Genomic DNA, 144179 nt, shown 5'->3' with positions numbered 1-144179 from the left:
TCATTCCTTTCTTCTAGAATCTTACCGTTCCCTGGGTACCTGGAGGTTGGAGTCAGAGATTTCTTTTCAGTGATAATTCCTCTATGATTTTAACTAGGCAGCCTCAGATGGACAGAATGTTCCTGAGCTGAAAAGGAACTAAGGGCACAGATCTGCAAGGCCAGGGCCCCATGCTGTTGCACGACCACCAAAACTCAGACTTGCTTCCAGTGGACCTATAGCATTTGATAGACTCTGCCCCACAAAATTTTTTACTCTGTCGAAGTCTTTAATGTTATTTCTCTCCCCCTTTTCTTTTTCAAGGCACTCCACATACCTCAGGCCTTTGACCTTGGCCAGAGGTTGGATTGAGGGCAAGTTCTGGGGTTCTTGTTAGTGCTTATTGTATTGTTCCTTATCATTCAGAATTTGTCTCATTTCTTGCACACAGAGCAAGGCATTGTATGACATTGGCTCAAGGTTACACATGAGTTTTCAGCTGAGAAAGCTGTATTGAAAATAGCTCCCCCTTTGGTGGAGAATTTTCTAACAGTTGGGGAAGAGCTCTGGAAGTCTCCCTCCATGTCACCTTTTTTTTCTCTTTCTTTTTTTTCTCTCTCTCTCTCTCCTCTTTCTCTTTCCTCCCTCCCCCTCTCTCCCTTCCTTCTTTTCTTCCTTCCTTCCTTCCTACCTTCCTTCCTTCCTTTCCTTCTTTCCTTCTTTCCTTCTTTCTTTCTTCAGTCCTGGGGCTTGAGCTCAGAGCTTGGGTACTATCCATGAGCTTCTTTTGTTCAAGGCTAGTGCTCTACTACTTAAGCCACACTTCTACTTTTGGTTTTGGGGGGAATTTATTAGAGAAAAGAGTCTGATTTTCCTGCCTGGGATAGCTTCAAACTGTGATCTTCAGATCTCAGTCGCCTGAGTAGCTAGGATTATGGATATAGGCCATTGGCACCCTGCCTGTGTCACCTTTTTTTCAAGCTTCAGAAGGATCAAGATTCACATGCTTGTCCTGGGGAGAGACTTTTTATTTATTTTATTTTATTTATTTTTTTTTTTTGTGAACATACTGTACAGAGGGGTTACAATTACATGGGCAAGATAATGAGTACATTTCTTATCAAGCATTGCAGCCTTTTTTTTTTCTTTTTAAAAGGCTGGTACTGTTCTCCCACAATCCTCTCCTACCAGCGTTTCCTTTACCAGCTGCAATGTTCCTCTACTGGGGGCAGGGCTCTGTTCTCTGTCCTGGAGCCTGCCTGCTCTGGTGGACTGTGGTAGAAGCTATGTTGTATGTGTGACTTTGTGCTATTAAGAAGACTAGCTGGGTGCCCTCCCCCCACTCTGTATATTTTCCAGTGGCATGCTGTGGGAGCACCCCAAGCAGTATGACTACTAACCAGCACCAGCCAACCTGCCAATCCAGTGACTGCACCCTGGCCTTCATGAGAACGGAAGCCAGAAAGACCGGGGAGCCACCCACATCCCAGCTTTCCCCCAGAAAAATGAAAGAAATGCTTGTTACTTGTTCTCAGCCACTAGGTTTTGGGCAACTTGTTACTCATCCAGGGGACCCAACAGATCAATGGAGACAAAAAGGAGACTGCAGGCTGATAGAACCTTCTAGTTCAGTGGCCCTACATGTCACATTGGAAATAATGTAACTCTTGTGCCTATTGACCAAAGGCATCAGCTTCCAAGGATTTTGGATGTGGCCTCATATGTCTAACTTGAAAAACACACAACTGAGCTGCATCCCATGGGACCATAGCTGCCACACACCTGGGCGCCTGAGCTATGTTCGTTCTTCTTCCCTGAAAGAAGAAGGGTCTGAGACCTCCACATTTGCCTGGATACCTGGAAATAGAGCTTCAATATTTGCAGTTGGTCTGTCGGAGATTATACATTTGCCTGGAAGAGCTTCCTTAATAAATGATTAGGTACACAGACACACACATACACATACAACTTTTCTCTGTGGAGAAAGTACTTTGTATGCTGGCTGTGCATTTTGTGCTGTTAAGGCGAAATGCAAAAAAAGAAAAGATCTGTACTTGCTAGAGAAAATTGTCAGAAGGAAACCAAGTGGTTGAAGTGGAAGGATGGATGTGGATGTGAGTACTAACCATGGAACATGAGCACTTGGTGCAGCTTCCAGAAGTGCATGTGGTTCCAGTGAGGAACAGGGCTTTGCTGTGAAGAGCCATAGAGGCGATGCTCTGCTGCCTTCTGACTGGGGGCATGAGACAGAGGACTGGAATGTATGTGTTCACAGGAACTATGGGAGTACATGCAGTCTTTACTTATTCCTGGGCTGCATTGTTTTCCAGCTTCTGCTGCAGGTAGATGTGGATAGCAGGCTATAAGTGCTGTGGGGTGGAAGTGTCTTATCCCTAAAACCTGGGTATTTTCTGTTAGATTCTCTCCCTCCCATGGAGGCTGGATGTGGCTCTCAGAGGAGCCCAATAAGCTGGGTATGGTGGTGCACGCTGGAGGCCGAGGCGGGAGGATTGTGAGTTTGAAGGCAGCTTGGGTTACATAGCTTGACCTTGTAGAGAGGGGTGAGGAGAATGAGAGACAGAGAGAAAGAGTCACACACACACACACACACACACACACACACACACACACACACACACACACACACACACACACACACACACACACACAGGGAAAGAAGAGAGAGACAGAGAGACAGAGACAGAGAGGGGAGAGCTTGACAGTTGACATCCCTGAATTCCTGAATGTCTGTGGTTTAGTAAGTACCTTCTTCCCCAAGCTGAGGTAGATCTGGGAGAGGGACAAGCTTTCATCCTGGAAGTCACTGAGAGTTAAGTGACTCTCTCAAGCATTAAGCCATCTCCATTCATATGCCTGTAATACCTTAGAGACAGGTATATCTATTTATTTTCCTTGTCTTTGCAAAGCCTAACCGGGGAGTAGTCTACATCCATGATGGTAGAGTAAATAGCTGTAGAGAGATATGTGTTTTACTGGGGCAACACAGAGCCATGCATTTCTTTTTTTGTTTTTGTTTTTGTTTTGTTTTCTAGATGAAGGAAAAGAAAAGGACTCTTTCTTAAGATTAAACACTGCTGTGGTCTGAATGACTATGTGTCCCTATGTTAATGTGTTTAAACCCAACTCTCCAGGTGATAGCAGAAGGAAGTAAGGCTTTTTGGAGGTAATCAGAAGGGACTCCCATGAATGGGATTAGTGTCATTATAAAAGAGGACTGAAAGACCTGCCTTCCTGCTTCTTCCTGAGCAAGAAGATGCTATGTACCAGGTTGAAGGTCTTGGACTTCTAACCTCCAGAACCATAAAAAATAAATTTCTTTTAGCATCTAATCTGTAGTGTTTAATTATAGTACCGTGCATGAACTAATACAAATACCTTGAGTGGAAAAATAAAGACTTCTAAGTTCATAGGATCATCTCAGCATTTACAGAATAAAAAATGTTCTTAAGATTTTTGGATGCTGAACCAGTCTCTGTGGGGTAAGGGACAAGGGAACAAAGATGAACAGATATCCTGCCTTCCTCTTTCTTTCTTTCTTCTTTCCTTTTTTTCTTTTATCCTTCCTTCCTTCCTTCCTTCCTTCCTTCCTTCCTTCCTTCCTTCCTTCCTTCCTTCCTTCCTTCCTTCCTTCCTTTCTATATTAAGATTTGAACTCAGAGCCTGAGTGGTGCCTCTTAGCTTTTGTATTCAAGGCTGGTATTCTACCACTTGAGCCACAACTCACTTCTGGCTTTTTGATGGTTAATAGAGATCAGAGTTTTTGACTTTCCTGTCCAGGCTGGCTTCCAACCTCAATCCTTAGATCTTAGCTTCCTGAGTAGCTAGGGTTACAGGTGTGAGCCACCAGTGCCTGGCTTTATTTTTTTCTTTTGTACTTTATAACTCTATCCTTCCTAGTTACTTATTTTTATAAATGACTATCTGGTAGGAAAAAATAAACAAGTCATGAAATTCTACATAGCTGTGTATCTTAGTTGTATCTGCTTGTTTGGAACTATGGACAGACATAAAATCATCATGGGAGTGGGTCTGGGTTAAAATTAATTTCCAAATTAACATTCAATTCACAAAGTTAAAAAGATGACAAGCATATTATTGAGAGTTCTGTAGGTCTGTTTATACAGACGTACTAAATTTTTCTTTCCTTTGTGTAAAAATGTAATTTACATGCTTTGGTCTTCTTGCCATACTAGCCTACTCAGAATCAGCCACTGACCACCCACCAAGTTCAATCAAGTACCTCAGAGACAAAACTCATAGCCAGCTGCCAATCATCATGTTTTAATTGAAAAGCAATGAGAAGAGAAACATGCAAAATACACATAGTACCAATGACTAGAACGTATTTTTTTTTTGGGGGGGTCCGGTTGTGGGGCCTGAACTCTGGGTCTGGGCACTGTCCCTCAGCTCTTCAGCTCAAGGCTAGCGCTCTACCACTTGAGCCACAGCGCCACGTCCAGCTTTTTTCTTTTTGCTTATGTGGTGCTGAGGAATCGAACCCAGGGCCTCATGCATGCAAGACTCTCACTTGGCTTTTCCAGTCATGGTTAACACTCAACCATTTGAGCTACAGTATCACTTATGGCTTTTTGGTGGTTAATTGGAGATAAGAGTTTCCTGAACTTTTCTGCTAGGTCTGGCTTTGAATGAGCAATGGTTCTCAGCCTCCTGAGGATTATAGGTATTCGTCACTAAGGCCTAACACCAAATGCCCAATTTTTATAAACAGATTAGAAAACTCTTTCAAAAGTTGGGTTAATATTCTCTACACATGGAATAAAAAATGTGTGTGTGTGTGTGTGTGTGTGTGTGTGTGTGTGTGTGTGTGTGTGTGTGTGTGCATGTGTTTATTTGGAGCTATGAGACTATATGAATGATCTCTGGTTATCTTTATAGCTGCTAGGTGTCTTAGGTTTGATTTAAAGTTTTATTGTACAGACATCATACCATGGATGTTTGAGTCTGCAAAGCCTGAGCTGGGAGCTCAGCCCCAGAAAACCACATTTCAATTTAAATGTTTGGTAGATTAGGTTTTAATGTGGCTTACAGGAGTTAAGGGCTTCCTCCCCCTCCCCTAGTCTTTGACATGTAAGAATGTGGATTCCAAGTTTATGATCACATTTGCTACTTCTATTGAAGGCAAATTCCTTTCACAGCTCTAGCTGTGCTCACCAGGGGCACACTGGCTGTGGAGCAGTGCTCTGCTGGTTTGGGTGGCTTATTTTTCTCAGTCTTGGGCAGCAGCATAAGGGGTAATGATGGATTCCACAAAGGTTGCATCACCTTAACATCTCTTCTCTATCCCCTTCTAAGATGTAGGAGTCATAAGGCTTGAGTTAAGTGAAGGAAAAACCTCAATAGCAAGTCAGGATGATTTGGAGCAGAAGCCGAAGATCTCACAGGGGCAGGGGACCATGTGCCCTGGAACCTCCAGACACAGTTGGTGAAGTGCAGTTTTAAAATACTAGTCCAGCATTCATGGCTCACGCCTATAATCTTAGCTACTCAGGAGGCTGAGATCTGAGGATCATGGTTCAAAGCAGGAAAGTCTGAGACTCTTCTCCCCAAATGACCAGCATAAAGCTGGAAATGGAGGTGTGGTTCAAATAGTAGAACACCAGCTGTACTTAAGGGATAGTGCCCAGCCTCTGAGTTCAAGCTGTAACACTGGCACAAAACTGAAATAAAAACAAACAAAACTACTAGTCCAAATTCTGCCATGCTTTTCCAGTTTTGAGGTGGAGTGTAATTACCCTCTAATTCCTCCCCAAAGCCCAGGGCACAGAGAATGAGCTACAGCACTACTTGGTGAATTGCTCCTGGTGCCTCTAACTGGGAACCCCCTCCTTGGTGACAGCCCTCTCCCAATGGGAAGGCTGGGGCATCTGTCTATTGGTAAGAATGTGGATGTCGGGCAGTGAATTCTTAGATGAGGAAAGGAAGAGTATGGGAGTAGGGCACCATCAGGGGAGAGACACAGAGAAAAGAGGCCAGGCAAATTGTCCTGATCCCATGTGTCTTAGTCTGCTTTGATTATAACAGACTATATCAGCATACCAAAGGCTGAGTCATTGATAGAGAACAGAGATTCGTTTCTTACTGTTCGGGAAGCTGAGAATTCCAAGATCAAAAGACAGACAGGCATGTGACAAAGGCTTTCATGCTGTATCTTCCCATGTCAGAAAACACAGAGAGAATCAGACCTGAAACTTGTAGCCCTGAGGAGCGAACCACCTCTCCTTAGCCCTACCACTCCAAATCCTGTTAGTGTCAAATTTCCAACACACAGGAGGGATGTGTGTGTGGTGTGGTGTGGGGGGGGGCACATTTGAACCATAGCAGCCTTGCCTGCCTGCTTAAGCCCTCTCCCGTGTGGGCTGCAGGCTGGCCCACATAGACAGGCTTCAGAGTTCTTCTATTCCCCAGTAGGCCTCAGCCTCACTTTGCTTAAACTTGTAACCATTGTTTGATGTAAGTAGAATGAATCACTGCTGCCATGACTAGGCTGTGAAAAGATGGATGGCAGCAGGTGGGGAGGCTTTAGAGCTTCACCTAAGAAAGACACAGAGTTCAGGGCTCCTTGCAACCCTCTAACTCCTGCTCTGCTTTTATAAGCTTAGGTAGTATGGAGAGCAAGACTGTATGCCTCCAGATGTCAGTGAAACCAGGAGGTCCAGGTAGAGTAAGTCAGAACAGACAATGGGCCATGGAGGTGTTGACTTAGAGACAAACCCAACCAAGGCTGAAGCTAAGGCACAACTTTGGTGTGAGTCAAGGGACTTCTACATCCTTCCCCCCCTCCTCCTGTCCTCCCACCCCCACCCCACCCCACCCCCGTGGCAGAATGGCCATACTGTCTTCTCCCTTCACTTGACTGTTACCCTTAGGGCTGGTCAACAAGGTCCCATGGCTGACCTTTGACACTTTTCACCCATGCCCCTGGTTTCTGCAGGCTAGGATTGGAATGCTGAGCTTGGAGCTGGGCTAAGGAGACTGCAGAAATAAAGAGCCATCCTTTGCCCTTGCTAGTTGTTTTCCCAGACTGTCTACTAGGTGTGTCTTGTGTGAGTTCTGCAGAAGAACCAGAGGCAAGAACGTGGCTGCATGTGGTTTATTTAGGAGGTGGCCTCAGAAAGTCTTAGTTCAAGAGGAAATGAGAAAGGAGGGTGGGGAGAAGAGCAGAGACATCTCAGCTCTGCCACTGGGGGTTTGGCCCCCTGAGGTCTTGGCAAGGGATGGACACTATGTTCATCTTCCCCTGATATCCATCCAAATACTCCCAATGAAGCAGCTTCCCTAGGCTGACAGGCATGTTGGCACTGTGATGTACCTGGATATCCACAGGGACCTCTCCTGGGGGACCCAAGATAGCCAGTAGACCCAATGACCCGCCCACTCTGCTCAGGCTTTCAAGGCAGAGAGAAAGGGACTTTGTAGGGTGGGAGTCACTTCTTCTTTCTGTTAGCCTCTGTGGTTCTAGTAAATGGAGTGTCTACATCTGGTGGGATCAGCTCCCTGCTATGGGTAGTCCTGGCCAGGGCTGTGCAGCTGAAGCTGTAGAGGAGGAAAGATGGACAGATTGCCTCCTTAGGGATCCCCCAGAGTCAAGGCTGCCAGGCTTTGCAGATAAGGAGTGAGAACCTTTCTTTCAAGAGTATTTTGGCACCCCATCTGTTACAGCATACCCGTGGTTCTCCTTGGTTACCGTAGCAGGTATCTTAGCTCTGCCTGGGAACAGTACGGAGTCCATGGATACTGGATGTCAGCTGCTTCTGGGCAAGCACAGCCTTGAGGTCCACAGGCAGCACCTGTTTGAATTAAAACAAAAGCAACAACTCCTTCCAAGCACTTCTCACCTTCTCCCTCTCCCTAGCCCAAGTCAATCTGGCTACTGCCACTCTGGGGCTTTGGGAACAGTCTTAGGCTGGCATATGGCTCAAGCTGGCCTCTCCTTGAATCCTTCTCTGGCCCTGGATGGTAAACAATCCATTTTCCTAATTCCGTACTTACCATATATGCGACCCTGTACTGTTTAAAGCTTGTGCAGCCCCTATCACAGACTGTGCAAACAGGAGCTAAAGATGCCAGGGAGTTGATGGGATTTCCCCAGGTTACATGGTTTTGGCTGGACACCAATGGCAAGTATGTAGCACCCTTTGTTTTCCCAGACCTCCATTATAATTTTATTCTGTACTACTCTGGGGCTGCCATAGCTCCCAGGAAGGTGGGGGGGGGAACAACAGAGAGTCTTCATATACCCAAATCATAATACATTCCTTCTGATCTATATATACATTATCAACAAAGAAAGGATCATAAAGAAAGGTTGAGCTGAGGTAACGCCCCTGTGCATAGGATGAAAGCATGATGTCTGTCCTCCATCTTGAAATTGTGGAAAAGCAAAATGGGTTGATGAATGGGTGAGGGGGTGTTTGCCAGAACACAGGCAAGTGAGCCCTTTATCTCTATGGACTCTGCATCAGAGGATCCAATGTATTGCAGAACAGTAATATTCATGAAAAAATGCAACTATATTAAACATGTATGGGCTTTTTTTCTTGTCATTCTCCAAACAATATAGTCTAACTACCATTTCCCTAGCATTTCCTTTGTACTTGATATTATAAATATTATATACTATATTATATTATATATAATTGTATAGTATATTATGTATAATATTATATAGTGTATTATGTATTATGAATATACTATATTATATATAATTATATAGTATATTATGTATGTTATATATAACACATTATATATTAATATATATTATATTTTATGTATAATATACTATATAATTATATATAATATAATATAGTATATTCTATAGTATACATTATATTACATATATTATATAACATATAATATTATGCATTAATATTATATATATATATATATATATTTTTTTTTTTTTGTCAGTGGTGGGGCTTGAACTCTGGGCCTGGGCGCTGTCCCTTAGCTCTTCAGCTCAAGGTGAGCGCTCTACTACTTGAGCTACAGTGCCACTTCCGGTTTTCTGGTGGTTTATTGGAGATAGGAGTCTCACGGTCTTTCCTGCCCAGGCTGGCTTTGAACTGCAATCCTCAGATCTCAGCCTCCTGAGTAGCTAGGATTACAGACATGAGACACCAGCACCCGGCTTATTATATATATTTAATCCAGAAATTATTTCAAGCAGATAGGAGAAGGCTCTATGCAAATACTGCCCCATTGTATATGCGTATCCTCAGATTTGGGTATCTGCAGGTTGTAAGTGACTGGGAGAGGGGTCTTGGAACCATCTTTCATGGATACTGAGGGACAATTATATAGCAAAATGTTACTGGTGACATTCAGGCTCCTGAAGCTCACTGTTTAATTATTTCCCTTCTTCTGTTTATTAGAAGTTTTCACAGTAGAATGTTGGGAGGTTTTAGAGCTTCAAGGTCTCCTAGGAGCCCTTCACTCATCCTCCATCCCATAATGATCACAGCATCCAGGTACTGCTCTGGAGACAGGGACTCCTCTGCATTGTAGAAGGCATGAGCTGTCCATTTTGCACACTGTTGGGGAGAACTGGCCGTGTCTTGCAGAGAATCAGCTGTTCTGGTCTCCAGGCCAGAGAGCAGATGTTGTTTACTAAGACAAGATAAGGTAGAAGGCTACGTGGGGCCTCTTCACCTCAGGTGAACATGGCTAGTCCAGGCCTTGGAGGCCCAGAGACCGAGATCTGCCCCCGGGCAGGCCACACAGCATGTGAGTGGCCAAAGGGCACAAGTCCTAGCTGGTGTTTTTCTTTATTGATTTGTTGTTGTTGTCTTCATGTTGTTGTATTCATATGTTGTTGTTGTTGTTGCTAGTACTGGGCCTTGAACTCAGGGTCTGAATACTGTCTCTTAGCTTTTCACTCTAGGCTGGTACTCTACCACTTGAGCCACAGCTCTACTTCTAGCTTTTGGGTAGTTAATTGGATAAGAATCTTACAGATTTATCAGCCCAGGCTGGCTTGGAACCTCAGTTCTCAGACTGCAGCCTCCTGAGTAGCTAGGAGTACAGATGCCTGGTTTTTAAATTTTTATTTGTATTCTTCTCAGAAGACCATTCTTTTGCAGTAGGTACAGCAAAAAGTACTGAAAAACCACGTGGATACACAGTCTTGGCAAGGTCACCCTGCCGAGGGTGGGGGGATGTGTGGGGTTGTTTTCCCAAGAGCCAAGCCCGGTTTTGCTGACTCACCCATAGCAGAGCAGAATCCGACAGGGCTCTGGGTTTACCGATGTGGTTGGTGACCTTGGAATGCTGTTTTAGATTTAAAAGCACTGATCTGAAGGAAGAAAAAAAAAAAAAGGAATGGATGTGAGGGCTGGGGACTCATGCCTGTAATTCTTGTTACTCAATAGGCTGAGATCAGAGGATTGAGGTTTGAAGCTAGTCTGGGAAGAAAGTCTGTGAGACTTATATTCAAAAATAACCAGCAAACAAGATGAACTGGAGGCAGGGTTCAAGCGGTAGAGTGCCAGGTGAATGGAGCAAACACAAGCCCCTAGTTAAAAGCAAGTACAGCCAAAAAAGGAAGACATGAAAGAAACTGCACTGATTCTTAGCCTAGCTCACTACGACAGTCAACTGGCCAATTGACCACTTACAGCAGGCCAGAGGTGGCTGTGTGCTGCCCTGTGGTGACGTGGGGACCTGAGCTGCTGCTTCCAGTATGGAATCCAAGCCTGTTACCTCAAAGCAAGGCCCAGCCCACCCAGGCCTCCCCATTGCCCACTAAGAGACATGGAGATGTTTTGTAGGAGCATTCTTGCTTCATTGGGCTCAGGCTTCTGTTTTGAATTGAGGGTGACACCTGAGTGCTGTACACTGTAACAAAGCCCCTAGGTCTGTGTGGACAGGAAGGTGACCCTACTAGGCTCAGAATGATGTACATGTACAGTGCTATTTTCGCTGAGACCAAGGCCACAGGCCACACTTACACCACAAGTTACTGCCTTAATTTACTTGAGGCCACTTTAACTTGGAACATTTTGATTTGGTTCTGGGTTTACATATTTAAAGGTACTACGGAAAGCTTTGTTGTAATTTCTGGTTAAAACTAGCAGATTGATTGTGTGTGTTTTCCTGTATTTCCTCTTAACTACCATGGAACTGTATCAAATGATTAGGAAAAGGAAGAGATCCACCAGGATGTGGACAGTCACAGGATGGACATGAAACAGGGCCTGGGAAGATAGAAGGTCCATGGCTTAGTATGAGCCCTTTACTAATTCAATGTGTATGTGTGTGTGTGTGTGTGTGTGTGTGTGTGTGTGTGTGTGCGCGCGCGCGCGCGCGCGCGCGTATGCTCATCTTGGGGCTTGAACTCAGGGCCTGAGCACTGTCTCTGAGATTTTTTTGCCCAAGGTTAGCACTCTACCACTTGAGCCACAACTCTGCTTTGGGCTTTTTGATGGTTAATTGGAGATAAGAGTCTCACGGAAGTTGGGTGCTGGTGGCTCATGCCTGTAATCCTAGCTACTCAGGAGGCTGAGATTTGAGGATCATGGTTCAAAGCCAGTCTGAGAGACTGGCTTTCTTGGAGACTATTATCTCTAAGAAACTACTCAGAAAAAGCCAGAAGTGGTGCTGTGGCTCAAGTAGTAGAGGTCTAGCCTTGAGCAAAAGAAGCTCAAAGACAGTGCCCAGGCCTAGAGTTCAAGTCTTATGACTGACCAGAAAAAAAAAAAAAAGTCTTATGGATTTTTCTGCTTAGGGTAGCTTGGAATAATGATCCTCAGATCTCAGCCTCCTAAGTTAGCTAAGATTACAGGAGTGAGCCACTGGTGGCTGGCTTGATGCAACCTTTTATCAGAAAGTGCTTGTGGTGTGTGTCCATGGTGAATGGATGTGATATGACGTGTGTGAGTGGTGTGATGTAGTGTCTGTGTTCTGTGGATGTGTGAGTATTACTGTGTATATTATATGTATTCTATGTGCATGTATGTGGTGTATACATTGTATGTAGTGGGTGTGTGTGATGTATATGTGTTTGTGATATCTGTATGGTGTGTGGCACATGTCTTCTGATATGGCCAGTGGGGTTTATGATGTTTTCAGTTCCTGCCAGTAGGCAGCAAAGGTCCATACCAACTCGATCTTCCTCATCCTCCTTGCTCTGTGGCATTTGAATTCAGTCAGGGCCCAGAAGCAATCTTGAGCCAGCCCTCCTACACAGATACCCCCGCCCCCAACCCCCGGGATGTAGACACAGGCACCCTGAAACAAGGAAGACAGAAAGTTGAGTACTGGCCAGGAAGGCTCTGATTGGAAGCTGATCAACAATGAAAATGAGAACCAGATCGAAAGCAAGGGAGTTAAGAAATGTTCTACTTAGAAGTGGTCAGCCTCTTCTGATGCAGCCCTCTTCCCAATCAGCTTTGAGAGCGCTGTACCAGGATTACACCTTCAGGTGGAATGGTGAAGGAGTCTTTGGTAAAGGACCTATAATACTGACATCTGTGGGTTGTCTGATGAGATCGCAAGGTACCTGTCTGATAAATTCCAGAGACACTACCTGGGGACAAGGTCTCTCACTGTGCTGCGCTTCCCTCTAGCCACCGGGGACTTGCTATAATAGAAATAGCTCCATACCGAAGCAGTAGAAGAAAGTCTCTATCAGGCAGGATAGAAAATAAACAATAGCAACAAACAGAAGGAGAAATCCAGGGAAAGAAGGAAGGCTGATAAGAAGGACAGAGATAGTACTGGAAGGTTGAAAGGCCATTCAGACCATGGGAAAAAGCACTCTTAGAAATCCCAACTATGGGGGGCTGGGAAGGTGGCTCAGTGGTAGGGCGCTTGCCTTGCATGTATGAGGCCCTGGGTTTGATTCCTCAGTACCACATAAGCAAAAAAGGAAAAAGCCGGAAGTGGCACTGTGGCTCAAGTGGTAGAGTGCTAGTCCTGAGCTGAAGAGCTGAGGGACAGCGCCCAGACACAGAGTTCAGCCCCTACAACTGACCTCTCCCCACCCCCGCAAAAAAAAAAAAAAAAAAAAAGAAAGAAAAAGAAAAAAAGAAATCCCAACTATGGAGCAGAAGAAAAAAACATTAATAAAGTAAATATTACAGACGAGGAGATGGACAAGAGGAAAATGAAAGAATACATCAAAGCGGTACATCTGATTTTGAAGAGACCCCAAAAGAGAAAACAGGGGAGATGGACAAGAGGAAAATGAAAGAATACATCAGAGAGGTACATCTGATTTTGAAGAGTCCCCAAAAGAGAAAACAGGGGAGACGAAATTACCACAGACATTTGTCAAATAAGGGCAGAAGTCTCCAGCCTGAAAACACTAAGTGTTTCACACAGTAGGGGTGATGCATAGACCACAAAACTCAGGGTACCAGAGATAAAGAGAAGATTTTGACAGGAAAGGGAATGGGAGCGGGGAAAGAAAGAGATACAGACAGAGAGACACACAGAGACAGAGAGAAACACAGAGAGAGAGAGAAAGATAAGGAAAGAACATTGAGTCTGAGAATCAGATAAAAGTCCAGGGATGTCACCTTCAGACTAATTCTATACTCAGAGTCTTGTGTTCAGCCAAACAGTTGATTAGAAACACAACAGGACAATTTGCCACATGTTAAAATAAGATTAACATGGCATGTTCATAGAATTATCATTTATTTGTGTGGCTTTTAACTCACGTGTACACAAACAGCCCAAATTGGCTCCCATGTTGGCTTTCCTTTGCTTTATAGCTGAGCTTCTGTAAACATCATACACATCGGTTCTGCTTACTATTTTGAATCTATGGACAACTTTACAATTGAAAACTTCTAGAAAATCTCATGTATGACTGTTAACCTAAGTGAAATTTTACATATCACCTGGGTTAACAATTCATCCTTCTGGTTTGAAAGTCCAGGAGACTCCAGTCTCAACCAGCTAAAAAAAAAAAAAAAATGGTAGGGTGCTAGCCCAGTAAGCAAGCTGAATGAGGGTGATATACTGAGTTCAAACCCTGGCACTAGCAAAAAACAAAACTAAACTAACCTGTTCTTGTGATCTGTATTTTGTGTCCTGGTATTTGGTTTCTTACCTGATAAACCAGGGGTCATCTCTTCATGTTAGCATAGATAGGTGGTATTCTTTGACCTCTTCAGTTTTGCTCTATGCCTGAGCATAGTTTTCATTCACTCTTGGCCATTTAAGTTATTTAAACTTTTTTCCCCTTTCTCTTTTCTTTTTTTTTTTTTCTGGGGGGGGGTCTGGTTGTGGGGCCTGAACTCTGGGCCTGGGCGCTGTCCCTCAGCTCTTCAGCTCAAGGCTAGCGCTCTACCAATTGAGCTACAGTGCCACTTCCGGCTTTTTTTTTTTCTGCTTATGTGGTGCTGAGGAATCGAATCCAGGGCCTCGAACATGCAAGGCAAGCGCTCTACCACTGAGCCACCTTCTCAGCCCCTCTCTTTTCTTTTTTAGTGCCATTTCTGGGGCTTGAACTCAAAGCCTCCCAGTCTTGTTTGGCTTTTTCACTCAAGGCTGATACTCTACCGTTTGAGCCATACCTCCATTTCTGACTTTTTTTTTTGCTTGTTAGTTGGAGATAAGAGTCTTACAGACTTTTCTGATCAGAGTTGGCTTTGAACTTTGATACATCTTGGTCTCCTATGTAGCTGGGATTACAAGTATGATCCACTACACTTGACATTTTTCTTTTCTTTTTGATTCTAAAAGCAATACTGTGATGAAATATATTTTAAAATCATTATGTATAAATATATCTTAATAGTTTAGATCTACTATCTATCTTTACCTATGTAAGGATATGTCTATGAAGGAAAATAGCTCACACAAATGTATTTATACTTAAATTTTCTCTAGTTGTTTCCAAGTTATTCCTTACAATTTTTTTTTTTTTTCTTGAAGTGGCACTGTGGCTCAAAGGGATAGAGTGCTAGCTTTGAGCAAAAAAGCTCAGACAGCGCCTGGACACTGACTTCAAGCCCCATGATCGAAAACTTTAAAAAAGTCTACTAATTTATGCTTCTACCCAGGAAAATCTCTTTCCTTATGCCTATTCAATCGAAGAAGCTAACACAACTGAGTTCCATTTCTTGCTTACTGAAAGTCTCCTCCATCCTGCAGCCGCACCCTGGAATGTGTGGCCTCTGGGATGGTGGTTGTACAGAAGGGAGAGGCCCTGGGGACAAATAGGCTTTGAACTACCCAGCTCTACAGTGGCTCACGTCATCTGACGATCTGCCCCACTGGCCATAAGTGGTCTCTTATGTCATCAAATTCTTTGTTTTACAAAGGTTTTCTTTTCTAACATTTCACCAACTCTTCTTTGCCAATGTTTTTATGGGTTTGTTTGCCTTTTTCTTACTAACTCGCAGAGGCTTTTGATATATTATGGACATCAACCCCTAGTCTTATCGTGGAAGGTTTAAGTATTTCCTCCCACTTTATTGTTTTGTTTGAAAGCTCTGCTCTCTCTCATCCTCCGCAAGGCTCAGTTTTACGTACTTCCGGTGTCTACCTCTCCTGGTGGCTTCTGGGTTTTCATGGTTTGCTCAGAAGACCATCTCCCAAGGTCACCAGCATCTCCTCTTACACTTATCTAGTTTTTAAGGCATGTGTTGAATCCCACTAGTGTTTGTTTTTATGTGAGTTATGAGGAATGTAGAATTTGTTTTGTTGTTGTTGTTCCGGGACAGGGATTTGAACTCAGGATCACTCACTCTCTCTTGGCTTTTTCACTCAAGGCCGGTGCTCTACCATTTGATCCACACCTCCACTTCTGGGGGCTTTTTGCTGATTAACTGGAGATGAGCATCTCATGGATTTTGTCTATCTAGGCAGTCTTTGAATCTTGATCCTCAGATTTTAGCCTCCTGAGTAGCTAGGATTATAGGCGTGAGCCACCAGTGCCTGGCAAATGTGGGGTTTGTTATGGCTCTCACCTGGTTTTCTGCTGATTGTTGTGGGGCATTGCTGGCTTCTGGATGATCCTCTCCTGAGAACATTTGTGCCCTCCCCCACACCCAGTTCTCTTCTCCAAGGCTCTTGGCTGGGACTGCTGTCTCTTCCTTGGCCTGTTCCTTGGCTTTAGCCATGGGATCTGACTGAAGTGGTCCTTCTAGAGTCCTTCCACAATTGATCATTCAAGAGTCCTGCCTGGATCCTCTTCTCGTGCCCCCTGAAGGCAGCAGTATGCTTGCCAGCAAGCCTACCTCTGTCTGCTCACATGCCTTCTCTGCAGCCTGGCGCTGAGATCCTTCCGCAAGGGTCCAGAACCTCCTCCAAGCTCCTGCCCCCTGCCTTCTGCCTCACTCATGGCAGATGCCTACAGGCCTTCCCTCCATAAGACTCTATATCCTCTTTCCTTCTGGCCTTAAGACACTTTACAACACCTCCTATCCACCCAGCCAGCCCAGCTCCCCTCAGAAACCTTCTGCTATAGTGAATGACCTTCCAACTTCTATCACCTTCCCCCCCAGTCTCCTGCTCCACACCCTAGAACTACCCAAGCCTCCCACACCTGACACCTCACGCTCATGGCTTTGTATGACTATGTCTTCTGCCCAGAATATCCTTTCTTAGTTTCCTTGTCTGGCTAGTGCCTTTTTTTTCTTTTTAATAATTGCATTCAATTGCACTCCTAAGCAGTGTCCTCCAGTTACCCCAGCCTTAGGCCTTCATCTTCAGTCTCACAGGCAGGGAGTACTTGTGTACATGAGCCAGGCCTACGGCTCTGCTCATTCTGTTTCTCTGTTAATTGATGTGTGAGACCTTACCCTTTCTTGTACCAGAGTCCCAAGACTCCTGTTCTTACCAAGAGCCCTGGTGCTTGGCCTGTGGCAGGTCCTGATGAGAACATAGCTGTGGAACAGTCTTTGGAAAGCCAGGGGGACAGATAGGTAATTTGGAAGGCGGAGTGACCAGTGTCTTCAGACATGGCTGGGGAGGTCAAGTTGCCCTATAATACTTATCAGCACGATCCACAGGCTAGAAGCCCCAGGCTGAAAGCCCTGTCTGGTCGGTCTCTTCTGCAGCTGCCTCATAAAACAACACATTTTATTCTTCAGATTCCAAAGCCTCACACAGCCTCGAAAACATGCTAGCTTCCAGAAAAGCTCTGCTGTGTCCAGGGCCCAGCACCCCTCGAAAGGAGAGGACAATGGTTGTCAAGGAGGACTTGGGGGGGGTCCGAAGGCTGCTCCTGTGTGGACACCCAGGAACTGGACACACTCTCCATCCAGGCACAGGATGAGAACATCTGAGTGTCTCTACCTCTTGTCTTGGCTTGGACTGGGCATGTGGCGTTAGCCAGGGCTGGCTGCTCAGGGAGCAGCATGCTGACCCAGTTAAGGCTCTGGCTAGCTGAAGCCAGGGTCACCCTGGTCCTTTGTTTTCTCAGTGCCAGGACACTAAGGAGGACCAGCTGGTTTCCAGCCTCCGGTGCTGATAACAGGACATGGTATAGGCTTTGCCTTGGGTATGATGCTTTCTATACAATCTATGTGCTCAGCAGCCTGGAATGGCAAAGCATCAACATATAAGATGCCACTACTTCCTTCCTCCTCCTCAGAAATCTGAGGAGCTCATGTAGCCATTGGTGGGTGAGATTGAGCTTTCTGGCTTATGGAGCTTTTGCATCAGTTCTGAGATATCTGGCCTGGTGATTCTTCATGAGGACCTGCATCTATTGTGATAGGGACAGACAGTCAACATGGGAGCTGGGGACAAGGGGCACAGCAGGAACTTCTAGGTCAACTCTCCCGTTTCTTGAATGAGGGCTCAGAAAACAGTATGGATATGAATGATAGTGGTGCATTGAGTGCAACCATTCCAAGCTTGTTCTGAGGCTCATCAGCTTTTGTAGAGTTCAAGCTGTATGTCTGATCAAAAAAGTAAAAAAAAAGAAAAGAAAAATAAAGAAAAGAAAAAGGAAAATCTTTATGCTTTTGAAGATCACATTTTCAGGCAGAAAGATGTTTGAGCCTAACAGCAAGTTTCCAGAAACCTGACAAGTAAAGCCCGTTGTTCATCCTGGAGTCTTTCTTTCCTTGGTATTATATTCCCAAAGGAATTCAGTATTATACTGCAAATGGAACTCAGTCATGTGCTGTGAAAATGTCCCCAGAGAAGGTCTGGCCTTGTGTTGTACTACTTACTCCTGGCAAAAAAGTCCAAAGTCACATGAGGTTGGCTCCAGTGTATGCCAGGGCTTCCCATAGTGAGCAAAGATTGTTTGCTCTTAATAGGGCTCTCTAATGCTAGCCACATATATGTGTATTTCCTGTTACAGGAAAGCCCCTGGGTTGTCTTTGTATCCCCTGGCTGGGTTCTGAGTCCCATTGGTATATCTGCCTTTCCTAGATCACTGGCTCCTCTTTCAAACCCTCTGGGACTTGGCATGGCAGGGTAGCATTATAGAGTGAAACTCTCTCCTTTCCTCACCTCCCCCCAAGGCCTTCCACATTCTGCCAGGCCAGGTAGAAGGAAGGTCAAATCTGGTGGCCTCCAGTGGGACATGAGATGAGATGAGATATCTCAGGGTTGAGACCTGGAGGTACCATTATCAGAATATCCTACATGTACAGTGCCTCTATTACCCAAAGGATGCGTGCCAAGACCCTTGCTGGATAGTATAAATGTCTAATAGAATAAAGTTGAATGTATACACACCCATGATAAGGCTCAATTAATAAATAAGGCACAATAAGAGATTAATGACAACAATAACGAAGCAGAAAAATTATAATAACATACTCAGATAAAATTTATGTGAATGTGGTCTCTTAAAAGTATTTTATTATTTTTTGTATGTTTTTTTATTGTAAAAATACTGTACAGAGAGGTTACAGTTATATGAGCAAGGTAATGAGTACCTTTCCTATTGAGCATTGTTGCTTCCTCCTTTGTTTTCCCCCTACCATCCCTTCCCTCCCACCTCCATAACTAACCCCCCTCTGCCAAAGTTGTAAAGTTTGTTTTCAACATAGTGTCTTGTATATCTCATCGTTACAATGTGTCTTGTATATCTCATCGTTACAATGGGTCAACCTGTATACCTATTTAAGCATTTTGTTTTTTCCCTTCCCCTCCCCGAATTAGAGAAGTGCATACGCAAGATGCAGGGCACCGACATCAAATACAATGAAAACAGGGGTTATGCTGTGGGGGAGGAACATACAAAGAAACAAAAAAATCACATGGTACATTATAAAGACGTTAGAAACAATAGCGAGAAAGAAAAAAATTGTGTCCCTATCTTGGGGTTCATTTCTCTTAACATCATCTTATCTGGTCATATGTACATAGCTTTTGATCTTTTCTACTTGTCCTACACATGTACTAGTTATTGCAAATAAGGGAAACCATGGGACCTATGTTTCTTTGGGTCTTAAAATATTTTATTATGTCATGTTCACCTTTCTTCTTCTTCCCTGTGGTTAACTGTAAGTAATTAAAACTAGGAAAAGAAACAGCGGATAAGGGGGTGCCAAGACATGGGTCTTCTCCTAGAAGCTTTAAAGGATGTGATGGAAAATATCACTGGCTATGCCTTCTGTTGGTTCTGGTACTAATGCCTGGGTGCTGTCACCTAGCATTTTCTCTTTAGGCAGGCACTTTACCACTTGAACTTCATGTTTGGGCTTCATTTTTGTGGGTTGTTTTTTCTGCTTAATTGGAGATAAAAGTCTCACAGACTTATGCCTGGGCTGGCTTTGAACTGCTATCTTTTGATCTTAGCCTCTTGAGTAGCTAGGATTACGGGTGTGAGGCCGTGGGTGTGAGGCTGTGGGTTGGCTACTCTGTAATGACATCACCCTACCACCAACGGTATCTGTTAGAAACTCTCCCATTTCCCTAGAAAAACAACTGTGGGATTGATCAAACATCAGGCACCAGCATTGTCCCTCCTCTTCTCACCTCCAGAGGAAAGCCAGAAAAGGTTAAAAATGGAAACTCATGATAGGACCAAGGTGGCAAAGCAAGACAAAGTTGTTTGTTTTCTGTACTGCTCTTTAAAAACTTGTGGCTTATAGTGATCATATTGGGGGATAGAGTCCATAGTTAGCATTTGCACTGAGACAGTCTTTGCAGAGGTAAGAATTTTCTCCTTCTTGGTCTGCCTTCCCACAGGAGGAGCTCTGCCTGGTCATTCAGCCTGGTTTTCACAAGCAGAGCACAGATGTTGCCTGTGCTTTGTCATATACAAGCCGCTACCGCTGTGGTGCAGCCACAGTGACCTCCCTTCTATGCATTTCAGGGAGCTTTGCCCAGACAGAGACAGCACAAGGGACTGCGGACACGCCCCAGGTAATGAGTAAGAATTTTGTTGCTCTTGTTTTGTTTTATGGGTGGCAGTACTAGTACTTGAACTCAGGGCCTGGGCACTGTCCCTTAGCTTTTTTTGTTGAAAGCTAGAGTTCTATCCCTTGAGCCACAACCCCACTTCCAGTTTTTTTATTGGTTCATTTGGGATAATAGTCTTATGGACCTCTCTGCCTGGTCTGGCTTTGAACCTCAGTTCTTAGATCTCAGCCTTCTGACTAGCTAGGATTACAGGCATGAGCCACTGGCAACCAGATAAGTGAATAAAACATGCAAAGATGAGCACGCTTTCAGAGAGATGTGGGGTGTGTAGCTCCAAAAGCCCTTCTTTCTCTCTTCTGTATCTGGGCAGTAGCTGCTCCGTTTGTAGTGGTTGGGACCTGTGTTAAACCCATCCCAATCTTACAAGCAGAACCTCAAGGCCTCTCTCGATCAAAAATTCTTATTTATCATGCACCAGTAAAGGGTCTTCAGTGTCAGGGATCAGTAGCTCATACCTGTAATTCTAGCTACTCAGGAGGCTGAGACCTGAGGATTGTAGTTCAAAAAATCAGCCTAGGAAGGAAAGCCCATGAAACTCTTATCTCCGATTAACTATCAAAAAACCAGAAGTGGAGCTGTGGCTCAAGTGGTATAGTGCTAGCCTTGAGTAAAAAAGCTCAGGGGCAAAGCCCAGGCCCTGAGTTCAAGAACCAGGACTTGCACCTTCCCCCCTCCCAAAAAAAAGCATTTAAAAATTGTATTCATATATCTGAGAAGTTTGAAAGGGAGAAGATTTTTACTAGCTATATATCAGACAAGGTCCTAATATCCAAAATATACTTAGAGCTCAAAAAATTAAACCACTCCAAAATAAACCTTCCAAGAAATAACAACCCAATTAATAAGTGGGCCAATGACTTAGAGACTTCTCAGAAGAAGTAAAAATGGCCAATAGACACATAAATGTTTAACATCTCTGGCCATAAAGGAAATTCAAATCAAAACAATATTGAGATTCTCCCTTACCCCAGTTAGAATGGCCAATATCAAGAAAACTAACAATAACAAATGTTGACATGGATGTGGCCACCTGGAACTCTTGATGGGAATGTAAACTTGTTCAACCACTCTGGAAAGCAATATGGAGGTTCCTCAAATAACTAAACAGAGTTTCTCTATCATTCAGCAATCCCACTCCTAGACATTGATCCAATAGAGCACAAACAAGGCCACACTAAAGCTACTAGCACAACTATGTTCATTGAAGTATTGATTACCATAGCCAAGATATGGAATCAGCAGAGATGTATGAAAGTAACAAGAAAGTGTCGAGCTGTCTCTTAAGGTTCAGAGAATGGGGGGGGGGGAGGGAGGGAGAGAGCAAGCTATCCCTCTTACTTGGTTCCAAGATTGTCACTGGGCTTCTGCCAAGGCTGAGCTCAGCAGGGGCTAGATTGACAGACAGGGGGGGGGGGTGAGAGTAAACTGCACAGCACCGAGAAAGACCTGTGTCAGAAGGGTGGCTTCTTCCCAGGAGAAAGAGCTCACAAACAATGATGCAGGGAAGAGGGGAAACAGTTCTTTCTGCTACCCTCCTGCAGGCAGCTACCTCCTCTGCTAATTGAAAACAAAGAAGGACAGTTGTGAAATGCTGCCTGGGGCTATCATCGCCTCCTGTGGGCTCCTAGGCTCTTCACAGTGTTTGTGAACAAATCAGCACATGCTGTCTGGCAGGGGAGAGGGCTGGGGCAGCAGCATACTGTGGCTGGGAGAAGGAGCCTGCAGTGGTCCTGACCACAGCACAGATTGCACAACACAATCCTGTCATCTGTCACTGATAGTCCCCAGGAAAACACAGGCAGCTGACACTGGGTGGGGAGGCCATCTTTGAGGTCACGCATTCAGGAGCATAAACCATCCTCAGAGATGGTGTCTGGGTTATCATGAATCCAGGGCCATGATGTCTCCACTGCTGCTGGCCTCAGTTTCCCCAGCTTTTAGGGGCATTCACACCTGGGGATTTGAGATGCCTGGGATGCTCTTCTTTGTCCTGTAGTTCTAGTTCTTATCTAGTTTACAGCTGTGAAGACAGCCTTCAATAGAAGACTGAGCTTGTGGTGCACTCGGCTCTTCCTGGAGATGGGCACTGAACATTGTGTCACATAAGCTCTGTAGCCAGATGTGGGGGCTCTGGACTGGGTGCCACCAGGCACTGGCTTCCCGAAGCCCCTTCCTTGTGTAACTCCCCTGTTCTCCAAGGGAGGCCTCTGAGTTACTGCCTGCCTTCTTTGTTCCATTTGGTTATTCAGTTGCCTCAAGCAGTTTCCTTGGAACCCCAGAACTCTGTCCTTCCTTATATATCAGCTGAATGATACCATCAGCACTGTGGTCCAGGCTCATGATGCTTGTGGAGATCATTGCTTGGCTTTAAGAGCTACTGTGTACTCAAAAACACATGTCCCCTTTCTAAAGAGCTACAGCTTTAACTTTTTCTCTCAAGGCTGGTGCTCCACCATTTGAGCCTACCCCTCCATTCCTGGCTTTTGGGTGGTTAATTGGAGATAGGAGTCTCACAGACTTTTCTGCGTAGGCTGGCTTTCCAACTGTGATCTTCAGTTCTCAGCTAGGATGACATCAGCTTTTGTGGGGGATTCTTTGGTAGCCTTTAGAAAGGATCCAAGACCACCTGGGATGTCAAGGATTCAGGACTGATCTCTTCTCCCTTCTCCTAACAGTGCTCCCCGAAAACGGGCCCAGGAATCTCCAGGACTTTGGGCTTTGACTCCCATATTCTCCCCTCACCTGATCATAAGCAAGTCCCATAGCTCACCTTCCTATTGCTTCCATGGGCCAAGAGAATACCTTGGAAACTCCTGGGGCTCCTCAGCCCTTCCCTGATTTTGATTGGCTCATCAGAGCATGCAAGAGGGAGTCAAGGTAAATAAACTTATCAGGGCCCCCTAGGACTGGGGGTGGTTGCTGTGTGTGGCATTCCTTCTGTGTATGTGCCCAAATGGGCTTTGCACACGGACCTGGAAGAACGCAAGGCTACTCTAAGATTGGCAGTTTCCAAAACAAAAGCGTTTCCTTGAATTTTTAGGACCTTGGGTTTAAAAGATTCACCTTGCTTTGGAAGGCTGGAACTTGATTATTTCCTCTGTTACCAGCTGTGTGACCTTGGCCGGAATACTTAAGTCTTGGGGCTTTGTCCTTTCTTTGGGATGAAATGACCTCTTTCATAGGCTGTTTTGAGAAACAGGGTATTCTGAGAGGACACCAAGCATGAGAGCATTGAGCACTGTAAATCTCAATCACTGTTCACCCCTGGAGTCGTGACTAGAGAGAAAGATAGTTGAAATAGCTTTGAAGGAGAGGAGCGAGAGAAAAGGCTTCTGGCTTCCCCAATCCTCTGGCATGAGCCTGAGCACCTGCTTCTTCCTTTCCTGTACCCTTGGGTGCTGGACTGGGCTTCAGGTACAGAGACCAAAGCCCTTTCTTCACAGCTGGCTGCTGGGTGAAGAATGACATTTGACTGATTGCTGATTTCAAAATACAGAAGTCAGTCTCAAGCTGAGCCAAGTGCATTAGTGCTAGTGGTTTATTGGGAGTGGTGCTGTTGGCCTGGCTTGAAAATCCAGAACAGGAAGGCTCAAAAGATGGGCAAACGTGAGGCTGGCTGCCAAGTAACCAGCTGGGCCTTGGAAGGAAGAGCCAGGCTTTGGGCACACATCAATGGAAACTATACCATCTCTGAATCTTGCTCTAGGACAAATATCTGAATGGCAAAGGCCATGTGAAATGGACCCAGCTGATTGCAAAGTTCCAAAGACTCCTCAGGCTTCATCTCAGTGCTGGAGAGGGGCACTTCAGAGACCCCTTGAGTATGGCATCCTGCTCCAAGAGCTTGATTTGTGGACAGTAACATTAGCACTATTAGAGACTGTTGACATCACAACACCTTCTTTCCAGTTGCCTTACAGAGCTAAACGAAGAATGGGGCAAGGTGATTGTCTCTCCAAAATATAGTTATTGAGGATTCTGCTAGCAATGTCATCCATATGTAATCTATCTAGATCCTTCCTGAGTGGGGACAGAAGACCAAGGGTCTAAGGCCTCTCTGCTGAGATGCTCCCCTGCCTGGGAAGGGTAAGTACTGGCAAGTACTTACCAAGTACTGGTAAGACCAGTAGCTAGCTGACCCTTCTCTGAGCTTCTTTTCCTTAAAAAATTAAAACAAAACAAAACAACAACCTTGGTTGGCCCTGTTTAACCCTGATGGAAGGTGACTTTCTGTGTTCCCTAAAATATGCCAGGTCATGCTTGGGGATACATGAAGGATAGGCCACCCACCTGGCTGTACACATAGCCCTCCTGGACACTGTTTGGAACAAGGTGTTCCCAGCCCTGCACGCTCAGCTCCAGCCACTTGGAGAACCTGTTTGGTCACTCTTGGGACCAGAGGATAGGAGCTTGCAGGGCTCGTGGAGCTGGCCCAGCAATGCCTCCTGTCTGCTGGCTGCAGACACCTAGGAAGGCCCTGCTCTGGCCCTGAGGTGCTCAGAATACAGGGGTCATCTGCACCAGCCCCAATGCTCTTCCAGCCTGAGGGTTATAGCAATGTCACCAGGCATCTCACTGTCATCATTCTCATTTGCCCCTGGTGAGTGTATCTGTAGTACTTTTAATTTTCCTAAAGGTTGAGAACATTAGTTCCAAAGAGACCCGGAGGATGAATTTGCTGGATATTGAGGATTATAGTCCCAACTACTGGGTTCGTGGTAAGAAGCTAGCAGGTCTTGCAAAGTGCTCCTGTTTCTAGGCCCAAAAAACTATTTCCAGATGCTGGGCACTGGTTGCTCACATCTGTAATCCTAGCTACTTAGGAGGCTGAGATCTGAGGATCACCAATTAACCATAAACAAAGCCAGAAGGAGAGCTGTGGCTCAAGTGGTAGAGCTCTGTCCCTGAAAGAAAGAGCTCTATCCCTGAGAGACAAAGCTTAAGGGCAGGCTCTGAGTTCAAGCCCCAAGACTAGCACAAAAAGTGCTAGTGATTTCTCTCACTGGTTTATATTTTCTCCCTTAAAAATGTAAGTTTATTGGTTAACTGCATGAAGTCCTGGTATCCCTGTTATTTACTTATTTATTTAGACAACAATTAGTTGTACAATGGGCTTTCAATTTAACAAGCCCATTTAGGCTGTTTTTTCTTCTTCTTCATTTTGGTACTAGTATTGGGACTTGAACTCAGGGCCTTGTGTTCTTCCTTAGCTATTTTATTCAGGACTGGTTCTCAATCACTTGAGCCATACCTCCACTTCAGCTTTTTTTTTTTTTTGGGAGGGGTGGTTAAATGAAGATAAGTGTCTCTCAAACTTGTCTGCTTGGGCTGGCTTCAAAACTGGATCCTTAGATCTTGTCTTCCTGAGTAGCTAAGGTATAATGCTTCTTGATCATAACTACCCCTCTACCATTCTCCCTTTCTCCCCCTCCTTTTTTCCAACCCAATCTCAGCAAGTTACTTTATTCTATTTTCACATACGCATTTTGTCTATATAATATTCTCTTCCTCTCCTGATTTGTTTGCTCCTTGTTCCACTAATGCCAACCTTGCCCTCACCCCAGATAAGACACATTTCAACTTCCCAATATTATGTTTTGTTATGGTAATAGTTATGTTAGGTAGTCCTGTTTTAAATACAAGGTCAAATCACAGGTAGCAGTTCTTTCTGGCTCATCAGCTTGTATTATGTTTGGTAGAGACTCTGGTGTGTCTCCCAGAATGTGGTATTTCTGTCTGCATACTGATCTTAGAAGGGAAGTGATTTGAATAAGGTTATAATGTTTGCAAATTCAATCTATAAATCCTGCTCAGGGATACTGATTTTGTTTGTCCACAGCTATAAAAATATGTCATGTGTTTCTACAATGACTTATAGAAATGTCTTTTACTTATAGAACGTGTGGACAGAGGAGTGGGGGTATTATAGGCAAATATAGAGTGATTTGGGTCAACAGAGCAGAAAATCCTCCCGTGTCCATCATTTGGTTTTGGCATTTAAGTGGCCTCTAGGATACAGATGCTCAGTACTGAGCATTGGTATAGACTGTGAGCACAGATATGCTTTCCAAGTTACACATCAGCTGGTTTATGCCTGTAATTCTACTTTTCGGGAGACTGAGTTCTAAGGAACACAGTTTGAAGCCATCCCAGGCATGAAAGTTTGTGAAACTTTTATCTCCAATTAACTACCATAAAGCTAGAAATAGAGTTGTGTCTCAAATGGTAGAGAACCAGCCTTGAGTGAAAAAAATGAATGGACTGAACTCAGATCCTGAGTTCAAGGCCTGGTACCAGCACACACACAGCCAAGAAAGAAGTCATAATGCAAACAGGTGTGTGGAGGGGGTTGGGACAGTCTGGTTTCAGTCAGGTTGCAGCTCACTGGCTGTTGCATGTTTGGTCTGGCTTTGCTCATTTGGTTCCATTCAGCCTCTTTTTGCTATTACCTATGACAGAGAGGTGACGCTGATTCTCATTTGCTGAACACCCACTGTGGAGTTAAATGCTCTCTGGCTTCTCTAGTCTGTTTCTCTCATTACCATTCTGTGAGCTGGCTGTTTTCCTGTTTCCATTTCTCATGTGGGGGTCATATGTCCTGTAGAGATGAGGACATTCATCCAAGTCCTGTTATCAATGTCAAAAGACAACACCATGGCTGCAAATGTGTCTTAGAGGTAAAGTGCTTTCCTAGCATGCATGAAGCACTGGGTTCGATTCCTCAGTACCACATAAACAGGAAAAGCTGGAAATGGTGATGTGGCTCAAGTGGTAGAGCAAAAGCCGCTTAGGAAGAGTGCCCAGGCTCTGACTGGCAAAAACAAAACAAAACAAGCAACATAAAAAAACCCTCACCACAACAAATTTAGTTTCAAGATTTCAATTATATATATTTATTTATAAACTATATAAATATATATATGCATTAAGATTTCAGCTATACCGGCTCCTTTCCTTGTTTGTTTTAGTTTTTGTTGTTGTTATTGTTGCTGTTGCTCCAGGAGTTGGAATTCAGAGCCTCATACTGTATCTAGTCTTTGAGATCCCTTGTGTGTGTGTGTGTGTGTGTGTGTGCGTGTGTGTACGCACATGCGAGTGTGCATGCACGCACACATGTGTGTGTTGATACTGGCCCTTGAACTCAGCCTCGGGCTCTCATTTGGCTCTTTTGCTCATGGCTGGCACTTTACCACTCTTTTGTTGTTGCTATTATTCCATTTTTATTTTTAATTTTAAGGAGTCCATTTCAGACTTGAGCCTATGGCATCTGACAAGAGAACTCTGTTCTATGCTCTCTGGTCTGCTGGGCCTTGTACTAGATAGTGCTCAATCTAAAACAATAGTCTCCAATACATTTCATTCAATGATCAGCAAAGGCAGAAACAGAATGTAAAAGCAGGTCTGTTTCACCTTTAGGCAGGACTTTCGACTGCTGCTTGCCTGGGACCTGGTTCTGGAGTAAAACACAAAGAGAAGAGCCATGAGTGATGCCAAGATCAGGAAGTTGGGCTTGGGGACCAGGGGAAAGAAGGAGCTCCTGGTCCAGATTAGCACTTAGGATACAATGCCTGCACAGATTTAATGCTGATGGCCATTGTTACATACTTGGGCACTTTGTAAATAACTCCTGGGGTATCCAGCTTCCCAGGGGCTCATGGAACTGGTTGAGGGAGACCAGCATGTCTGAACTAGAAGCTCATCATCTGTCTTCAGGGATCCTACAACCTTGAACAAGGCTGACTAACTTTTGTACGTGGCCAGGGTTTGTTGCTTCTGCACTGGTTGTACTTGTCTAAGGCTTGGCAAAGGGGACTTGAGGGGTCCATGAGAGGCCCTATCCCAGCAATTCAGTCTTCTTTACCACTGAATATATAGTCTCAGGCACTATTGTGGAATGTGGGTGATGACTGGGCCCCAGTTTCAACTTATTGTGGGGCTGGACTCTGTCCTCAATGTTAGTGCTCATGGTGCTCATAATGGGGTTGGCCTTGCTGGGAATTTGTGGGAATGTTTGTAGGATCCATGGGGACCACTGGTCTTCCATGGGCAAGGATAGGGATGCTTAAGGGTCTCCAAAGCAGAGGCCAAGGTTTTGCATAACCAGTTGGCCCTGTGGCTAACATGGGCTCACTTGGATGGAAGATCTGAGTTTGAGGGACTACACTGTTCCCATATCTGTTCTATCAACATTACATGAGCATGTGGCTATGGCAGACACCAAATTTCCCAGAAATGCAACTGCGATGCCTATTAATGGAGGCCCTAGACTTGGTTTTATCGTGATCTTAGCCAAGTTCACACAATTTCAGAAAACCATAATAGTAGTGAATATCCCCCAGGTCTTTGAGTTACCAAAGCAATATGCACTGTTACAGGTAGCTTTAGAAGTTCAACCTGATGCCAGGACCAGTGACTTGCTTCCCCTTCCAGGGTAGCTGTGCTGGAATATTTGCCATCTGAATAGATGTATTTTAAATGAGTCTTCTTTCAGTTGTTGTTCATATATCCCTTAAAGCATTATACATACTATCTTTACATCTATCTATCCATACATCCACCACCATACATCATGAACTATCTATTTGCCTGTCCACCTATCATTTCCCTCTCACCCTCCTTCCCTCTTTCTCTTCTTCCCTCTCTCTCTTGCTCCTTTTCCTCTCTCCCTCCCACCCTTGCCAGTACTGAGCCTTGAACTCAGGGCCAAGCCCAACTTGTTTGACTTTGTTGTTCCAGGCTGGTGTTCCACCACTTGAGCCATACCTCCAGCCTTACTCTTTGCTGGTTAATTAGAGATGGAATCTCATGAATTCTTCTGCCCAGGTTTGATTTCAATCCTTGATCCTCTGGATTGAGTATTTAGGATGATAGATGTGAGCCACCAGTGCCCAGCTCTATCCATCCATCTATCTATCTATCTATCTATCTATCTATCTATCTATCTATCTATCTATCTATCTATCTATCTATCTATCTATCTATCTATCTATCTATCTATCTATCTATCTATCTATCTATCCATCTATCTATCTTGTTGTAGGTACCTGATATTATCCAAGAATTTCATTTCAGGGTAAATCAAGTGTTGAAGTGATTTGTTTATTTGTTTTATTGTTTATTCTAGAAATTCACATGCAAACTGTGAGTAAAAATAGACCTGCAGCCCTGCCTTCCACCACTTAGCCTCCCTTGGGGAGGTGGGGGGCTTGTTACCTTTGCAAAGGTCATTGCATCAGGCCACCTATGTCCTTGCTTGCCCTACACTTCTGGGACTGCCAGGTGTGAGAGCTTGACCCTGTTCTCTGACTATCAGTGACATACATAGGCTTATTATCTCTGCAGAGGCCATTGGGCCCTGGCTGAGGTGGCTGCTCTCTCTTCAGAGCCTTCTGCCTGGCAAGTTCCCGGAGGTGGCTGAGTATTTGCTTTCAGGACCTTTCAACGCTGTTGGGAAATGTATGTTGACACAGGCGATAAGATGGTAGCATAGGAAATGGGAGGAAAGGGCCAGCTCTCCCAGGCACAGAGCTGAAAAGCCTGTGAATGGACCAAGACCCTTGGATCCTTCGGTTCGTCTCAATGTTATGGAAAAATAGCATAACAGATGCCCAGAGCCTTCTCTTGAGTGTGTAAGAAGCTCTTCATAACATGATGTCAACATGCAGCTATGTAGGTACTCTTTGAATATCAAAAGCATAAATCCACAACTCACCCTTTTTCAGCTTCAAAGAATTTCTGCATTTACCTGGAGCACCTTCTGCTTCCCAGACTCCTTTTCACCTTTCCACAAAGGAGCCCTTGCCAGTTGGCTGTCAGCTTTCCCTGCAGTGACAGAGGTAGTGGCCTGGGGTCTGGGGATACCTCTTTGAAAGGCAAGGGCTTTGATGTGCAATCGGGAGCCTCTGATCTTAAGTAATCATTTAACTTTGGAAACTGCTTCAATTTCCTCATGACAGGTGTGGAATGAGCCCAGCTTTCTTTATTGACTCTGAAATTACCTTTGAGAACAGTTCTAGATGAGAGGAATCCAAAACTATTTAGAATAAAATCTTGAAAGTGAGTCAAGGATTTTCCTTTGCTGGACAAAGTTCCTTTGGTTGTGTGCTCTGGTGGGTTTGATGATGTCCAATGGAGGAGATGCTGGACTTGAACAAAGTGAATGCATGCTTTAGCTGTTCACTTCAGTGTCCTATGGACAGTTGTTGTCTTGGGAAATCATCTGATATGGAGAAGACATGCTCATGCTTAGATGCTGTTGTAAATGTGTTGTGTATACACGCCTGCATGGGTATGCATATGTGTGTGTGCAATGGGAGGGTCATAGAGGTTGGAAAAAGATAGGCAGTCCCCTGGGACAACACACACACACACACACACACACACACACACACACACACACACACAGAGTGAGTCTGTATGGTTTACTGGTACTGATACTGGTTCTGACACATTTGGCTTTTGTCCATGTCTTCTGGAAGCTCTTTATGCTTTGGACATGTCTGCTCCTGTTTGAAGGTGGTAGGAGTGAATGTGACTTGGTATGTACCTTCTGAGCCCTAGAAATATTCTTTGTCTGCCCAATTATTAGCTTAGTCTGGCAGTAGAGTCTAGATAGAGGGTCTACTGAGCCTTGGGTTTCCATGGGAATAGGGTGACACTGCTTTCTGTGTATGCAGATTGTGAACATGGCCCCTTACCAGCAAATCCTGCAGCCAAACAGGATTCAGATCTGAAAGAGTTTCAAATTGTGCATGCTCCACCTGCCCCAACCACCCCATGAGACGTAGGTAGTACCTGCAAACAGATGTGTTAATGTTTTATAGTGAAACTAAGTCTTGTAAATAAAATGAGCCTCACATGTACTCACATCATACTCTGCCTTCCAATGTATTATGAAACCATGTTCTGTTCACAGTCCTTTTTGGATTTCAAATGTAAACAAACCTGGTGGACACAGACTGGAAGATCTCAGAATATTCACCTACTTGTGCTTTGTGTGCACATGTGTGCATGTGAGCATGTGCTTCATACATGTGCATGTATGTGAGCATGAGAGAGAGAGAGAGTCAGAATCAGAATGTGCACATTCTAGGCCTTAGGCCTTAGGCCTTAGGATAGTGGTGAGGTTAAAGCCTTCTTTGGCCCTTACTAAGGTCTCCAGCTGCCTCACCTCAGGGCTCAGACGAGTCCTGGGCCCCAGAGGTGAGAAATACAATGGGAGCAGGGAGGTTAGGGTTGAAACTGGACTCTAAGATTGACAGCCTTCCCTGGGTCCTTTATTTCTCTGGACTTTGCACACTGATCCAAGAGGGATATTCTGGGAAGGGGCAGGGTTGGGTAGTAGGGAGGTAGGGATGGGAGAATGTTCCCGGCAGGTAATCTGGAGCTCCTTGAAGCAGGCTGGAAAGGAGGGCTACACAGTAAATACAGGCAGGGTGTGGCTGGAAGTGACCACCCAGTATTTAGAATTTTCCTGCACAGCCTGGGCAGTGCGCTGAGAGTAAGAGAGGGTTTCTTTGTCTCTGTGTTACACTATGGTGTACAGCTGCACTCCTGGCATTGTGCTGGGTCCTGGGCCAACCTTTCCTTCTGTGCTCTGTCATCAGAGCATTCTCACAGAGGGAAGCAAGAGAAAAGATTGCTGTCTGTGATAGATAAAGCCTGGGTGTAGAGGAGTCTGCAGATGGAGGACCCTGGATGGCTTGTCTCTAGGGACTCTGAGAGATTTCTGACTGCTTCGTGTGTGTGTGTGTGTGTGTGTGTGTGTGTGTGTGTGTGTGTGTGTGTGTGTGTGTGTGTAGAGGTTAGAGAGTATCCATGGCATCCTGTCTGGGAGGGGTGGCCTAGGTTTGGGGCTGCTTTAGATTGTGTGCTGTGTCTGAGATTGGGATTCCTATCTTCCCCCCCCCCCCCCTAACAATTTTAAAGGAATTAGTTTTAAAGGAATTTAAACAAAAATAAAGAAATGTAGTCAGGTCTGGTGGCTCATGACTATAATACTAACTACTCAGAAGGCTGAGATCTGAGGATCACAAACAAAGCCAGCTCAGACTGACAGGTTTAAGAGATTTTTTTTTTTAAAGGCTGGAAGTGGAAGTGTGGCTCAAATAGTAGTGTCAACTTTGAGCAGAAAAGTTGAGTGAGGCCCTGAGTTCAAACCCCAGTAATACTGGCACAAAAACCAAAACCCAAGCCCCAAACTATACATTTACATATGTGTATATACATCTATACATACAACTCTCTATACTATATTAAATGTATCATACAAAGAGTACCTATAATATATAAAGATAGCTTTAATAAATAAAGGTACATTGAGTTTAGCAATTGTGATGCTACTCAGACTCCTAAACAGTTCCATAACATTCTCCGTCATTTTCTTAGTTTGCGTGCAATAACCTCTGGCCTGAATTTTGTGTTCATTGCTACTTTGCCTCGTTTAAAGTTTTACCTATTACGTATGAGCCTCCAAGTTGCCGATGAATTGCTAAATTTTGCTTGTTTGTGAACTTTTAGCTTTCTTTCTTTCTGGTTTGGTGGTGGGAGGGGGCGGGGGAATTGAACCCAGATCCTTGTACATGTGACGCAAGAGCCCTACCACTCAGCCACACCCACTCAGTGTGTTTGAACTTTTATAAGCAAAGCTCTGTATAGGAACTGTGACTTGCTTTCTTTCTGCTTAAGGGGTAAGCCATACATCTTTTAATCAACCATTTACAAGCATTTATTCTCCTGTATGAATTATTTGGAGTAGGCTTTGCTAATACAATGCCCAAATGAGGATCTCCTTAAGAAGATAAATCCTAAAGCCTGATTGCTGCTGTTCAAGTCCTGCCTCCTTCGAGTACTTGGCCTGAGGGGACTGTGAGCTTCTCAGAGCTCCTCTGAAAAATGCAGGTAATAGTGCTTGCTTCAGAAGGCTGAAGGGAGGATCAAGTCAACTCATTTGATAAGAGCACTTGAACGGCAACTGGCATCAGGTCAGTTTAAAGGTTACATACGAGGATGATGATGACAACAGTGATAGTAGAGATTTTGATAGGTATGACAATAGTTATGGTAGTCATGTACAAATGACCATGTAAGTTGATGCTAAGTGAAATGAACCCCAAGATATAGACACAAGAGGTCTGTCTTTATTGTTACTGTTTTAAATGTACCGTGTGATTTTATTATTATTTTTCTTGTTGTTTCCTTGGTATGTTCTTTCCCCTACAGCATAATCCCTGTTGTCACTGTACTCAATTTTGATATCCTGCCTCTTGTATGTACATATGTCTAACTGGGGAGAGGAAGGGAAATCACAAAATGCTGAAATAAGAATGAAGGATGACCCATTGCAACGAAGATACCTACTGGACAGTATATTGGAAAAGAACTTTGGGTAGTGAGTGGGGGAAGGGGGATAGGAGTGTGGGAGCTGGGGGAAGGAAGGGATACTGGGACAACAACAAGGAAGGGAAGGGCTAACAATGATCTACAAGTAATGTTCTCATTGCCTTACTCATGTAACTGTAACCCCTTCATACAGCATCTTAACAATAAAATAAAAATTAAAAAAAAGAAAAACATAGTTGTGGTAGTGATGTGCTGTAGTAATGATAATGGTGCTGTCAGCGATGGTGATGATGGTGGTGGTGGTGGTAGTGGCAGTAATGTCATCATCATCACCAGTTACTTGGGAACAGAATCTTTGTAGACATTATCAAATTAAATGGAGTCTTTACGGCTGGTCTCGACCTTACATACTTGCTTCTGCATACAACGGAGAGTCAGATAGAGGCTCATAGAAAATGTGAATGTAAAGATTCAAGCAGAGATCGGCAAACTAAGTAATGTCCAAGATGGCCAGCAAGCCACTGGAGTCTGGGAGTGAGGCCTATCTAGGACAGAGCCTCCTACCTCACGGCCTCAATTCCTTGATCTCAGACTTGCAGCCTCCTAGAATGATGTACGCTGCAGTGGTCTATGATAGCAGTCCTTGCAAACTAATAGAGAAAGGAAATTTCTCTGAATTGGAAGAAGTTCAAGAAGTGGATTTAAAAAATTGCATCCCACCTAAAAGGATATTATTTATGTATTATTAAATTTTTCTTGAAATTATTTAAATTATTGTAAAACCCAGTGTTAAAGCTGGGTGCCAGTGGTTTATGCCTGTGTTCCTAGTTACTGAGAGGCTAAGATCTGAGTTTCACAGTTTGAAGCTAGCCCCAGGCAGAAAAGTCCATGAGACTCTTACCTCTAATACACTAGTCAGAAAAAGCCAGCAGTGGTGCTGTGGCTCAAGGGATAGAGTGCTAACAAGAACCCAGGCCCTGAGTTCAAGACCCAGGACAAGAAAAAACAAAAAGCAAAACAAAATAAAAAAAAATCTCACTGTTATAAAGGGAGAAATCCACCTAGGCACTAGTGGCTCATGCCTATCATCTTAGCTACTCTGGAGTCTGAGATCTGAGAATCATGGTTTGAAGCCAGCCTGAGCAGATATATCTGAGAGATCTTATCTCCAGTGAACCTGAGAAAAGCCAGTAGAGGTGTGGTTCAAATGTGGCAGTCTTGAGAAGAAAAACACAAGCAAGCACACAAGGGCTTGAGGGTTCAAGCCTCAGTACTGGTACAGTATAAGTGTGGGTGAAGGGGGAAGGGAATCTAAGAAATATGAAGGGAGAATTTGAAGGATGGCCAATACAGGCAGTGTCCATGTGATTCTGTGTGCTGAACACAGGGGCTCTTGAAGATACACGGCCGATACAAAGGGCTTCCTGTGAATTCTTCTTTCTTTGCTGGAGTGAGAAGCAATAGTAGCTGCTCAAGTATTGCCTGTCAACCTCACACTTAGGGATGGGTTGCTGCCTGCACCTAATGCAAGTGTTACAGGAGGACAGAGTTATAAAGCGCCCTGTGGGTAAAACTGTGGCTGCTTCATCTTAGTCTGGAAGAACAACATTAATTCTGCATGCCAGCCTTACCACATGTCTAATGTGCATGCTTATTCGGCAGGCTTGATCCTTAAGTAATTGGCAGAATTAAAATTGGATGGCTTGATGGGCACCAGTGGCTCATGCCTGTAATCCTAGCTACTCAGGAGGCTGAGATCTAAGGACTGTGGTTTGAAGCTAGCCTGGGGCAGAAAAGTCCACAAAACTCGAATTAAACACCAAAAAGCCAGAAGTGGAGCTGTGGCTCAAGTGGTCGAGTGCTAGCCTTGAGCAAACAAAAACTCAGGGAGAGCTCCCAGGCTCCGAGTTCAAGCCCCTGTACCCTGTACCACACCCACAGTCACACCCACTCCCTCACCCCAGCATTGGATTCTGCTGAGACCATCTGGCAATAAAACACTCTAATGAAGTAACAGATTCCAGGGCAGGCAGGAAAACAAGATGGGGCTTCCCAGGCTCCCTGGCTCTTGTTATACCCCATAAGCCAGGGTCTATGGTGGTACCTTGGAGGTAGGCCCTTTTACTATGGTGACTAAAGTCTGCTGTGTGTGTGTTCACGCGACAGCTTCATGGGGAGCATGGAAGACTGGAACTACCAGTGTACATCTCTCCAGAGTGCCTACCTGAGTGTGTACCTAGCCCACAGGCATGTCCCCAGCTAGCTTATTCTAGTGAGTGCATGCCCCATCCTCAATATGAGGCTGAGGGGAGCCTGGCAGACAGAGCGTGAATGGGGGGAGGAGTGTCTCAGAATGAATGATGCCCCAAGTAGCTTTCATCCTGGGGGGGGGGACAATCTGTAAACACCCACAAGGTTGAGAACACAGGTCTCCTCTTACTCCTAGACAAGAGCTCCAGGAAGTTTATTACCCAAAGTGCTTTGAGGAACAAGTCAGCATGGATGATGGCCTGGAGTCCTGGGCCTCCCACACCTAGTGAGGATGACAGGGCGAATTCTGCCCAGCAACCAGGCCACCCTCCATCTGCCGTCTGGATAACAAGCTAACCCTGCTGCTGGCACAGGCGTGCTCTCTCTTCTGCTCCGTGGGATTAGCCTTTCAGACCTATTGTTCTTTGCTAATGGCCTAAAGCTGCGTGCCCCTTGTCCCATCCCCAGCCTGCTGCCGCAGAGGGACGCTCTCCCCTCCCCCAACCTGAAGGGGGCCTGGAGGAGGGTGTGTTGGTGGGGTGGGCAGGAATGTATGCCTGGTGCTAAAGGGGCTGTCCACGTTGGCCGAAGGCCTCTAACCGTAGCAGGGCTTCTCAAGTGTCAGTATTTTAGGGGTGTCTCTCCTTAGGGGCCCTGGCTGGGTTGCCACATGGCTCATCTTTTGTAGTTTTTCAAGCCCTTCCTGCATCCAGTATGTGACTGTGCCTATGCCTGGACAGATGAGTTAAGTGAGATAGGTTGGGAGCTACTGGCTCTTACAGGAGGCTCATTCACGGTGATTATCTTGTCACTACCCTGAGGGCAGAGGGGACCCACAGGGCAGCACTGGCTGGAGTGACATTTAACCCATTCCAGGATTGAAAGCCCAATTGTCCTGGGCAAAGAATTAATCAAAATTAGCCCTTCCTACTTGTCTTCATTATTATGCATCTGCACAGCAACAGGGTAGCCAAAGGTTTCCAGTTCTGTGTGCTTTGTCTGAAAAGATATGCAAGAACAGAAGCTACTAAAATGTTGGTTTTTATATTAAAAAACTAAACCAAACCAAATCAAACCAAAACAGTGCCTGGGTGCCTATCTTTCCAGGGTCACATCAGCTTATGTAGAGGTTTGATCATGGCCACTGCCCTCTGGACAGCTGGGCTATAACCTCCACAAGGTTCTAAGTTGTGGAATACAATCCACAGGCAGCAGTTCCCCAGGGGGCCTTGTGTGTGCCTGTTCCTTGAGCACGCGTCCCAGACCGGCTGCAGCTTTGTTGTCTGAGGCACAGCTTTCTCCAGATTTGCCGATCTTCAAAGCAATGACATGCCGTGTCAGATCTGCCTGGAGTCCAGGCACGTGGCAGGCGTCCAGCATGCAAATGAATCGGATGCTTTGCCTGTGGCCTAGACCATCCAAGCCAGCGGGCCCCACACCCCTGGGAGGCCCTGCAGGTGCCATACTAGGCAGGTGTATGGCTAACCATATGCTCTGACCAGCATCAAGTTTCTGCCAGCATTTTTTTTCAATTGCTTTCCAGGTGAGATAAAGTGGGTGGAAAGAGGCCCAGGGCAAACTGTGGGTGCATGAAGCCCCTCTAGCAGTGACAGCCCTGACCCCTTGGCCATGACAGAGGACAGATGTCAAGGGGAGGGGTGCCTGAGTACAGTCTGGCTCTCAGGAGTCATCATACTGGATAATCGTTTTCAACATCTTCTGTGTTTTAGAAACAGGCCATCATTAGGCTGGTAGCCCTAGTGGCTCACGCCTGTATCCTAGCTATTGAGGAGGCTGAGATATGAGGATCCCAGTTCAAAGCCAGCCCAGGCAGGGCATGTTTGTTTAATAGCTAAGTACTTTCCAAATGCAATGCAGAGCTCAGAGGAGGGGCAGGAAATGTAAGTCAGAAGTCATTGGCTTTGCCACCCATTAAAGTCATCCAGGGACCCTGGAAAACCCTTATGTCTAGGATGCCCTCTGGAGCAATTAAGTCAGACGCTCTGGAAATAAGACCTAGCATCTGTATTGTTTTGTTTCTCAAACACATGGGGTTTCACACGCAGTGAGACAGAGGAAGAACACACAGGCTCAATGCCTAAGTGCCGACGATCATATAAAATAATATTTATCAACATTTAACTCCAGGAAATGGAAACAAAGTGTTTTTTTTCCTTTGCTGCTGTGTTTGTTTTCTTTTCTTTTTTTCCTGTTTGTTCACATATCTGTTGTTGAGAGGGCAAGGCAGAGCACAGAAGTGGAGGGACAAAGGGTGAACAAATGCCCCCGTGGTACTCACTAGACACTATGTTGAAAATAGCTATAAATCTTGTAGGTAGGAAGGTAGGAAAACTGGGGGGAGAGGGGAAAGAGAATGAAAGAGAGATAGATAGAGATAGAGAGAGGGGGGGAGGGAGAGAAGAAAGGGGTGACATTGTCCAAAAAGAAATGTACTCATTACCTGACTTATGTAACTATAACCCCTCTGCACAACATCTTTATAAAAATGATTTTAAAAGCATGAGGTTTCAAACAATACACTAGCCATTATACACTAGTAAATAAGAAAGATTGCCTTATTACCCCAGTCCATGAACCCTCAGTCATTTTGTAAACTGGCACAGAATAGTTGCAGTACAGTCCCTCCAGCCCTTGCTCTCCTGAGCAGGTACCCCCATGAACTAGGGAGGTTAAGGGCCTTGCTGGAGGTCACACCTGTTACTAAGGGTAGTGTTGGTCTCTCTAGTAATTATCTTCTAATGTTTCAGGCTTCTGGGGCCTAGTGAGAAGAGAGAGGCTCCAGAAAATCAGGCCACTACTGTATGTCAGGATCTCTCTACACAGGAAGAAGGGGACCTTCTATTGCTGGGTGGAGCTCCCTTTTCTGCTAGAGGCTAACTTCATTTATGAGCCTTCTAGGAAACCCTCTTCTTGTGCTTGTTCCTGGGGAACCCTTGGCCTAAATGTGACTGATTGCAGCTTGGGAGAGACCAGCGTCATGAGCTCCAGCAGGCAAAATGGCAGGCACAGTGGCATCCCCAGGTGGGCATAGGCCAGCATGGGGGAACCAATGCAGACATAGGCTCTGTCCATCTGGGCCTCACCCTGTAATTTATCAGATCATCATTGCTGTAGCCAAGGGATCATGCCACACGCCCGGACTGGAGTGAAAGTATTGGAAACTGAAAGATTTGTTTCTGAAATGAGTTTGAGTGCAAACTAAAGGAGGAAATAAGGGTGGGCACACAGTGGCTGTTCTAACAGGGCTGCATTTCACAGCACGTGCTGCCAACTGTTGCAAAAAAAAAAAAGCCAAAGAAGAAGAAAGAGGAAGGGGGAGATCCCTTCTTTCTTTTGCATTGTTTCCTGGAGCCGGCAGCCGGCCTGGCCAACAGCTGTGCATTGCGTGTATCACTAACAGCTGCTTTCTCCTGGGGTGAAATTAAAAGATTAGGGGGTGTGGGCACGTGCTGGCTTCAGGAGCCCAAACAATGCTTGATTTAGGGTGAAACTAGTCTGGGAGGCTGACAAAAGAGGAGGCTCCAACTTGGCCAGGGGTCAGAGGAGGGCTGTGGGGTGGGGGGGAGTTGGCTTTGACTGAGACAAAAGGAGGAAGCAGGCGGGGTGAGGGCTGGGGGAGACAGACCCAGTGAAAAGAGGCCTCAGGAGCAGCTGCTCCTGCCCCAGAAATTTGAGACGGGTCTTTTCACAAACACAAATGCGGACAGAAGAATAGGGAGCCAGGCTTAGCTGAAATGGCTCGTTTGCAAATGAAAGGGAGATTGAGAGCTCTTCTCTTTTCCAAGTTTTCACCTAAGAGGATGGAAAATGATTAGGGCAGCTAGAAGTGTGCCGGAGGAGCAGATGGGTGAGCCACCCTGGAGCTGGGGTTCTGTGTTTACATAACAATCATGGCCAGGCTGGGGTATGGGAGCCAAGCCCCCTAACTTGAAGCACAGTTTTGGCAGCATGATTTCCCTGGGTAGTGTTCTAGCTGGGACCCCGTGAGAGGGAGACCCTGGCTGTAGCCTGTGTGGATATTCATTTATGCAATGGGCTCAATTAAATATACTGCATAGCCAAGAAGTGACGAGGAGTTTGCCAGCAGGAGGCAATCAGCCTACGGTGTACCCTGTAATGTCCCCTGGGTTGGAGTTTGGCTGCTCTGGCTTGCAGATTTTTTTTCTTCCCTCCACCGCCCCCCCCCCCCCCCGCCCTCTGCCTTGTGCACCATTGAAAGTCAGGATCAGCTTCTTGGGGACTCCTGGCCATATTTCATCAGATTACGCTGACAACGGTCTATCCCCAAAGTCAAAACCATCCATCTGGCAGAAAAAGCACCCCTCAGGAGCATCCCATAGGCCGTAATGGCTCCCCCATGCCTTATGAGGCACTAGGGAAGTTTTGTGGGTTTACTACACTGGTGCCCTAAAGAAAGAATCTTGTGAGACTAGTCCCGCCTCTAATATATGAGCCCAAGCTGACCTGGAACTCAGAACTGAAAAACCTGGAAAGCCTATGCTCTGCAAGATGCCAGAGTCTTGGAAGACTGAGGATTTGCTGGATGGTGAGTGACAGGCAGCAGAGAGTAATTTGGTTTGCTGCCTTCTGCTGCTGAAAGGGCATCTCAGAAACATCTGGTGCAATCTGAGCCAGACCTGAAGCCTGGACAGCAGTACACATCTGTGTTAAGGCCTCAGGGTTATTACTGCATTGTGGATATTTAAGAGAAGTCCTTGATTGTCTCAGCAAATAGTAAGGACATAAGGGGAAGTGTCTTGTACATGAGCCTCCTTGGCTCTTTTTATTGGTTGAGCAGACATCCACATCATTATAGGAAAAAGAAGGCATTTGAGCAAAAGACTGAGAAATTATGGGATCAAGACGTACCATGATGCACCACCTGTTATCTGCTACATGTTAGGTCTGCCATTTTTTAAAATCCCTGTCTACCTATGAGTTCCACTTTCTTTTTCTTAGAAATATTTCCTATATTGAAACAATGTTCGTTGCAGAAGCAATCCTTCCTCCCTACATTTGGAAAATCTGGGTGCAGGGTGATTTTTTTTTTGTACTTTTCTTGCAGCATTTTTCTAAATCTGAAATTATGTCAAAATACAAAGTTGTAAAATGGGGCTCCTGAGGTATAGAGCCTAAGTGGTCCCTCTGTATTTTTCAGGTAGAGGTGCACCTGAAAGTCTGCCAGTGATCAAAGTAGTTTTTCGTACAAATGCCATGGGGATAATCCTTGTATCCCTGAGTCCTCTGGGTAGCGTGTGTTCAGGTGCCCCTGAACAGTGGGGCACCTCCCAAACATGACTTCATGTAGAGACCTTTCTATGTGAGTGAGCATGGGAGCCTGAATATTTCCATGGGCCCATGGTTGACCTGGTAGTTAAGGTAGAAGAGGGTGAGATTTGGCCAGCCACCAGGTGGGAAGGCCTGGTATCTCACAGGGGCCTCTGAGTTCCCTTGGTGGCTGTGTCACAGGTACCATTTCTGACAATGAATTATTTTCTCTATCCTCAATCCTTATTAGTGCATTAAATGAGCTAGACAACAGTGGCTCATGACTATAATACTAGCTAGTCAGGAAGCTGAGATCTAAGCATCCAAGTTTGAAGCCAGGCTATGCAGGAAAGTCCATGAGACTCTTATCTCCAATGAACCAGCACAAAAAGCCAGAAGTGGAACTGTGGCTCAAGTGGGAGAAAGCTAGCCTGGAGTAAAAATACTAGGAATACCTGGGCCTTGAGTTCAAGCCCCAGTATTGACAAACCAACCAACCAACCAACCACTTCCCCTGAGGTCTCAGCTGATCTTCCTGTGGTTTAGGTTGTCCCTTCTGCCTACACCTTTGAGTCAGCTGAAGAGCTCATTAAGGCTCATCTTGCCCTCTTTCCAGATCACCTAAGTCTGAATCCCTAGGGAAAGGACAGGAGGGCTGAGCATTACAGTGCTTATAGAGGGGTTGACTGTGCACTTTGGGCAGTAAAGGGCTTCCTGGGAATGTGGACTCAGTCACCTAGATGTATTCTCAAGAGGAGTGGCTACATGGCCACCTGCCCTAACTCCCTACTGCGTGGTGGTCAAATGTAGGTGGAAACTATTAGCCTAACTGTTGGCTTTAGGGGACTATGTAGCCACTCTGATGTTACAAAGCTGCAGTTAAACAATCTTGGCTGCACATAGAGACTGAGACATTTGTGGACATGTACAGTTTGAGTGATGAGTGATACTATGTGAAAGAATGTGCATCAGACACCAAAAACCAATCATCCTTATTGCCTTAAATTGCTCCAGGTACCAGCAGCTCACACCTGTAATCCAAACTACTCAGGAGGCTGAGATCTGAGTATTATAATTTGAAGTCAGCCCAGGCAGACAAATCCATATCCCCAATTAACCCGTTGGAAGTGTAGGTGTGTTTCAAGTGGTAGAGCATCTGCCTTGAGTGAAAAAGCCAAGTGAGATCACAAGTCCCTGAGTTCAGGTCCTAGTGCTGGAAAAAAAACAGAAAGAGAGAGAGAGAGAGAGAGAGAGAGAGAGAGAGAGAGAGAGAGAGAGAGAGAGAGAGAGAGAGAGAGAGAGAGAGAGAGAGAGAGAGAGAGAGAGAGAGAAACAGACAGAGAGAGAGAAACAGACAGAGAGAGAGAGAAAGAAACAGACAGAGACAGAGAGACAGACAGAGACAGACAGAGAAAGAGAGAAAGAGAGAGACAGAGAGACAGAGAGAGACAAGGGAAAGAGAAGAGAGAGAGTATTGCATTGAAGTTTTTCTGGGTTCCTTGGATTTTTGGAGATCTACCCTCCCCCCCGCTCCGCCTTGCCACACACACCTTTCTTTTGCTTTCAATAGTACCTAGGCTACTGTGAGTAGTTGAGTATGTTCATTCCAACTATTCAGTCCTAATGAAGAAGGAAATTTCATTATTTTCTACTATGTGGATAAAATTGGAGTACATTATGTTCAGTCAAACAAGTCAGGTGTAGAAAGACAAATGATCATGATCTCACTACTAGTAGAGTAAAATGTGTTGAGTGCCTGTAAAAGGAGGAAATAGGGAGATGCTGGTAAAAAGGTACATTTTGACTAGATTCTGGTGGCACATGCTACCTGAGATCTGAGATCTGACATCTGAGGACTGAAGCCCAAAGCTAGCCTGTCCAGAAACATCTGTGAGACTCCTATCTCTAATTAATCAGGAGGAAAAAAAAAGAGCTGGAAGTGAAGGTTTGGCTCAAGCAATAGAGCACCAGACTTGATTGAAAAAGTTAAGGGACAGTGCCCTATGTTAGGTCCTATGTTCAAGGCCCAGTACTGGCATAAAACAAAACAAATTGATTAGACCATTGCTTAAAGAGTCAGCTCTAAAGCATGGTAGTTGTGGTTAGTGAAAAGCACACAGTATCCCCTTGAAAGTGATTAGGAAAGTAGATATAAAGTACTCCTACATAAAAAATTTGCAAGCATAAATACAGCTCTATTTAGTCAGTATTCAAAGTACATCTGTAGCAAACACATCAGGTTGTGCATCATCAATATATATAGCATGTGACTTGTCAACTTCAGTAATATATTCATTTCAGAAAAAAAAGTAATAGGGACAGCCCACAGAAAAACACTTGGGTCCTTCATTGTACCTCCACAGACTTAGCTTTAGTGACAGGTTTGTTTAGGACAGCACGTAGTGATATTCCTCGTCACTGAGACTGGTATCTGTCTCATTGGCTGGGAGGGCAGTATGAGGAGGGGTCGGAGGCTTTTGTGGATCGTAGGGCACCAGAGGCCTCAGCACAAAGGCCCAGCTGCTGGAAATGGCAGGGGTGAAGCTTGACCATCTGTGAGGCTCTGGCTTCTGGCAGTGTTATAGTGGGAGGCAGGTGAGGCTTGCCCACCCCCAGAGAATGCGGGCGGGTATTTCTAGTCACAGGAGGCCTGGGTCAGAGCACCTGCTTCAGGCAGATGTGGCCTGGAGGAAGGACCCAGGGAAGCTGTCCTTTTACCCAGCAGCTTCACATTTGGTGGGCTGCCCTGTGGGCAGTCTCCACCTCTACATCAACTCCACCCTCTGATTCCCAATTCTCTGTCCCTAGGTATTTGTGATGCCTGAAAGCTGGATTTTAAGCTCATTTTGCTCTTGTGCTATAATCCTGGAGTGAGTACTCATGCTCAAAACAAATCAAACCAAACCCCCCCAAAACAAACCAAAACAACAACAACAAGAAAACAACGTGTGATAGAGTATCTAGAGTCTCACCTATGGGGAGATTGAGACAGGATGATCAGGAGTTTTGAGACCAGGATAGGCAACAGAAACAGACCCATCTCCAAACAACAAAACAAAAACAAAGTCAGACTCAGGTGGCTTACTTCAATAATTCTAGATACTCAGGAGACTGAGATCTGAGGATCGTGAGTGGAAGCCAATCTAGGCAAAAAAAAAAAAAAAAAAAATAGGAGGACCTGAGATTCTCTTCATGTCCAATTAGTCACCAAAAAAGCTGAAGGTGAGGGTGTAGTTCAAGTGGTAGACCACCAGCCTTGAATGAAGACGGAAGATAATAGAGTACATAAGGCCCTGAGTTCAAACTCCAGTACCAGCATGCACACACACAAACACACACACACACACACAACAACAACAACAACAACAAACAGCAGCAGCAACTACAAAACCAAACCAAACAGAAAACAAACAGAACCAAAACACCTCAAACAAGCCAGATCCCATAAAAGGTAGAATTCAGAAATGATGTACCTGCTGAAGGCATGTGAGGATGACTTACATGGCATTCAGAAGCCACTAGCCCTCCACAAGCTTCAGTTCTGTGCTCTAGAGCAGCAATAGTCCCACTATCCTAGTTTTGGTGTCTCTAGGCTGCCCAGAGCCACATAGGACTCCCGTGATCACATATCCCTGAGAAGTAGAATAAAAAGATCTGCTAGAAATCAATGCCATTTAAGATGATTCCATATGTGTAATTTCCATGTATGTAAGCACCCTAATCCATCAGAAAGGAACCACAATTAAGTTAAAGTTATAGGACTAACATGTTCCCTCCTTGGTATACCATGCCCTGAAAGATCTTTGTTAACAGCCAACTTCTGTGTCTCTTGTTGTATGTCGCCCAAACCATCCACATTCCCTGTAATTCCAGTCTCCATCTCCCTCCCTCCCCAGAGCAACTGTTGACTGGGCAAATGTCTTTCTTGCAGAGGTGTTCTGGGCATAGTAGAGCCTATGTAGCAAGACTGGCTCTGTCTTGTCATTATTCCTGGTTGTCATCACCTTAGAGTTAGAAAACCTGGCTGGGGGGGATGTGAGATGGGGGGTGTTGTTTCAGACTTGAAGTGTTGGGAAAAACTTAGGTTTTAGTTGTATAGACAGACAAGCTTCCCCTAGCAAAGAGGAAGGAAGTCAGCACAAGGCTGCCTGCAAATGGGGCCAGCCATGGTGTTTCACGGCACAGGACTCAGAACCCACAGAAAAGACAGAGCCTTTGCTAGCCAACGCAGCCAGGTTCTTGAGAACTTACCTGACCCTTTCTCTCATGTGGGGCATCTTCTCTGAGGTGGAGGTAAAATGACAATTCATTTGTGCACCTCTATCCACCACATACTGCAACACCCTCCCCAAACCAAAGGAACATCCACAAATACAGGTGGATGAGCCAAAGGGACTGTTCCTAGAGTAGCAACTCACTTCTTATAGCTTAAACAGTTTTTTTTTTAAACGAGAAAGCACAGACTATGCTGTCTTAACCACAGTGAGTAGGCTAATTAGACTCCTGTGTTCCCATTGTTCCCGGGAAAGCAAAGCCAAACGCTCCTCTGGCAGGCAAGGGCAGCAGCAATGCCTGGTGGGCAACTCCTTTCTTGGAGGCCCAGTGACTCCAGCCAGCAGCCTGGCATATGCTTGGCCCGGGGGGGTGAGGGGTTGGCAGGCTCAGGAGAGGATCTGTGTGACACATGCTTGTAGGCAGACAGTTCCCACAGTGAAGACGTTTCTCCTCCAGTGTTGCTTTTCCATGCAGCCTGCTCAGAGAGGCTGCAGATGCACATATTCTCTGTGTCCTAACTTCCCCACAGGAGACCACAGGAGATGAAGTTTGCCTATTGTGCGTGTTTACCTTCCAGTTAGGACTGAAGCAGGCCAACTTTAGCAAACTCTGGCTGAGCACATTTAATACATGCCCATATGCACCTCTTTCATCAAGTGTTGAGGGCTGGCTCCATCCCTGGAGCCCCAGCCCACCTTCAGGACACATACAGTCATAGCATCCAACAGAAGTGCTGACTCCCAGCTCCCGAGGAATCCTCGTTGGCTGCTGGAATGTGCTCCACGGAGCCCTGAACTAACAGATATTGTGTCCCAAGGCTGATAATGGGAGGAAGTGCAAAGTAGTCATGGAGAGAGAGAGAGCTCACTGTGGGGGTTGAAGCCATAGGTTGCCCAGCTCCCTGAAGCTCTAGCCACTATCTGTGAGTGATCATAAAAAGAATTGGGGTTGTTTTGGGGTGATTTATATACAGTGATAGGTATTTCTAACACGTGGTACTCTATACTATTACCCTTTCAAGACTGCATTTTCCTGGACAGACACCTAGATAGATGACCCAGAAGTTCTTCTGTGGTTTCCAGCTCTCAGAAAAGACTCTTCAGATTACCAAGCACAAATATCAAGCCCTGTGCCTGCTAATTTACAAATGTCTCTTTGCTTGCTTACTTTTAATTCCTCCCCTGTTTTCAAAGGGCTTACAAGTGCCTTGGCTCACACAGAGCTCTCCACAACAAAATCAAGGGTGTTGGTAGAGGGGAAGAGAAACAAAGACTGTATATCAGAAACCTGGGCTAAATGGACTGGCTTTCACTTCTCAGTAGCTAAGATTTTTTTTTTGGAGCAGTAGTTCTTAATTTCAAAAGCAAAGCAGAACAGTACTTCAGGATGGACAATTTATTTTCCTGGCATTTACGTTGAAGAATACAAATATTTGAACATAAGGCATTGGAAACATCGTAACCTTCAATGTTTCCAAGAGTTTTTTTTTCCTTTCTTTTTTAAGTTTGTTCATAACGTAGTGATGTTCAATATCATTGCATAATCAGAATGTTGGGCAAAATGTTTAGTTCTTCTCAGGGCACTATGTATCTTTTATAGCTGGACAAAGCCCAGGAAAACTGGGAGACAGAATCTGCCTTGGTGGCATATTGTGTAGGACAGAATCTGCCCGGGTGGCATGCTCTTTGTGGACCTCGGCTGCCCTTGTGCTTCTGGCAGGAACAGACTGGTGTCTGGTGAGTGCCAGGGGCAGATCTTCTGTGCTGTTGATAGAGGCCAGATCCATGTGCCTCGGGGCCTCTAGACACTGTGAATGCTGACATTCTGTTCTGTCTGAACCCTGGATCAGGCAGAGCCCATCAGCATCAGCTTCTCCCATGAGTTTGTTGGGATGCAATATCTGGCTGGTGCTTGTGGACTTCTCTAGAGCAGGAGATGATCTGATTGGAGTGGGCAGCTGCTACATGATTGGCATGTGAGCAGAGCCAAACTGCTAGTCTGGGGAGTCCTCTGAGCACCAGGATGGAGTGGGTAGTTCGGGCCACTCCTCCTGAGCAATGATTCCACGTTTTTATTGGTCACAGTGTTGATATATTCATTCCACACAAAAGACTTGCATGGTGCTAAGTGTTGTTTATGCCTTCTTCTTCACACCCAAATAAACAGTACTTCCCTGACCTTGAGAAGCAGAAGCAGACATGATGTCTGGGTGCCCTTGTCGTTGGCAAGGGTGTCATTATAGAATTTAGCACGTACTGCTTTTGTGTCTGCTTCATTCTTCTAGCCTGTGCTTACAGAGAGAAAAGCTTACAGAGAGAAACTGCACTGGGGGGACACAGTGACTTCTCTGGACATGAGATGTCTGTAAGGCGTATTTTCTGGGACACACAGTCCATCTTCCCTCCCCCTCTAATCTTTTGAGGTTTTTCAGAGACCTAGCCCTGCATAAAGCCCAGGAATGTGAGCCAGGTAGAGTGCTCCAGGAACAGTCAAGGAAGAAATTGCCGCTTACACAGTAAGATGGATACAGCTCTTGACTAGCAAGGAAATAAAATATGTGCAATTTGTGTTTATTTGGGCAATTTTATGTACCTCAGAATATTGTCATGATCCTTTTTTCCCCCCTAACTTGGTGTATGCCAGGCAATGCACACCTAGCTGGCTGTTTATTCATTCTCTTGCAGGAGACCCAGAGAGATACCTGACATTATTGGGCCACTCCTGTACCAATCTGTAACCTCTCTGCTGGACAGGGTGCCTGACTGGCTCTACCTGCTTGTCTAACTTCTGCCATAAAGATTAAGGGTGATTGTTGGAGAAGACAGAGTCTTCTCTGTAATCTCACCTGTCTCTGTTGACTGACTCATGCCTGGAGTTTATTCCAACCTGCACTAAGGCATGTCTTCTGTTTTTGTTTTTGTTTTTGCCACTTCTGGAGGTTCCAAGCATCTCTAGCTTGGGAGCATCTGAGGGGCAGGTTAGAGCTGGTGAGCAATAAAATGGTTCTTGTCCACATAGCCAGATGCCTCCTAAGAGTGATCCCACCTGTCTTCCACATCTGTAATATGAGTGGAAAATGTGTCTCCTACAGATGTTTATAGTATAAGCAAAAAATAGTATTCCTTAGTAAATAAGAAACTAGATGCAGGATACCCAATAGGCACTTGACAAAGGACGGCTATTACTATTATGATGAACATGTGGATCTTCCTAAAACCTTGGTGAATCCAGGATGTATCATCAGATGCCTTGTTGTAGGGCTGGCTTCAAACTGGGATTCTCAGATCTCAGCCTCCTGAGTAGCTAGGATTACAGGAGTGAGCTATCAGCAGTTGGCTAGAGTTGAACAGAATTCTATTGCCTAGTAATATTGCACCTTTTCTTTGTTGACATATGCAAATACTTCCTATAGTGTTAAAATTGCCAGCAGTACTCAGTATAGTAATACATGGTCTGATGTGTTGCCTAGGAACCTGGAGTAGACCATATATCCTCAGTATAGCTTATGCCTGTAGGTTTGTACAAGTTGACTCCATGATGCACCATGACAAAAGTGTATTACAACACATCCTCAGAATATGTCTCCATGTTAAGTGACACACAATGTGCTTCCTTCCATATAAACTGAAAATCCTGTGTGGTATTCCCAGGTCAACTCCCTGCCTTATGGTGTCTTGGGGGACAGCAGAGCTCAGGCATCTTCTAGCATTTCCTAGAGCTTTCAGAGGAAGCTTGCATAGCCTTGTCTGTAACTGGACATGAGCCACATGGACTTTTTCCAGGCTTTTTTTTTTTTAAATTGGTTGTGGGGCTTGAACTCTGGGGCCTAGGCATTGTCACTGCACTCTTCAGCTCAAAGCAAGTATTCTACCACTTGAGCCACAGCACCACTTCCGGTTTTCTGGTGGTTAACTGGAGTCTCACGGCTTTCCTGCCTGGGCTGGCTTTGAACTGTGATCCTCAGATCTCAGCCTCCTGAGTAGCTAGGATTATAGGTTTGGCCACCAGTACCCAGCTTTTTTTTTTTTTTTTTAATGCTGGTTCTGAGGCTTGAACTCAGGGTCTGGGCTCTATCCCTGAGCTTTGTTGCTCAAGGCTAGCACTCTATCATTTGAATCATAGCTCCACTTCTGGCATTTTGGAGAGAAGTCTTACAGCCTTTCTTGCTCAGGCTGACTTTGAACTGCAATCTTCAGATAACAATTTTCCTGAGTAGCTGGGACCTGGGACATGGCAGTATCCAGCTTTTGATTCTGGTTTATACCGTAAGCCTTACAGAAAGACTGGGAGAGTATGTCTATAGTTTCTATGCCTGGTGGCACTGCAATACGAACTTGTGCTCACCATGGAGGCCATGGTGACTATAACATCCTTCGATTCCTTCCACCCAACCTGGCTCAGAGCCAGGTGTGTCCTGAAGCCCCAGGTAAGAGTAAGATAGCCTTTGAAATCTCCATTCTTACTTTTACCTGTCCATGCAACTTCTAGGTCACACAAATGACCAATTCTCACATAGAAACTAGGCATGAGGACTGGGAATACAGTTTAGGGGTAGAGTGCTTGCCTAACATGCATGAGGTCCTGGGTTCGATTCTTCAGCACCACATAAACAGAAAAAGCCAGAAGTGGCAAAAAAAAAAAAAAGAAAGAAAGAAAAGAAAAGAAAAGTGCTGTGGCTCAAGTGGTAGAATGCTAGCCTTGAGCAAAAGGAGATCAGAGACAGTGTTCAGGCCCTGAGTGCCCCAGGACCGGCAAACAAAGCAAAACAAAAAAGAAACAAGGCATGAGCGTTTCTTATGTGCAATCAGCAAGAGGACTTGAGGAGCTGTTGTACCATCCTCTCCCCAGAGAGCCCTCCTGCACCCCCCGAAAAAAGAAGCTGCCTCCTGAGAGCACAAGGTTTCTGCATGCATCTTCCAGTCGAAGCTCAGTTGAACTACATCAGGAAGGATGCTTGAGGGCAAGGCTGGGGAAAGAGGCATGCAGCTGTCTTCCTCAAGGAAGAAGAATTATGATCAGGATTCAGAATAAAGTCAAGACTAGAGTCAAAAGCCAGGTGCTGGTGGCTTACTCCTGTAATCTTAGCTACTCAGGAGGCTAAGATCTGAGGATCAAATAGTTTGAAGTTAGCTAGCCCAGGCAGAAAAAGTCTGTGAAACTCTTACCAAAAAGCTGTGAGACTCTTATCTCCAATTAACCACCAAAGGAAGTGGAGGTATGGTTCAAATGAAAGAACACCAGCTTTGAGTGAAAATGCCAAGCCGGAGTGTGAGGACCTGAGTCTAAGCCCCAGTTCTGGCACCAAAAAAAAAAAAAAAAAATTAGCCATCTCACATCTATACTTCTGAGAAAGTCTAATGTTTTGAAAAATCTTTAATGAAGAAGGGGAAAAAATAGCAAATGATACACATCACACCCTGAAAGTTGACAGAATAAAGTTTTCCTTTCTCTGTTTGCCTTTTGTGGAAAATTTAAAGGCCACTAGGAGTGCAAGTCAGAATTTGACCCCGTGGACAGCCTGCACTAGGCTCTGCTTTTGACCTCTCTGTGACCTGGACAGCTTTACTGAATGGTATTTCCTTCTCTCCCCAGAGCAGAATCTGCACCTTTGTGCTTTTTCTGGGTCAAACCAATGTGGCTGTGTCTCTAGAACACAGCCCTAGGCACAGTGGCTGGGCTCCTGTCCCAGTCCACATCTGACTCAGATGCCCGTGATCCAGACAGGCCATCAGATTCCAAGTAGAGAAGGCCATCAGATCCCTCTAACTATGGCTGTGTACTTGACTTGAAGTTTTAAAAATGAGCCACTACTGGGGTTTGAAAGTTCAGGGGTCTCAAATCCATACTTTGCTCTTCTGTCTTTTCTTGACAATAGTATTCCAGTCAGATTTTGATCCTTTGGCATTAGGATTCCTGTTGCATTAGAGTCACCTCTCCAGGAGTTGAATGGCCCTCCTGTGGTGTTTTAACTGTAACTGGCTCCACTCTGCCCACCTGAATCCACCCAATCACTGTCATCTCCTTCCCCGCTGCAATGAGGGGAGTTCAACTCATCTCTTACCTAATTACCTCCAGCACTGTCCTATTCCAAGCTGTGATTCCCATTCCCATTTTTCAATTACTCTCATTCCCTGCCCCCAGATCCTCTGTACTCCACTTGCCTGGCAGCAACCCTTCCCTTCCTGTACACACATACCTTCCTCTTCAATGGGAGCAGAGAGAGGTATCTTAATTCTGTATCTTCTTACATGCACATCTTCACACCTTTCTTTCTTTCTTTCTTTCTTTCTTTCTTTCTTTCTTTCTTTCTTTTTTTCTTTCCTTCCTTCCTTCCTTCCTTCCTTTCTCTTTCTTTCTTTCTTTCTTCCTTCCTTCCTTTCCTTTCCTCCCTCCCTCCTTCCCTCCCTCCCTCCCTCCCTCCCCCTTCCTTCCTTCCTCTTTCCTTTCTTTCTCTCCCTTCCTTCCTTCTTTTTTCTCCCTCCCTCCCTCTCTTCCTTCCTTCCTCCTTCTTTCTCTTCCTCTCTTTCTCTCTCTCCCTCCCTCCCTTATTTCTTCTCCCTCCCTCCCTCCCTCCCTCCTTCCCTTCCTCCCCCTCTCCCTCCCTTCCTCCCTCCCTTCCTTCTTTCCAGATGTGAACAACTGGTGCCTAGTGCACACATTCCTTTTTTGTCTGCTCTTTTTATTAGCAGAAGGGCCCTGTGTACCCGCATCCTGCATGTGCACACACATGCCTATCTGGCTGTTATACATCTAGAGCAAAAATGCAGAAATTTCTGGTTTGAGAAGGAAACATCTTGAACTGCTCAGTCCCTATAGCATAGTTCATACCAGGGTACTTGACTCTGCAGCATTTGCACAATAACTAGACAAAAAACTTTTTAAAAATGTAAATCCATGCCTGCACTTGTGGCTAATGTCTGTAATCCTAGCTACTCAGTGGCTGAGATCTGAGGATTGCAGTTCAAAGCCAGTCTGGGTAGACAAATCCAAGAGGCTCTTACCTCCAATTAACTTGCAAAAAGCCAGAAGTTGAGCTGTGTCTCAAGTGGTAGAATTCCAACCTTGAGTGGAAAAGTTAAAGAATAGTGCTCAAGCCCTGAGTTCAAGCTCAGTATTGCCCCGGCACCCTTCAATAAAGAAAAAAGAAAACAAAGAAAAACCCTCAACTCCATCAGTGGTTCTATGGTTGGAATAAATGATCTTCAAAAACAGATTTGCAAGTGCAAAACTGTTTGACAGACTTTTCCTGTCATTTGAAAGATGTACTAATAAGCTTTTTTTTATCCTTTTAAAAAAATCTTAGATTAGGACTGGAATTCAGTATCTGATGCTTTTGCTCATTGGCAGGAACTCTACTACCTGAGCCATGCCTCCAACTCTTCTTTTATCCTTTTTTAATTTTTTTTCTTGGCATATTGGAGTTTGACCTCAGAACCTCCTGATTGCTAGATAGGTGGAGCAATGCCTCTAGTCATTTTGGTTTAGCTATTTTTCAGATAGGGCCTTGTGTTTTACCTGGGGTCAGGCTAGTTCTCTGAGAGAAGGTCTTGTTAACTGTTCTCCAGGCTGTTTTTGAACTGCCATCCTCCTGTCTCCACCTTTAAAGTAGATGAGTTTATATGCATGAGCTACTGTATCAGGCCTAGCTTTACATTACTATAAAGAAATATTGTTGGGGCGCTGGTGGCTCATACCTGTAATCCTAGCTATGCAGGAGGTTAAGATCTGAAGATCCTAGTTTGAAGCCAGCCTAGCTGGAAAGTCCATAAGATTCTTATCTCCAGTTAACCATTAGAAGACTAGAAGTAAAATGTTGTTTAAGTGGTAGAGCACTAGCTTTGAGTGAAAAAGTTCAGGGACACTGCCCAGGCCCTGAGTTCAAGCCTCATGATGGACAAGAAAAGAAAAGAAAACAAATGTCTGAGAAAGGCTCACTTTATAAAGAAAAAAATGTGTATTTAGTTTACAATTTTGGAAGCTGAAAGCTCAAAATCAAGCAGTCTCGTTGGTTTAGTCTCTGAGTAGGACTTCCTGGCCCATGGTAAAATAGTGAAAGAGCATTTGAAAAGGAGGGATTCTATCTCCAATCAGAAAGGCTGGGTGAGATTCCTGAGCCAGGCTTTTCTGAACTCTCTGGCACACCCAGGACCTTAGGGTTTCCCACTAGGCCCCACCCCTTTAAGGTCCTGCCATCTCCAGATACTGCCATGCTGGGAACCAAATTTTTAAAATGTAGACAACCCCTATTCAAACCACAGCAGGGGAGCAAGAACCCAGCAGGCTTTCCATTCTTGAACATAGATCTTGAGATTTTAGTATAGTGCTGAATTTTTCTACAGCTTGCTGGGCCTCAGGCCTTGGGCTAATGAGTAATCTTTCACTATTTTTTTTTTTTTGGTTAGTCATGAGGCTTGAACTCTGGGCCTGAATGCTGTTCCTCAGCTCTTCAGTTCAAAGCTAGAGCTCTAGCACTTATTATTTATTTATTTATTTATTTATTTTTTAATAGTCCTGGGGTTTGAACTCTGGGCCTGGGTGCTGTCCCTGAGCTCCTTTTGCTCCTGGCTAGCACTCTTACTACTTGAGCCACTGCACCACTTCCTATTTTCTGAGTGGTTTATTGGAGATAAGAGTCTCACGGACTTTCCTGCCCCGGCTGGCTTTGAATTGTGATCCTCAGATCTCAGCCTCTTGAGTAGCTAGGATTACCGAAAGAACTTCTTTCACTATTCTCTTCTTGCACCATTGTCTTTCTTTAAATGTGAAACTCAAAAACAGGGCAGGGAAACACCTGTGAGGCGGAGGTGGCTACTTGCCGCTATCTTGCTGTCTTTCTAATAACTGCTGTTACCGTAGTGGAAGTTGGTGTGACAGCTTTCTGTGATATTGAGAAGGTCAGGAAGTGGTAAGAAGTATGAGAACCATCAGGAGTAGAAAATGCAAAGAGGTGATCTGGGGGCTGCTCTGTAATTTCCCCTGAGTGAGTCTTTTCTTGGAAAAACCTCCAGTGCACCCAGACTTTGCAGAACCTGGGGGAGAGTCCCTGAGGGGCTGTGGGGAGCTGGCACTGGAGACAAACTGAGCCTCCTCACTGCTGGTGGCAGCTGTCACATGTCTGATGTGGGTGTCCAGGCCTGGTGGCAAAACTCTGAAGCTGAGGCCACCCATCTGGACCAGCCAGCTGGTTCCTATAGCCAGTGGAGGCTCACAGCATTTCCACCCAGGATGTTCACCCCGGATGTTGGCCCCAATCTTAAATGTCTACATGGGAACCAGACTGGCCTTCTTTACTTTTGGCTAATTTCCAATTTCTTGATTTTTGAGGCCTGATATGGGGTGATCTTAATTCTAGGCTGATGCAGGGGGTGTCCTGGAAAGAGTGATGTGCCGTGGATTCACCTTGTGGCATCAGTGTGAAGTACTAGGTGGTTGTTTCCTAGACAGACAAAGTAGGTGAGTCCAGGTTTTGTGGGCCTGATACCAGGAGCTTACTTTCAGTGAAGGAACACAAACTTTCAGTAAAGACTACTGTAGTGGTTGTTGTCAGCAGTCATCATGAACTGTGGTTCAAACTGTGTCACATTTATGAAAATGTATGAGGAGGATGATCTATGGAGAAATCTCTCAGTACTGTGATGACCTGTGCAGGGGATGGCAAAGAGTCCAGTGGCCCATAGACCACTCAGGTCACGGAAGGCCATGACATCATACTTGCCATGGCCCTGGGATATCTGAGAAGCACTGATACCCCAACCTGGCTTTGGCATTGATTAAAAATAACATCATCTTAGGTGATAGTGGATAACAACAGTGAAGGAAATAGGTAACTGAAAGAATATGCATACATAATTCGAATATTTCTTTATATAATGACATTTTTCCTTTTCTTTTCTCTCTCTCTTTCTTCCTCCCTTCCTCCCTCTCCATCCCTCTCTCCCTCCCTCCCTCCCTGCCTTTTCCTTCCTTCCTTCCTTCCTTCCTTCCTTCCTCTCTCTCTCTCTCTCTCTCTCTCTCTCACTCACACACACACACTTTCTTTCTTTCTTTCTTTCTTTCTTTCTTTCTTTCTTTCTTTCTTTCTTTCTTTCTTTCTTTCTTTCTTTCTTTCTTTCTTTCTTTCTTTCTTTCTTTCTTTCTTTCTTGCCAGCACTGGCATTGAACTCAGAGCCTGGACTCTGTACCTGAACTTTTTATGCTCAAAGCTAGCATGCTTCTCAGATCTTAGTCTCCTAAGTAGCTCGGATTACAAGTATGAGCCATCAATGCCTGGCCAGTCAATAGCTTTTTTTTTTTTTTAAACTTGGTATGAATGCAATTTAAAAAATGATTATAATGCAAAATCTTGGAGTATGCTGTAAATGTATGTTTTCCTTGCCTTCATACTCCTGTGTTGGAACCTAACTACCACTATGATATTAGAAGATGGAATTTTGGAAGGTGAGTAGGTGAAAAGGGGAAACATTCATGATGACCCAAATTAGTGCTCTTCTAAAAGCCCTTTTGCTAAAATGGAAAAATGAGGGCACACATACCTGTTGTTTTTGATGAGGTTAAAACCCTAAATTAATATTGGAGCAATAACTTTTTGTGTGTATGTGTGTGTGTGTCTATGTTTATATGTGTGTAGACTGGTATTGGGGCTTGAACTCAGGGCCTGGATTCTGTCCTTTAGCTTTTTTGCTCAAGGTTGACACTTGAGTCACAGCTTCTTTTATAGGTTTTTGCTAATTAATTGGAAAGACGAGTCACAGGGACTTTCCTGCCTGGCCTGGCTTTGAATGATGATCCTCACATCTCAGCTTCCAGAATAGCTAGGATTATAGGCATGGGCCACTGGTGCCTGGCTTGAAGTAATAACATTAACAGAGGAGACCAAAGCTCCAGGGGCTGGGATTGCTGTTAGAGGAACAGACTGCTCTCTCTCCCTCATTCTTTCATTCAGAAGATACAGATTGGCATTCTTACCGTGTACTATTCTTACCATGTACCATTGTATCTGGGGCCTCCACTGAAGCTATGAAATACTTTCTCATTGGTGGTGGTACTGGGGCTTGAACTCAGGGCCTCACAACTTTTGATTACTGTTTTGAGCCATGCCTCCACTTTGGCTTTTTTGTTGTTGTTGTTAATTGGGGATGAGAGTCTCATGAACTTTTCTTCCCAGGTTAGCTTCCAATCATGATTCTCAGATCTCAGTCTCCTGCGTAGCTAGGATTACAGGTGTGAGCTACCAGCACATGGCTCGTTGGGAGCAATATCACTCGCCCTCTATTGAAAGTCAACTCTGTGACAGCCATTATGACAACAACCTATGCCCTTACACTAGCTTCTCAAATTCTGTCGACATCCATATGTGATAGAATGGATTGTAGTTTAGGGAAATGGAGTGACATATCATGTACTGTAGCTTATGTTCTTTACTGGCATGACATATCTTCAGCAAGTAGCAGTACAGCTGTTCACGGGGTTAGGCCTATGCCATCATCTCCCCTAGTGTTCCTGGCATACAACCTATCAAGGACGGCCGGGAGGAAGGAAATAAGGATTGCTAGAGAGCCCAGCTTGTGGGGGTTTCCTGGCTGGAGTCCCATTCCCTTTGTGGCTCCCGTGTGAGCTTAGCAGTCAAGAGCCCTCCGAAAAAGCATCTTAAAATACAATCTGGCCTATGACTAAACATAGCAAAGGCAGTGAAGAGATTTGTGTGAAAATCTAACCTGTTGGGTGCCAAGTTTGTTTATTCTTGGCTAACAATGACTTCCTGTTTCTAAGAAAAGAGGTCCCTGGTGGACATAAAACATTTCTTACAAAACAACTTTTTTTTTGCTGAGCTCAGGCCAGTGACTCAATGCCATGTGGATTATATTTCCTACAATGTTCCCGGCTGAAAAAAAAAATCAAGGGTAAAAGTATTGGATAGAAACTTTGGGAAGTGGTTGTCCCACTATAAAAGAGCTATTTCCTCCTATTGCTTCCTGTGGAGATGAGGCCACCAGGCTTGGGGGACATGGAGGAAGTGGATGGGGAGTGTGAGGGTGGGAACTTCCCTCTGTGCTCTGAGGGCTCAGTTGTTGGCATAAGTCAGGGGGCTCTGTTTCTCCTTCCCAAATGATGCTCATTAGTTGCAATTCATGGGCTAAGGTTGCAGTTCATAAAGTACCACACACTTGGAAGCTTAAAGGCTTAACACAAGTTCACAGTTCTGGAAAACTACAAGTTTGAGATGTTGGCAGGGTTGGATCTCTCTGAAGCTGGGTGGGAAATCTGCTCAGGCCTCAGCTCTGGAGGCTTCTGGTGGTCCTTGGCACTTCATGGCTGGTAGGTGCATCTCCCAGTGTCTCTGCCTCCATCCTCAAGGGGAATTCTTTGCCTGTGTGGTCTTTCAAGGTGCCCTATTTCCCCTTTCTGTAAGGATGTCTGTCATCTTGGGTTAGGAGCCTGTTTGATGACCCTGTCCTGACTTGATTGTCTACAAAGACCGTATTTGTAAAGAAAACCCAGCCATAGGCTCTGGAGGGGAGGACTTCAACATGTCATTTGGGGGGGGGGGATATAATTCAGGCTTTCACAGAGGTCATTTCGAAATTCCTTCCTTTTCTACTCCATCTGTTTCCCCACACCTTTTTGCTGTCCTCCTGCTAGCAAAGTCCCTAGCCATGTACATGAGTTGGGTTATGGTGAAGTTGCTGTAACAAAGATGCCACCATTTCCTGGGCCCCCTTAGGTAGTACATATGTAACAGGCAGAGACCAGCAGGGATCTCCTCCTTCCATTGCTGAGTGAATCCTCACCTGACAGCTGTAAGAAACTTTTCCTCACCTAAAGTCTCCTTGCTCATTCCCCTTTTACTGGCGGTAGACAATGTGGTCCCAACAAGCTTGCCCTTGGGTAAAGTGCCATCAGGAAATGGAAAACCTAGTGCTTTGCTTTCTTGGCCTGTGGCAGCTGATTTCTGCTCCCTAAGAGTAGAAGAGTTTGAATGGAGTAGGCTAGGATGGATCTAGCTTGGTTGACCTGTGTACCTGCCAGCTTCTAGATCTTGCTCTTAGAGGATATGGCTTGTGACTTGCATGAGAAAATGGCCCTTGGGCTGCCATGGAGCAATTTTTATCTGTCCCATCCCCCAGGGAAGCTCACAGTCCAGATCTGGCTGGTGTGGACCCTGAAGGCCCTTTCCTTCCTCTAAGGGATGCTTTAGGGCACTATGATGGTGGTTGAAGCTGGCTCTCTACCTGAACTTGCCCCTGGTGGCTTCCCCTTGCCTTCCTGCAGTCCTCCCCTGGGCACTACTCAAGACAAGGTAGCAAATTCATGCTTCAGCTCTGCTTCCATGATCCTGGCCTAATGGCACTGGCACAGTGCCCAGCGGAGAGCAGGTGTGTGAGACACACCTGAGTGAACAAGGAAGAAGAGAAGTTGCCCTTCTTGGGACACTGGGTCTTTGCCAGCTGCCAGGCAGGCCCGGAGGGGAACAGTTTAAACCCATGTCACAGAAGAACAGGAGCAAGGAGCCATGTGGACTGACTGTGGAAGACCAGGGCTCTCAGTCCAGTTCTGTGCCATTCTACATATGTGCCATCCTGCACAGCCATCCTCATGGCCTTCATGAAGAACTTTGCCCTGCCCGATTCTCCTTGTCTGCAAATTGGTGATGTTGTTTGTGATGATTCCACAAGAGCACAAGCACAGCTGGTACCTGCCAGTGTCTGGTGATTGCTCAGTGTGTTGGGAAAGACTTGGAGAAATGCTACGTGCGCACGTGCCCCTACACATTCGGTCCCACATATACCAGGCATGCACTCAGGCACACACCACAGGTACAGTTATACACCAATATGCACACATATACCTTACACACCACATAATTTGTACGTGCATGCACACACTGCACATGACACAGACACATACCACACACGTGAGTACACAAACACAAACATGTGCATACACTGCACATACAGAGGCACATGCCACATGCATACACATATACATGCACAAACACGTTTTATATCTCACATTCATGTGCACACACATTTGTGCACATACATTATGCATGCACACAGTATATACTACATGCATAAATGCACATCTACACACATGTACACACAAATCACACCCCTTTATATATATATATATATATATATATATACGCACACATACACACATGTGTACATACAATACACAGAGAGCAACTGAGAATATCCCCTCGGGCTCACTTCCTGCTGGCTGGTGGTAACACTGTTCCTTTGAGGAAGTTCAAAGCATTAAGAACAGAGTCACAGTCTCCTGGGGCTATTGCTTCTCTTTCCTTAGAACTGCAGTAGGAACTTACTAATGGCAGAGGCCTTTTATGCTCAGCACCAGCATCTATGCCTCATAGAAGGCAAATGCATCAGGTCTAGGCACAATGCCAGGCATCCTTGGGTGGCCATGGTTTGGGGACATCTCCATCTGTATCACTCCCATTGATGCCTTCTCCTTGTCTGATGGGGTAGGAATGAGCATCGAGCATTAGACAAGTTGTTCCAACCCTGTTAGGAACTGGTTCCTGTGGCAAGGTGTTTTATGTACGTATTTCTATGTAACAGATGATCCAAAACTTAGTGTCTTAAAACAACAGCTTTTGATGGGCATTGATGGCTCACACCTGTATTGTAATCCTAGCTACTCAGGAGGCTGAGATCTGGGGCATGTGGGGAGATTCCTGTAGCTGCTCCTTGGCCAGGTGGAAGTTTTTGCCCAGGCTTCTGGGCTGCTCTTTCTATGGGGCTCTGTTAATACTGAAAACCAGAGTGTAAGACAAAGGGTCCCATGGAGACTCTGCAGTGGGGTATACACTAAGGGACACAATTAAGAGGGGGAAGGAACCTAGTGTAGTTTGTGGGACTCAGCTTTCCTATAACACTGCTGACTTTCCCCTCTTGGCTTTTTTTTTTTTTTTTCTGGTCGTTGGGCTTGAACTCAGGGCCTAGGTTCTGACTCTGATCTTTTTCACTCAAGGCTAGTGCTCTATCACTTTGAAACATAGCACCATTTTCAGTTTTCTGGTGGGTAATTGGAGATAAAGAGGCTTACAGATTTTCCTGCTTGTGATGTCTTCGAACTGCAATCCTCAGATCCCAGCCTCCTCAGTAGCTGGGATTACAGGTGTGAACCACTGGCACTGGCTGCTCTTGGCATTTTATATGGGTTATGGGGATAGTCTATGTCTGTTTGGCAAGAGGATCCCGCCAACTACCTCTGACTCCCTGCATTGGCAGGTGCTCTAAAGAGAGAAAAACAAGAGCTAGCTCTTTTGCTCAAGGCTGGCACTCCATCACTTGAGCCACAGCTCTCCTTTTGGCTTTTGCTGATTAATTAGAGATAAGGGTTTCACAGACTTTCCTGCCTGGCTTACCTTTGAACTATGATCCTCAGATCCCAGCCTCATTAGTAGCTAGAGTTATAGGCACGAGTCACCAGCTCCTGGTGGAAGTCTTGAGAATGACATTCTATCATCTTTGCTATATTTTATTTCTTACAGGTCCAGCCTCAATACCAGGAGGTAGGAACTACTGGTAGCCATTTCTCCCAGTCTACTTCTGGCCTCCTCCAGGTCAACTCAAATCTCACCAACATTACTGTACTCCTTCCAAGTGGAAACTCTTGTAAACCAAGGTCCCTTGAGTGGAATAGCCAATGTACAGCTACTCTGTCAGCAGACCTGTGAAATGAAAACAAGTCCTTCTTGTGATTCTTCTAGGACCCATAGGAGATTGTGGGACCGACACAGGAAACAGGCCTCAATTTTGCTACTCACAAAGGGGAAAGTAGGAAACTCACAGAAGGTACTGATTCGCATAGTTGTGAACTGCCACACACCTCAAATTCTTAAGTAGAGCTCTCAATGAGAACAATTTCTCTGTGACTCTCAGATCTCTGATCTGGGCTTTTGGTTTTGTTCCTAGTCATCCTTAATCTTTCATGAAAGACAGTAGGTACTTGCCTGCTTCCTGTCAGTGGGATTTTTGCCAGTCTTCATTAAGGATCATTGCTGTGGCTTTCCAGTGAAGCTGGCAGTGATTTTTGCTGATACAGTTTCTGCAGATACTTGTGGGGTCTTCTGTGAATCTTGTTAGGAAAAAAAACATAACCACATATCTCTTTAAGGAGTTTTTCTCTGCTTTAGGCTCCTTACTGAGATAACTGAGGGACAATATCCTTAAGTTTTCAAGACATCTCATGTTTCCATTACTGGAAAATTTGAGGTTTATACTCAGTCTCTTGAAAAGATTGATTCTTTGCAGCTGAGCATGGTGGCTCATGAGTTTGAGGCCAGCTCAAGCAAAGTTAGCCAAAGTTAACTACTTGTTAAACGCTACTTTGAAAGCTACTTGGCCAGGTCAAGCAAAAAGTTATTGAGACTTCTGTCTCAACTAATGAGTTGGGTATGGTGGGGTATGCTTGTCATCTCAGCTACGTGGTATAGAAGGGTTATGTTACAAGCCTGGCCCTGGGACAAAAAGGCAAGATTCTATTTGAAAGAATAATTAAAGTGATAGAGCACTTGCTCAGCAAGAGTGAGGGCCTGAGTTCACACACCAGTACTTCCAGAAAAGGGGAGGAGGGCTCTTTGCGTGCCTTGGTACTCTCTCCTATTAGTGCTTGGTTATTGTGGGGTTTTTTTTTGGTCGGTCATGGGGGCTGAACTCTGGGTCTGGGCACTGTCCCTCAGCTCATCAGCTAAAGGCTAGCACTCTACCACTTGAGCCACAGTACCACTTCTGGCTTTTTCTGCGTATGTGGTGCTGAGAGATGGAACCCAGGGCCTCATGCATACAAGGTAAGCACTCTACCACTGAGCTACCTTCCCAGCCCCTGTTCTGGGGTTCTAATAAAAGATTATACAGGCTGGGAAGGTGGCTCAGTGGTAGAGTGCTTGCCTTGCATGCATGAGGCCCTGGGTTTGATTCCTCAGCACCACATAAACAGAAAAAGCCAGAAGTGGCGCTGTGGCTCAAGTGGTAGAGCGTTAGCCTTGAGCTGAAGAGCTGAGGGACAGTGCCCAGGCCTAGAGTTCAGGTCCACGACTGGCGCAAAAAAAAAAAAAATACAATCATACTACAGCTTTGTTTCTGGGCTAGGTGCAAATGTTGCCTAGAAAAATATATACATATTTTATATATTATAATTATAGATTATATATATGTATATATATAATTTTAGTATCTTTTGCTGGAACTTTGTTCTCTTTTTCAGGATACTCAGGAGTCAACCTAGGGCTTTGAACTTACTAGGAAAGGGCATTAGAACTTCAGTTATACCCCCATCTTTTTGTTTTATTTTGTTTTTGAGAAAAGGTCTTACTAACTGCTTGTGGCTGGCCTTGAATACATTGTCTTCTTGTCTTTCTCTCCCACGTACCTGAGATTATAGGCATGAGTTACTACACCCTCTTATGGGGGCAGAGGAAGTCATAGAACCATTCTGTGTTGGTTCTTTTTATACTTGAGAATTTTTGCTACAACTTACCCCTGTCCTCTCTCACCTCTTCATATAAACAGCAAGAAGAAACCTGATAGTGCCTTCAACATTTTGCTTGGACGTGTTCTTAGAGAGACACAGTTCACTGGGCACAAGTTCTGTTTCCACATAACTGTGACAAATGTTACTCTGCCTTCTGCAACCCTGTGGTGGGATCTCCCTTCCTCCCCTTTCCTAGGATACTTTGCTCAGTTCTCTTGAGCCTCTCTGAAGAGTCCTCAAAGCCTGGGTCCTGCTGGATTCATGGGCTGAGGCATTCGCATTAAATCCATTATACCAAATCTGCCTTATGTGTCTATTGCGATGGAATACACCACCCAAAATATTGTGTCTTAAAAAAAAACAACAGCATTTGCAGAACACTGGTGGCTCATGCCTGTAATCCTAGCTATTCAAGAGGCTGAGATTTGAGAATCCTAGTTTGAAGCCAGGCCAGGTAGAAAAGTCCTTTGAGACTCTGATCTCTAAATTAACCAGCAAAAAGCCAGAAGTGGAGCTATGGCTCAAGTGATAGAATGCCAGCCTTGAGCAGAAAGCTAAGGATAGCACCCAGTCCCTGAGTTCAAGACCTAGTATGGGCACACAAATAAAAGTGTGTTTACTTCATTCATCTTCCCCACTTCTTAAGCTTCCCTGCTGGGCTTCTACCCACGAATCCCAGACTCATGAATGTAGTGCAGATTGTTATTACTTTAGGAAACTCCGTTGTAGATGGTTTGTTACCCAGATGTATGCTGCCAGAGGGCCAGGGCTGGATTTCAAACTGAAGTCAGTATGCCTTCAGGGTCAAGAAGAAAGTAAAAGAAGGAGGCAGACCACCCCCCCCCCTTTTCCCATCAAGCTGTATTTGCCTATGTTTCAACAGCATGCTTACACAAAGCTGGAGCCCTAGCCGCCACTGGGTCTGAAGGCTGCCTGGTGTTAAATGTTGTCATTTCTTGTGCTTGGTGCTCCCTGCTGTGGCTCTGATCCCCAGTGGACCCTGGTGACTGCTATTATTAGAGCCTGTGGCTCCGTGGGCTTGACACACATTATAAGAGCTGACTAGCACCACAGGGCACTAAAGTGAATGCATCAATTTAGAAGACAATATTATCCTCCCTACCTTTGATACCTTTCATCAGAAACTGCCATTATCTTACAAGTATTTGTCTCATGGAGAAGCAGGAGGAATCTTCCCAGAACCTTTTTCTTTCTAGATGGCAAGCCCTCAGCTGATGTGCTGATGCTTCCAAGTCCTGTTAGGAACAGAGCCTGGCCTCTGAGTTCTGGCCCATGCTCTCGGATCAGGACAGACGCATTGAAACAACACTGAAGGGTGTTCAGAGTTGTCCAGTTCCCCATTGTTGGTGCCCGGCTTTTCAGGGTAGACATCTTGGTGTGTGGCTTTCATTCCAAGACCCCATGAGACTTGAGTGCTATGGAAAGCAGGGTGCCATCCATCCATGATGTATTTTTCTTGCTTTTCATTAAAGTAGAAGGCACTTTGCATCATACCATGTTAATAACTTCAAGTGGACAGTTCAGTCAGTACTGTCGGGCTCATGGTTGTTGTGAAGTACATCTCCAGAACATTTTCATCTTGCAAGCGTGCAACTCTGTACTCATTAAGCAATGGTTTCCTATTCTATTTCTTGGCAACTTCCAGCCTACATTCTGTCTGTATTCCTTTGACTACTCTAGGAACATCATATAAGTGGACTCATCCACTGTCTTTGTCTTTTGTTGAATAGTTTATTTCACTCAGAATCCTAAAGACACATCTGTATGTTATCCTTTGTGTTATGTGTTTCCTTATTTTTAAAGGCTGAGTAATATTCCTCTGGGCAGATAGGCCACATTTTGCACATTCACCAATGGAGGCTTGAATGGCTTGAGTGGCCATTTCACTACTGAAATGAATGTGAACATACAATTTCTGTGCTACTGTGGACTATGGTAATAGTTTCTTTTCTTTCTTCCTTTCTTTCATCCTTCCTTCCTTCCTTCCTTCCTTCCTTCCTTCCTTCCTTCCTTCCTTCCTTCTCTCTCTTTCTTTCCTTCTTTCCCTTCTCTCTCTCTCTCTTTCTTTCTATCTCTGTACAGGAGCTTGAACTCAGGGGTCTTGGCATTGTCCCTTAGCTTTTTCTCTCATGGCTGGCACTCCACCACTTGAGGCACAGCTCCACTTTTGGCTGTTTGCTAGTTAATTGGAGATAAGAATCTTATTGACTTTCCTGCCTTATCTTGCTCTAAACCTCGATCCGTACTCAGCTCTTAGCCACCCGAGTAGTTAGAATGATAAGCATGAACCACTGGTTCCTGGCTGTGATGGTCCCCCACTCCCTTTGTTTTCTCCCATGGAAGACTCAGGGTGTTCAGGACCCCTAGCAATTGGTTGCCTGGGCTGGAGGACATGAACCCAGGCTAAGACTTCCCTGTGAAGCTGCTTGGCAAAAGAGATGGGCATGAGGCATGCAGAGAAACCTGGCCAGAAACTGGCTTGGACAGCTGTTGGATTTCCTCACACATGAGGGGCCCAGGTGCCACCAGATGCAGTCATGAATTACCCCTAACTAGTTTCCTGACAGATATAGATGTAGTCCTGCCTGTTGCAAGAAAAGGAGTCTCAGGTTTCCCCACCCAGCTGGAGTCTAACAATGTCCATGTGTGGGGACACGGTTAACCAGTCTATGTAGCTGCAACATGGATCCAGGCCTCTGTGTCTCCTGGATTGTCTGTAAAATCCACAATGAGACCCAGCTGATTGAAGAAATCCTAAATGGAGCAGCAATCCAAAAAATAAAAAGACACAGAAAAAAGCCAGGTTTACAGTGGACAGAAAGGAAGGTGCTGACTCCTGGTCCAATGACCTAGCCCAACAGATACCAGGTAGAGGGAAGAATTAGTCATAAAATTTGATGGGTAGATGAAGTTTGCATGACAGATGGGCCAGGCTGGGATAGGCTGGAGAAAGTGAGGGAAATGAGGCCCAAAGGTCATGACCTGGGTGGCTTTCAAACCTACAGGACAGACAGAGCATTACAAGCATGATAGCCACCCAGGAGAATTTTCCAGAGGACACATAAAGACAGGGCTGATTGCTGACTGGCTACCATGATAAACGAGAGAGATGGCGAAGAGTGCATCATAAATCCCTGGGTTTAGTAAGTGCTAGGATTTAAAGACCTGTATGGAAGGGAGAAGGATCCAATTGCATTTCCCATAAAGTATTTTCTTTAGCTCTTAAATCAGTCTCTGATGACTTTGAACACAGGCATTCTGGTGGGGCCTGGAAAAGATCCTTAGCTCCAAGGAACACTAAACAACTGGGAGATAAGGCCATTACTGTCTGGACCAGAGGGGACCTATTGGGCTGAAGAGGCCTAACCAATCCATCCACTCCAGCAATGTTGAGGTGATATGGGGTGCTGCTTAGATGCTACCTCAGCTCCCCGGTGTCCATACTCTACCTGCTCGGCTCCTATGCTGGTCCAGTGGCCTGCCTGGCTGAGTGGCCATCGGCCACCATCTGTTCTCTGGGCTCTGCCTCAGCCTTGGCTAGGACTTCGAGTTGGGCACCCAACACCACAGCAGGCCAGGCACCCCAGTGGGATCCTGGTGGCGTCTCTGTGTCCCTGTTTCCTTTTCTGTAAGAACTGGCTTACATCTACAGGAGCTGCTGTCCTGGCTTGGTTTCTAGGGATGGATTTGCACAAGATTCAAATTGACCTTTGTGTAACAAAGGAAATCAAAGCCAAATGCAATTCATTTAAAGGTGAGTAGAAAGGGCAGAGCTCTGTATCTCAGGAGGGCGTGGCCTGGAGAGGCTCCAGACTTTCTAACCTAAAGTGACTTCACTGAAAAAAATTTGAACCAAGTGCTTAAAAACAAACCCGGAAAAAAAAAGTAAATAGAAGGGAAAGAAAAGAGGGAAGAAATACAAACAGAGTAAAAATAAGTGGAATATAGATAAGTGGAAAATCTAGTAGCTAGCATCCATGCAATTGAAGCCAGATGCTGTAAAGATAAGCCTTCCCTCTCTAGCATGGCTTAGTCACGTATGGATCCTGAGGTGGAGAGACAGAGACATGAAGAGAGACAGAGACAGAGAGAAATACAGGAGACTGAGAGACAAAGAGGAGAGTGAGAGACAGAGAGACAGAATGAGAGAGATAGACAGAGAATAAGAAAATAAGAGGAGAGAGAAACAGAACAAAAGAGAATGAGAGAGAAAGAGAGAGAGAGAGACATGGAAGATGTCAGTGGTAAGAGAGTGCTATGGAGATTTTATACTTATACGTTTATAAATTCAGAGAGAAAAGAGGATTTTTCTTTTTTTGGGTCTTGTCGTGGGCCTGAACTCTGGACCTGGGCGCTGTCCCTCAGCTCTTCAGCTCAAGGCTAGCACTCTACCACTTGAGCCACAGCACCACTTCCAGCTTTTTTTTTCTGCTTATGTGGTGCTGAAGAATCAAACCCAGGGCCTCAAGCATGCAAAGCAAGTGCTCTACCACTGAGCCAACTTCCTAGGCCAAGAGGATTTTTCTTAGAGCATACAAATTGCCTGAGAATCAGAATTCCAAGTGTTCCCAAACCACAGAGGAAATAAAAATGTCAACCTAATTTTCATACAAGTAGTATACTCACTAAGTTGTAGACTAGTGTCACCTCAAGAAGTAGCTGAGTCCACACTACTCACAATACTTCTCAGGGTACTAGAAGAAAAAGGAAGATGGGTGCTGGTGCCTCATGACTAAGCTATTCAGGAGTCTGAGATCTGAGGATCATGGTTTGAAGCCAGTCTGCGCAGAAAAATCCAAGAGAAAACTCTTACCTCCAATTAACCAGAAAAAAAGCTAAGGGGACCTGAGTTTAAGCCTCAGTACTGACACGTTCCACCATTATGAATGTTACCAGGTGACCACTGGGGCTACACCAGACAGCTATCAACAGCTTGGGAAGGCAAGCTGACTGGCTGACTGGGCAGGGCTGGCATGAACACTACTGTAGGACTTTTCTCCTGCATCATGAGTTGCTGAGATTAGTGATCCACCTCTACCTCTCCCACTGGAACCATGTGGTTGCCTGTGTTGGGAGATTCGTAGGGGTTTTATGTTTACCAACCCCAGGTCATTTGCCCATAGGCTGTCTGGACTGAATGGCACCACATACCTTACATGTGATCATCATTATCTGAAAGCCACCACCCAAACCAAAGGCTTAAATAGCTGAAGTCTGAGACAGCCAGGTTCTCAAACCTCCATGTTGGCTGCTAAAATGCAGGCCGATAGGCCTGCTTCCATCAATTCAAACCCAGGATGAGTGGTGGGTTGTATGTTGTATGCAGTGTGTGTTGTGTGTATGTGTGCAGTGTGTATGGTGGTACACATTATGTGTGTTGTAGTAAGCATGTAGGGTATGGTTTATGTGGTATTGTGTAAGTGTGGTGTATGTAGTGTGGTATGTGTGTGGTATGTAAATATGGCATGTTTATGTATTATGGTACATGGTATACCTGTTGGACTGTATATAGGGTGTAAGTTATACTGCTTGTGTACATGTATTTTGTTGTGTTGAGTGTGATGAGTGTGATATGTTTTGGTGTGTTGGGCATATGTAGGATGCTTTTGATGTATGTAGTGTTTGTGCATAGTGTGTTATATGTGAGTTGTGGTGTTTGTGTGTGAGATGCATGGACATGTGTTGTGGGTATGGTATGTGTTGTATGATATGTGTATGTTGTGTATATTGTGATGTGTCAGGTGTCTATAAGCATGTATAGAATATGCTGTGTAGGAGGTGTTTTATGTGTTGTGATATGTGTCACATGTGTAGGGTATGTGATGTGTGTTGTGGTATATATGAGTAATGGGGATTGTATGAATGTTATGATATGTGTGGTATATTGATGGTGTCATACGTAGTGTGTGTGGAGTGCATGATGTGTATTGTGGTAGAGTGTGTGTTGTATGAGTTATGAGATGTGTGTTGTGGTATCTGTATATGGTATATGTTATGTATATTATATTGTGTGTATAAAGGGTTGTGTTGTGTATTGTATTCTGTGTTGTGGTGTGTGTTGTGTATATTGTATTGTGTGTTTATGGGTGTGTGATGGTGTGTGTTATGTATGTGGTCTGTTGTGTGTGATATGGGTGTTGTATTTTGTGTTTATGGGCTATGTGTTGTGTGTATGGTATGTATGCTGTATTGTGTGTATATGGGGTGTGTTGTGTGTGTGATAGGCATGTTGTATTGCATGTTCATGGGGTGTATGGTATGTATGCTGTATTGTGTGTATATGGGGTGTGTTGTGTGTGTGCTAGGCATGTTGTATTGCATGTTCATGGGGTGTATGGTATGTATGCTGTATTGTGTGTATATGGGGTGTGTTGTGTGTGATAGGTACTTTGTATTGCATGTTCATGGGGTATGTGGTGTGTTTGTTGTACTGTGTGTTTATGGGGTGTGTTGGGATGTGGTGTATCTATATGGTGAGTGTGTGTGGTGTGTGAAGTGGGCAGCTGTAAGGAAAAGGGCTCTGCACCAGGTGCAGAGCTCCCAGAGCACGCAGCCCTGAGCGAGCAGCCCTGGGTCAGGCTGGCCTGCAGCTGCTCTGTTTACGCTCTGTGTAGTAAACAGAGCCACATAAGGGGAACAAAAGCGGCTGGATTTTAAGAAAACAAACTCCACGTGGACTTGAGTGGGCTGTGAGAGTCCATAAACTCCAGCAAGCCCGCCTTCCTGCCGTCCCTTGGCCATCTCGTGAGGGGCCCGGGTGGCGGGCTGGCAGCTGGGACCTGTTTACCTAGGAAGCTGGGGCACAGTTTGGTCCCGCAGTGGACGGTGGTGACATCCTGGGGGTTACAGGGACTCATGGGTGTCGGGGGCATTGGCCCTCTGCTGGCCTTTCATCCACAAGGGCACATTTGTCCAATACAGGCTCTGGGGGAAGGGGGAGGAGACAGATCTGGGGAAAGGATACTTCCTGTTCCCCAGGAGCTCAGCGTAGGGCAACTCCAAACTGAGCATCATCTGGTTTGTGTCAATTACTCCAAATCTAATCTGGTTCCAAGAGTGTCTTCAGTGGGGCTGGGAAGGTGGCTTAGTGGTAGAGTGCTTGCCTTGTATGCATGAGGCCCTGGGTTCGATTCCTCAGCACCACATAAACAGAAAAAGCCAGAAGTGGCTCTGGGTCTCAAGTGGTAGAGTGCTAACCTTGAGCTGAAGAGCAGAGGCACAGTGCCCAGGCCCAGAGTTCAGGCCTGGGGAAAAAAATAAAGAAAGAGTGTCTTCAGTGACTTCCAGAACTCCATAGCACATTTGCACTTAAAAACAGTTAAGTGTTTTCAGTATTAGGAAAGTTCTAGTGTGCTCTGCATACTCTGGTCTTTAAGCATTGCCTAGTTTACTGCATTTGGGTCCCGATGTCTTCAGAGAGATTCTCTCTTCTATGGTTACATTCATTCCCTGTCCCTGTCCCTGTCCCTGTCCCTCTCCCTCTCATGGCTTGAGACTACTGGCTTGAACTGTGGCTTGAACTACTGGGTGCTTGTCCCTTTGCTTTTTTGCTCAAGGTTAGCACTTTACCACTTGAGCAGCAGCTCTACTTCTGGCTTTTTTGCCAGTTAATTGGAAATAAGAGTCTCATGGTGTTTCCTGCTCAGGCTGGCTTTGAACTGAAATCCTCACCGTTTCCCGAGTAGCTAGGATTACAGGTATGAACCACATTCTCTTATGGAGATACATGATTTCTGCACACTGTTTCCAAACAGGAAGCAAATGAAATGAGCCACCATTTCTCCACCATCTTTCTTGGTTCATAATCCCTGAGATGTCTTCATTTCAAGTGCACCATGCTTTGCAGTTGAAATGACCACAGCTCCAGCCTAAGTCTTCCCAGTGTCTGACTATTTGCATTCGCTCTGACAATGATCTTGCTTTTGTATCCTCTCTGCCCTGTGACTTAGCGTAGGTCCTCAACCTGCAGCTGCCCAGTGTGGCTGAGACTTCCGCTGTCTGTGGCCACCTTCAGGTGTCCTCCGTTCCTTGGGGACCTCCTCGCTGGACCATTTATCTAGAAGATTACAGCTCTGAGGATGGACTCCACCCTGGGCTTCTGATACGGAGGCTGCAGGTACTCATCTCGTCAGCTGCCTTACCTAGTTCAGTGACGAGAGCATTGTCATTAGCAGGGACCATTCAGAACTCAGAGAACACCCCAAAAACCTCCTCCATGTTTTAATCCTTAGGAAGAATCAGACAAAGGCGGGGATTGATCTGATGCCCCTCCCCTCCCCAACGGAGGGTCTAGTTCCTGAAAAATCTCCCATCCTCCCACAGAGTGCCCTAGGAAGCTCTGAGAAACCTTGAAGGCCGAGAGGACAACAGATGGTGAAGACGGAGATAGACTTTGTCACTTATGGAGACACAAAGGGCTGAAGAGTCCTGGCCTCTGGGCCACCAGGAAGCCACATCTGGATAAGTTTCCATTAGTGAGAAAAAGCACCTACAGCTGAGTACTCTCTGTGTGCTCTGCTCCTGTCTGTGTTCTCAGCAAAGTGGGCCAGGAAGAAGGTTTTTTTGCTGTCTCTAGAGAAGCTCTGTGCAGGTGAAGAAGGACTTGGCCCAGAAACCAGCCAAATGTGTAAACAAAGCTGGCTGGATCTATGAACAAAAATCCCTATAAAGAATTCCTGTCCTGGAGGGGCTCCCTGGGGACCTGGCCTCTTGGATAATCAGAGATTTATAAATCTCATTTTGGTGGTGGAAAGGTTACTAAATCAACGGTTATTTATTCTCTTTTTCTCTTTAGTCTCCAGCAGAGGGTGGACCTTATTTCCTTGGAGGGGCACCAGGCTTTTGGTGTGGACCATGAAGATGTCAGCCATGCTTGGAATACAGAGCGGGAAGAGTGAGGCTCTGTGCTGGCTGCAGGCCTGACCTCTTTCAGTGTCTGGGTGCTTTGTCCTAATTACCACCGAGCTCATTTCATGGACCTGCTGGTGTGCCCCAAGGCAATGGGGAAATGACCCTGTCTACTACAGATAGCTACTACTGGGGATGAGGAAGAGAGTGGCGTATGTGGTTTTAGCATGTGGACCTGTCTAGAAATTTAGAATGAAGGCAAGCTTTTATATGCAAAGTGTTCTCCCCGCAAAATCATTTCATGGTTGTTTTCCAGATCATTTTGCTGTCTGCTCTTAGGATCTGTGAACAAGAAGTAGAATTTAGTGTCTTCCAAGGACTATTTTCCCATGTTCTGGCTCTCTGGGCCATGTTCTGCCCACCTTCAGTGTCTGGTTCTATATAGGCAGTGGGGAGCTGAGAGATGGGCTCTGATGGGGACCCTGGACTTCACATGAGGCCTCTGAGCTGGCCTTGGGGTGGAGACTGTAGACATTGGTAAGGGCCACAGGCTGCAGTGGTAGCTTGTGGTGTTCTTTCTGTGGGTCTGGTGAGGGATGGTTTCTCCTAACCTGGAGTCTGCTGTAGACAAGTCCAACTTCCCTTCCTGGCCTCCTCTCTAGTGCCTTGCTTATGAAATGAAGAGAGGAGGGTCCTCCATACTCTCTAAGTCCTGGGTTTCCCTCCTTCCCTCCCTCCCTTTTCCCCCTCCCTTTCTTTCCTCTTCTTTCCCTTCCTTCCTTCCATCTTCCTTCTTTCCTTCCTTTCTTTCTCTTTCTTTCTTTCTTTCTTTCTTTCTTTCTTTCTTTCTTTCTTTCTTTCTTTCTTTCTTTCTTTCTCTTTCTTTCTTTTTCTTTCTTCCTTTCTTCCTTTCCCAGGCAGGGCAGGAAAGTCCTTGAGGCTTTTATCTCCAGTTAACAACCAAAAAGCTAAAAGTGTACAAATGTAAAGTGCTTGAGCAAAATTGCTTAGAGACAGTGACCAGTCCCTGAGTTCAAGCTGGTCCTGGACCAGCACACAGAAAAAGTATTGCTATATGAAGGTGTTCAGAGACTTTACCTGACTGTATTATGAACCTTCAGTGTGGAGGTGATTGGTGACCCTCTTAGGGAGAAATGTGGGTAGAAGGAAAAAGTGCCAGAGCATGGTGGACAAGCGTATGTGGGCTCTGGGCTTATGATCCTCCTGGTGTCTCCAGCCCAGCGTGTGGTGTGAGGAAATGGAAGCCCTGTTAGCACAATTACAGGTCTGTTTTCTTCATGTACAAAATAATGACCTCATTGCTGGCATTGATATACACAGAATTTTAGGTTAAATGGAAGTCCTTTCAAAACAGTTGCCTTATGACTTAAAACTGGAAATTACGAGATTCTTTTTTTTCTTCTTTCTTTTTGTGCCAGTACTGAGGGCTCAAACTCAGGGCTTTGTTCTCTTGCTTGGATTTTATACTCAAGGCTAGTGCTCTTCCACTTGAGAGACACCTCTACTTCCAGCCTTTTGCTGGTTAATTGGAGATAAGAGTCTCATGAACTTTACTATCCAAGTTGACTTAAGAACACGATCCTCAGATCTCAGCCTCCTGAGTAGTTAGGATTATAGACACAGCCACAGCCACCTGGAAAATTATACAGTTCTTACATTCAAGAAGAACAGCAATGATGTAGGTAATTGGAAGGACAAGTTGTCTTGATACTGATTGGAAGGGCAGGTTAGTAGCCCTGTGTGATGTATGGGCACAGTAGACCAACCACACTGCAACACACAGACACAGACACAGATACAGACACACAGATACAGACACACAGACACACAGACACACACACAGACACACACACACACACACACACACACACACACACACACACACACACACACACACACACACACACACCCTGCAATAACTTTAATGCCTTATTCAATTTCTGTTCAGAATAGTCAACTATAGGCTTGACCCACATCCAGAAAAGTCAACTTGAATTTTACCTTCATTTCTTTAGGCTGACTTCTAAGGACATAAAACATTTCTCAAATGTTTAGTATTAAAGAAATAATAATTTAAACTCCTACCCAAATGTGTCTCCATTGTTTGAGGTAAGAATTTACTAAAAAAAGATCATCTAGCTACCCCTCTGTTTATTTGTCTTTGGATTTTAGGGGTAGAGTTTGATAGTTTCAAAGGGCAGGGTTCCCTTCTGACTTGTGTGGTATCCTGGTCCCTGTCCCAAGACTTCTTCATAGTCCTCTCACATCATGACAGCTCTTCCTGAAAAGCCAGCAATGAAGATACTCTTTCACATGTGAGCAGTTTTAGTCTTTCTTTTGAGGGATTTTCCATTAGATTAAGTCAGGCCTCTGGAATCTTCTTCTTCTTCTTCTTCTTCTTCTTCTTCTTCTTCTTCTTCTTCTTCTTCTTCTTCTTCTTCTTCTTCTTCTTCTTCTTCTTCTTCTTCTTCTTCTTCTTCTTCATCTTCTTCTTCTTCTTCTTCTTCTTCTTCTTCTTCTTCTTCTTCTTCTTCTTCTTCTTCTTTCTTCTTCTTCTTCTCCTTCTTCTTCTTCTTCTTCTCCTCCTCCTCCTCCTCCTCCTCCTCCTCTTCCTCCTCCTCTTCCTCCTCCTCCTCCTCCTCCTCCTCCTCCTCCTCCTCCTCCTCCTCCTCCTCCTCCTCCTTCTCTTCCTCCTCCTCCTCCATACACTATCTATTAGTCTTTTTTTTTTTTTTTGGTCGGTCATGGGGCTTGAACTCTGGGCCTGGGTACTGTCCCTCAGCTCTTCGGCTCAAGGCAAGTTCTCTACCACTTGAGCCACAGCGCCACTTCCAGTTTTCTGGTGGTTTATTGGAGATAGGAGTCTCATGGTCTTTTGTGCCCGGGCTGGCTTTGAACTGAGATCCTCAGATCTCAACCTCCTGAGTAGCTAGGATTACAGGCGTGAGCCACCAGTGCCCAGATCTATTAGTCTTTTGTTCAAGGCCAGCACTCTACCACTTGAGCCACAGCTCCACTTAATGCCTTTTTGCTGGTTAATTGGAGATGAGTCTCACTGACTTTCTTGTCTGGTCAGACTTTGGACGTCAATTCTCAGATTTCAGATAGGATTATAGGCATGAACCAGTGGCCCCTGGTCTAGAATAATCTTTATAACTGAACAATAACAACTGAATTGGGACTTTAATGACAACTGAGAGCTTCTGTTAGGGTCACTAGCTCCTACTAGCGAGAAATAAGTTGAAATCCTGCTGCCCTCGGAGGAGAGGGCCACAAACATGGATGCAGAAAATGGGAGGATTCTCTGGACTGTCAGCTATCCCTCCCTGGAAGGTGTCAGGTTGGGTTGCCCTAAGAAAACTTTATCCAGGGTCTGGTGACAGCAATGTTCCCCTCAAGTCCTTCGTCTGGATGCTGGCATAGGCCAGGTATTCATTACTGCAGGCTCACTCATATCCTACAGCTGTTCATCAGTTCCCTAAGTCTTAGCTGAATAAGACTCTTGGTCAAGTTCAAGGTGAAGGTCATAAGCTCCTGTTATGCGTTCCTAATGCCATCAAAGTTGGAGGTGCTAAGAGCCAGACATGGACCCCAGTATGCCTCTTGAGCATGCTGTCCCCCATTCTCATTTAGTTGGCCAATCAAGTCAGACTCCAGGCCCTGCACCAAAGGCAAGCATGAAGCCTTGCATGAACTATTTCACCAGCCCATCATTGTAGAATCTGAGACTAGGCCTCTTGTCTTTTCCTTTTCTATCACTCCTGGTAAATCAGCATGTTGCCGTGAGCATCCAGGATGGTCAGGTCAGGGGCTGTGTCCTCATCTGATCCCTGCTTGTCCCTGTTTGTTCCAGGGGCTGATTCTCTACCTCCCTTTTGGTTATTGCTGGTAAAGGGGATGCTTTTCATTTCCCATAGGAAGGAGCATATGGGGATAGTCTTGTGGGGGCATGGGAACTCAGCCACAACCCCCTTGAGCTGTCTTCATAGACTCTTTAATGTTCGCTGGGTATAGAGGTGCCTAAAGCACAAAGGATCAGAAGAGGGACCTTTAGGACCACAGAACCCCTGTACTGTCACAGAATGCTTCACTATAGAACCCCAGAACATCTCTGTAACTGCTCTCCTCTGCTTCTCTCTCTTCGCCCTTGGCCTTCTGTAGACCACACCTACTTTTCCATGATCCGTGATGCTTTGTATAGATTTTGCCTCAACTTCATTTGCAGTTGCTGGTTTTCATGCCTGCTTCTGGCTAGCCAGTGAGCTCTTCAGAGAGAGGCAGATGTGGTTTCATCTTGGCCTCTCCAAAACTTATTTAGTGGGTGTTTGTTGGGGAACTTAATAAATGAAATGACTTACTTGTTGAGAGACATTAAAGGTATAAGTGATAGAGATAGAATGAAACTTGGTTATCTTTGTCAGTCAGGTAAAAGCTTGGGCCCTTGCCAATCTTGCTTACCTCTCAGGGAAGCAAGAGTAGTACTAGTAACCAGTGGTGATGAACATTCTTTCCTCTACCATCTTTACAACTCTGGTTTGGTCACAGGTACAGGAGGTGGTCAGAGCCAAAGCCACGGCCAGGCCTAGGCTTAAAGCCTATTTCAGTCAGTGATGAGAATTGCCCTGGATAGGTAAACTGAGCTCCCTGGTCATTATGAGTGTGTATATGTGTGTGTGTGTGTGTGTGTGTGTGTGTGTGTGTGTGTGTGTGTGTGTGTGTGCTAGGACTTGAACTCAGAGGCTGGATGCTGTCCTTTAGCTTTTTTGCTCAAGACTGGTACTCTATCACGTGAGTCACAGCTCCACTTCCAACTTTTGTTGATTAATTAGAGACATGAGTCTGATGGACTTTGCTGCCTGGGCTGTCTTTGAACTATGATCCGCAGGTCTCAGCCTCCTGAGTAGCTAGGATTACAGGCGTGAACCATCAGCACTCAACTATGTGTGAACATAGAGTTCAGGGTGGCTGTGTGCATTGAGAGAGGAGTGCTGAGGCCTAGCTTTCACTTACTCAGCAAATGCTGCCTAGGACAGCTCACTCCAGGTTAGAGCCTAAGAGGCTAGTGATGGGGGCAGGGTGGGGAGCGTCAGACTTCCAAGTGTAACAGGTACAGGGTTGACTGCAGGCCTGAGGACTTGCGGAACAGGAGAGGTGGAAGATCCCCTGTTTGTGATGGGGATGGTGAAAAAAAATCATGAAGCCTTAAATAAAACTGAAAGGCTAGAAGGACTTTACCAAGTCTTAAAGAAGGGGCTGGGAAGGTATGAACAGATACGAGGCTTCCCTGCTTACAGTCAGTCACTTATTTATAATCAAGTACAGCTAATCCCACACTTATGCAACTGTTCCATCCCCAAAGGTCTTTCTCAACTTGAACTTTACATGAGGAAAAATAAAGAACGAAAAGAACAACAGTCTACTATGCATTTATTGTTTTTTTGTAATGTTGTTTCAGATTTAAAGGTACAGATCTTGCATGAATGCACCCCTCCCTCCTCTTAAATCTGCACACTAATTTAAACCACTTCAGTTTTTTTTTGATGCCAGTCCTGGGGCTTGAACTCTGGCCCTGGGTGCTATCTCTAAACTCTTTCATTCAAGGCTAGCACTCTACCACTTGAACCACAGCTCCACTTCCAGCTTTTCGGTGGTTAGTTGGAAAGGAGAGTCTCACAGACTTTCCTGTCCAATCTGTCTTTAAACTATGATCTTCAGATCTCAGCCTCCTGAGTAACTAGGATTACAAGTGTGAGCAATCAGCGCCTAGTCTAAAACACTTTTTAAAAAAAATAAGTTTTTTTAATTGTGAAAATACTGTACAGAGGAGTTACAGTTACATGTGCAAGGTAATGAGTACAGCTCTTATCAAGCATTGTTTGTGTGTATGCTAGTACTGGGGTTTGAACTCAGGGCCTTACTCTTTTACTTGCTCAAGACTAGTGCTCTTCCACTTGAGTCACACCTCCACTTCTGGCTTTTTGCTGAATAACTAGAGATAAGATTCTCATAGAGGGAAGGGGAAACAAAGGAGGAGGTACAATGCTTGATAAGAAATGTACTCATTATCTTGCCCATGTAATTGTAACCCCTCTGTACAGTATTTTCACAATAAAAAAAAAGATTCTCATAGACCTGTCCACTGGAGCTAGCTTCAAATTGAAGTCCTTAGATATCAGTCTCCTGCACTGTTAGGATTACAGGCATGAGCCCCAGTGCCTGATGTCAAAACATTTCTCGAGTAGGAGCAGGCAGTTTGCATGGAGCTCGGCCTCTGAGAGAGGGAGGTTTATATGTGCTCAGACTCCTCATGTCTTTGAAGTGCCCCCACTGTGTGCCTACCCAGCTTTTCTCCCTAGCCACTTCCAGTCTGCAACTATATGCCCATGTTTTTTGTTTTTTGTTTTGGTAGGTCGTGGGACCTGAACTCTGGGCCTGGGCACTGTCCCTCAGATTTTCAGCTTAGGGCTAGCATTCTACCACTTGAACCACAGTGCCACTTCTGGCTTTTTCTGCTTATGTGGTGCTGAGAAATCAAACCCAGGGCCTCATGCATGCAAGGCCAGCACTCTACCACTGAGCCACCTTCCCAGCCCCCATGGGGTTTTGTGAACAGCCAGGACAGAGCCAGAGATGGATGGAGCAGGAAACTATGAAAGAAAAAAAGGGCTGCCTGCCCAGGTTGCCTGTCTACATCTCCACCTGGCCTGGCCCTGGCAGGGCTCTGAGTCAACTCTGCTCTGAGACTTTGCTAGGGCCATGGCTGGGGTCTTGCTTGTTCTTCAGGTCTGAACTCTCTCTGTTCCCACCCTGCTGTGTGTGGCTTAGAGGTTGAGGTGTATGGACTCGCTCTGTTAGACAGTCCCCCTGCATTGTCACTGTTTTGAGGTTCACAGTGAGGAAAAACCGAGCAAGACACAAACTACAACTCTTCCCGGAAATCCTTCTCTCTGTTGGGTGGCATCTCCCAGAAGACTCATTTGGGACCCTAGTCAGGACTCTTCTGCTCATATTTTAGACTGGGGTGGTGTGGGGTTTTCTTTTCCCCATCTTTTGTGGTTTTCCCATAGCTGTTAATACTTTTGCAAATATTTTCTGGTTTTCCTGCAGCTACCAGGACCCATGCATGAGTGTTGAGGAATAATCAGTACATTGTCCTTCAGTTTACATAAGGCAAGCTCAGAACCATCTGGAAGAAATCCAAACTCCATAAGCTGGTCAGTCTGCCCTGTGCTGCCTGGATTTGGTTCTGGCTACAGCCCAGATGACTCTGCTCTCCACATGGGCCCCTCACCGTTCTGCTTTTGCCCTTTCTTTCCAAAGCTGTATTTCCCCTCTTCACCCCAAGGCCTTTGTACTTACTGGTACCTTCCCGAGAAGGCTCTCTCAGTTTCCACCCCTCCCTTGTTTGGCTCAGAATCCTGCTCAAAACAACCATGACCCACATCTCTGTTACTGCTATAGTTAAGCCCCTTTCTACTCCTAGGAGCAAGTTCTTGTTGAGAACTCCGCATGGCCAGCCTTATGAGGGAGGTGCCCTCTGGAAGCTGTCATTTAGAGAGCTTGCTTTCTGCCTTCTCTTCTTTCCTAATTTATTGACTTTGAGGTTGGCATCCCTCCCTGAAATCCTAGTCTATGTGTGTTCAGCAGCAGGCGAGCTCAGAGAGAAGTCTTCTCAGTCTGGATGACCACCTTGAGCTGCATTTAACCCCTCCTAGATGCTTAGTAGTTACCTGCCACATGAATAAATGAATGTAGTGTATGTTTTGTAATGCCAAGCATTACGATGATGGTAATCAAGGACTCAGAAATAGAAATGAGAGCACGATCAAGATCCAAGTTCCTCCATTGAGTTCAATTTCTCGAAAGACAGGAAGCTTTGCTTTATTTTTTATTTTTCTTTATGCTATCCTGGATGGCAGGCCCTGGGGACAGGGTAGGAAGAGTAAATCTACAGCCTAATAAAGGGATATAGAAATTTCAGAGCAAATGAGGAACCTAAATAGCTCGGTGGGCTTCTCACAGCAGGTTATAGCCACGTGATTGTGGCCACGTGGGATCGCAGGCCCTCCCCAGAGCCCATGGCTGGACTTTCTGGTGCAGCCTCCAGGACGCTGGTCAGTGCTTAATTTTCTTTCCATTCTCTTTGATCATCTCTCAAGTGACCTTACCTTGTCTTATTTGCATCTTATCTGAGCTACTAGGAGGTCTGCATTAGTCACAGTTTGTAGGCGGAGTGAGGAGCAGTTTGGGGGAGGGACTTCCTTCTGACCTCTGCTTTTCAGTGTTAAGCTATCTCTGTGTATATCTGTGGGCTGTTTTTTTTTTTTTTTTAAATCATCTGTGGGTTTTTTCTTCAGTTCTTGAAAATGGTAATCATGTGTATTCTTATATAATTTAGCTCTTGCTTTCAGATAATTCAAGATTGATTGCAAGAAAAAAAGTTGACACATTAAGGTTCTAGTAATGATGAGTGTTCTCTTTCCTTGGAAGAGTTGCTGTTGCTGCTGATTCTTATTATTATGATTTGGTGTCAGGATTTCATTATGTAGCCCTAGCTGGCCTCCAACTTATGATCCTTCTGCCTCCATCCATGAGTGCTGAGATTGTGTCTTCTCCCACTGACTTCTGATGGTGCAGCGTTGATGGCCCATTAGGCCCAAGAGGGCAACCAAGGTGTTAAAACTTGTATTGGAGAAAGGAGCGGTGAGCTGGAGCTCTGGAGAGTGTTAGCAACAACAAGGAGGGAGAACCAAGACTTGCAGAACATGGTCCAAAGCATGCTGGAATGATTTTCTGTGTTAGCAAAGGCTGTAAGGAGATCTTGCTCATGGGTCATTCCTGTCCCTCACTAGAGCCATGTGCCTGGTCATTTCTGCTGTGCAGACCTGAAAGTGATTATATGGTCATCTTGGTATAGAATTAGGGCTTATGGTTGTTCTGGCTAGGACTCCTGGAGAAATGGAGGCCAAGGGTGTCACTGAGCCTTAAACATGTTCATCTAGGGGACGCTACTTTGTGTTTCAACCTTTGACTTTGGAGCTACCCTCCTCCTAGGTTCTGAATAAAAGTTGGACTCTAAATAACCCTGATGCTACCAGGAGCTGGTGACTCATTCCTGTAATTCTAGCTACTCACAAGACTAAAATCTGAGAATTGTAGTTCAGAGCCTGTCTAAGCAAGAAAGCCTATGAGAGTCTTATCTCCAATTAGCCACACACACAAAAAAAAACAGAAGTAGACCCATGGCTCAAGTGGTACAGCACCAGCCTTGAGCACGAAAAGTCAAAAGACATCACCCAGGCCCTGAGTTCAAGCCCAAGGACTAGCATAACATAGAAACAAAATCCAATGGGGCCTCTTGGAATGGGTACAGGTGTTGGCCTGTATGCCAGTGTTGACAACAGCATTGTCTGCAATGGTTGAAAGGCAGAGACAGCTCAAGTGCATCAATGAAAAAATGGATAAATAAAATGCAGAGTTCATGTGTATATTGATCCTGCCTTATTACCCATAGTTTAGGGTAATAAAGGGATCTTTGCTGATCCTGGAGATATGGCACCTAGCCAATTCCTAGTCAAGGAATTACCCAGGCAAATGATCCATTCCTACCTCAAACTCCCCCCTTCATCAGCCACTCATACTCCGTGCCACTTTCCATGTATTGCCGTTGGCCAGGGCCAGGCAACAGACAATGGGAACATCCCCTGTGCCTCAGAGCCTGCTCAAGTTGTGCAAACCAGCAATCCTAAGCCTGCCTACCCTGCCTGACCTGTTCCTCCTCCAGCAATCCAAAATCAAGGCTCAGGTCTGTGCTTTCTCCACTCTCCCACTTGAGCCAATCAGTGCTTTCTTGTGCAGTACAGTGGCATGACCTGCCTCCTGTTCTAGGTTTCTGTGAGTATTGACTTTTCCCCCATGACAGTCATTTCCACATCTACACATTATACCTGGCCAGATTAAAAGAAATCCTGGAAGCTTAAAATGAACAAACAACCTAAAAAACCAAGGGTATATTACTCAGCTATAGAAACGAATGAAGTTCTGATATTCATGAAAACATCGATGAAACATAGGGATATTTTGCTGAATGAAACAAATAGGCAGTACAGGGCAACTCTTATATTCAAGAATACAATAGAAGCCAAGCACTGGTGCTCAGACTGGAACTCCTAGCTACCCAGGAAGTTGAGATACAGGGATTGTGCTTCAAAGCCAGACTAGGCAGGCGAGTCTGTGCGACTCTTCTTGTTTTGTTGTTATTGGTTGTTGGGCTTGAACTCAGGATTTGAGTGCTCTCCCTGAGCCTCTTTGTGCTCTACCACTTGAGCCTGTTTTTGAGAGGTTAATTAGAGATAAGAGTCTCATGGGGACTTTTCTGCCCAGATTGGCTTCATACTGTGATCCTCAAATCTCAACCTCCCAAGTAGCTAGGATTACAGGCATGAGCCATTGGTGCCCAGCTGTGAGACTCTTATCTACAGTCATCACCAAAAGCGGGAAGTAGAGCTGTGGATCAAGTGGTAGAACACTAGCCTTGATTTAAAAAAGCTATGGGCAATGCTTAGACCCTGATTTCAAGCCTCAGTACCTGTACAAAAAGAAATAATAATAATAATAATAATAATATTATAAAAGGATGCAATGGAATGCAGCAATGGGGAAAAAGGAACAAACTTTGAATACATATAACAACTTGAATGAACCTCTTGTTATACTGAGACTCTAATAGCTGCATAGTTATAGGTACAGATGCTCTTTGGCTTATGAAAAATATGTCATAAATGCAAAATGCATTGAGTTCAAGCAACCTGCCAAACATCATTCATTGACCTCACTTCCCTTGACGTGCTCAGAACATGTTAGCAAGTCATTAGGCACAATCACCTAACACAAAGCCAATTAAACTGAAGCATTACATATCTAGTGTAATTCATGGAAAACAATGCACTGTGCAGCACATTCTTTGTCATTTGGACCACTGGTAGCCATGGTTTGCTGCTGGTACCCAGCATTGGGAGATGATGGGCTGAATGATGTCATCCAGAAAAAGATCCAAATTTAAGATTCAATGTACAGTCTGTACTGAATGAATATTGCCTCCATATCGTTGTTAGGTCAAAACATACAGTCAAGGCTGGGCTCAGATGGCTCATGCCTGTATCTTAGATACTCAGGAAGCTGAGATCTGAGGAATAAGGTTTGAAGCCAGCCAGGGCAGAAAAGTCTGTGAGACTCTTATCTCCAATTAACCAGCAAAAAGCCAGAAGTGAAGCTGTACCTCAGGTGGTAGAGCACCAATTTTGAGTGAAAAAGCCAGTGAGTTGAAGCCCCAGTTCAGAAGACAGACAGACACACCAACAGACAGACAGACAGACAGACAGACAGACACACACACACACACACATACATAATAACACCACACACACACACACACACACACACACACACACACACACACACACACACACACACACACCCCTCTCTCTCTCTCTCTCTGAACTGGTGCCTGGCTTGGAATACTTTTATTGTAAATGAATAAAAAAATAGAAAAGGACAATGTAACCATGCTAATTTGATTGAAATATTAAACAAAATATTTTTCAGGGTGCTGGTGGCTCAAGCCTGTAATCCTAGTGACTCATGCAATCTGAGGATTGCAGTTCAAAGCCAGCCTGGGCAGGAAAACCCTTGACACTCTTATCTCCAATTAACCAGTAAAATAGAGCTATGGCTCAAAGTAGTAGAGTGCTCGCCTTGAGCACTAGAGTTCAGAAACAGCAATCAAGCCCTGAGCTCAGGCCCCAGGACCAGGAAAAACAAAACAAAACAAAAATATTTTTGTTCAAATGCAGAAGGATACATGATTGTGCTTATGGGAGGTATCTAGAATAGTCAGATTCAGAGACCAAAAGCAGCATGGCTGGCACTGTATCAGTTACAAGGTTATTTAATAGCACAGCATTCCAGTTTGAGGTGAACCAGTTCTAAACATGGATGGCAGTGGTGGCTGCACAACAGTGTGAATGTGCTCATTGTCACTGAGCCATACACTTAAAAATGGTTAGAATCTGGGGGTGGGTGGCTTGCACCTATAATCCTAGCGACTCAGGAGGCTGAGATCTGAGGATTGCAGTTCAAAGCCAGTAGGGGCTGAAAAGTCAGTACCACTCTATAATTAACCAGAAAAATGCCCAAACTGGAGGTATGGCTCAAGTGATAGAGCCCAGCCCTGAGCAAAAAAGCTAAGCAAGAATGCAAAGTCCTGAGTTCAAGTCCTAGTACTGAAACACTGCAAAAATAGATAGAAGGCAGGGCATGTACTATATAATGAGTATTCTACCTCACTAGGAATAATGTTCCAGGCTGCTGAAGGAGATGCTAGGATGGTTGCTACTTGTGCCATTACTGCCGCATGGACCCATTCTTGGCAGGGTTTTGGCCTGGACCCAGGGCTGGGTCACTGTTTTGCATGGTGCTCATATGTTGTTGATTTCAGGAGCCCAGGGCTGGTAGTTTAGGGGCTTGGTTGTAATTCAGTGGCTACCAAGGTGGAATCTCTCTAGCAAAGCACCAACAGAGGTTTGTTTTTTTTTTTTGGAGAGGTAGGAGGGAGGGCACTGTGCTCCAAGGAACAGGAGAGAGGCTGCACCTGAAAAATGGCTTCTAGGTGTCATAATTTCAGGAAGCCTGGGTCATGCTTGTTTGGGCTGAAGACAGATCTGTAGGTTAGTACACTACAGCCTTCTATAATACCCTTCATGCAGAGGTAACACCACCTAATCTGCTGAGTCCAGGGGTCCCAAACCCTGGTCAGGAGTTCCCAGGAGGAGGAGAAGGTTCCAGTGGGAGGTGTCATTTTTGTAGTTGAATGCTAAGCAAGAGGTTGTTTTTTAAAAAATAAAAATAGACTTTTATTATCTTTAAGTAGTTTTATAGAGGAGTTGCCATTCAACAAAGCAGTTAATGAATACAATGCATTCTTGATCAGTATCACCTCTTTTATCATTCTCTCCATCTCTCCCAACCTTACCCAAGTTTTTCATTCTTAACCAGTTGAGAAGAGGTTTTTATAATTAGATTCCTGGCAGGATCCATATAAAATCACCACTGGGCACTGGTGGCCCATGCCTGTTATCAGAACTTCTCAGGAGACTGAGATCTGAGGATCATAATTCGAAGCCAGCCCAGGCAGACAAGTCTATGAGACTCTATCTCCAATTAACCAGCAAAAAGCTGAAATCAGAGTTGTATCTTAAGTGGTAGAGTATTAGCATTCATTGAAAAGGCTAAGGTAGAAGGCTTAGGCCCTAAATTCAAGCCCCAGTACAGGCTCATAAACCCAACCCAACCCAATGAAACTAGTACCAAAAACCATGTGCAAGTGCCCCTGGGTGGGCTCCCATGAGGCTGTTAGCCCAGCATAGGTTGGGGACATCTGTGGCTTTCTTTTAAAACTTGTGGTGGATTTTCTTTCCCTCCCCAGCCTGGCAGGTTCTTTGAAAACCCTAGGCTTCTCCTTTCAACTTCTCTCTCAGGTTTCTGATAAAAGGCAAGTTAAGAATCACTTCTAACAGTTTCACCGAGAGTTAAAGCTTGTCTGCAAAAGGCAGAACATCAAAGCACCGAGCTCAGGTGTGTGGCCTGGCTACTAGCACACAGGTGGGTGGGAGCGTACAGTCCCCAGTAGCCAGCGCCGGCACCTCCTCCCTCCTCCAGGGATCCCAGCCTTTCCTCAGCCCCTATGGCTGGGCACGGCTGAGCAGGGCTGTGCCTGGCCTCCTGGCAGCCATCAAGAAGATGACTTCAAGCACCAGCCCCCCAGCTCTGATACCTGCAGACAACAGCTTAATTACTCTGTGAAGAGCTGTCTGGCTAGGAAGCCTCCACTGTGGGTTAGGTGCGGTTTGAACTTCAAAGAGATGCTGGCCTGTTTCATGGTGTTTATAGCAGCTCCAGGAGCAACAGGATAATTTGAGTGTCCTTGGAGAGGAGGCTGGGCAAGGCTCCTCACTCTGCTCTGGTCTGAGAGCCCCAGGGCACCATGGTCTGTGGGACCCCGCCCTGTGCAGCCTGGGAAGACTGCCAGCTCCACTTTAAGGGCTGAGACTCCAGCTCTGGCAAGGAGTGTCTATCATCAGGCTGGGTCAGGCTGTGGGCTAGAGTCCTGGCTGAGTTCATCAGGCCAAGTTCCGCCACACATGTTTGCAGGACAGGTTTTACAGGAGGTCTACACTGACTCGGGCATACATCTCAGAAGGAAGATACTTTTCTACGTTTGATTTGATTTCCTCAAGTGGTTGCTTGATAGGTCAGAAGACAACTTGCTTCTAGGTCTGAAGATGTGAATCTGATGTTAGATCTCTAGGGATCCTTGCATGGAGCAGTAAGTGACAAACAGCTTCTGCCTTAGTTTCCCTGTACAGCGGTACAGCTGACATCATAGTAACTTATTTAGACTCTTTGGAAGAAAACATACCTAGGCTCTGCCAATCCCTGCTCCTCATGGATAAATGGCAGCACACGTTGCCTTGGCTCATGGCTCCAAGGACATTTGATTTAAGTGTGAGGAATGCAGGGACCCTGGGCAGAGCTTCTGCAGCCATGGAAAGCAGCTGCCAGAGAGGAGAGGCCTGGCCTACCTTCAAATATGACAGGAATGTCAGCGTGTGTTCATTGGGGCAGGATGATGGCTAAAACAATCATTTTTAGCAGCTGTGTGGCCCAGCCCTGCCTTGGCCAAGCTGATGGGCTGTGTGGCTCTGGGCCATGGTTCTGGAATTTGGCTGGTCCACATTGTACTTTGTGGTGATGCTGTGTGTGTGTGTGTGTGTGTGTGTGTGTGTGTGTGTGTGTGTGTGTGTGTGTGTGTGTGTGTGTGTGAACAGTGGTGAGAGGAGAGATAGGTAGGAAGAGATCAGAGACCCAGAGGCCCTGAACATGGCTGCTCCCTGGTAATACACCTAGCTGTGCAGTCCAATTGCCAGGGGACCATGCCCTGGTGATCCTGGTTCCCATGAATGGAGACCCTGATGGCTGTTCTACAGGCCTGTCACTTTCTTCAGGAACACCTAGGGCCAATTCAGATACACTCAGAACCATCGCTCAGCAGGGCTGGGTTTCAGTGTCCATGTAGTGTCCTTCCTTAGGTCTGTTTGGACAGATGCAGTGACAATTAGGTCAGGATATTGTCTGTGTAACCAGGCATCCAGCTTCACCTGCAACATGGGTGCCATTTTATAGTCTTCCTAATGGCTCTGTTTGGGAACCATTGGCACACTGGGAAGGGTGGCTCTGTGGGGGCTGGGCAGATCTTTGGCAGCAGGATTCAGAGTTCTCAGCTGAGAAGTGAGGATGAGAATCCTTTTCCAGGCTGGGCCATGCTAGATGGCAGGATTGTGTGTTGGAGAGAGGGGTCAGCTGCTGTCCTTGCTTTCAGCAGAGAGCTGATACATAGTGGAGTGAGCAGGGCCTCTTCTGCTGTTAAAGGAACAGAGGGTAGACTGTCCACTCACTCAGCCTGCATGGGGTCCTTCTTCTTCACCTCTTGGTCCCCTCCTCCCATCTGCATGCTCCTCAAGGTCACACCTATCTATGCAGCCTACCTGTCAGTGGGCCACAGCCCAGGGGGAGCCTAGCTCCCATGATGGCTGTCCTGCAGGCCTGACACTTGCCTTCAAGAATGCCCATTCAGTACCATTTGGCTTCATGGCTCTGCTCAGTGGGTACTCTGCTGCTAGGGTCCTTGAACATCTATGAACCCAATGTAGGCCTTGCTCATCTCTGTGTGTGTGTGTGTGTGTGTTTGTGTGTGTGTGTTTGTGTGTGTGTGTGTGTGTGTGTGTGTGTATGAGAGAGACATGTGGTGGTGGGTTGGGGGGAGGTGGGGGAGAGAAAGGGGAGAGGGAGGGATGGAGGATTGGAGAGGAAGAAACAGAGACAGAGTTTCTATTTCCAAAACAGGGCACTAGTTTCATACCAGGACTTGCAAGAATAGCATGTGGATAAAGCATGGTGCCACAACATTACTGGATCCCAGAGAGGAAAGAAGAGAAGTTAGAAGTAAACAGAAATGAGAAGTTCTAGCAGCGACATCAAAGCTCATGACCATTTTAATACATCTTACAAAATGTAATTTCACTAAAGTGCCAGAATGTGATGAATTGGTTAGAACAGCAGAAAAACACTCCATCCTTCACTGTGTTTGAGAACATAGTTTGCTACTGTGGGCCTAATGCCATTGTACGAGTGCATGCTGGGAGATTTACTGGGTCTCTGGGTATTCTGTCTATGTGCCACTGGGCCCTGTCAGGCCTCTTCCAGCACGATCTGTTCTGCACAGAGTTGGGTCCTCTGGGCCAGAATTGTGATTTACTGACATGATCTCTCAACATTCCATGACTGCAGCCTGTGGTGGCGAGTTGTGTGGCTTCATCACAGCATACTGAATTGTCCTGAAAATATCAGGGTGTGGTGATCCCAGATTGGTTTCTAGGGCAACAGGAATTGCTTCTTGCCTTCTGAGTATACACTGGAGAAAGAGCCAGCTTGTGTACACAGGTGTGCCTCATGCATTTACAGAGAGATGTATACATGTAGGAACAAGCATATACATGCATGCAGGACCCTGTACTCCAGGTGGCTGTTCATATTCAGAAGCAGGGCCTCAGAGGTCTTATTTTTAAAAGAAGGAAGAGAGGTGAAGAAAAGAAAGGTGTAGGAAGGAAAGGAAACTGCTGAGAGAAAAACAAGTTTTGAAGTCTTCGTCTTGTTAAAGTGGCAGAGACAGCTGGATGCCAGCCTCTTATATCTGTGATTCTATCTGTGATTTTGGAAGCTGAGATCTGAGGATTACAGTTTGAAGCCAGCCTGGGCAGGAAAGTCTATGAGACTTATCTCCAATTAACCAGCCAAAAGCCTGAATTAGAGCTGTGGCTTAAGTGGTAGAATATTGGTCTTGAGCAAAAAAAGCTCAAGGACAGTGCCCAGGCCCTGAGTTCCAGCCCCAGAACTGGCAGCCCCAGTGCAGGCATGTGTGCACTTTATAAAGAGAAGCAGCTCAGCAAGGTTGTCTTTTCTGAGGTCACATGGGATTGCAAACAAGATAAATAGGTCTCATTCTGCATCATTCCATCACCCAGCCTTTTTCTCTGATGATTGTTCCACTTCAGGATGTTGAAGTCAAGGCTTAGGTAGGCATAGGCTAGACAAAGTAGAATAAGTTCATTTAAGTGGATCCAGAGTTTGTGGGATGCTGAGCTGCAGGCCAACTCTGCGTAGGACCAATCCAGGGAAGAGTCTGTGTGACACCTGTCCTTTAGCATCTGCTCAACTAAGATTGAAGGAGTCCAGTTGGCAGGCAGCTGCCGTAGAGGGAGTTCCCTGGAAGAAGGGTGGGCAACAGATGTGCTTTATGAAGACATGGCCTCTGTGGCAGCACTCTGTCCGTTACTGCTCTGGTTGGAGAAGCAGCTGCTGCTTGTACGACTACAGGCCACGAGCATGTAAGGAACCTGCAGCAGCTGTTTTATTAATCAATTATTTAATGAATTAGATTTTTTTTTCTTATATTCGGACTTGAACTCAAGGCCTAAGTGCTGTCCCTTAGCCTTTTCCCTCAAGGCTAGCACTTTTCCAACTAAGCCACACTTATATCTGACATTTGGGTGGCTAATTGGAGATAAGAGTCTCAGAGACTTCCTGCCTGGGCTTACTCTGAACCTCGATCCTCAGATCTTGTCCTTCTGAGTAGCTAGAATTACAGGTGTGAGCCACTGGTATCTGGCAAGCAGCTGGTCTTTAAAGGCATTTAGCATGCTCTTAGCCAGAGGATCATTGTTGATGCTGTAGCCCTAGAGGCCAGCCTCTTCCCTGGGGTGAGGTGGTGGGCCATGAACTGGCTACCTGGCCTCTGTGTCTTTACCTTCTCTCCATGGAAAGAGAATTACATTTCCATCACGGCTTAGTGTATCTCTCAGAAGCTACCAGGGAGTGATTTTCATTGTTACTGCCTGAAACACACTTGACTTTCTGCGTGATAACAGCATGCTAGGATGAGGACCGGAGGATCCTGGTCTGTCGGTTATTGGAAAGATATCTTTCCAAGCTTGGGGACTCTGTCCCTCTGCTGCTCCCCACTGAGGACAAGATCTATTAGTAACTTGGAGCCATGATGAGCTCTCTGGAAAGCCAGTATGAGAGATGAGTAAGCTCGCCTATCCTGTCTAGGGACCTAGAGACCGCATTGCAGAACAGCGCCTCTTGACTCCACTCTGTCTGGAGTTTGGGTAGGAGCAGCTGAGTGGTCATTCACTCATCAGTTTGATAGGCAAGTCAACTATAGGCTGACTCTCACTTCCTCTTCACATGATGTAGTTGGGCTTTTGAAATCACAGCATGGTGGCTGGGTTACCAGATGGCTCCTCAGAGAGCCTGGAGGAAGCCGAACCTTAACAGTCCCATGGTGTCCCTTTTGCCACATTGTCCACTTAATACTGCCTAGGCTCTAGGGTGGGGAGAAAATGCCCCCCACATAGGAGGAGGGTTGGTCACATTGTGAGGCCATGTGTGTGCTGGAGGGGGGGATGCATATTTGTAGACAAGAAATGGGCCATAAAGCTCTGAAAATAAATGTGTCCGGTGTACTATGAGGATTCTCAGAAGTCAGGATTGTCATCTAGATTCTCCATCCCACAGTTGCTTTTGCAACTGGAGTCTTTCTAAAACAGTGTCACAGCCCTGAGGGCAAGGACTTCTGGAAGAGGGTAGCTCCAGGAATCTTCAAGTCAGGAGAGAGGAAAACTAGGTAAGTCTGAGCCAATATGATCAATTCCTGCAGGACAAATCCAGCTACGGATACATCATGCCCAGAGTTCTGTTCCAAATGGTTCCTTCAAGGTCCTGGTCTCCCTGGGCTCATGGAACAAAAGCTAAGACAGCTAGCTGTTTTTTAGTCACTTAGGTTGATTTGTTACTACCCATCCCCCCACTGAATGTAGAATATTAAAATAATAATTTATTTATTAGGAAAACCCAGCACAAACTTGACAAAAAAGCAATAGTGATCTCCATTTTTCTCTTAAGAAGACTTTTTTTTAAACAGAGGAATTCATCATTCTCTTCTTTATTAGCCAGACCTGGTGGTGGCCATAGTTAATAGCTTGGTTGGTTGTGTTTCCTTCCTTCCTTCCTTCCTTCCATCCTTCCTTCCTTCCTTCCTTCCTTCCTTCCTTCCTTTCTTCCTTTCTTCCTTCTTCCTTCCTTCTTTCCTTCCTTCCTTCTTTCCTTCTTCCTTCCTTTCTCCCCACCCCTCCTGCCTTCCTTATCCCTCTCTTTCCTCCCTTCCTTTCTCCCTTTCCTTCCTTTCCTCCTTGCCGCCTCCTTTCCTTCTTCTTCTCTCTCCTTTTTTCCTAGTGGTCCTCCTCCTCCTCCTCCTGGTCCTTCTTGTCCGCCCCCCCTCCTCCTGTCTTTCTCTCTTTCTCAGAAAATGTTGTAGCAAGGATTTATCTTAGAACAACAGGTTAAAGTTGGGAGCTTAAAAAAAGAGCAAAACATTTCCTGCTCCCTATGTAGGAAATGGAAATTAGATTCCTTGTTTATTTCTTTCTAAAACACACATTTTGATCTTTTTATTTTTCTTAATTTGGCAAGTATTGCCCCAGGAAGGTGAGAAAACTCTAGTTATGGGAATTCTGGGCCTGAAACCCCTGTGGATCCTGATGTCCCCTTTAGTTGGGCAGCAGTGAGGGTGGGAAGCAGTTTGTGGGCTGATGTCCCAGAGAAGAGATCAAAGGTCAGGATGGAACTTGGGACATAAGTAAGCATTGGCAGCTGTGGCACTGGCCTACAGAAAACCCACTCCAATTATCCTCTTCACTAGGGCTGTAGCTGACTCTTTTCACTCTTATCCCTGTAAGACAGTTCTCAGGCTGCAACATAAGGATCATTGCATTTTAGAGGAACACACACATGCACACATGCATGCTAGAATCAGAACTTGAACTCAGAGTCTCACATTCTCACTCAGCTTTTTTGCTCATAGCTGGTGTTTTACCACTTGGACTACCCCTCCAATCTGGCATTTTTCTGCTTAATTGGAAATGGAACCTCTCAGACTTTTCTGCTTAGATTGACTTTGAATCACCATCTTCCAGATTTCAGTCTCTTAAGTAGCTAGGATTACAGATATACACCAAAATGTCCTGGAGGAACTCTTTATTGAACAGTAGCTTCCATAAAGAGAAGAGCAGAACTCGTTTGTGTGATTTGTGGCAGACTTTCACAAGGTAGACAGATGTGTGTCATCAGCCACAGAAATGGCACCTTGGGTCCCCAGCGGTCTTCCAGTAATCCCTTCCAGTTGTTAACCTACAGCATCATACCTTTGTCCCTCCATCTTTGCATTTGTGTAACTTTAAGTGTGCTGTCTGAGTCATTTTGAATCTAGATTCCCATGAAACATCATATTCAGGAAATGCTAACACTACATTCTTTCAGCACCTGCATTGAGCCCTTGGATTGTGCCTAATATTATATTAGTACCACTATTATATTAGTGCCACTAATATTATATTAGTACTCTAGTTTTCTCCTGAGAGAGAGAGAGAGAGAGAGAGAGAGAGACAGACAGACAGACAGACAGACAGACAGACAGACAGACAGACAGACAGACAGACAGACAGACAGACAGACAGACAGACGGGGGGGGGGGGACAAGGGGGCGGGATTTCTGCTGCTTGATTTCTTTCCCAAATGGTAGAGAAAGAAGTGGGTAGAAGTGTTATAGGAAGTCTGCACCTATTAAAGATTTGAAAGGCAGGAAAGTGTGTAGAGTCAGTAAGTTTATTTAAAGTGAAAGGAAAATTATGAAAGAAATCCAAAGATGTAGGGTAAGACGAAGGGTAGGAGCAGATGAATGAAGAGAGTGAGGGGGAATGTAATTATACAATTCAATGCATAGCCTATGATAAAGATGAAAGGTGTAACACTGATTAGGATGCATTATATTCATAAAATGATTTGTTGAATGGTAACTCTTTTGTCCAACTACATGAAGATAATAAAAATATAATGCAAACAAAAAAAGAATTTCCGTGATGGGACACATGTTATCTGTCACTTGTTATGTCCCTAATTTTTTTTTTCTTTTGCCAGTCCTGGGCCTGAACTCTGGGCCTGCACACTATCCCTCAGCTCTTCAGCTCAAGGCTAGCACTCTACCACTTGAGCCACAGCGCCACTTCTGGCTTTTTCTGCTTATGTGGTGCTAAGGATCAAACCCAGGGCCTCATGCATATAAGGCAAGCACTCTACCACTGAGCCACCTTCCCAGCCCTATATCTGTAAGTTTTTATTTATACCTACCTAATAGTCTCCCTTTCTCTCTCATTAGGAAGCTTGAACATTCCCAAAGATGAATGGAATTTCTGTTGACTTTATCATCTGACTTTTCCTTCCCCAGGGCTACCTAATAGCAGTGTTAGTAGGGATCACCCACAAGCAGCCCTAAGACTTCTTCTGCCTGAGGTCTGTTGAGATACCTGCCACATATGTGGGTGAGAGTCCTGCTCTTGGCTGCAAGCTCCTTGAGGTCTCTTTAGCTTAGTACCCAGGGGTCCTGGGGATGGCCGCCAACATACATGGAGGCTCTGTGCACAGAACCAAGCGTGTCTCCAGGGACCAGTACAGGTGGGCATGCCTGGATAGCCTCTGGGTCTTCTGGTCACCATAGAAACTGCAGAAGACAAGCCCAAGATTGACCTTTTCATCAATGTTACTTGCCCAGAGAGAGCCACATCTACAGCAAGCAGCTATTCAGTTCTCAATCTGTCCATCAAGAACGTACCCTTTTCTCCTCTCTTGGTGACTTGGTCCATTCAGCGCAGGTTTTTGCATACCTTGCAGCTGCTATTCAGTGTAGCTGGCTATCTCCAGCAAACCCTCAGCTCAGCCATCTGCCACAGCCAGGCACCCTGAGGATTGCCTGCAGGAAGCCAGTGTGACGGCTGCCACATACCACATGGTCATTCAGAGGCTCACATTTCTTCCATGGCTCAAAGTCCTGCCATCTTCTAGGGCCTTGGAAATCTTGGCCTTGTATGTATGAGGCCCTGGGTTCAATTCCTCAGCACCACATAAGCAGAAAAAGCTGGAAGTGGCTCAAGTGGGAGTGCATGCGCTTTGAGCTGAAGAGCTGAGGGACAGCGCCCAAGCCCAGAGTTCAAGCCCCACAACCGACCAAAAAAACCAAAACAAACCTACCAAAGCACACACGAGTATGTGCATACATGCATGTACACATGCATATGTATATGTGCACATACATGCATACATATATACACTTTTCTTACAAAACTTCCTGCGAAATAAACGGCAGCAACCTTGAGGTTCAGGTCCATCTGGGACTTGCCAAGACTAGAGACCAGAGGATATTTTACAAACGGATCTGTTTCTATAAGGGTCTCCAATGTTACTTACACATACATGGTTAGACATTCATTTCTAAATGAAAGAATGACCTTACATTAAGTCTAGCCTGTCTTTGGAAATCTAAGAGGTGATCCTGAGGCCACAGGAAGGGGATGTGGGCCCATTCCCCAGGAGGGGCATTGGGTTTGGCTCAAGAAGGTCAAATAAGGTGTGGAGAGGGGTGGGAGTGAGGATGAGAGGCAGGCAATAACGTGAGCACAGACTCAGGACTGCTGCGGGCAAAGGCAAGTTCTAATCAGATCACGGAGGTTAGGATGCATATCTGTATTTAGTCTGTGTTTCATTACTATCACAAAACACACAGGTTGGGTAACTTTATAGGAAAAAACCAGTTCATATAACTCTCCGTTTCAGAGCTTCAAGGGCATAGTACTAGCATCAGTTTGGCTTTGGTGAGGCTCTCATGGCAGAGGGGACCACAGTGAGAGGGGTATGTACAAGAGTGAGCTCACCGGCCGGGAAGGTGGCTCAGTGGTAGAGTGCTTGCCTTGCATGCATGAGGCCCTGGGTTCAATTCCTCAGCACCACATAAGCAGAAAAAGCTGGAAGTGGTGCTGTGGCTCAAGTGGTAGAGCGCTCGCCTTGAGCGCTGAAGAGCTGAGGGTCAGAGCCCAGGCCCAGAGTTCAGGCCCCACCACTGCCAAAAAAAAAAAAGAGGGAGATCACATAATGAGACAAGATGATACGGGGGTGTGGGGGCATCTCTGCTCTTTTTATAAAAGCATCTTTTAGAGAGAACTCAGATGTACTTTAATCCCTTTACTAGTGTGCCTCCAGTGACCTAAGTTCTTCCCATTAGGTCCTGAATGTTAAAGGTCCTATCACCTAGGACAACACCAGATCAACATCACACACTGGGTCCATGCCTCCAAGTCATGAACTTTTGGTGAACTTACTCAAGCCACAGGCAAACTATAGCAACACTCAAATGTCATCTGCCTCCGTCATGGTTCTCTGGCTGCCTCTGAAGCATCTACAACCCTGGAAAACTACTATGCTGGACTAAAGTTGTAGGGGAGGATTTTTAAAAACTTATTATCTTTCATTAGATATAGAAAGGTGTACACATTCAGCATGTCGATCTGTGAGTACAATGCATCTTGATCTATGTTACCCCTTCCATTATTTTCCCCCATCACTCCCAACCTTACCCAGCCCTTCAAGTTATGTGGTTCTTTCTCGACATATGTAATTGACTATTGTGACTGTATTTGCCCATCATTTCTTTCTTCATTCTTCTTCCCTCTCTCTTCTTGTTCTTTCCCTGAGAACAGAAGTTCCAGTATCCTGTTATTTATTCACTTGGTTGAACTGTACATTAGTTGTTTAAAGGAGTTACACAGGAAAGACTTTTAACCACTGAAGATTGGTCATTTGTCCAGCATGACAAATGTGTACTGATTTTGGGGGAAAAAAATGAGCCAAAAGAACAAGGACTATAAGTAACACAAAACATTGTTTGCAATAAATAAAATACCAGTAATTGCAAGGCGAGTCAGTTAGCTTTGTAACGAATTAATAGGAAAATCTTAGACATAGTTATTTACTAGTAGCTCTCATTCTGAAGGCATTGACTCCATTTGGAGGACATTCACACCTGTCATATCAAAGTCCAGAAAAGACTTTGGCGATACTTCCTAGAACTCATTTGCCTTAAAGTCTGTCTGGAAATAGGGCATGCTTTTTATAAGGCATTGTCAACTTGCCTTTGGGACTGATGCTCATCTTCAGTGAAAAAACAGTTTATTTTTTAACCAGGCACCAGAGGCTCATGCCTATGATCCTAACTACTCAGGAGGCTGAGATCTGAGAATTGTAGTTCAAAGCCAGCCCAGACATGAAAGTCTATGAGACTCTTATGTCCAATTAACCAGCAAAAAGCCTGAAGTGGTACAGGGCCAACCTGAAGTGAAAAAACTAAGGGACAGCATACAGGCTCTAAATTCAAGTCCCAATGCCAGCACACACACACACACACACACACACACACACACACACACACACACACACACACAAATACATACACACACACTCAAATTCTTAGTTCATGATTTCTTCTCTTAGAGGCCTCTCCAGTGTGTGTGCAGCCCTTAAAAGCCTGGGGGTAGGGTGGAGGGATTTTCTGTTGTTGTCCTGCTTAACTACTTCTACTTATCTGGTTGCCCAAGTACTAAAGATGGTTCAGAAGTGTGGACAAACAGAGGTGATGTAAGACAATACTATCAGGTTTGCATAGCAGCACTATAATGATTGTTTATGCTTTCTACGTGCACAGGCTATGATAATAACATGTGAGAAAAGATGGACAGACATTTCTGCATGAGCCGATCCAGTGGCTGGGCTGACAGTCTAAGCCCCTACCAAGCAGCACTGAGTAATCCAGCAGTAGCAAAGCCTTAAAGGTACCCCCATCTATGGGGATCCCCTCAGCAAGCAAGGCTATATTTACTCTATAGTACCTGAGGTTTGACACAACTGTTTCATGCTAAATCTACACAGCTAGGATACTTCTATATACTTAGAAAATGCTCCAGGCTAGGGCATTGGTGGCTCATGCCTGTAATCCTAAATGCTCAGGAGGTGAAATTTGAAGATTTGAAGGAAGACACCTATGAAAAGCCCTTCTCTCCAATTAACCATTTCATTTAAGGCACCTCAGCCTTAAATGAAAAAGTCAAGCAAAAAGGCCAGGCCCTGAGTTCAAGATCCAGTACTGGCATGACACAAAAGTGCTTGGGCAACTCTCAGGGCAATAACGTCTGAGAGGTGGGGAGCTGGCTGGGTGCTTATCCTGGGTTCAAGAGGAAGGAACTTGCCTGGGTGAGTGGGGGGCTGTGGAAATGTAGGGGTGATGTGACCTCTCTATTGCTCTCTGGTTTTAGAGGTAATGTGAAACAGCCCCTGAGATCAATGGGTGATCTGAAGTTGGAGAATAGTCCAGTGTGCACTGATTTTGGACCAGCTCAGATTCAAGTTAATAAATGTTTTGTTTCTTGCCAAAAGTAGTTTTTTTTTTTTTTACACTTGCAAAACTATCTGCAGATGCTGTTGGCTCAAGGGAGGTCACTGTGACATCAATTGCATAATTCTGTGGGTCTCAAAGGCCCCCTCAGCTCTGCTCTATTTGGCTTTGCTCTCTGTTAACTTGCGTGTGTGTGTGTGTGCCTGCATGCACATGTGCACACATGTGTGTACGCCAGTACTAGGGCTTGAACTCAGAGCCTCCCACTCTCTTACTTGGCTTTTTTCTTCAAGGTGATACTCCACCGCTTGAGCCACACTTCTACTTCCGGATTTTTGCTGGCTAATTAGAGATAAAAATTTGACAGACTTTTCTGCCCAGGCAGGGTTTGAAGCATGATCTCCAGATCTCAACCTCCTGAGTAGATAGACATACAGGCATGAGCCACCAGTGCCCACTTCTCTGTGATTTAAGACCCTCCGAAGGACCCCTCATGGCTGTTTTTGGCCCCTTGTGCCAGGGATATGTCTGATCTGCTTTCTGAGAGCCTCTGAGTCTATCTACACTTTCACCTGAGGTTTCCCACAGGCCCTACCCCTGCTGCTGTCTGAAAGTCTTTGAGCTGCCAATATACTGAGTGTCAGGGTGCCCTGCACACTTCTGTCATCTTGGAAAAGTTCTGTCTGGCACAAGATATTTGTTGTTTCTACCACTTTTTCTACTTTATGGAGTGGCTCCAGTCTTCACAGATTATTCTGGAGACATCTGCTGTCACACAGGACCTCATCCATCCTCTATGCATAGAGTGTGAGGATGGGCATTCTCACCCAAACTTCTCCTCTTCTGCCCATTCCCACTAGACAATAAACAGCAAAATCATGTGCATGGCTGCTTGTCTACCTGCTTCTCTACTGGCTAGTATGGAGCACCCAGGTGGTGTCATCTGAGAGCCTGTTACCAAAGTGTATGTAAGTCTTCATATCAACAACTTTTTACCCATCGATCTTATTTTATGGTCACATAATCTTTAGGAGCATGGGTTTATTTTTGTTCTAATTCTCCTGAACCTTACCTTCCATGGCTGAGAACACAGTTGTGGGGAGTAAGTCAAGACTAAGACCTCACATCCATGGGTTTAGAAATCCTAGCTGGACTGAATACATTTCATGGACTTCATTTCCCTTCTAAGACTTAGTATGTGACCACAGACAGCCTTTATTTTATTCTTATTTCTCTTCCCCTTCCCCTCCCTCCTTCCTTCCCTCCCTCCCTCCCTCCCTTCCTTCCTTCCTTCCTTCCTTCCTTCCTTCCTTCCTTCCTTCCTTCCTTCCTTCCTTCCTCCCTTCCTCCCTCCCTCCCTCCCTCCCTTCCTCCCTTCCTTCCTTCTTCCTTCCTTCCTTCCTTCCTTTTTTCTTCCTTCTTTCCTTCCTCTTCTTCTTTCTTTCCTTCTCTCCTTCTTCCTTCTTTCCTTCCTCTTCTTTCTTTCCCTCTCTCCCTCCCTTCTTCCTTCTTCCCTCCATCCCTTCCTCCCTCTAGATGGAGTGATGGGGCCTTTCTCCCTGTCCATGAGCTTTTCTATATGGTCTCTCTTCTAAGGTTGTTAGCATTCCTACACATATTTAGGACTCCCAAAAGGCCAAGGCAGCAACTGCCTGCTTTATTCCCTCACATTCCGTAGGTTGGAGCCAGTCCTGGGTGCAGCCTAGACTCTACAAGGGAGCATTGCAGGACCCTCACAGGCCACCTTTGTAGACTGACCATTCATTAGGCAGTGTGATATCAGGATGTCATTGGAGCTGGAGAGACTCTGGAGGCAGGAGGTATGCACGATCATTGCCTGTGTGCAGATTGGTTTTTTTGACTCGGAATGGGCCTGTCCCTTAGAAAGCAGCAAGCTCCAAGCTCATTGTTGTTTGGGAGTGATGCAGAGCTGAGTTCAGTCAAGAACTGAGCATCTTGAAGTAGCCAAGGACAGTGTACAAGTCACAGGAACCTGGATGAGAGCCAGGAGATGCAAGTCCTTGGGACGGAGGATGATTGTCCCTTCTGAACCCAAAGATGGTAGAAGGGAAGGCTAGAGAAGCCTCAATGGCTCTGGGTGCAAGAGAGACACTGGGAAGGACGAGTCTTGGAGAGACGTGGACACGAAAACCAGAAGGTGTGCAGGGCCAGAGCTGGGTTCTGAGGAAACAGCATGGAGCTTCTCCCAGCTGTTTCTTCTCCTTCTCATTTATCCTAAGACTCACGTGACATTTTGTAAATGATATCACTGCTCTGTTGTGAATTTTGTCCAAGACAGTTCTGAAAGCCAAGTGCTGGAGGCTCATGCCTATCATCCTAGCTGCTCAGGATGCTGAGATCTGAGGATCATCATTCAGAGACAGAACAGCATAGAAAGCTGTGAGATGCTTATCTCCAATTAGCCACACACACATAACACACACACACACACACACATAACACACACACATAACACACACACACACACACACACACACACACACACATCCTGAAAGTAGAGGTGTGACTCAAGAAGTGGAGAAACAGTTTGAGGAGAAGCAAGAGCTTGAGACCCTGAGTTTAAGCCCTAATACCAGCACATAACCACATAGGTCTGAATTCTTTTTCCCTTCTGACACCTCAGGAACTTACTCTACTAACTTTTCTAACTTCGGTTTTCTTTCTCCACAATCATTAAGCAAACAAACAAAAACCCCACAACAACCCTAGTACTCAATATTCTCCTTTCTCCTAAATATTGGTATTCGTATTTGTGTACATCATGCCTGAGTCAGAAAGTTGTTTAAGCTCACAGAATAAACATTTTGTAGATCTGATACTGGACTACTGCCTCCTCTGGACACAGAGCAGTAGAACTCCAATCATAAGGAAATAATGAAGATGAAAGTTGCCTTCTCCTTGTCAAGAAATAGGAAACTGGAAAACATGTAGGAAAAAGAAATGATGCCTTGGTCACTACCTGGCCAGGTGCACCTGCCACTTCAGGAATTGGCTTGGGTCTTAGCTTGAACTGAAATGCTGGGTGTTGGCATTGTGTGGGGCAGCAAGGAAGGGCACAGAGAGACTGGAAGACATGGCTCACAGAAACTCATATTCTATAGAATATATACACTTCCCAGATGGAATGTAAATGTTTGAAAATAGTGTTGTTTTCCTAATGAAGCAATTGAATGGTGACTTTTCTACTTTTACTAACAAAACCCTTTCTTCAATTAAATTCCATGTGCAATAGTAGAACAGATGCAGGCCTGGTTACTCAGTTGAGCAGTGGTTGAGGATGTTGGTGCTGGCAGATGCCCCTTGAGCTTTAGGTGAAGTCCGTGTAGCCTGATACTCTCTGCACAGACACCTCTAGGCATGCGAATTTTTTGAAATCATTGCCTGAGTGCATAATGCATCCCTTCTGTTCTTTTGCTATACTTTAAAGAGAAAAATCTTCCAGAACAATGATTTCAATTCCTTCCAAGAGTTCTGAGCTTTGGGCTTCAGAAAGACTTCTGCTTTTCTTCTGGTTTGGAGGTAAACATTTCTCAGAAAGCTCCTCTTCACAGTGTTGCTGTGCCTTTCCAGGTCTTCTAAGCTGACCTGCTATAATGGCATTTGTATTGAAAATGCCTCATGATTATTGGTAGCCATCAGTAGTGGAGGGTGAGAAATGGCTTTCTGAAAACCAAACCTAATATCTTGACAGTGCTTAGAAAATTTACCTGTGCCAGTCAATTTTCCCTCACTATACCAAATTCCCAAGATAACTTTATAAAGAGAAAAGGTTTACTTTAGCTTAGTTTTAGAGATTTCAGTCCATGATTGTTAGGCTCTGTTGCTTTAGGCCTGAGGTGAGGCACATCACGAAGGCAAGAAATCCTCACCTCATGACTTCGAAGTGAAACAGAAAGAGGAAGAGACTCAAGTTTCTCATCCACAGTGACTCGAAGGCCACAGACCAGGCCCACCCTTTGTAGGCCCTATATGTCCCAATAGTGCCCATGGGGCCAAGTGTTTAACTCAAGGGCTTTAAGGATCCCCTAAGTTCCAAACCATCATGATAGGAATTCACTGTCTTCCTTAGGTGTCACTGTAGGACCTCCTGGTGGGTTTCAGGTCACAGTGTTTATGGCTGTACTCTTAGAGGATGGCCTGAGGGGCTGGTGCTTGGGGAAGGACTCTGGGGTCTCTGCTTTAGACAGATGATAGGAAGTAGAGTGCATGTTCTTTTAGCTGGGTAGGATTCTGGCTTGTATTTTTATTCAGAGATCGAATATTTCCTGATTTTCCCTCTGCTTATCTATCTATCTATCTATCTATCTATCTATCTATCTATCTATCTATCTATCTATCTCTGTCTGTCTGTCTGTCTGTCTATCTACCCACCCTGCCATTCACTGCAGTTAATCATGGATCAAATATGAAAAAGTCAGTTCTATGCTGAATATGTATGACTCAATTTTCTTATCATTTCCTAAACAGTATAGTATAACAAAGGCTTACACACAGTATTTACATTGTAGTATGTATTTCAAGCCTACAGATGACTTACAATCTATGAGAGGATGTGTGATCTTGAGGCTAAATGTTGTTGTTCTCCCTGGATGCCATTTCCTATAAGGGACCCAAGCATCAGAAGATTTTAGTGTCCATGGCTAGGGTAGAGTATGGGGTAGGGTAGAGTAAACCCCTTGTAAATACAGAGGGATGATCCTATTTATCTCAAAACCTTAAAAACAATCCAGATACTAGTAGCTCATGACTGTACTCCTAGCTATTCAGGCAGCTGAGGTCTGAAGATTGTGGTTCAAAGTGAGCCTGGGCAGGAAAGTCCATGAGACTTTTAGCTTTATTTTTTTAAATTTTTTTTTGGGGGGGCCTGAACTCTGGGCCTGGGCACTGTCCCTCAGCTCTTCAGCTCAAGGCTACTGCTCTGCCACTTGAGCCACAGAGCCGCTTCTGGCTTCTTTCTTTTTGCTTATGTGGTGCTGAGGAATTGAACCCAGGGCCTCATGCATGCAAGGCAAGCGCTCTACCACTGCGCCACCTTTCCAGCCCCACTTTTATCTTTATTTAACTATGGAAAAGTCAGAAGTAGAAGTTTGGCTCAAGTGGTAGAGTGTTAGCCTTGAGTGAAAAGGTGTCCAGGCCTAGAGTTCAAGCCTCAGTACCAATAAAAAATTAAGATAAATATTTTGAGGTTTAACTTACATACTATAAAGTTTATCTATTTTAAGTGAACCATGCAAAGATTTTTACCATTTTATAGGGACATGACTATCATCCTGGAAAGATCTTCAATACCCCTTTGCAAACAATCTCTGTATTCATCTCAGTCTCTGGCAATCACAAATTTGCTTTTAGTCTCTAGAGATTTAGCATGTTTTTTTTTCTAAAAAAGTCTTATATAATTGGAATTATACAATATGTGATTGTGTGTGTGTGTGTGTGTGTGTGTGTGTTGAACTCAAGGCCTCAAGCTCTCTCTTGGCTTCTTTACTCATCGCTAATGCTCTACCACTTGAGCCACAACTTCTGTTTTCAACTTTTTGTCGATTACTTGGAGATAAAAGGTTCTCAGATTTGCTTTCAATCTTCAGATCTCAGCTTCCAGAGTAGCTAGGATTATTGATGTGAGCTCAACAGATAACTTCCTTTGTGTTTGGTATCTTTCACTCACCATGTTTTTGAGGTTCATCATCCATATTTCTGTGGCATGAGTTATGGTTTCATTTTTTTGTGGCTGATTAATACTCCATTGTATGGATACACTACTAAGTTTTAATGATAGATTCATTACCTATTGATGGATGGTGGATTGTTTCCATGTGTATGCTACTGTGAACATGTCCTGGGTTTGCATACTATTTGTTATTGTTTAGTCTCTGGTTCAGTTACTTATCTGTGGCTGCATTTTTCATTGTGGGATGTTGGAAAATCCAAGTGCTGATGGCTAAACTGGAAATACCAGAACCTTTGCTTCTTTGATCTTGAGGCTAATTGTTGTCATTCTCCCTGGACGTGTTTTGCATATACAGTTGAAACTGTCTGTAGTGCAACAGCCAGAAAATTGCGATGGATACATGATTAGGATAGTTTTTTTAAAATTGAGAAATAGATGTTTAGAATATTACAGCAAAATATGCATAACACAAAATTTAAAAACTGGTACCCAGGTTTGAACCCAAAGCCTTATGCTCTTGTTTGGCACTTTCTCTAAGGCTAGCACTCTACAACTTGAACCACATATCTGTCTTCTTTTTTTTTTTTATGGTTAACTAGAGATAAGAGTCTTACAGATTTTCCTACCTAGGCTAGCTTTTAACTACCATCTTCACATCCCAGCCACATAAATAGCTAGGAATGTAAGTATGAGCCACCGGTGCCCAGCTGTGGGTTTTTTGTTTTGTTTTGTTTTGGTGTGGGTTTTTTTTGTTTGTTTTTTGGTGCTGGTCTTGTGGCTTGAACTCAGGGCCTGGGTGCTATCCCTGAGTTTTTGTACTAAGGGCTAACACTCTACTACTTGAGCCACAGCTCCACTTCTGGCATTTTTGCTGGCTAATTGGAGATAGACTTTCTTGCTTAGGCTGGCTTCACACTGTAGTCTTTAAATCTCAGTCTCCTGAGTAGCTAAGAACATAGGTGCAAGCCACCAGTGCCAAGTCCATCTTAGCTATTTTAAGTGTACAGTTTTGTAAAACAAATTATATTCATGTCCCTCCATAACACTCCCCACCCCCCCCACCCACATCTTGAAAGATTAAAAACTGTGAGTCCATTGAAGAATTTCTCCTGTCCCCTCTATTTCCTTCATACTACTTGTCACTGTGAGCTTGACTAGTCTGGGCACTTCACATAAGTGCAATCTCATAATATGTACTTTTTAATGCTACTTACTGTGTCTTCAAGCTTCCTTCATGCTGTAACAGGTATCAGAGTTCCTTTATTTATTTTTTTTTTATTTTTTGGGTCCAGTCATGGGGCCTGAACTCTGGGCCTGGGGGCTGTTCCTCAGCTCTTCAGCTCAAGGCTAGCACTCTACCACTTGAGCCACAGCGCCACTTCCGGCTTTTTTCTTTTTTGCTTATGTGGTGCTGAGGAATCGAACCCAGGGCCTCACGCATGCAAGGCAAGCGCTCTACCACTGAGCCACCTTCCCAGCCCCTCTTTTATTTTTTTTTTAAGGCTGAATGATATTCCATTATATGGATGATGGCTGAACTTAATTTTTGAATGCATTTATCTGATGATGGACACTTGCATAGTTTCTACATTTAGCAACTGTGAATAACGCTGTGAATATGGGTATAAAATAATTGTGAGAGTCTCTAAATCAGGTATCTAAATATCTGAATAGATACCCAAGTATCTGTTAGTGTTTCTATTTTCAAGAGTACACACCCAGAAGTGCAGTTGTTGTATCATATCACTATTCAGTTTTCAATGTTTCTGGTAGTATTGAGGTTTCAATTTGTCATGAACTTGCTAAGCAGTAGATGTTCATACCTCAGCACTTTGGGCTTTAGTTTGTTTCACAGAAAGGATCTTGAAGTTTTTACCTGAGCTGGTATGGACCACGATTCTTCTCTCTCTTTTCGTACATACTGTACGATTCTTCTATTTATACCTCCTACATAACTGTGATTACAGGCGTGAACCACTACTCCAGGCCTTCAGTTTTTAATAGTTTGGAGAACCAGGTTAGGTGAATGTTAAGGGACCCTTCAATTTCTAATCATCCTTTCCTTCTTACTATGAATGCGTGTATTGTAAGTGTGGCGCCTCTTTGATTGTGCGTATGTGTGCATGTGGTATGTACCTACCTACCTCTTGTGCGTATTTGCGCGTGCGTGCACTGATGTGCATACATCTTGGTGCAAATTAGCCAATGGAAAGGGAAAGAGGCCTCTAGACTATCTGGTCCCTGGACACAGAAGCTACAGTCCTGATGGTTTTCTGGGATCAAAGCTCGACAGAGGCTGGACAGCTGGTTATTTGGAGGTCAAGATTTATCCGAGAGGTATGTACACTGGGTGAGGTTTGGGGTGCAGGGCCAGGCTTAGTCCAGGTTTTCCACTGTGGGGAGAACAGGAGCTGAGGGCTTTAAAGAAACCGGCACCAGCCCCGCTGCATTCTGCAATGCCCATAGACCCTCACATATGACCCTGGGGGTCAGTCCCTGAGCCTGTCATGCATGGAGTTAATTTCCCTAGGTTGGAATCTGGAGTGTTTGGGACTAGCCACAACCCATGTATGCAGTTGAAGTGAGGTCATTGTGTTTCTAGTGAAGGCCTTGCAAGATCTTGGCCGCTCATGCCTGTGACCTTGGCTGCTTCCCTGCTGGAGGCAGAGGGTTCTGGAGAGGAGCTGGGATGCACTACCCAAGAATTAGAAACAAAGCCCTGCCCTGACTAAAGCCAGCCTGGCCAATTCACCCGAGTTGACCCCACAATGAGCAGAGACGGCTGGCTAAGCCAGGCCCATAAATCATGGCTACTGTAAGTTACTTCATCTTGGAGGTAGCTTGTTACACAGAAACAGATCATGGGAAGAACAGTGCAAAGAATCCAGGTTCTACCACTCCTAGTCTGACCCTTAGAAACTATGGCTTGTATGTGTGATTGGCCCATGTGACAACAGTCAGGTGACAGCCAGAGGCTCAGTTAGTTCTATTAGTGCCAATGACTGCAAAATAGAATTTCTCTGCCAATCTCTGTCCATCAAAGTAACCAAAAATAAGTTTCAAAGAGCAAAGCCTGTCAAAACTACATGGTGGTTGAGCCACTGGTAAGTATGTAGCTGCTCTTCCATTTCCAGCCTAACAAGTGAATCGTAAGTAGAAAGGGCCAGGGCCTTGGAAGGCTTCCTACACAACTACTCTCTGCTTGGTCCTGGGAGTTTTTCTTTCTCCCATCATCTAGTGCCAGCATAGACTGGCCACCTCCAGCCCTACACATCCACATGGCTCTATCTGCTGGTCTGTCCTCATCTGGTCATCTCTGATGAGCTTCCCCTAGTCTGATGGTCTTAGCATAGGCATTCCCAATTCAGAGAAAGTGTCCTTGATCAGCCAAGTTTGGAAGCCCTCCCTAGCTGAGACCCTGTCATCCTGGAGTGTCACACACAATGCTTAGGGACCACCAAAATTGAGCATAGGACCCTCTGTGGGCTCCTAGGTCCACCCAGTGGGGCACACTTGGTTTTCTGAGCAGTCTGGCCTGTTGACCTGTTTTGACAGGGGGGTTAGAGGGAAGCTTTACCAGAGGGCTGGGGAGGGCTGGGTGGTTCTGTTTCCCTGGGAGTCATGGGGAGGTTGAAGGGCACTGAAGTCCATCTCCAACAGTGTGGGCTGGGCTCCAGGTCACCTGCTCAGACTTTGCCCTGTGTTAGCAATGATCACACGTGGTAAAGCCAAGCATTGGCTAGTCTGGTCACCAGTCTGCCTGGTTGGTGACTTCGAGTTCCAGACTTTTTCCTGCCACTCTGTCTCTTTGACCTCAGTGAGCCTTGGAGGGAGGTCAGGTGTGGATGGAAAGTCTGTGGGGTAAGGCGAGGGCCCAGTGCTTCCTGGGGAGTACTGATGGGAGCCTTTAAAAGAAGAGCCTTGCAAGCTGGTGCCAGTGGCTCACGCCTGTAATCCTAGCTACTCAGGAGGCTGAGATCTGAGGATTGTGGTTCAAAGCTGGCCTAGGCAGAAAAGGCCCCTGAGTCTCTTATCTCCAATCAACCATTCAAAAACCAGAAGTGGCACCGTGGCTCAAAGTGGTAGAGCACTAGCTTTGAGCACAAAGAGGCACAGTGTCATTATCCAGGCCCTGAGTTGTAACCCCACAACCTACAAAAAAAGAAAGAAAGAGAGAGAGAAAAAGAGAGAGAGAGAGAGAGAGAGAGAGAGAGAGAGAGAGAGAGAGAGAGAGAGAGAGAGAGAGAGAGAGAGAGAAGAGCCTTACCAGTTGCTGGTAGCTCATGCCTGTAATCCTAGATACTCAGGAGGCTGAGATACGAGAATTGTGGTTCAAAGCCAGCCTGGGCAGGAAAGTCTGTGAGACTATCTCTAGTTAACTAGCAAAAAGCTGGAAGTAGATCTCTGGTAGTGTGTCAGCCTTAAGCAAAAAAGCTGAGGGACAGTGCTCAGGTTTTGAGTTCAAACCCTAGTACTGGCAAAAGAAAAAAAAGAAAGGAAAAGAAAAGAAAAGAATAAGTGCTTGGCAGTCTTCAGTCCCCTGAGAACCATAGACCATCTGTGAACTGGCAGGGCCCTAAGTTTTATCAGAGTGGAGAAAGTGGAAATCATAGTCCTTTACACCCTCCTCCCCATTTCACACATATACACAATTGTGAATGTGCATACATACATGCCTGTGTGTGAGAGACACTGTCAGCTCTGGATATCACTGTAGCTGGGGGGAACTGGAGCTGACACAGCCCAGGAGGCTCATACCCAGCATGCATACTCTTCAAAGGCATATGGAGAGGAGAAAATACTGGTTCAGGTAATGAAAGAGAACTTCCTTGTGGATGAGCTCAGAGCTCTTCTCAAATACCCTGAGTGCTCTGGGAGCTCACCACAGTCCTAGATGTTTGCTTAGTGAGTAACGGAGCAATAGAGAGTCTAGGTACTTGCGCATAGCAAAGCAGCTCCAAGCATCCCCTACTTTCTGTTTCTCTTCTTTTGGGTGGAACACAACAGCATGGTAACCCCTGAAATAATGGTGGAAAGGTCTCTCTGACTTCCAAGTTGCTTACAGAGTTCAAGGGCTCCCGAAGGTGAAGGAAGGAGTTTGTACTACAGCACCAGGGAGTTTGGCAGATGTCAGCTAGGGAATAGGGATCCTGGATAGCTCACCTCACCAAAAGCCCCATTTGGAGTTGACCTAGTAGGATCCTGCCTGCTTCCTCTCCAGTCAGCGCTTGAAAAAGAATGTTTAATTTGTTGTTGTTCTCAGCTGAGAAACAGAAAAAAAAAGATGTACTTTTGGGAAGAAACATTAAGTAAAACAAACAATGAATTGGACTTCAAATGCATTTTTAAAAAAGACAAAACATGTAATTGCTTCATGAACTCCATGGCCTTTGAACCTGAAACTCAGAAGTGTTTTAGAAATCAGCTTCGTTGTTAGGTGATTCTGTTTACATGGCCTTCATGTGGGCTGATTTCTACAAAGTCCATCTAAACACATATCCCATTCTAGAAAGATATGTACTATAAAATATGAGTGAAATCAAGTAGTCAAAGAATGAGTTCCATGCATATGAAAGACTCTAATTAGACATATTGGTGACTCCAGTCAGGAGGCCTCTTAATCTCCAGCATTTGAGAGGACTAGATGACCAAATTGTTAGAGATGAGTTATATTGATGTAGATCTTTCTGAAAAAGTCTCTAGTGGGAAGCCTTACATAACACTCAGACAGCACAGGAAGTTTCTCTCAGCTTCTTTTGAGTTAGTGAAGCTGGTGTCTCCACTGAGAAATAGCCATGACTATCTGTTATGGTTCAGAATGTAAATATCCCTAAAATGCCCATGTGTTAAAGGATTGATCATTAGTCTATGGTACTATTGGGAAGTGATGGAACCTTCAGGAGGTAGAGCCTTGTGGGAGGAAGTTAGGTCATTGGTAATGCCATCTTAAAAGGGATATTGGGCCTCTGGCTCCTCCTCATCCTCTCTTGACATCCTGGCCACCAGGAGATAAGTAACTCTGCTTTGTCATGCATATCCCACCAAAACATTTTACATAACCACAGAGCCAGAGAAAGTGACCATGGACTGACATCAGGAGCTCAAACAAACCTTTCCTTCTAAGTTAGACTTCTTACCAGGTAATTTGAAGGGATGGTTAGGATTGGGAGAGATGAGAATGATGGGAGGGGTGACGTTGATCAAGATGCGTTGTACTCACAAACTGACATGTTGAACTAAAACCCCCTTCTATAAATGCTTAAGGACAATTTAAAAATTACAAAAAAGAAGTGAACTTCTTAGGTATTTGTCACAATGATGAAAATCTTATAAGTACCGAGCACTAACCGATTGCACCACTGGAGCTCCACAATGATGAAAATCTAACAATCTTTTTTTTTTTTTTTTTTTTTTAATTGTTGGCACAGAACTTTTCCAGAATATTCGGAAACTTTACAGGTTGGATATAAGGAACCAGAGTAATATTTGTCCTAGAGTAGATCCAGGTAAGCTTCTTATTTTTAAACATTTGAACTCCAATCAATAGAACTCACTTTTCCTAGCAACAAGAGAATCCTGGAAGTCAGCCTATAGAAGTGAGTGGTCCATTTCTTTGACTTAGAAATGTGAAAAGCAAAATATGAGAGGTTAGACAAATCCATTTTCTGAATCAGGGAGGAAAAACAAGAAACCAGTCATTTTGAGAGGTCAATGAAGTCATATCACTTTTGGTTTATTTGTTTGTTTTTGGGTCCGGTCATGGGGCCTGAACTCTGGGCCTGGGCGCTGTCCCTCAGCTCTTCAGCTCAAGGCTAGCACTCTACCCCTTGAGCCACAGTGCCACTTCCGGCTTTTTTCTTTTTGCTTATGTGGTACTGAGAAATCGAACTCAGGGCCTCGAGCATGCAAGGCAAGCGCTCTACCACTGAGCCACCTTCCCAACCCGTCATATCACTTTTGGAAAATTCAAGGGTAATTTAAAGAGAACTGGTTTATAGATTGTCAAGATGTATATTAAGGAGTGTCATATCAGTAAGAGGAATATATCAGTGATATAACTGGACTCATCTTTTAGAGACAGATTGATGTTTATGCTTTGCTACCTGGGACAATAGAAAAGAAAGTCTTTCCTACCTAAGAGGGCAGCAAGGCCTGTACCTGAGCTCTGAACTCCGTACATTAAGGAGTAATGAACATCTCATTGTACTTTGGAGCTGAATGGAAGGAGATGTTGCTGCATCCTGGGAAGGGACCGAGGCATTTGTTTGGAGAATTTGGGAGGCCAGCCAACTCCGATGTTGGAGGCAAATCTGACTCAGAGCAGAAAAGATCGAATATTTCTTTCATGCCAATAGGACAATGACCTCTTTGGATTTTTCCATCCCATGAATATACTAAGTAAATACACCCCCAAGGTTACGTTCCACTGTGCAGTTTGGTCAATGTCCGAAATTCCCCAGATGAAGGATTGGGGGAGAGAGTGAAGCCATGCTCAGGTATCCATGCTTCCCTGTGAGCAAGGCCTGATGTTTTCCTGTGGCCACACATTGGCAAAGGGATGATACTTAAAGTCATTCCCGCTTCTGGGAGTCTACAGGAAAGCAGTGTCTCCAGGGGAGGAAATTGCCTGTTCTTTTCTGCCTCCTTCTGTCATTCTGATGGGAAAGTATTTCTGTAATCTGAGGCGGCAGCAGCCACTCCCTTGGAGCAGGAAGTAAAAGTTGGTGCTTAAACTTTCAGCAGAGGGAAGTAGAAAATAGGAATTAGGACAGTATTTGGGTTTTCAGTCTGTTGGGATGAGGGAATCTGGTTCTCTCTTTCCTTCCAACATTTAAAGGGTTGCCTAAGTGCAAAGTAAAAAGATACGGCTGTTTCTGCACATGTCAGCAGTCTTTCAGAGCTGGGCCAGCCTTTCTCACACAGTACCAAATGTAGCCTACTCATTATATGTACAATTTACAAGACAGGAAATAATTTTCCTGTCTCCAGAGGATGTTGCTCTGTTTTCTACCTTTCCTTTCTTTTTTTTTTTCCTCCTGTTTTTCCTCTGTAACTTTTCACAGTCACATATGGCTGTGTTATTGTAGCAATCTTGACCTGGGTCCTTCCCATGAGGACACTGTGAACGTCAATGGGGGCATCCAGCAGCCCTGATCCACTCCCCTTTCTCTAGTACTTTGGCCCTGTGTGCATCATTCATCTTGAAATCAAGCCCTTTGGTTAAGTATACAGCTCCCCCTCCATACCTCCTTGAATGGGGGAGGGAGGATGAGCAGGAGTCCCCTCTGCTTTGATGATCCAGAAGTCTCTGTGATCTGTGAGTCTTGTCTCCTTCCCAAACTTCTTTGATCCTCAAAGCTACTTTCAGGCCCAACAGCTGAGGGGGCTAAAGGGCAGATACTGGAAGTCCTGAAACCTTTCCAGGATGACTTCAAGGCTGGATTTCTAAGGGGAGAGAGGCCACTCCTGCACTGTAGGCGCAATTGTAACCATCTGCACCTGATAACATCCCAGCCAAGGTAACGGGACTCCCAGTGTGTGGCGGGACCCATGCTACACCTTTGGCTATGGCACTGAGCCACTGGGGATTCCCCTCCATAAATTTAACCCCCAAAACAGTAGCAAGAAAGGCACTGCTAGCAGGAAGGGATTTCCTCCTCCACTTTTCCTTCCTCTTGCTCTTGAAGAGTCCTGAGACAGGTGATATTTACTAACACAACAAAGCAAAGTCAGTGAAATTCTTTTTTTTTTTTTTTTTTTTAATACTGAATGCTCCTTTATTTTCCATTCAGTAATTCTTAGACAGGATCCATTTTTTCACCTTACATCAACATGTTAGGCTATCTTTTTTTTATTGTGAAAATACCATACAGAGGGGTTACAATTACACTGGCAAGATAGTGAGTACATTTCTTATCAAGCATTGTTGCCTCCTCCTTTGTTTCCCCTTCCCATCCCTTCCCTTCTCCACCCCCCTACCCTCACCCCACCCCCCGCCACCCTGCCAAAGTTGTAAAGTTCATAACGTCTTGTACATCTCATTGTTGTAATGGGTCCACCTGTATCCCTATTTAAACAGTTTGTTTTTTCCCTTCCCCTCCACAAATTATATCAACATCAAATACAGTGAAAGCAGGGCTTATACCCTGGGGGAGGTACATACAAAGCAACAAAGAAATCTTCTTATAAATATGTTGGAAACAATCACAAGAAAGAAAAAAACATTTGAATCCTTATCTTGGGGTTCATTTCGCCTAACATCAACTTGTCTGACAGTTTCTGTTTGTCTCAGACATATACTAGTTATTGCAAATAAGGGAAAACATGGAACCTATATTTCTTTGGGCCTGGCTTACTTCACTTAATATAATTTTTTCCAAGTCTTTCCATTTCCTAACAAATGGGGCAATGTCATTCTTTCTGATGGAGGTATAGAATTCCACTGTGTATATATACCACATTTTCTTGATCCATTCATCTACTGAGGGGCATCTGGGTTGGTTCCATATCTTAGCTATGGTAAATAATGCTGCAACAAACGTAGTCATGCTGGTAGCTTTAGTGTGGTCTTGTTTGTAAACATTTGGTCTTGTTTGTAAATGCCAAAAGTGGGATTGCTGGATCATAGGGGAGCTCCATGTGGAGTCTTTTGAGGAACCTCCATACTACTTTCCAAAGTGATTGAACAAGTTTACACTCCCACCAACAATGCAGTAAGGTTCCTTTCTGTTCACATCTCCTCTAGCATCTGTTGTTATTAGAGTTCTTGATTATAGCCATTCTAACTGGGGTGAGGTGGTATCTCAATGTTTTGATTTGCATTTCTTTTATGGCTACGGAGGTTGAGCATTTCTTCATGTGTCTATTGGCCATCCTTCTTTCCTCTTCAAAGAAGTTTCTCTTTAAGTCTTTAGCCCACTTATTTATTGGGCAGTTGTTTCTTTGAGGATTTGTTGTAGGGGGATTTAATTTTTTGAGTTCCAAGTATATTTTAGATATGAGACCCTTGTCCGTTGTATGGATAGTGAAGATCTTTTCCCAATCTGTGGGCTTTCTATTGATCTTGCTAGCTATGTCCTTTGCCATGCAGAAGCTCTGCAATTTCATGCAATCCCATTTGTCCAACCTTTCTTTGATTTGTTGTGTTTCTGGGTCTCTATTAAGAAAATTTCTTTAGCTCCTAGCTAAAAACCTGTGCATTCATTTCAAAGATAGCCAAGAATCTAAAGCATCTACTTAAAACTGTCACTGGAAGAGGGGCTTCAGGTAGTAATGGGATGGTGGGATGAGCAGGAGTAGAGGTAGAAGAGGGCTGGGTGCCACTGGCTCATGTTTGTAATACTAGCTACTCATGAGGCTGAGATCTGAGGACTACAGTTCAAGGCCAGCCCAGGCAGGAAAATCTGTGAGATTAGCCACCAAAAAGCCAGAAGTGGAGGTGTGGTTAAAGTGGTAGAACAATAACAGCTCAAGCACAGTGCCCAGGCCCTGAATTTGAGCCCTAACATCAGCACCAAAAACAAACCAAAACAAAATTAGAAGACAGAGGAAATGAGGAGTGTTTCCCTTTGCCCACTGGGAAAATGTTCCGATGGATGATCTGAAGGGAAGGAATAAAACCATGTTCATCTCATCCCATTCACTGTATGCACATGGGGTTGGCTATCATAGAGTTAGATTCCTGGTAATAACCTCCTTGCTCAGCCTTTCCAAAGCATTTCAGAATAAGGAAGTGTGGTCTCTTTTCTGAAGATTGGCAGAGCCAACAAGACCATGTGTACAACACTATCAATAACAAGCTTGATCAAAGTAGTTGTCAATACTTGTATTTCACAATAAAGAATTCATCTATATCTTTTAAAACATAATTTTACTGTTCTTGTATGTAAGGGCTACCATTTCATAAGTCAGGTACTGTGAACAATGTCACCTCTTCCTTTGCTTTTCCTCAGTTTCCCCATCCTATCCCTGCCCACAAGTTACATCAGTCTCTATCTTGATAGCAATCTTTTTTTCCCTCTCCTTTTGTTTTGTACCAGGACTGGGATTTGAACTCACTTGGCATTTCACTCAAAGCAGTGCTCTATAGTTGAGCCACATGGCCACTTCTGTGTTTTTTACCGGTTAATTGGAGATAAGCACCACATGGACTTTTCTGCCTGGGCTGGCTTTGCACCTGGATCCTCAGATCTCGTTCTCCTGAGTAGTGAGACTTAGGGAAAAGCCTGGCTACTCCTCTCCTCAGCCTCTTCCTTTTTTTTGTGCCAGTCCTGGGGCTTGACTTCAGGGCCTCAGCTTTTGTGCTCTAGGCTGTTGCTCTACCACTTGACCCACGGCTCTGTTTCTAGCTTTTTGCTGGTTAATTGGAAATAAAAGTTTCATGGATTTTCTTGCCTGAGCTAACTTTAAACCTTCACCCGCAGATCTTAGCCTCCTGAGTAGTTAGGATTGCAGGCATGAGCCATTAACACCTGGCTTCTCCTCTCCTTTACAGTAACTATTTTTCAATATTCCTCTTATCATCCTGGCATGTCTAGCCTTTGCCTGCAGTTTAGGGTTCTATTTAGCAAGACCAAAGGCACTGGCTAGAGGGAGGGCCAGAGCCCCTCCCTTCCACTGGCTTCTTAAGGAACTTGCTCAGAGAAGTTCCTGCTAAATGAATGCCTTATTCTCCTGTAGCTTATGCTTCGTCTCCTTGAGAGGTTGCTAACAGACTAGAGAGCTGAGGCTCAGAAACAGTCAATAAGTGTTTGTATTGCATAGTTAAGAAAAAGCAGAGTCGGACTCAAAACTGATGGGAAGGGATGGGAAAGGGAAGCAAAGGAGGAGGCTACCATGCTTGATAAGAAATGTACTCATTATCTTGCCCATGTAATTTTAACCCCTCTGTACAGTATTTTCACAATAAAAAAAAACTATGTGTGGGTCCAATGACTTCTTTCATTCATTTTCCCATTGGCAATATGGGCTTTATTATTACCTGTGTGCAGAGTGGTTTTTGAACAAGAACCAGGAGTGGTCTTAGGTCTGTTTCAAAGTTATACTCATTGAAATGAGCAATTATTTGCCAGATATAAAATATAAGTCATGTCAAGTATGTATATGCAGGGAAGAATTTCAATGGTGTAAATCCTTTGAACAAGTAACATAGTGTATGGGGGGGGGCAAAATCAAGGGGAAGGGTGATGAATGAAAAGAGGAGGTGTGGGGAGATTGCAGTCATCATTGTCAATGCATATATGTGAATATGAAACTAGGTAAATTGAGGGGATGGGTAGGGTTGGGACCGATGAGGGAGAATGATGAAAGGGTTAACATTGATCAAGATGCACTGTACTCACGAGCTGACATGTTCAGTTAGATCCCCTTTCTACACCTTTGTATTATTAAAGATAACAAAGTTCTAACAACAAAATTTTAAACCCCCACAAGTGATAAGGGTATAAAATAATACAACACTACCGATAAACTTCTAACTGGGAAATTATCCGATTTTCAAATTCCCTGAGGCACAATTGAATGTTATCCTTAAGTACAATTGTTCATCTCAACCCAGACTTGAAGGATTGAAGCTCAAATGCAAACCACTAGTGCTGTGATCATGGTAATCTTCCCTCCCATTTTTAACACCTCAAAGTCAGTGTTAGAAGTGTGTTTGCGCACACTACATTGGTCTCGCTATACTTTGATATACCCAGGCTTAACCCATACCTGGCCACTGTACAGCTGAAGCACTCACACACTATTAGGGAAATTGTTAATATAATATCCAAACTAAGAACTGCAAGCTAGATCCCCACCTCCCAAGGCTTTGAGGTATCTCTTTTTTTCCTCCTCTTTTTTTGCCATTATCTTCAAATACTTATACCAAGGGGTTTTGATTCAGTCTGTCAATTTATGTGTACAATGCATCTTAATCAGTGTTAGCCCTTCCATCATTCTCCTATTCTGTTCCCATCTGCCCCATTCCCATTCAGGTTTCCTAGCTCCATTTTCAGGTATGTTTATGTACATTGAATATTATAACTATATTGAATATTATAACTATATTTGTCCACCATTGCTTTCTCCTTTCATCACCCCTTTTCCTTGAATTCTTATCCTCCTTCCAGTAAGACATATTGCAGTATACATTTTGTTAAATTTTTAATTGTTCAAAGGGTTACACCATGAAAATTCATCCCTATACATATCAGTTTGATAGTATATAAATGCATATATTCATATGTTTTAATTAATGTTTACATTTTAGGTCTAACTGCCAATATGAGAGAAAACGTATGTACTTTGTCACTCTAAGCCAGACTTACTTCACTAAACATGACTTTTTCCCCAGGTCCATTCTTTTCACTACAAAAGACAAGATATTGCTTTTCCTGATGGATGAATAATATATATGTATGTGATATGATATGTATGTATATGTATATATATCATATTTTCTCATTACCTTTGTCAGTAAAAGAACATCTGGGCTGTTTCTGTAACTTGACAAGTATGAATGTGCAGATGCCTTCATTTTATCCTGACTTACAATCTTTTACAGGAATATTCAAGAGTGGTATTACTAGGAAATAGGGTAGTACTGTTTTGGAATATAATCCCAAAACATTCTGTTTTAACTATGTTGACAAAGAAACCAAGGCCAAACCCTGGAAGTAACTTGTTCAAGTTCACAGAGAGTTTGGGGAGGCAGTTTGGTCTAAGTCCTTGTAAGGTTCATCTTGTCAAGTGACTGCAGTGCAGTGTGCATGTGTGTGTGTGTGTGTGTGTGTGTGTGTGTGTGTGTGTATGTGTGTAGGCCTGTATGTGTGTATATATAGATGTGCATGTATGTGCCTGTGTGTCTTGTTTGTACTTCTATGTATATATGTGTTCATGAATTCCTGTGTGTGTATGCGTTTCTTTGTGTACCTGTGTGTGTAAGTGCTTCTATGCATACATAACACTGGCTATCCCTGCCCTTAAAAATGGGGCTGGCCTCAGACCTCTGTGTCTTATTTTTGCAGAAGCAGCACAGAGCCAGGATTACAATGGAAGTGAAAATGTAGCCACTCCAGCTTCTCCAGTGGTCCAATGATTTCATAGACGATCAGGATAAACCATTTGTATCAGATCATACATCCCTGCTCCCTGCTCCCATCTCTTGCTGCCCTGCAGACCACCTTTGCTTTGAAATGACCAAATCCTAGAGTTGGGGAGGAAAACCCTGGGGATGGGAAGTATGATGGACCCCTCCTCAGGGGGTAAGAGGGTGTCATCTCAGGGCCCTGCCTCCTGGGAATGCCTCGCCCCAAGGGTCTTTGCTCCCAGGGGAGATGGGAGTTTTCCCTTTCTGGGGCTTTGGAGGCTCAAAGCTCCACCTCCCAGGAAAGTAAACCTGACATTTCCCCATTGGAATATTTCCTTTTCTTGTACATAGGCTTATTTCACTTAAAGCTTGGGAGTCAGGTGGGATAAAATTTGTAACAAACTCAAACAAATTTACTTCCTTTGCTCCAAAGGAGGGAAAAACCATCCAGTCTGGGAAGGTGTAATTGGGGGAATGGGTGAGATGTCTGGATGAGCAGTGTGATACTTGTGTTGACCACTCCTTGTAGAGCAGGATGCCCCGAGGCCCTGAGTGGAGAAGAGGCGGCTGAGCAGAGGTGGGCAGTTCCACACCAGCCTGGAGGGGCTCTGTGGCTGTTTGGCCCAGGCCCAGGCATGGATCTTTGGTGTTCAAGGCTAGCACTCTACCACCTGAACCAGAGTTCCACTTTCAGCTCATTTGGGGGGTACCTTATTTTAGATAAGAATCTGACATGCTTTCTTGTCAAGGTTGGCTTCAAAAGCTAATCCTCAGATCTTAGTCTCCCAAGCAGTTAGGATTACATGCATGAGACATTGGCTCACATCTGGCCGAGGTAGATGGGGCAGGTTGAAAAGTGTAGTACCCTTTCCTCTTCAAGCCAAACAGAGCAGCTGCTTGAGGGTCTGAGGAACCCTTGGGAGTAGCTGCAGAAGAGCCAATGTTGCCTTTATGTTAGAATCATGGTTCCTGGACCAGGGACATCAGCTCCCTCTGGGATGGGTCAGCCTTACCAAGCCATCAGGACTCCATTCGGAGATGCGACAATTTAAGCATGAGCAAGATTTGACTTTAGGGGTATATGGTGCGTGAAGCATTGTTCCCCACCCCACAAGCTGAGTTGGTGCCCTACAACCTAGGCAGCCCCAGCCAATGAGTTTCTAGCCCTATATCCCTCCTGGTCAGCACTCATGGGTCAGAGCTCTGCCTGGGTTCCCAGGGGCTCCACCAGACCTTCCAATTGCAAGATGTGTTGGGTTTTCTTTCTCCTGGGGCTTCTCAAACTGTTCACTAAAGAACTTACCTTAAGAAAAGCAAAACTGCAGAGTGGGAGAAACCAGCTGTGACTGGAAATCTTTGCTTCATTTCAAATGTTTCTTTCAAGCCAAGCTTATACCAGTAATCCTAGCTATTCAGGAAGTTGAGATCTGAGGATCACTGTTGGAAGCTAGCCCTAGCAGGAAACTCCTTCAGACTCTTATCTCCAGTTAATCATAGAAAAAGCAGGAAGTAGGGTAGTGACTCTAGTGATACCGTGCTAGCCTTGAGCAAAAGGGTCTCTGGGACAGCTACTAGGCCCAGAGGTCATTTGTTTGCAAAAACAAACATATGTTTTGTGCTTGTGGCTCAAGCTTATAATTCTAGCTGCTCAGAAGACTGAGACTGTAGCATCATGGTTTGAAGTCAGCCTGGGCAGAAAAGTCTGCAAGACTTTATTTCTAACAAATTATGGAATTAGCAAAATGTTCAACTGGAGGTGTGGTTCAAATGGTAGAGTGCCAGCATGAGCAAGAAAGCCAAGTAAGAATTCAAGGCCTGGAGTTCAGCTGGTATAACACACACACACACACACACACACACACACACACACACACACACACACACACACACCATGTTTCGTTCATTTTCAAAATGTGGACACCTCTTTGATATGCTAGTGCATCATAAGAGCTGTTTGCTGTAATGTAAAGATAATTTGTGATCTATTTGTCAAGCAGCACAATTGTTAAGATGTTGTTTGGTGGATTAGACCAGCCCAGCCCTCACAGTAGGTCTGGAGAGCAGCGTCTTCTGGGCCAAACTGACAGCAAGAGCATTCCTGCTTTGCCCTAAGACCCCCTTTTCTGCCTCAAAGAAATGCCAGGACGTATGTTACCACATGCCATTTACCAAGTGCCCACCAGGGACAGACTCCTCTGTACTCTTTCCTTAATTCAGTTCTCAGAACCACTTTGTAAGGCCTGTCAACTTCAAAAGAGACAGAGGTGGAATGTACAAGTAGATGGAAACACTAGTCTAAGGTCACAGCCAGTGACTGGTGGTAGAGGAGGGGAGATCTGTAGTCAGTGTGTGGTAGAGGAGGGGGGCTCTCTTAGTCATACTGTGATAGGCTGAGGTTTTTTTTTCATAGTGTGATAGGCCGGGATATGAGTCCAACACAGGACACTCACAGACAGACACTGGGTATGGGATCTATAACTTGTGCAGGACTCTCAGCTAAACTATGGTTGGCTAAGGGATGTGTGATTGACTGGAAATTCTGCAGTTCAGCCTAGCGTTCTCTCAGCCAGATTGTGATTGGCTGGGGAAACTTCATTCAGCCCAAAGCTCTCTCAGGGGAGGAGATCTCCTGCTGATTTGATCCGAGTCCCAAGTTCAGTTCTGGAAAGAGCATAAGTGTCACTGGAAGATTTGTCAGGAATCGGAATCCTTGGTTGCCCTGAGATGTAAATGCATGAGAAACTTAAGTGGGATCATGCACTATGTTAGACTAAACCTTGGAGGTACCTCAGATGCCAGCTCAAGTTGAAGACCTGACTTCTAAAACGCCAACATCTACTTTCAGTGGACATCAATGCAAAGGGATCTGAGGTAAAGAAGTGGTCATAGTTCCTCCCTGTTTCCTCTTCTGGGCAACTCATCAATGGATCAGAGCCCAAATTTCCAATCCACCCAGTGATCTTTGCTTAGTGGGGGGAGCCAGGCCCATTCTGGGCTAGCGGCCAGCGCTATCTTCCCTGCTATAAGCACCCAGGTTTGCATTTCAGAAAGTTCCCAGGAAGTCCAGTCAAAGAAACAATGTAAAATCTACAAGTAGACTTGAATACCGTAAAGTGGATATGGCATTCTTACAGGAAAAAACCAAACGTATTCATAAATTAATGGCAAAGAGATTTTCAAACTTTAAAACCAAAGGAAGTCAAATTGGCAGTATTAACCCATTGTGAATGAAGAGTTGCTGGTAGTCCTGAGTGGCCCTGGCACTGTAGCTGTCCTGAGCTGAGGGGCTGGACTGCAGTGGCTCCTCTTTCAACATGACATTGAACCCTGGAGCAGATGTTTCCATGGGTGGCCAAGAGAGTCCTTTGACATGGCATTGACAGGACACTGACCTCTCATCTCTGTCTCCCTGCAAGTCTTTTTCTTGTGACTATGAATCACACTCTCAGGTTATTGAACTGAGTGTTCACCAAATGCAAATGCACACATGAGCATGCCCAGGATTACACTTTTACCACATGACTCAGAATGGAAATTTTTAACAAAAATTTTTTTTAATTAAAAATTTTTATTTTTATTTTATTTTTTATTTTTTGGGTCCGGTCGTGGGGCCTGAACTCTGGGCCTGGGTGCTGTCCCTCAGCTCTTCAGCTCACGGCTAGTGCTCTACCACTTGAGCCACAGCTCCACTTCCCGCTTTTTTTCCTGCTTATGTGGTGCTGAGGAATTGAACCCAGGGCCTCAAGCATGCAAGGCGAGCGCTCTACCACTGAGCCACTTTCCCAGCCCATAATTTTAAAAATTTAATAAAAAGCCTATGGAAAAATACATACAACATAAATGTTACTATTTTTTTTTTTTTTTTTTTTTTGTCTGTCGTGGGGCTTGAACTCTGGGCCTGGGCGCTGTCCCTCAGCTCTTCAGCTCAAAGCGAGCACTCTACCACATGAGCTACAGCGCCACTTCCGGTTTTCTGGTGGTTTATTGGAGATAGGAGTCTCACGGTCTCTCCTGCCCGGGCTGGCTTTGAACCGCCATCCTCAGATCTCAGCCTCCTGAGTAGCTAGGATTACAGGCATGAGCCACCAGCGCCCGGCAAATGTTACTATTTTAACCAGCTTCAAATGTGTGTTTCAGTGCATTTAGCATTTTTTCTATGGTGTGTAATCTCTCCAATACCCATCCTCAGAACTTCCTTCTTTATTTGTTGTACAAGGGATTGAACCTAGAGCCTTATGCATGTGCTTATACTCTCTCTCTCTCTCTCTCTCTCTCTCTCTCTCTTTCTCTCTCTCTGTATATATATACATCTTCATCTCTTTCAATCCTACTTACTGCTCAAATTACCTGGTCCCATTTTCACATATGTACATCGACTATTACAACTGTATTTGTCCACCCTTTCTCTCTTCTTTAGTCTATCCCTCCTCCCACTGACAACAATCTCCCCCCAATGCATGTTCAATCTTCCTGTTATTCATTCAGAATATGTTTTTAATAATTGGAAACACTATATTAGGAAAGCAAATTCAGTCCTGTAAAATACTAGTGGTTTTTGTGAGAATCTCTCTTCAAATCATGAGAATGATGGTGTTGACATGAAGAAAGCTATGTGTCTTGGCTCCATTGCCACAGTAGCAGATCTGATCTGTGACTTGGGTGTAGGTAGGTACTGTGGGACTCGACTGTAGAAAGCAGTGTGAGTGAAGAAGGGGAGGCCATGTGTCCTGGCTATGATGTCTGTCTCTCAGTTCTGACTTTGCCCTACTCAGATGTGACCTTGAACAGGTCAAGGACAGTGTAGTGTGGCCACCTCCTTTCTGTAGGTGATGTCTTCAGAGAATCCTTCAACCAAAATGAAGCAAATAGTCTGCTGACTACTGTCACCTGCTCCTGTGGTTCTGAATGCCACTGGGACAAAACACTTCCTGAAAAGTTGGGTGCTCCTAACAAGCTCTCAAACTGGCAACCTATGGTACTTACACCTTTATAAATATGGTTCAGTTATATACCTCTCCATAGAGACACCTCCTAAGAGTCTTTCAGTACATCCTGAAGTAATGTATGGTGTGGAAATTTATATATACTCTACAATAGTCACACTAAAACACATCTATAATAAAGTTTAATTGATACAGGTACAGATGAGATTAACAGCAACAATAAAAGATTTTTTTTACAGCCTTATGCCTAATAAAAATAATGTGAATGTGGTTTTTCTCTTGAAAGAGTTAAGACCAGGAGTGCTTTGAATCAAAACTGCTATAGGTAACTAAGTCATGGAGTAGGAACTTTGGGCCAGGAGCCTGTTGTGTTTGACATGGACATTAATTTGGGAACTCCTAGCCGGATGGCTGGCCTGACCAAGCCATGGTTTCTAGGGCGTGTTTGTAATAGCGTAGGATCCTTTCTGTTCACTTCAGATGTGGTATATGACACTCACACAATGCCATATATGTGTATAAACAGCAGTTTTGAAGTAATAATCCAGAGGGTGATGGAGACTAAGAGACAAACTAGAGCTCCTATGGTTCTGATCTTAGGGGACAAGGGCAATGAAACAGAAGTAGAAGGTTCTTGTGTATGAGTGTCAATTCTTTTTCATTTCCTGACTTTTGCTTTCATTGAGTGTATGTGCTGCTGGTATTTTTTTTTTTTTTTTTAACTCAAGAGTGGTATTCCACACTTGAGCCACATCTCTATTTCTGGCTTTTTGCTGGTTAACTGGAGATAAGACTCTCTTGGGTCTTTTTATTTTATTTTATTTTATTTTTTACCCAGGCTGGCTTAGAACCTTGATCCTCAGATCTCAGCTTCCTAAGTAGTTATAGGTATCATCCACTGATGCCCAGCCTTTTCTGAGTACTTCTGGTGTTTTTATTTTTTATTTTTTATTTATTTATTTTTATTGTGGAAGACAAAGTGACAAACATATTCTGTTCATGTCTTGACCCAGGTTATCACCTGTGAAATGTGCTGATGGCCATGTCTTCCTCCAAGGCCTGAGTAGCTGTGGCCATGATATCCAGCCATATGGAGGCTGCACTTGGGGCTGGGAGAAAGCCAAGGCCTAGTTGATGCAGTTGCTTCTGTTATAACCAAGCCCAGGTACTTCATTTGGGTATCTACAGTGGGGACTTGGGTCTGATATGAAGGAGAGTAAGCAGTGATGTCTTTCACTGTTACCCTCTGCCATGGTTTAGATGTGGCTTGAACATCCCTCATATCTTCCTGTGCTGAAGTTTAGTTTCCATAGTGAGGTATTAAGAGGGAAGAAACAACCCAATGTAGTCTTTAGAGTGGGGCTTTTGGGAGGTACTGGATCATCACAGTAGAGCCTATGATGGAATCCCGGTGATTGTGATTGATAAGAGTACACACACACACACACACACACACACACACACATATGAAGCCCTGTGCTATCTTAGACCTCTGCCACCAGATGTGGGCCTAGAACTTCCGGTATTATTGCGCTAAATCAACCTCTTTTCTCTATAAATTAAACTGCCTCCAATATTTTGTAACAGCGATAAAAACAAAAACAGACTAATATACCTCTTCAGAAACACAAATTTCAGAGATAGTATTTCTTTTTTTTTTAATTATATTTTATTGTAAAGATGTTGTACAGAGGAGTTACAGTTACATGAGTAAGGCAATGAGTATATTACTTGCCGATCATCCCTTTCCCTTGTTATTGTCCCATCATCCCTTCCCTCCCCCACATCCCCACTCCTCCCCAAAGTTGTAAAGTTCATTTCCAACATATTGTCCTGTGGGTATCGTTGTTGCAATGGGTCATCCTGTGTCCTTGTTTCCCTGTTTTGTTATTTCCCTTCCTTTCCCCAGATTAGACAAATGTATGTACAGATGCAGGGTATCAGAGGTGGTATTTCTTGTTTGAGCTAACTTGTGTGTGTGTGTGTGTGTGTGTGTGTGTGTGTGTGTGTGTGTGTGTGTGTGTGTGTGTGTGTGTGTGTGTTTAATTGGAAATTAGTCTCACAAACTTTCCTGCTGGGGGTAGCTTCAAATCTCAATCATCAGATCTCAGCCTCTTGAATAGCTAGGATTATAGTCATGAGCCACCTGTGCTTAGCTTTGGTCAAACTTTCATTATTTGTTTCCATAAGAATAAATTTGTTCTTTCAACAGGTATCATTGAGCTTCAGCATTGAGTAAAAGCATTGTTCTTAGTCATGGTACCAGGAATGACTTATTTATATAGAGAGCAAATTTTAATGAAAACACAACGGTGTCCTCTCTTCACATTTAAACTTTCTCCAGGCAGGCAGGGGCAGTCAACCTGCTGGGTGGAGGAAATAGCTTACTCCTTGACCTGTCTATACCCTTTCAGGTTATAATCTGCTCTTAGTACCTTTGTCCAGAAGAACAATCCATTTACTCTTGAGCTGGAGAGACCATTTTACCTTCCTCTACCACTCATTTTCCTTAGTTGGCTTCCTTTTCACTCTTCCTAGCCCTTAAGTTTTCTAGAGAATTGTAGGAAGGTGGAAGGAGGAAATGGGCAGGAAACCAAAGTCTGCTTTGATGTTGCTCTACTACATGATCTTGGGTCCCCTTCCTGGTCTTTCTGTAGTTGTTTTGGGCTGATGAACCTTAATTCTGGTTAGTTGATGGCTCCTGCTATAGCCCTGACTGCTGAGTGACTAGACAGACTTCAGGTACTTACCTTGCAAATTTCCCTTGGCAATCATCATCAGACCCAGGCTGCCTTGTCCCCAGACTGTCCAGATCAAGTACCATGATTTTAGTGGATGAATGGAAACCTGTCCCTCTCTGCCTGGGTTTGGTAGTATCAACCTTGCCCACCCAGCTAGGCTAAAGCTTTCCTGACCAAATCTTACAACTACTCAGACCAACGATGGCAATGGTCTGACTTTTTTTGCTGTCTCCTGTGACTGTTTTATACAGGTGACAGGTCACACCTGTGACTCATGATCAAGGGGTTTCTTACCTGCTACATCTGGGTGTTTTGGTTAGTTGTTTTGTTTATATGGTGTTTTTTGGCAGTACCTTTGCTTGCTTGATTGGATGCTGTTCTGACATTTGACTCGTGCTTCTAGTCCAATGTTTTGCTAGTTGATTGGCCATGGGGTCTCTTTGACTTTGAACTGTGATGCTTTGAATCTCAGCCTCCTGAGTAGCTGGGATTACAGGCATGACTCACCAGTACCTGGGACACATGATTGTTTTCATATGCAATGTGATCACAGGTCAGGGTCTAAGAAGTGAAGACACAGAGGAAAGACTGTCTTTCAGCAGGGCATGGACTGCGGGCTTGAGTTGTCCTTGGTGATAAATACACAGCCACATGCAGAGAGCAAAAGAGAGTCACCAGAGTGCTGGGAATCATCAGAGATGCCTCTGCACCCATTTCAGGGGCTGCTGGGGTCACTGTGATTGGGAGACTGTGTGATGGCTCCCGCAGGGTTTGAGGGCTGCCCAGAGCCTGCCCAGAGCTTGGCTTCTGAGCCAATTCTGAGCCATATATTTCCTGTAAACATCAGTTTCCTGCCCTTTATAAAAAAGCTTCCATGGGGCTGGGAAGGTGGCTCAGTGGTAGAGTGCTTGCCTTGCATGCTAAGGCCCTGGGTTCAATTCCCCAGCACCACATAAACAGAAAAAAGCTGGAAGTGGTCCTGTGGCTCAAGTGGTAAAGCACTAGCTTTGAGCTTAAGAGTTGAGAGACAGCACCCAGGCCCAGATTTCAGGCCCCACAACCGACAAAAATAAATAAATAAATAAAAATTGAAAAAGCTTCCAGAATATTCTGCTGTCCTTAGAGTAAAAAGTTCACATATAATTATACAGTGCTTGGCTTTTTTTTTTTAAATCAGGAAACTGGGGAACTGCTTTCTCATGTGGGATCTGACTTCCATGATTTTAATAAAGTGAAGTGTTTCAGAAAACACACAAAACTTTTCCTTTTTTTCTTTGTTCTCCTCCCTCTCCCTCTTTGCCATTTTAGTTTTTATTTAATGAGAGGTTTTGTTTTGAAATGGCTTTGCAGTGATTGGGAGCACCGGGGCACAGTGCATCTCCTGCCAGGACAGATGGGTTTGAACCTCAGGAACAACAGTAACCAATGTGGCAGAGTTCTTGCCTTTGATGTGGGTAGATTGCTAGGCAGCATATCCAGAGAGCTGCAGGCTTGAGTGAAATGTGATAATATGGAAGCCTGATACCTTCAGGCCAAAGCTCTATAAAGATAAAAATCAGATTATTAATGACAGCTCCCATTTAAAAAAAATTCTTTCTTTCTTGAAAGTCTTCATATGAGTTTGCTCAACAGCTGGGGGCAGAGTCCCTGTCTGCCAGCATGGGGGTAGAGGGGAGGGCTCCTTTCCTAAACTGTCTGTCCTCACCTGGTGAGAAAGCAGCATAGCATCTCCAGGGCCCCCCATTCCTCCCATGACTCCCTATCATCTTTGTTTTTTTTCTTGGTTGTTGGCCAAGGAGCCAGGATGCCAAGGTCCCAGATGGTCTCCACCTGGCCCTGGAGGTTGCAGAGGGAAGATGTCTGTCTCTCATTTGTGAGGGAAGCAGGCTGAGAATGCTGAGATCCTCCCTTGATCTCTGAGTGGGTGGTTGGGGGGGAAAGCTGCTACTGCCCCCAGTGGACTCCAGCATGGCTTAGAAGTGGGGACTGAGATTTGAGGGGTTGAGGGGTTACCAGATTTACTCCCCGCCCTCCTCCCCGCCGCCCCCCGCAACGTTCGCAGTTCTGGGATTCAATTCAGAGTCTTGTACATGATAGGCAAGTGTTCACCATTGAGCTCTACTTCTGGCCCAAGACACACTCTTTTTGTGTAGTTATAGTGAGGTTTGAACTCAAGGCCTTGTGCTTGCTCAGATGACATTCTATCACTCCAGTCATGCCTCTGGCCCTGCTGTTTTCTGGTTATTTTGGAGATAGACTCTGGCAAGCTTTTCTGCGCCAGGCTAGTTTCAAACTGCACTTCTCCAAATCTCAGTGGCATGAGCCACTGGTAGCTCCAGGTCGCATTCTTGGAGGGGTTCATGTTCTCTTTAAATAAAATGGCTTAGCTGGATAATACAGTCCCTGGAATAATTTTCTCAGGGCTTGATTCTAGCTGGCCATGTGACCTGGGACAAGGCCCTCTGTATTTAGACTTTAGCTTTAATAGAGAGGGCTGACTTATTTGACAGCTATCATGCTCTGCTCCTAGTGGCAGTCACTTACACTTTAGCATAAAGAAGTTCTCCATCTCCGTCTCACGGAGTGACTCAGTACAAACCTCAAAGAGGAAAGAAAGTCAGGTCTAAATTATAAACACATATGAAAACATATACAGGGTCATATGTAACTTGAGGGTATTATAAATGGAGTTGGAAAAGATGGGGGAGAATTATGGAAGGGATTTATTGATCAAGATGCATTGTACTCATAAATTGATAGGTTAGATTAAAACTCTTTTATGCAACCACTTAAAGATAATAAGAAAAAGAAGAAAAAGAAGAAGAAGCCGGGTATTGCTGGCTCACATTTGTAATCTTAGCTACGCAGAAGGCTGAGATCTGAGGATTGCATTTTGAGGCCTTCCCTGGCAGGAAAGTCCATGAGACTCTTCAACTAATCATCAGAAACTAGAAGTGGAGCTATTGCCCAAAGTGATAGAGTGCTAGCTTTGAGCAAAAAAAGCTCAGGGACAGTGCCAAGGCCTTGAGTTCAAGCCCAATGACAATGAGTACCACCACTATCAGCAATGAAGAAGATTAAAGAAAGGACCAAAGGACCAAATTTCTAAGTGCTTCTATCTGGTAACCTTGGTCATGTGTAGGTGGGATGCTGAGGACTTGGCTGAAATTAGGAACAGGAGTGGCCGGTATGGGGGAGCTGGGAGACATAGGTGCTATCAAGATCATTACTACCTTTTCAAGGGCTCTTCAGATCCTTCCTAGAGCCTGTGGGACATGCCAAGCCTGCTTCCATTTGTTTTCTATAAGTAAACAGGAGTTCAATGCCAAAGGCAGAGATAACTTGCACCAGAATTTGACTCCCAGCTCCTTGGACTAAGGAGCTAAGTTTTATTTCGGAGGGGGGGGTGTTAAGTATGACATTTGGACTGCTCCAAATGCAAAGCCCACTCTCAGTATAGACCCTTCCCACCCTTAGCCACATGGTCAAACAAGGAGCTGAGAAACTCTTCTGCAATTCATTCACCTGGATGAAGGTCGCAGGCTCTGGGTCTCTGCCTCAGTTGAGAGAATCAGGGCCCCAGTTCTTCTGGAAGTCTCTGGAGGCCTGGAGCTATTGTGGTAAGCACCGTGGCTGCTCTCTAGCTGTGAGGAGATGATGTATACACACTCAGTAAAGTACCCAACACAGGTGTGGATCCTTAATAAAATGCTTGGGTTGAGCTGCAGGTGGACTTCTGTCTGCTCTGTGCAGTGTGGTATTCTCTGGGAACTTGGGAAGGTGAGTGGAAAATGAAGGCACTTGCCAGGCTATGGTGACACAGTTAAAGAAAAAAAATGTGCCAGGGAATTGGAAGCCAGGCAAGAGTGGTTGTTTGTTTCCTCTAAGTATGAATTGGACTGAATGCTTGTTCTCCTTTTTGCAGATTGAGTTGCTAAGATGTCCTTGTGCAGATGGGAAGAGCAGATCCTACTGGTCCAGTGGGTATGAATGAAGATCTGGACAGAGAGGCTTCTCAGAGACACCCAAGGAATCTCAGCAACAATTCCTGGTAGTCTAAGTTATAAGGAAATAAATAACGATCAATTTCTGCAGCTGTGTTTCTCCATCCCATCCAATCCATGACATTTCTCCAGAATTATAGCCCAGAGGCCTTTGGTCAGGCTGTGGATCCAAGTTCTTGAGAAGTCCAATTGTTTTCCAAAGTCTTAGATAAGTCCTTAGTCTACCAATCAGCCCCTACGAAGAACATTTTGCCTATTTGTGGTCCATAGTGAGATCTTATGTTTCCACTTAGGCAAACAAGCTGCCTAAATTTTACCTAAAGTTTGAATACAACTGTGGGACTCAAGACTTTGTGGCTGCTTTTATTATGACTTGGGATGGAAGTCTTTCACTTACCCAAGGTTCAAAGGTATGTTAGAATGGATACAGAGCTCTGTTAACAACAATAGCAATAAAAATTACACATAAGCACACACATGCACACACACATGTATACTCACATAGCCTTTTCTACACTATGGAGATCATTGTATGGATCATACAAGATCATACAAGATCATTGTATGGATCATACAAGATCATACAAGATCATTGTATGGATAATACAAGATCATACAAGATCATTGTATGGATCATACAAGATCCATGCTATCCTCCTGATCAATATTTCTTGGAGGAGCGGGAAGTCACAGTCTTCAATATGCAGAGCATGCATCTGCTGGACTGGACAGGAGGTGGGGTGACTCTTGGTCTTTAGTTGTTTATCTTAAAGCTGTAGCTAAAGCTCTTCATGGGTCAAAGAGGACAGAAAAATGATAGCCACATCACAGTGTTATCCTGACCAGTGACTTTGAGGAAGCTGGTCATGCCGTAGTGGATAGTGAGTAGGAATACCATCCTGAGCCACCTTGCTTACATTTGGTGTTGGGGCTCATCCTCCATAACATTGCCAATTGCTAGCATCTGATCCCAACTGGAATCCCATTCATGGCCATCCCATCTTCCTGTCTGATCTGAGTCTGGCACACATCCCATGTCATCTCAGCCTTATCTGACCTTAGCTCCATCTCTCCCCAGGGCTGTTCCACCCTCTATCAGTTTCTTTCCATGGGGTTACATTTTTTCTTCCTTCCTTCCTTCCTTCCTTCCTTCCTTCCTTCCTTCCTTTCTTTCTTTCTTTCTTTCTTTCTTTCTTTCTTTCTTTCTTTCTTTCTTTCTTTCTTTCTTTCTTTCTTTTGAAATTATAATTGAGAATTATGCCTGTAACCCTAGATACTCACAAGGTTCAGATCTAAGGGTTGAGATTCAAAGCCAGCCCAAGTATATGAGACTCCTATCTCTAGTTAACCACCAAATAGCCAGAAGTGGAGCTGTGGCTCAAATGGTAGAGCACCATCCTTGAGCAAAAAAATAAGTTCTAGCACCCAAGCTCTGAGTCCAAGCCCTAATACCAGCACAAAAAGGGGAGGGGATTCAAAAGTATTGATTTAATTGGGTTATTTTGAATTCAGTTGTAGTCTAAAAATGTATCTAGGAATACAAACAATAATGTTTCTCCGCTGTGAATCTACTCACCAGTTTCAGGGACCTAAAGAATGTCCTCAGGTTGCTTCAAGGCACCAGGTTTTCTCACATACCTACAGACATAGGAAAGAAACTGTGATTCTCCCAATTCCCTCTTCCCTTCGCTGCGTGAGCCTGGTGGGTTGGTTGCATGGCAAATGTTGGACTTTACTAGTTGTCATACCTGTGCTTCCAAAAGTGACAGATTGGGTACAGAGTTCCGTACTCCACGACTACCCTAATTTTGGTTTAAAACCTGATATTGACACTTACTACCATTTGAAATCAACTGTAGAACATATGACCAAAGATAGGCTTGGTACAAAAATAACTTCCCATTAATTTCAAAGTAGTAACATTTGTTCTGTCAGCCATGTTCGTAGCCAAATATGGAAAGAGAGATTCCTCTTTGCCAAGGTTGTTCTGGGCTTCTGAATAAGGCAGTTAGTTCCCTGAGACAATACGTGGTCGGATTGTCACAACATGCTTCTGTTGGGCTGTGTGACACATTAAATTTGTGTGGGCTTTTCGCCTCCACAGTCACCAAAGCACTGGCTGTGTGTGGCCTGAGATGGGCACCCAGTCAGCATGGGTTTCCCAGAGGAACAGGAGCTGTGAATCCACAGACAGGGACCGGAAGCTGTGGTAGGAGGAAATGACAGAACAGACCTAGAAGCTGGGGATATGCCAGGCTTACGCCTATAATCCTAGCTACTCAGGAGGTTGGAATCCAGAGGATTTCAGTTTGAAGCCAGACTGCACAGAGAAGTCCTCAAAAGTCTATTTCCAATCAAGCAGCAAAAAGCAGGGCTGAAAGCATGGCTCAGGAGGCAGAGCACTAGTTGAACAAGCCATCCATCCATCCATCCAAGTGAGTAGAAGGCCCTGAGTTCAATTCCCAGCATCTGCATGTGCATGTGTGCACGCACGTGTGCATGCACGCACCCCCCCCATACACCCATAACTTCCAGTCAGCTGCCTTTCTCCCTCTCTGAGGACTGCCTCAGTAGGCAGCTAGAGTCCTGAGAGCTCACACAATTCAGGTGGAGTCCGTGTTGGGGCTCCCTCTGCAAAGCCTGGGTGGTCACTTCATGTTTCTTTCTATGGGGTGCAGCCGGGGTTCCTTCAAAAGCTCATTAGTGACGTCTTCTCCCTTTGAACGGCACAGCCTGTTTCATGTGCCGCTTTCAATTTGTCCATCATGCTGCTCCAAAGAGCTAGTGTCTGCAAAGAGGTTGGGGGGGGGCTTGTGAAACCAGAGGAGGCTCCTCAACTGACTACAGGTCTGGGGTAGCAGCTCTCCCAGCCGTGGAGAGGGAGCAGGGCAGGAGCAGACGACAGGATGCTCTTTTTAATCCTCACTTGGCTCTGTGGCTGCATGTGTGTGGCATTTATTCTGTTCAAGGAGGAATAGGAAGGTCAATTTTGGTTCTTTGAAGTTGTATTTTAAAAAATGGAGGAAATCAAATACAGACTTCTCAAGTCTTCACAACCCTTTGGAATTGTGCTGCTTTTTTTCTTTCTTTAAGCTTTGGAAAAGATCATTGAAGAAGAACTAGGACATTTCCTTTCTCCCATTCCTCCTGTTTGTCTCTGGGTCCCCAAATCTGCACCGCGCCACCCCCCTCCCCAGCCCCTTGGCGCTGGGGTTTGAACTCAAGGCTTTGCACTTTCCTTTGCCTTTGTCATTCAAGGCGGGCACTCTATCACTTGAGCCACACCACCTCTTCCTCCTGCTTTTTTTGTGCTTGAGATAAAGCATCTCCCGGACTTACCTGCTTTGGCTGGATTCAACAGCAATCTTCAGATCACAGCCTCCTGAGTAACTAAGATTACAGGTGTGCTCCACGAGTGCCCAGTATGTCTGCCCCTCTTTATGTCTGCAGCTAAGGCTGAGTTGTACTGAGACTGCACGAGGAATAGAAACCGGGCTCTGGTTCTAGCTCCCCTTTTCCTCTCCTGGGGCTCTGGTGAAGCCTGGGTACATGCACCAGCAGGTTGCTTGTGTCTGTTTATATTGGCATCCTAAACACAGAAACCTGGTCTCCCTATGTGAAAGTCCTCACCCAGCCACAAGCTTCTGCCTGTTTCCTCCTCAGGGCTGGCTCCCATAGTACTTCTTCTTGGAAAGCCCGATCCTGTGTCTCTATTGACCTAGCACAAAGGCTTCTGTGTTGGCTGAGCTGTGAGGGGACCTTCGTGTGACTGGCAAGCGACTTGGTTTCCCATGGGTTGCATCATGTGTTGGGGGCACGAGGTAAGCATGAGAAGTTCAAAGGGGGACAGGTTCCAGGGAAAGTGTATGGCTGTGGCTTCTGAAGCAATGGTCTTTTAAGCTTGTGCCCAATTTGCATCAGAATAAAGGCTGTGCCAAAGGACAACTATCAGCAAACTTGGAGAATATCACTGACCTGTTCCCAAAGGTCACCTGGGTAGAAATCACAAGATGGTTCAAGAGAGTGGCCCCAACTAGCCAGCTTCAGGTTCTGTATTAGTTACTGTCTTAGTCCATTTTCTGGCATTGTAAGAAAATACCTGGGGCTACCTTATAAAAGAAAGAGGTTTATTTTGGCTCATGGTTTGGGAAGGCTAAGAGTGTAGTATCAGGATTGGCTGGAGCATAAGAAAGGGAATATGAGATGGAGAAAAGAAGCAAAGAGCAAGGGGAGGAAGCCAACTTGACACAGTTTTGTTTTGTTTTTGTATCGGTACTAGGGCTTAAACTTAGGGCCTCATATTCTCACTTGGCTTTTTCACTCCAGGCTGATGTTCTACTACTTGAGCCACAACTAAACTTCTAGATTTTTGATGATTAATTGGAGATAAGAGTCTTATGGAATTTCATGCCTGGGCTGGCTTTGAACTATGATCCTCAGGTCACAGCCTCCTGAGTAGCTAAGATTACACATATGAGCTACCAGCATCCAATATCATTTATCTTTGCACAGAGGTAATTATTGTCTTTCATCTTATAATCCTCTTTCAGCACTAGCTTCCTGTGATGTAGGCATTCTTCCTAACTATATCTAATGGATGAGGACACTATGGCACTGAGGTACACAGCTCATTTGAAGTCTGTCTCACTCTGAGTTAGAGGAAGGATGCAAATTCCAAACCTAGGCACATTCTACCAAAATACACTGAGAGCTGGAAAAGAAAACCAACTCACATTGCAAATAGTCCTCTTAAAATACATCCTGTAATAAGAGAAAAACTCAGATCTTTCTGTGTGCACTGGGAACTTATATTATGTTGTGCTACCTTAAGGTGAGTGGCCTCATCCTGTGTCTAAGCAATCCAAAGACAAAAAAAAGTGCCTGTCAGAGCTTCAGGTAGACTAGGCTGACTGTGCTCCTCCCAGTATTCCTGGAAAGAAACGAAAGGGAAAGAGGAAGGCTGTTCAAGGGATTTATTAAGCACAAAGAAGGCCTTCTGGTCTACCAGAGTTGGTAGACCTATCCTTGTCCCTGCTGGTGGTGGTAGTACTACAAAGTGGGGGTTTATTTATTTATTTATTCATTTATTATTAATTTTGCTGTTATTGGGGATTAGGCCAGGGTTTTACCCATCTAAGCAAGCTTTATCACTGCCCTATGTCTGCAGCCCAGGAGTTTTTCATTTCAAGGCAGAGCTTAGACCCCTTTGGTGGTCTTTGATGACCCATAGGAGATGTCTTTATGCCTATTTTTGAGTTTCCTTCAATTAGAGTTGAAATGGAAGTGTATATGTTCCTTTATACTGTTACTATGAGTAGGTGCCCGAGGCAGGCTAACTTTATTAACAGAAGACTCTTTTTAGCTCACAGTTTTGGAGTCTGAAGGTCCACACAGTATGAAGCAGGCTCCGGAAAGGGCCCCCATCGGCGGTATTACTTCAGTGGTGGAAGGATGAGTGTGAGGAAGATATCACCTTGTGAAACAAGAAGCCAGACTGCCAGTCCCACAATCTTTTCAGAGAGCAGCACCCCAAGGCCCAAGGACTCCATCTCTTAAATGTTCCACATTACCATACTAGAGACCATACACATAACAAGTGAACCATGGGAGACAAACCACTAGGCTTTTGAATAATTCTCAGTTAAAAACACAATGCGAGCCTGGTGCTGGTGGTTCTCATCTATAATTCTAGTTATTCAGGAGGCTGAGATATGAGGATCAAGGTTCAAAGCCAGCCTGAGCATAAGTCTTATCCCCAATTAATCAGCAAAAACATGGAAGTGGAGTTATGGCTCAGTGGTAGAGCAAAAGCCAAGTGAGAGCAGGAAACCTTGACTTCAAGTCCTGGTTTTGGCACATGCGCAATCATGCACACACATGTGTGCACACACATACAATTTACAAGGAGTGTAACTATCTTCCTTCTTCCCAGTGAGTATCATGGGCAATCTGATCCTCCAAGTGTTGTTACCTGGCCTGGGAAATGAGGCATGTAGGATGGAGGGGGCAGGGGTTGGGGGCTGTGGAGATGGAGAGGGAAGAGAGGCTCAGTGCAAAGGAAAAAATGCTGATGAAGCTGGTGACTGCTTCTTTAGCATTTTAGAGTTCTTTGTTTTTTTAACACTTGGAGATTTTTAACAGAGTGAGTTTTTGACATAGGGTGGAGCACAAGCAAATGAAAATGGATTAATCGATACTCAACACAAATGAAGACTTGAAGATGTATCATTCAAACTTTATGTTAAACTTGGATACAAAAAGCAAGCTTTTATTTCATGTTATTTCTAGAAGGTGACCATAGATTGGACTACCTTGCATTTGCTTTTTTTCAGGTAGAATTATTATCAATGTTTACACACACACACACACACACACACACACACACACACACACACACACACATATTCACACACAGTAATTTTTTGTCAAGAATCAAACAAAATGAAATTAATCTACCATGGAAAATAGGCTGCAATTTCATTGTGTTATTCTTAGGCACTATCAAGGTGGAAAGCACTGCTCAAAAATGTGAGACTATGGACAAGAAAAAACGTGCTCAGCATGTGGAAGGTGACATAGGAAGCCCAGGGCTTTCCAACAAAGACAGAGGGAGGAAGATGCCAGCTTCAGTGGCAAGATGAGTAAAGTCAGGAAATTCACTGGGGGGAGAAAAGCAACTAGGGAAGTTTTGGGAGAGGAGATGGAGGCAGAAAACCAGAGAAGAGCCTTTCCTAGATGAACTGAAGAAGAGGCAAACAACAAAGGTACGAATGATTGGAGTCATGGCTGGTTAGGGATCTGGAGATCAGTAAGGCAGAGAGGCTCTGTGAGTCAGCACCAAAGAAGAAATGGGAAGGGAGTTACGCACTCCAAATTATTTGGAACTGAAGTATCTGAGTCCAAAGCACCTGGGTAGGAGGCATGGGGCTGGCTCTGAAGGAAGGCCTAGGAGCTCCAATAGAGATGGGAAGGGGAGAAAAGGGCAGACAAAGATGTCAGACCAGCTGGGGAGCCTTGAAGGCAGCCAGCATCTAGGAGAGCTTGTGAAATCCAGAGTGAGTCCTTTCTTTTTCATTGGTTGTGGAAGGGTGGAGGGACCTTGACACTATTGGTGCTTAGTTTGTTGCATACATGTTGTGGAATAAAGCACGTGGCTGACCTTGGATACTGGTTTCTGAGAATGACCCTCTACATCCTTGGAATGTCCTAAGTGACAGCAGTGTCTGTTATTTATGGTGCACTCCTCCAGCCACACCTGAAGTTGCTCTAATAAGAAGATCTTAGCTGGGCACCAGTGACTCATGTTGGTAACTGTAGCCATTGAGGAGGCTGAGATCTGAGGACTGTAGTACAAAGCATCTCAGAGAGGAAAGTTCATGAGATACTTACCTCCAATTAACCAGCAAAAATCTTGAAGTGGAGCTATGGCTCAAGTGATAGACCTCCACCAGCCTTGAGCAAAAAAGTCAAGTAAGAGACCCTGAGACCCTGAATTCAAGTCCTAGTATGGGTAGAGAGGCCGGGGGTGGGGAGGAGGGTAGGAAGGAGGGTAGGAGGGAGAGAGGAGGAAGGCAAAGAGGCAATCCTTGGGACAACCTCATCGTCTCCCTCCTTAGTCTTAAACCCCACGATGCCTTTTTCTGCCAGCTACCTTTTGGTGTCACTTTCTGACAGAGTAGCCAAAGATAAGTTTTTGTCTCTTGGGCACCATTTAAAAATCCAAGTGTTTCAGCCCCATCCACTGTGTCTGGGTTTTGGTGTTCTTGTCTCTCAGCTAGCATCATGCAGTGTTTTTGCTACATGCTGCTTGGGGAATGCTCCTGAATATGCTCTTCAGCTTGATAACCTCCTTCTTTCACTGTTTATTGTGTTCCACTATCAAATGTTCCCCCAGCTGTGGCAGCTGAAGTTCAAAGCTGTCCCCTTGTAGCCGAGTGTGTCCTTGGAGGGTTTTCTGCAGAGCTGATTAATGTCTGCTGTGTGGTTCCTGTAGGCAGTGGCCTTCTTATTGTGATCAAGGCAAATGAGAATCTGCCAGAAAGAAAGCCATAAATCGTCTCCTGTTCTGTGCTCTCAGACTTGGGCCTTGTAGATTTGCTTCTGCAGAGCCAGGAGAGGTAAATCATTCGGGCTATTGTGCACTGAGAATCACGTGTCGGTGAGCCACCACGGCCTGTGTCTCCTCTGTGGTCTCCACTGTACATACAAGACACATGCCTGAAGCCTCGCAGAGCACAGCCTACTTTCTGACCTCAACTCCTCACTAAGGACGGTAAACAGCCTTGATCTTTCTGTCTGTGTTACCTGATCCTGCACACTGACAAACAGTGAAAAATGTCTCCCAGGTTGGAGCAGGGGACATGGTGCAATCTGTCAGAATGGAATTTTGGAATTGCAACCAGACGTAGCTAGCTCGCTGAAAACGGCAATTAGTGGGTAGACAGAAAAGCCTCATCACCCAGGGCTTGGGGTTTTTGGATCTGCTGAGCTCTGCTCATCAGGCATAGAACATCGCAGAAGCATGACTTGGGGCTTAGATCACGGCGGCCCACACACCTAATGCACGCTCAGCCAGGACAGTGACTGTCAAAATGTCTGGCGAGACAGAAAGGGTGGCCAAAGGGAACAGCCCAGATGGAGCTCCCAGTTGGTTGCTCAGGCAGTTGCCCAGGGTGGGGACCACATGGCATGGCTTACACAGTAGGCAGCTCAACTATTGCTGAGCATCTCCAATTTGCCATCCTGGAGTGTGGAAGCAATATGCTAGCAATTACTCATGAGAGCTTACATTGTATGCAGGTTCAGAGGAAGAATTCCAATTCCTTATCAGAAGCCAATGGTGGAGAGAGATCTTGGCAGTAATTCAGAAAGGGCCCACCTTGAAGGCACAGGCTGCTTATCTTGTGAGTGTGTGTGTGTGTGTGTGTATGTGTGTGTGTGTGTGTGTGTGTGTGTGTGTGTGTGTGTGTGTGTGTTGATACTGGGGCTTGAACTCAAGGCTTTGCATTCTTTCTTTCTGCTCAAGGCTGATGCTCTGCCACTTGCATTCTATCTCCACTTGCAGCTTTTTAAAAACATAATTATATTGTTATTATGGTGTTGTACAGAGGGGATACCATTTCATAAGTCAGGTAATGGATACATTTTTTGGACAATGTCACCCCTTCCTTTGCATTCCCCCAGTTTCTCCCCACCCCCAAGCCCTGTCCTCAAGTTACATAGTTAATTTTCCACATAATGTATTCTGAATAGTATGATTGCATTTGTTCATCCTTTCCTTTTGCTAAAAGCTTATTTTTAAAGGAGAGAGTCTCAGAATTTTCTGCCCTGGCTGGCTTTGATCCTTCATCCTCCAGATCTCAGCCTCCTAAGTAGCTGGGATTACAGATGTGAACTAGCAGCGATGTTTGTCTGCTTTATAAAAGTCTTATGTAAGCCTCAGAGCAAGCCAAGAGGTGAAGACAGGCTAGGGCACAGGTGTAGTCCTCCTACCCAGAATCATGTGTGTTGTAACATGGAACTGGACTTTGGAGGTACGGTAAGGAAGAGCTGCTTGCATATAATGGAGATGGTGGTCTTGGTAGATTGTGCTTTGCATACATGGTCATACCTGTGAACATGTTCAAGCCTCTGCTGAAGGAGGAGGGAGGGGAGGGCTGCCCCCTCACGCTGGATCCAGTCAGGCCTTTCAAACTTGTGTCTCTCTAAAGAATAGGGCTGCGATGTGTGTCAAAATCCAATCTCCATCTTATAAGAAAGACTAAGCCATGTATAAATGCTCCATCTGAACCATTCTAGACTGCTACACCCTTAAAAAGTGGCAATCAGACAGTTGCCAACTCTGCTTCAAATTTTTCATCAGGGCCCTGCTGCCATGGAGCAGAGACAAGCCACCCTGTCTGAATTCCTGTCCCGTGGGTCTGGGAAAAGGAATGATGGAGGCCTGAATCCATACCCAATTCATCCATCGTTTGGTCATATCAATGAGCCAAGTGTTCAAATGTGATTTTACTTTTTGTGAAGTTAAAGAACAACTCACAGCCGGGTGCTGTCAGCTCACGCTTGTAATCCTAGCTGCTAAGGAGGCTGAGATCTGAGGATTGCAGTTCAAAGCCAGCTCAGGCAAGAAAGTCCGTGAAACTCTTATCTCCAATAAACCACCCAGAAAACCACAAGTGGCACCGTGGCTCAAGTGTTAGAGTGCTAGCTTTGAGCTGAAGAGCTGAGGGACAGTGCCCAGGCCCAGAGTTCAAGCCCTATGACCAAAAAAAAAAAAAAAAAAAAAAGAAAAGAAAAGACAACTCACAGCCAGGAACCATCGGCTCATACCTATAATAGTAGCTGATCAGGTGGTTAAAATCTGAGGATTGTGGTTTGAAGCCAGATTGGGCAGAAAAGTATGAGATTCTTATTTCTAATTAACCGTCAAAGAGGTATGGCTCAAGTGATAGAGCACCAATCTTGAACAGAATAGCTAAAGGACAGAGCCCTGGCCCTGAGTCCAAGTCCAGAACAGGCACTAAATAAACAAATAACTGGGCAATGAACAAACCCTAGTGTTTGGCAGGAGCTCAGGAAGCAGGAAGAATACTGAGGCAGCAGCTGGTCTCTTGAGTGCCTCCATCTCTCTGCTTGCTTGATTTAGTGACCTGAGTATTTGTCAATAATGTTGGAGGCAGCAGTTAGACTTGTCTCTGTAGAAACATCAAAGAAAAAGCAAAATCCAAGGGCTAGGCTTGAAAATGTTGGAGGAGAAAACAGATACACGTGGTCCATAGTCCCATACACACTCAAAGAAGCAAAGCCAGCTGAAGTGATTCCCCCTGTGGCCCTAACATTTCTTGGCTTATTGCCAAGAAATCTGTATTCGTGACTGTTCTTCTCCTCTCTCTCTCTCTCTCTCTCTCTCTCTCTCTCTCTCTCTCTCTCTCTCTCTCTCTCTCTCTCTCTCTCTCTCTCTCTCTCTCTCTCTTTCTCTATCTTTTCAGGATTCAGTTGAAAATGCTCCTGCTTTCCAAGGCAGGATTTTGCTGCTACATCTTTTGTGGGGCATATGGCACCTGGTACAGATTTTCCTGAGCAGTGTTCTAGAAAAGGGAGGAAAGGCACACAAGGCATTCAGTTCTCAAATGCTGTCCACTGTACCTTTCTGACACTTGGCTCAGCTGTACCTGTGTACAGTCAGTCACAAGACGTGATGTTCCACAGGCTCAAAGAAATCATGTTTTCTTCCCCCATCCAGCTGCTACGGAATGAAGCCGGCATATGGAGGGTGGATAGAATTACACCTTGGAAATGCACTGAGAAATCTGACTTTAAAAATTCATGACTACCTCAGATCAGCAGCCAGGCATTAGATAAAGGTGGAGTGAGGAGTCAGGAAGCTGAACTGTAGGAGGGTGCGGGGTCACCCCTGAGTAATCAGGGGTTCAATTGTCATCCTGCTGTGAGAGGCTCCCTGTTTGGAGGAGGCAGACATGACTGACTTCGAGGGAGATCTACTGCTTTGTTGAGCTGTAGAAGAGATGGCTGGAGGGAGGATGCTGGAGTCTGGGCTGCACTGTCCTTCCTCTCTGTGTGTCCCCATGATTCCGTTCTTCTCTAGGTCTCTTCTCTAGATTGCTCAGTAAAGACTGGATGGAGCCACACTTTGCTTTTCAATGAAATAGATCAATCCCTCCCTGGCTTTAAGAAGGATCAGAATCTGTTCTGGGGGCTGATGTTCTCTTTTCTGGGGGCGCCTCCTGGAACTGCAAGGCAAAGTCAGCAGGTGGCAGCATGCAGGCCTGGCTTCCAGGGACAAGGTCAGTGAACCAGAAAGGTGAGGCAGAAGCTGGCCTGGAAGGAAGAGGAGGATTGGATGTGTGGGCCCAAGAAAGGGCAGTTCCAGGCTTTGGAGGCCAGGAAGACAGTCTTACCTGGAAGGAAAGTCAAGGCAGTCACTGCAGAAGCTGAGATTCATGGATTCCCGAGAGCAGATGAATCCAAGCGGCTAGAGAAAAAGACTCCAGTGTGTTCCATTTCAGAGCATGGGCAGGGCTGGCCTGGGGACAGTCAGGAATCCTGCCTTGTGAAGTGTAGGTACAAGCTGACCTCTTAGGTGACCATAGCATCAGCTATGGCTGGTGCAGTGTGGGGTGAGGTGGTGGAGATGCGGATAGGGAGGAGAGGTAGTGTGGGGAAGAAAGGGAAGGGGAAACAGTCCAGTGGGGGTGGGGATAGAGGATTACTATGTAAGGGAAAAGGAAAGAGATGGGGTAGGAGGAATGGGAGTGAGGGAGCATAGTGGAGGAGGTGGGTGGGGTGAGGGAGGGAGAGAGGATGGAGGCAGTGAGGTCCAGAGGCAGGAAAGAAGGGGTAGTATGGGAGAGAGGCGAGGATGAGGTAGGAGAGCCAAGTGGCTTGGGGTAGGGTACTGGTGCTGGGAAGATTTTTAATGACTGGTAGGCAGGAGGAAGACAGATAGGACCTGGCCATCCTTGCCAGTCAAATCCTCCCTCTAGTGCTGATGTATCTACTGTGACCTGTGACTTTTTGAGGAGAGAAAGTCCACCCACTAGGGAAGCCATTGCAAAACACTCAGGTTAAGCTGGGCACTGATGGCTCATGGTATAATCCCAGCTCCTTTGGAAGCTGCAATCTGAGGATGGGAGTTCAAAGCCAGCCTGGACAGACAAATCTGAGAAGCTCTTATCTCCAATCAAGCTGCAAAAAGTGGGAAGAAGTAAAGGTGTGGCTCAAGGGGTAAAGTGTCAGCCTTTAGCAAAAAAAAAACAAGCTAGAGCATGAGACCTGAGTTCAAACTCCAGTACTGGCACAAACCCAACAACCCTCAGACTAGCACAGGGAAAGAAAATGGATATGCTGTGACCTTCCTGTGTGGGAGATGGAGGCTGAGCCTCCAGTGCCCAGGCTAACCCAGGCTCTGCCGTGCTCCTGGTGCTTATCATGTATGGCTATGAGGGCTGCTTTGCCAGCAGCTGTGATTCTGTCTCATGGTAGGATTGCCATACATGGTTGTGCACCTCAGCCCACTTTGGTCCAGTAGGGGCTCCCCTCTGCACACACAGAACAGCCCTGGGGAAAAGATTCCTAAGATAGTGCCCCCTGTTGCCTCTCTCAGAACCCCTCAGTTTATGACATTTTCAAGGTCAGGGATACCATGAGAATGGGCAGGAAGATTCCACTCTGAGCTGGGTGTAGGACCTGAAGCCTTAGGGAGCCTTGAGTGTCTGACCTCTGCGCTCACTTCTGTGTTCCATCGCTGCTTCTCAATGGAATGCAGGAAAGGCCCAGAAGCAGGGAAGGACTAGCAAGAAAGACTTGGGGCCTCAAACCTTCTGTAAGGTGGGGACACATTTATGCAGTGACAGGGATGTTTCCTAAGCCCAATCGGGCCATCAGTGATTCATATTCCACAAAGGCCAGCACATCCAAGGAGAGCAGCTACTGAGCCTGCAGTGTTTTCCTCTCTGGTTTGTGCATGGTATGTGCTTGGGGTCCGATGGCCACCCTCTGACCTCCAGTATGGGACTGAGTCCCAGGGACCCCAATGCTGGCTTAAATTGCCATCCCATCAGGTGGAAACACGGACTCAGAGCTGCACCTGACAAAACACGCTCCAGGTCTGTCTATAACGAATGGTCTGGAAAATTTGTCCACATGCAACTATGCCACGGTGAGCTGGACACAGGAGTGGCAGAACAACTCTCTGGGTATTGCATGGGGGCTAGGCACTTCCTGGCAAACAAAGCAACATCCTTGTTAGACTTTGTAGCCCTGAGGACACCCTGCTGCTGATTGTTATAAGTCAGCTGGCTGGAGAACCTTTGCTCTACTTGGACAGGAATCATAGGTAGGCAAGGAAGTTCACCTGGTGCTGTCAATTTGGGGCAAGGCCTTGAATGACCAAGGCCTAAGAGTTAGATCAGCAGACCCGGAGGCTTAGAACTCTAATCCCAGAGAGCTGGGGGGCTTTAGAAGGCAGAGACTTATGGCTTTAGGCAGTCAGGATGGATGCTGCTTGCTGTGGGCTTTAACTATCAGTGGCTACAGCAGTTGGCTGCTTTGTAATCCTGAGCTTCCAGCGAAAGTGAGAGGCAGCAGTAGGTGACAGAAGGCAGTACCTACTAATGTTACATGCTTTATGTATTAAGGATATTAACCTTGTGTCAGGTGAATAGTTGACAAAGATTTACTCCTATTCCATCAGTTGTTTCTCAGTGGATGGTTGTTTTTCGAGGCAGAAGCTTTTTAGATTATTGGAATCCTATTTGTCAAAATTTTTTTTTGCTTATGAGAAAACCCAAAAGCTGGACACTGGTGGCTCATGCCTGTAGTCCTAGCTACTCAGGAGCTGAGATCTCAGGATCATGGTTCAAAGCCAATCAGGGCAGGAGAGTTCATGAGACTCTTAGCTACAATTAATCACCAAGAAACCAGAAGCAGAGCTGTGGCTCAAACAGTAGAGCACTATCCAAGAGCATAAAAGCTTAGGGACAGTGTTCAGGCCCCAAGTTCAAGCCCCAGGAACTGCACACACCCTCACACACAGACAGACAGACATACGTGTGTGTGTGTGCAAGTCACATAGTGCATCTGTAAATTCCTGAAAGCCTTTTAAATATGCAGATGATAGATGCTGCAAGTGACCCTGACATTTATTGTGACCTCTGTATGAAATGACTTTGCACAGTAGCTTCTACTACAGAAAGATTTCAGTGAAATGAGGACATTTGGGTTTTTCAAGAGCCACATCAAAGTCAGCTAACAGTGGCTTGCATGTCAGGCACTACAACAATTGCAGAGGGGTGGTGGGGACTGGGCTCTAGGCCTCAGCATCCTGAAGGGTAGACAACCAACCCTGTGTACTTCTCCAGCCTGTAACTCTTCTGCTTGTCCTCCTACCCCAGTTGGGCATTTAGTCAGCTCTCCTTTTCCCTGAAATACAATCAGAGGGAAACATGACTTTGGCCCTGGTTGTTCCTTCCCATTCACTTCCTCTAACCACCTGCGAAGTTCCTGTTTCACATGGCTAATGATTGCAGATGTGAGCTTAGCCCCATCAAGCAGTTTATGAGAACTGACTATTTTTATGTGTGCAGAGAAGACCAGTTCCTGGAAAGCTGGAAGCTCTTCAAGTCGGCCAGCTTAGGTCATCAGTCCCAGGAAGCTGCCTTCTGACAACCAGGCCTATTATACAATACATGTTCTATGTCTATAGAAGCTACCTGGAGACAGAGAACAGAACACTGTGGGTTGGGAAAAGGTTGGCTGATCTCAGATCCAAATTCCCTGACTCCCGTGTTCTGATATTTGGGAAGGAAATGGTGAGCTTGACAGGAAAATAGTGAAAAGATTTTTCAGTGTGGTACTTT

The 144179-nt window shown here is 45.0% G+C and overlaps 1 long non-coding RNA gene across 1 annotated transcript; it reads left to right on the top strand.

Moving 5' to 3' along the window:
* The first annotated feature begins 24911 nt into the window (after positions 1 to 24911).
* Positions 24912 to 128868, top strand: LOC138834584 (uncharacterized). Its single transcript, XR_011374210.1, has 3 exons — positions 24912 to 24964; positions 109472 to 109549; positions 128724 to 128868. It is a non-coding gene; the product is annotated as an uncharacterized lncRNA (long non-coding RNA).
* Positions 128869 to 144179: the final 15311 nt, after the last annotated feature.

This window comes from Dipodomys merriami, unplaced genomic scaffold (genome assembly GCF_024711535.1).
Source record: "Dipodomys merriami isolate MVZ:Mamm:240054 unplaced genomic scaffold, mDipMer1.0.p SCAF_22, whole genome shotgun sequence".
NCBI lineage: Eukaryota > Metazoa > Chordata > Mammalia > Rodentia > Heteromyidae > Dipodomys > Dipodomys merriami.
This window is presented reverse-complemented; position numbering and strand designations above follow the sequence as displayed.